The following is a 144,179-nucleotide window of genomic DNA, read 5'->3' on the forward strand; positions in this document are numbered from 1 at the left end:
TAAAGCTTTACATGGACTGGCACCTCAGTATATCTCGGACCTCATCCAAACTTACAATCCTGCACGCGCTCTGAGGTCCGAGAGCCAGCTCCAGCTCGTGGTGCCCAAGACCAGACTTAAAACCAGGGGAGACAGGGCCTTCTCTGTGGTCGGCCCTAAGCTCTGGAACATTCTGCCCCTCCATGTTCCAACTGCTCCCACAGTGGACTGTTTTAAGTCTCGTCTTAAGACCCACTTTTATTCTCTGGCTTTTAACACTACGTGAGTTGTGTGCTCCTCTGTTGTCCTCTGTTGATTTCTATTTACTGTTTTAATTGGTTTTACCCTTTGAAATTGTTTTTAATCATATTTATTTTATATTGTTTTTAATTGTGTTTAATATTGTTGTGCAGCACTTTGGAAACATTTTGTTGTTTAAATGTGCTATATAAATAAAGTGGATTGGATTGGATTGGATTGTACACCCAGTTACAGTTTCCTCCTACGCTCTAAGGTACAGTCCCACGTTCTCCTCTATTTATTTGGGAGGTCCCTGGTTAACATCACTGAGGCTGCAAGCAGCTCTAGTAGACACAATACATGATTATTCAGAATGGAAATGTGCTGACAATCGTGATCTCGCCCTGTCTCCGTCCCGTTCGCGTTGAGGCACTAGATGTCCGTCCTTGGCTGCCAGCAGGCAGGGTCTGGAACCAAACTGCTGACAAGAGAAAACTCACAAAGCAAGACCACAAGTTGTGTCTTTGCACAGATAAAAAAGTACAACTTCAGCACAATTGATAATAACTATAGCAACGGCCTTTAAGCATATGAGTTGTGTGATAACGTATACATAATTATTCTAACACTTCCGGTGGCTCCGTGTTAGTACTTGCGGTGCAAACCAGAAGGTCTTGGTTCGTGGTTGAAAATGTGGTATGTTTTTGAAATGGATGTTTTAATATGGTTTCATCTGCTAAACTTCAGGATATTGATAAAAAAAAAGTGTACACATTGGTGATCATCAATGATGTTAGATGAGTGATAGTTATAAGTATGTTAGATGAGTGATAGTTATAAGTATGTTAGATGAGTGATAGTTATAAGTATGTTAGATGAGTGATAGTTATAAGTATGTTAGATGAGTGATAGTTATAAGTATGTTAGATGAGTGATAGTTATAAGTATGTCAGATGAGTGGTAGTTATAAGTATGTTACATAAGTGATAGTTATAAGTATGTTACATAAGTGATAGTTATAAGTATGTTAGATGAGTGATAGTTATACGTATGTTAGATGTGTGGTAGTTATACGTATGTTAGATGAGTGATAGTTATAAGTATGTTAGATGAGTGATAGTTATAAGTATGTTAGATGAGTGGTAGTTATACGTATGTTAGATGAGTGATAGTTATAAGTATGTTAGATGAGTGATAGTTATACATATGTTAGATGAGTGATAGTTATAAGTATGTTAGATGAGTGATAGTTATAAGTATGTTAGATGAGTGATAGTTATAAGTATGTTAGATGAGTGATAGTTATAAGTATGTTAGATGAGTGATAGTTATAAGTATGTTAGATGAGTGATAGTTATAAGTATGTTAGATGAGTGATAGTTATAAGTATGTTAGATGAGTGGTAGTTATAAGTATGTTACATAAGTGATAGTTATAAGTATGTTACATAAGTGATAGTTATAAGTATGTTAGATGAGTGATAGTTATACATATGTTAGATGAGTGATAGTTATAAGTATGTTAGATGAGTGATAGTTATAAGTATGTTAGATGAGTGATAGTTATACGTATGTTAGATGAGTGATAGTTATAAGTATGTTAGATGAGTGATAGTTATACATATGTTAGATGAGTGATAGTTATAAGTATGTTAGATGAGTGATAGTTATAAGTATGTTAGATGAGTGATAGTTATAAGTATGTTAGATGAGTGATAGTTATAAGTATGTTAGATGAGTGATAGTTATAAGTATGTTAGATGAGTGGTAGTTATAAGTATGTTACATAAGTGATAGTTATAAGTATGTTACATAAGTGATAGTTATAAGTATGTTAGATGAGTGATAGTTATACGTATGTTAGATGAGTGATAGTTATACATATGTTAGATGAGTGATAGTTATAAGTATGTTAGATGAGTGATAGTTATAAGTATGTTAGATGAGTGATAGTTATAAGTATGTTAGATGAGTGATAGTTATAAGTATGTTACATAAGTGATAGTTATAAGTATGTTAGATGTGTGATAGTTATAAGTATGTTAAATGAGTGATAGTTATAAGTATGTTAGATGAGTGATAGTTATAAGTATGTTAGATGAGTGATAGTTATAAGTATGTTAGATAAGTCATAGTTATAAGTATGTTAGATGACTGATAGTTATACATATGTTAGATGAGTGTTAGTTATACATATGTTAGATGAGTGATAGTTATAAGTATGTTAGATGAGTGATAGTTATAAGTATGTTAGATGAGTGATAGTTATAAGTATGTTAGATGAGTGATAGTTATACATATGTTAGATGAGTGATAGTTATAAGTATGTTAGATGAGTGATAGTTATAAGTATGTTAGATGAGTGATAGTTATAAGTATGTTAGATAAGTGATAGTTATAAGTATGTTAGATGAGTGATAGTTATAAGTATGTTACATAAGTGATAGTTATAAGTATGTTAGATGAGTGATAGTTATACGTATGTTAGATGAGTGATAGTTATAAGTATGTTAGATGAGTGATAGTTATAAGTATGTTAGATGAGTGATAGTTATAAGTATGTTAGATGAGTAATAGTTATAAGTATGTTAGATGAGTGATAGTTATACGTATGTTAGATGAGTGATAGTTATAAGTATGTTAGATGAGTGATAGTTATAAGTATGTTAGATGAGTGATAGTTATAAGTATGTTAGATGAGTGATAGTTATAAGTATGTTATATGAGTGGTAGTTATAAGTATGTTACATAAGTGATAGTTATAAGTATGTTAGATGACTGATAGTTATAAGTATGTTAGATGAGTGGTAGTTATACGTATGTTAGATGAGTGATAGTTATAAGTATGTTAGATGAGTGATAGTTATACATATGTTAGATGAGTGATAGTAATAAGTATGTTAGATGAGTAATAGTTATAAGTATGTTAGATGAGTGATAGTTATAAGTATGTTAGATGAGTGATAGTTATAAGTATGTTAGATGAGTGATAGTTATAAGTATGTTAGATGAGTGATAGTAATAAGTATGTTAGATGAGTAATAGTTATAGGTATGTTAGATGAGTGATAGTTATAAGTATGTTAGATAAGTGATAGTTATAAGTATGTTAGATGAGTGATAGTTATAAGTATGTTAGATAAGTGATAGTTATAAGTATGTTAGATGAGTGATAGTTATAAGTATGTTAGATGAGTAATAGTTATAAGTATGTTAGATGAGTGATAGTTATACACATGTTAGATGAGTGATAGTTATAAGTATGTTACATAAGTGATAGTTATAAGTATGTTACATAAGTGATAGTTATAAGTATGTTAGATGAGTGATAGTTATAAGTATGTTAGATGAGTGGTAGTTATAAGTATGTTAGATGAGTGATAGTTATAAGTATGTCAGATGAGTGATAGTTATAAGTATGTCAGATGAGTGATAGTTATAAGTATGTTAGATGAGTGATAGTTATAAGTATGTTAGATGAGTGATAGTTATAAGTATGTTATATGAGTGATAGTTATAAGTACATCAATTCAAGCTGCAGTCATGTCATGTATGCGGTGCTGGTTTCAGTATGTCAGACTTCCTATTGGACAAGATATTTGTGAGCTGAGTATTAGTCAAATGCTTCATGCAAGCTGCTGAATACTTTCTTTGGCTGATTTGCATGAATGCTTTGGGATGTTGCCTTTTTATCATCTGCTTTCTGAAAGACGTAATTGAATGTTTGTGGCAAAAATGAGTTGTTTTTTTTTTTCAAATGGATGATAATTACAAAGTGAAAAACCCCCAAAAACGGGAGCCGTGCCCATCCCACCATCTGGTCTGGCTTCTTTCTCGGAGACAGATTTCCTCCAGGACGTCAGGAAGTAGAAATGCTCTCCAAGGCTTTAGAATTGAATCAAGGGTCTGAGACTGGGAAACAAATAATTGTGCATCCGTTGCCACCACTTTTAACTCCGTCAGCGTACAACAAGTCCATGTAAAAAAGGTCCTCATATGGAGTCAAGATCACGTGAACAGAAACTAAGCCAACACTATAGGCCGCATCTAGGAAAGGTACTAAAACACATCGAGCTCACTACTAAGATTTTCTTTGAAATGAGCAAAATAAAGCATGAAATCCATCACAACATACAACTGATTATTACAACGCCCACAAGACTGAGACGAGGAGATGCGCATTGAATCATTTGACACTCGCAATGTGATTCATCAAGACCGGGATTTGATAGCAGGTCTGGCGTGTCCATGCAAAATGTCACAGTTGTGCACAAAAGTCTGGGAGAAAAGAGGCGATTGACAGGCGATTGCGAGAGAGAGAATATTCCGCCTGTGTGTGTGTGTGTGTGTGTGTGTCAACATATAAACTTTCATAAATAAAATATATATTGTTTATTCAGCAACATGCTTTTATAGCTGCTGGGTGACTTAAAGGAGCCAAATGTAATCATTGCATATCAAGTCATCATTAAATGATATGTCAAAAGGCATTAATAAATGATGTTGTTTTCCAATAGCTCTAAAACTGATAACAGTAGTTCATATGCTCATTTCAAAAGGACATTTACAGCCCCGAAATGTTGCTATTGTTTTCATTTTGATGCCCCGCACTCCACCACAAAAGTCCGGCTGTGTGTCACATCCAGGTTGCCATCTTGGTCAGGTAACTGCCACTGGTAAAGTTGCTAAACATGTCAGACTTTGTCCATCCAATACAGTCTATGATCTTGTCTCACAAAGATAGTATGTTCCCGCAACCAATGTTAGCATGCTAGCCCGGTCAATGACACATGGACATACATGCTAACATATGCTAGTTAGCATGTATGTCCATGTGTCATCCAACTGACATGGCAACATATACAGGTAAAAGCCAGTAAATTAGAATATTTTGAAAAACTTGATTTATTTCAGTAATTGCATTCAAAAGGTGTAACTTGTACATTATATTTATTCATTGCACACAGACTGATGCATTCAAATGTTTATTTCATTTAATTTTGATGATTTGAAGTGGCAACAAATGAAAATCCAAAATTCCGTGTGTCACAAAATTAGAATATTACTTAAGGCTAATACAAAAAAGGGATTTTTAGAAATGTTGGCCAACTGAAAAGTATGAAAATGAAAAATATGAGCATGTACAATACTCAATACTTGGTTGGAGCTCCTTTTGCCTCAATTACTGCGTTAATGCGGCGTGGCATGGAGTCGATGAGTTTCTGGCACTGCTCAGGTGTTATGAGAGCCCAGGTTGCTCTGATAGTGGCCTTCAACTCTTCTGCGTTTTTGGGTCTGGCATTCTGCATCTTCCTTTTCACAATACCCCACAGATTTTCTATGGGGCTAAGGTCAGGGGAGTTGGCGGGCCAATTTAGAACAGAAATACCATGGTCCGTAAACCAGGCATGGGTAGATTTTGCGCTGTGTGCAGGCGCCAAGTCCTGTTGGAACTTGAAATCTCCATCTCCATAGAGCAGGTCAGCAGCAGGAAGCATGAAGTGCTCTAAAACTTGCTGGTAGACGGCTGCGTTGACCCTGGATCTCAGGAAACAGAGTGGACCGACACCAGCAGATGACATGGCACCCCAAACCATCACCCAACCATGCAAATTTTGCATTTCCTTTGGAAATCGAGGTCCCAGAGTCTGGAGGAAGACAGGAGAGGCACAGGATCCACGTTGCCTGAAGTCTAGTGTAAAGTTTCCACCATCAGTGATGGTTTGGGGTGCCATGTCATCTGCTGGTGTCGGTCCACTCTGTTTCCTGAGATCCAGGGTCAACGCAGCCGTCTACTAGCAAGTTTTAGAGCACTTCATGCTTCCTGCTGCTGACCTGCTCTATGGAGATGGAGATTTCAAGTTCCAACAGGATTTGGCGCCTGCACACAGCGCAAAATCTACCCGTGCCTGGTTTACAGCCAATGGTATTTCTGTTCTAAATTGGCCCGCCAACTCCCCTGACCTTAGCCCCATAGAAAATCTGTGGGGTATTGTGAAAAGGAAGATGCAGAATGCCAGACCCAAAAACGCAGAAGAGTTGAAGGCCACTATCAGAGCAACCTGGGCTCTCATAACACCTGAGCAGTGCCAGAAACTCATCGACTCCATGCCACGCCGCATTAACGCAGTAATTGAGGCAAAAGGAGCTCCAACCAAGTATTGAGTATTGTACATGCTCATATTTTTCATTTTCATACTTTTCAGTTGGCCAACATTTCTAAAAATCCCTTTTTTGTATTAGCCTTAAGTAATATTCTAATTTTGTGACACACGGAATTTTGGATTTTCATTTGTTGCCACTTCAAATCATCAAAATTAAATGAAATAAACATTTGAATGCATCAGTCTGTGTGCAATGAATAAATATAATGTACAAGTTACACCTTTTGAATGCAATTACTGAAATAAATCAAGTTTTTCAAAATATTCTAATTTACTGGCTTTTACCTGTATTTAGTACAAATAAAAGTAGATATGGGTAGTGTCAGTGCCTATTTCCTTCTCAATACGCTGAGGAAATGTTTCCAGCATTAGTCGTCATGGCAATGTGAAAAGTATGGAGACAAATCACATGATCAAATAATTCCTCATTGGTGTTTGCATATTGTGGACTACATGCACCAAGTTATATGGCAATGTGAAAGGTTTGAAACAGTAGCCTGTAGGCATACCTTGATCAAATGTCTCCTCTTTAGTTTTGGGCGTACATTAGTCTGCTCAGCATATTTTCACCAGTACAACCATTGCTAACGTTGGTTGTAGTCTTTGTGTTCTGATAGTACTGACAATAACCATATGATTGTTGTCATATTCTACTTATTTCTTCCTGAAAATAGACTCAGTACTGTGTCAAATGTGTTGGTTAGAGATTTGTTATTGACAAAAGGCTTGTCTATTCAGCTGTTATGGTCCCAGACCTCAACCCCTTAGTAAGAGGCAGTGGAAGTTTGAAGTTCCTTGGAGTAGCTCAGTCCATCCAGCTGGATCCGGCGGTGTATCTGGCAACCTCAGTCAGGGAAAAGGGGAGGCTGCATATCTGGCAACCTCAGTCAGGGAAAAGGGGAGGGCACTACAGAATGTTGACCGTGATTGCATTACCATTTCTGGCCACGTTATTACATATGGCTCCTTTAAAGAGCTGATAAAAACATTCAATTGATCAGTTGTGTTGTTGCCTAGTGTTTTTATTTTCATATTATTGTTGTAAAGAAATGGGGAGAAAAAAAACTCTTGTAACATGCATTTTCTTGCCTCAGGATCATGCCAAAAGTAGGTTATGTTGTGTAGATGGTGTTTCAATGTAGCTTAGAAAAGGTGGTGCATGTAATATTTGTGTCAACATGTTGAAGCCACATGTTGGACCATATGATGCCATACATGTGGAGTGTCGCCGTGGTAACACAATACAAGCAAACATTATTTTTGAAATAAAGCACCGCTCTCACACGTGCTAACAATCACAATTATGTTCCATGAGGCTTGATCTCAGAATACAGAGACGGCAGGCGACGTGCAGGTAAAAAGCATTTAGAATCAGGAAGTGCCTGTATAAAGCATCATGACTGGCAACCAGGACTCGATGTTTCCTGATTGCCAATCAGGGACAGGTGAGGAAGCCGACGCTCAGACTAGGGACAGGTGACAAAAGGAGACAAACAGGAAGTGGAACTGAAAAAAAAAGCACTGACAAGGAAACAATACAAAGCACACGTAGTAGATGACCTGCACCATGCCCACTGATAGCACCCGCAGTTTCATACACGCTATTTAGCACATGTTATTGGGATCTTAGTGAATAATTTAGCAGGTGTTATTTGGATCTTAGTGAATCATTTAGCACCTGTTATTTGGATCTTAGTGAATCATTTAGCACCTGTTATTTGGATCTTAGTGAGTCATTTAGCACGTATTATTTGGATCTTAGTGAACAATTTAGCACGTGTTATTTGGATCTTAGTGAATAATATAGCACATGATATTTGTATCTTTGTGAATCATTTAGCACGTGTTATTTGGATCTTAGTAAATCATTTAGCACGTGCTATTTGGATCTTAGTGAATCATTTAGCACGTGTTATTTGGATCTTAGTAAATCATTTAGCATGTGTTATTTGGATCTTAGTGAATCATTTAGCACCTGTTATTTGGATCTTAGTGAATCATTTAGCACCTGTTATTGGGATCTTAGTGAATCATTTAGCACGTGATATATGGATCTTAGTGAATCATTTAGCACCTGTTATTTGGATCTTAGTGAACCATTTAGCACGTGATATATGGATCTTAGTGAATCATTTAGCACGTGTTATTTGGATTTTAGTGAATCATTTGGCACCTGTTATTGGGATCTTAGTGAATCATTTTGCACGTGTTATTTGGATTTTAGTGAATCATTTAGCACATGTTTTTTGGATCTTAGTAAATCATTTAGCACGTGTTATTTAGATCTTAGTGAATCATTTAGCACGTGTTATTTGGATCTTAGTGAATCATTTAGCACCTGTTATTGGGATCTTAGTGAATCATTTAGCATGTGATATATGGATCTTAGTGAATCATTTAGCACCTGTTATTTGGATCTTAGTGAATTATTTAGCACCTGTTATTGGGATCTTAGTGAATCATTTAGCACCTGTTATTGGGATCTTAGTGAACCATTTAGCACGTGATATATGGATCTTAGTGAATCATTTAGCACCTGTTATTTGGATCTTAGTGAACCATTTAGCACGTGATATATGGATCTTAGTGAATCATTTAGCACCTGTTATTTGGATCTTAGTGAACAATTTAGCACGTGTTATTTGGATCTTAGTGAATCATTTAGCACGTGATATTTGGATCTTAGTGAATCATTTAGCACGTGTTATTTGGATTTTAGTGAATCATTTAGCACATGTTTTTTGGATCTTAGTGAATCATTTAGCACGTGTTATTTGGATCTTAGTGAATCATTTAGCACCTGTTATTGGGATCTTAGTGAATCATTTAGCACGTGATATATGGATCTTAGTGAATCATTTAGCACCTGTTATTTGGATCTTAGTGAACCATTTAGCACGTGATATATGGATCTTAATGAATCATTTAGCACGTGTTATTTGGATCTTAGTGAATCATTTAGCACGTGTTATTTGGATCTTAGTAAATCATTTAGCATGTGTTATTTGGATCTTAGTGAATCATTTAGCACCTGTTATTTGGATCTTAGTGAATCATTTAGCACCTGTTATTTGGATCTTAGTGAATCATTTAGCACGTGTTATTTGTATCTTAGTGAATAATATAGCACATGATATTTGTATCTTAGTGACTCATTTAGCACGTGTTATTTGGATCTTAGTAAATCATTTAGCATGTGTTATTTGGATCTTAGTGAATCATTTAGCACCTGTTATTTGGATCTTAGTGAATCATTTAGCACCTGTTATTTGGATCTTAGTGAATCATTTAGCACGTGATATATGGATCTTAGTGAATCATTAAGCACGTGTTATTTGGATCTTAGTGAATCATTTAGCACCTGTTATTTGGATCTTAGTGAACCATTTAGCACGTGATATATGGATCTTAGTGAATCATTTAGCACGTGTTATTTGGATCTTAGTGAATCATTTAGCACCTGTTATTTGGATCTTAGTGAATAATTTAGCACGTGATATTTGTATCTTAGTGAATCATTTAGCACGTGTTATTTGGATCTTAGTAAATCATTTAGCATGTGTTATTTGGATCTTAGTGAATCATTTAGCACCTGTTATTTGGATCTTAGTGAATCATTTAGCACCTGTTATTTGGATCTTAGTGAATCATTTAGCACGTGATATATGGATCTTAGTGAATCATTTAGCACGTGTTATTTGGATCTTAGTGAATCATTTAGCACCTGTTATTTGGATCTTAGTGAACCATTTAGCACGTGATATATGGATCTTAGTGAATCATTTAGCACGTGTTATTTGGATCTTAGTGAATCATTTAGCACCTGTTATTTGGATCTTAGTGAATAATTTAGCACGTGATATTTGTATCTTAGTGAATCATTTAGCACCTGTTATTTGGATCTTAGTGAATCATTTAGCACGTGTTATTTGGATCTTAGTGAACAATTTAGCACGTATTATTTGGATCTTAGTGAATCATTTAGCACGTGTTATTTGGATCTTAGTGGACAATTTAGCACGTGTTATTTGGATCTTAGTAAATTATTTAGCACGTGTTATTTGGATCTTAGTGAATCATTTAGCACGTGATATTTGTATCTTAATGAATCATTTAGCACCTGTTATTTGGATCTTAGTGAATCATTTAGCACGTATTATTTGGATCTTAGTGAACAATTTAGCACGTGTTATTTGGATCTTAGTGAATCATTTAGCACGTGATATTTGCATCTTAGTGAATCATTTAGCACGTGTTATTTGGATCTTAGTGAACAATTTAGCACGTGTTATTTGGATCTTAGTGAATCATTTAGCACCTGTTATTTGGATCTTAGTGAATCATTTAGCACGTATTATTTGGATCTTAGTGAACAATTTAGCACGTGTTATTTGGATCTTAGTGAATCATTTAGCACGTGATATTTGCATCTTAGTGAATCATTTAGCACGTGTTATTTGGATTTTAGTGAATCATTTAGCACATGTTTTTTGGATCTTAGTGAATCATTTAGCACGTGTTATTTGGATCTTAGTGAATCATTTAGCACCTGTTATTGGGATCTTAGTGAATCATTTAGCACGTGATATATGGATCTTAGTGAATCATTTAGCACGTGTTATTTGGATTTTAGTGAATCATTTAGCACATGTTTTTTGGATCTTAGTAAATCATTTAGCACGTGTTATTTAGATCTTAGTGAATCATTTAGCACGTGATATTTGTATCTTAGTGAATCATTTAGCACGTGTTATTTGGATCTTAGTGAATCATTTAGCACGTGTTATTTGGATCTTAGTGAATCATTTAGCACGTGTTATTTGGATCTTAGTAAATCATTTAGCATGTGTTATTTGGATCTTAGTGAATCATTTAGCACCTGTTATTTGGATCTTAGTGAATCATTTAGCACCTGTTATTTGGATCTTAGTGAATCATTTAGCACGTGATATATGGATCTTAGTGAATCATTTAGCACGTGTTTTTTGGATCTTAGTGAATCATATAGCACCTGTTATTTGGATCTTAGTGAACCATTTAGCACGTGATATATGGATCTTAGTGAATCATTTAGCACGTGTTATTTGGATCTTAGTGAATCATTTAGCACCTGTTATTTGGATCTTAGTGAATAATTTAGCACGTGATATTTGTATCTTAGTGAATCATTTAGCACCTGTTATTTGGATCTTAGTGAATCATTTAGCACGTGTTATTTGGATCTTAGTGAATCATTTAGCACCTGTTATTTGGATCTTAGTGAATCATTTAGCACCTGTTATTTGGATCTTAGTGAATCATTTAGCACGTGATATATGGATCTTAGTGAATCATTTAGCACGTGTTATTTGGATCTTAGTGAATCATTTAGCACCTGTTATTTGGATCTTAGTGAACCATTTAGCACGTGATATATGGATCTTAGTGAATCATTTAGCACGTGTTATTTGGAACTTAGTGAATCATTTAGCACCTGTTATTTGGATCTTAGTGAATAATTTAGCACGTGATATTTGTATCTTAGTGAATCATTTAGCACCTGTTATTTGGATCTTAGTGAATCATTTAGCACGTGTTATTTGGATCTTAGTGAACAATTTAGCACGTGTTATTTGGATCTTAGTGAATCATTTAGCACGTGTTATTTGGATCTTAGTGGACAATTTAGCACGTGTTATTTGGATCTTAGTAAATTATTTAGCACGTGTTATTTGGATCTTAGTGAATCATTTAGCACGTGATATTTGTATCTTAATGAATCATTTAGCACCTGTTATTTGGATCTTAGTGAATCATTAAGCGCGTGTTATTTGGATCTTAGTGAGTCATTTAGCACGTATTATTTGGATCTTAGTGAACAATTTAGCACGTGTTATTTGGATCTTAGTGAATCATTTAGCACGTGATATTTGCATCTTAGTGAATCATTTAGCACGTGTTATTTGGATTTTAGTGAATCATTTAGCACATGTTTTTTGGATCTTAGTAAATCATTTAGCACGTGTTATTTAGATCTTAGTGAATCATTTAGCACGTGTTATTTGGATCTTAGTGAATCATTTAGCACCTGTTATTGGGATCTTAGTGAATCATTTAGCACGTGATATATGGATCTTAGTGAATCATTTAGCACGTGTTATTTGGATTTTAGTGAATCATTTAGCACATGTTTTTTGGATCTTAGTAAATCATTTAGCACGTGTTATTTAGATCTTAGTGAATCATTTAGCACGTGATATTTGTATCTTAGTGAATCATTTAGCATGTGTTATTTGGATCTTAGTGAATCATTTAGCACGTGTTATTTGGATCTTAGTGAATCATTTAGCACCTGTTATTGGGATCTTAGTGAATCATTTAGCACGTGATATATGGATCTTAGTGAATCATTTAGCACGTGTTATTTGGATTTTAGTGAATCATTTAGCACGTTTTTTGGATCTTAGTAAATCATTTAGCACGTGTTATTTAGATCTTAGTGAATTATTTAGCACGTGATATTTGTATCTTAGTGAATCATTTAGCACGTGTTATTTGGATCTTAGTGAATCATTTAGCACGTTTTATTTGGATTTTAGTGAATCATTTAGCACATGTTTTTTGGATCTTAGTAAATCATTTAGCACGTGTTATTTGGATTTTAGTGAATCATTTAGCACATGTTTTTTGGATCTTAGTAAATCATTTAGCACGTGTTATTTAGATCTTAGTGAATCATTTAGCACGTGTTATTTGGATCTTAGTGAATCATTTAGCACGTGTTATTTGGATCTTAGTGAATAATTTAGCACGTGCTATTTGGATATTTGTGAACAATTTATCTCGTGTTATTTGGATCTTAGTGAATCATTCAGCACGTGATATTTGGATCTTAGTTGAGGCCCTAAGGCTTTGAGGGGTTGAAAGCAAACACCAAAACAATGAAAGGCAGACCATGACCGGACCAAGTAGTACCAAGTCACGGTCTTAAAATGAAGCGTTTGAGCACAAAGTGGTAAATAGGAGCCAAAGTGGACGCTGACAATGCTGATCACGTTGGAGGTAACTAAGTACTTTGTGGGTCAAACACCCATGTTGATCACCTTGGAGGTATTTAAGTACTTTGTGGGTCAAACACCCATGCTGATCACATTGGAGGTAACTAAGTACTTTGTGTTTATATCTTCTCTTCCATCCTTGCAAATACACACATCTCCTTTAAAAAAAAGTACCTGCCTGTAGAGGGAGTGACGAAGGAGGTGTGTGTGGTCGGCAGACGCGTCACGTCATGTTAACTTTCAGTTTCAGTTCCTGCAGAGGCGAGGGACCTAGATGGACAAAAGTATGTGAGACGGGCGACCAGCGCTGGTATTTTTTTTTTTAATTGTTTGTACTTATTTTTGTTTTTTCGAATAAATTGTTACACTTCAGTATTAGTCACCTCTCATCATTTAGAACAAAATCATCCTAATAGTTATTGATAATAACCAAATCGGAAGGTGGATCGTCCCAACAGCGATATTGCAAATAGCATGATTGTTGCCCCCAGGGTCGCCCACACAAGCATGACCCAGATCTACCACCAGGACCCGGTCCCCACAATCTTCGCCCACCAGAGAATGTGTTAAATACATTTGATGGTGTGGTGCGGTTGGCAGAGTGACCGTGCCAGCAACCTGAGGGTTCCTGGTTCGATCCCCAAATTCTACCAACTATTAGATTAGATTTATTGGTCCCCTTGGGGAAATTCATTGTCACTGTTGTACATTTAAACACTAGACATTACACATCACACAAAAAAAATAACAAAAAGACATCATACATGACTAACACACATTTACAGGCTTGTCAGACAGGTCGGCCGGGCCTGCTGTTAAGGGCGGCTATAGCTGCAGGGATCAGGCTTTTCCTCAGGCGGGCCCTCCGGAATTTGATTGTTCTGTACCTGCACCCTGATGGTAGTGGGATGATGTATTGGTGTAGTGGGTGAGTGATATCCTGGACTATTGTTTTTGCCAGTCGGGTGATGGACCTGTGGTTTATGTCTGAAATGTTGGGTGTGGGTAGGCCGATGATTTTAGCTGCTATGTTTGTAATGCGTGTGAGTTTGGTCCGGTTGGTTACAGAAAGCATGGTGAAAAAACATGTGGAACAGTACAGAAGGATGGGTTGAACAATGCTTTGGTAAAGTAATAACAGGAGATGAAGTGCAACGTATAGTCCTTTAAGTTTCCGGATGACTATGTCATTGTTGTGTCCTTGAGCAAGACATGTCACCCTGATGGGTGCTGGTTAGTGCCTTGCATGGCAGCTCCCACCATCAGTGTGTGAATGTGTGTGTGAATGTGTGTGTGAATGTGTGTGTGAATGTGTGTGTGAATGGGTGAATGTGGAAAGAGTGTCAAAGCGCTTTGAAGGTAGAAAAGCTCTATACAAGTATAACCCATTTACCATTTATATATTCTATGTGACAAACAGGATTTGTCTGTCTTACTGTGCTATTTTATGTTTTTGTGCAAAGTATAATCCTGGAAAATTGCTTTTCGTGTAGCATTTGAATTGCCTTCCCCAAATATGAGACACGCAACGTTCAGTGACCTAAATATGCGCAGTGGGGGTCGTTATCGTGGCCCCTCTGCTGGAAACCATTTGCAGGGATGAGGAGGAACTTTCCAAATTGGTGCCATGCAGGACTCTGCTTTGTGATCCAAAAGAAATCAGTGGATACTTGGATTCTCGTTAACAAACGCACCCAAGTTCCCCGGGTGTCTTTGCCACTACGCAAATTAAGGAGTCACGGGTGGGACCTGATATTCAGCTGGGAATGATTAATACATTAAATAAACACAAGACATGTACTGTATAACTATTAGCCACAACACAACCAGGCTTAAATTTAATATGCCACAAATTAATCCCGCATAACAAACACCTCCCCCCTCCCGTCCATATAACCCGCCAATACAAATCAAACACCCGCACAAAACACTCAATGCCACAGCCCAAAGTACCGTTCACCTTCCCAAAGTTAATAAAGCACATATATTTCCCCAAAGTCACCAAAGTTACGTACGTGACATGCACATAGCGGCACGCACGTACGGGCAAGCGATCAAATGTTTGGAAGCCGCAGCTGCATGCGTACTCACGGTACCGCGTCTGCGCATCAAACTCAAAGTCCTCCTGGAAAAAGTCTCTGTTGTCCCGGTTCTCCACAGGCCAATGGAAAGTCTACAAAAAAGGTAAAAAAATGAGGATCCTTCCATGAAGTGGCTCCGTAGCAAAAAAAACGCTGGGTCTGACAGGTGCTCCAGGTGGTTTGTGACGTCACTTTCCACTTCCGCCCGGTCTGATAGCACCGGATGCCTTTTATATCCCCACATATTATTAAGTTACATTTTTAATATTAGCATGATTTATAGAATACGCCTGTAACAGTTCATAATAAGTATATATATACTTCTTTTCCCAGCTGAGCACAAGTTAATTGTGACTGGCAATATTTATTATATATATACGCCTCGATGGACCCCAGGGCCGGCCCGTGGCATAGGCCGTATAGGCAAATGCTAAGGGCACCGTCCATCAGGGGGCGCCACGCCAGTGCCACAAATGTTGGAGAAAAAAAAAGTTGGTACTATTATTTCTAAATACAAAAAATAATCCCACGTTAATTAAAATGCAAAGTAAAGCCTATTTATTAGAAATATTATTTGTTACAACATTACGCCCCCCCCCCCTGCACGGTGCGCCCCCTCCCTTCCCGTATCATGACTCTTTTTGGACGTCACCACATCAAAAAATCAACACAAGATGCCAAAACGGCCAAAACTGTCAGGTGCCCAGGGAAGAAAAAAGAGAAAAGAAGAGGAGGAGAAACGAGAAAAGACAGAGGTAGCAGGTAGGTAACGTTAGCCTACATGAAATTATTTGTCTGTTACAGAATGTGATAGTAACCTGGCTTTTTAGCATTAAGCTAATGTTACATGATTCGGCAATTGCTAATCAATAAATAGCTAGTTCTGTTTTAACGTCGGGTTAATATTGTGGAGGGGGCTAAATTGTTATGGAAAATAATAATGTAACGTTAGGTAATTACAGTACTCCCACCTTACATTCCTCAGGGACATTTGTATTAGATCTTTTAAGCAGGTGTTTTTTGTTTACCGGTACATTGTTATTGCCTTCTGGTTAGCTAATGTTTGCCCTGCAGGTAATAGTCACTTTTCCACCCCTTTATATATTAGGTATAGTTGTAAGTAAAAAAAAAAAGGTCAAAGACAAAGCTATTCAGTTTCTTGTGAGTATATACACTTCACTGCCGATGTGGGGGGGCGCCACCTAAAATCTTGCCTAGGGCGCCAGATTGGTTAGGGCCGGGCCTGATGGACCCCTATGGGCATTTCATTCCCCCACCCCCAGCCAGCGGCTTATGGGGACCATAATAGGGTTTCATGTTTACCACATTAATAGTATCCAGCTTAGACTTATCAGTCAACCAACGAATACTGTAATTTACAGGACCTAACTTCTTCTCTACCCACACAAGCCCTAACCATCTGGGTGTAAGTTTGGCAGATAATTTAGTTGAAGCTTTGGAAAGTGGGTGCGCCCTAATCCAGACCAGATCCCCAACTACAAAGTGTACATCTTTGTGTCGTGCATTATAATATCTGGCTTGTCGAGCTTTGGACGCGCCTACATGTCTCTCCACTTCCTCCTTTAGGTGTGTGTGTGTAAGTATGGTGTTATATGCAGATGTGTGTGGTGTTGGAGCTTTGTGCACCAGTCGTTCCAGGGGTCCCATCAGATTCCGCCCGAGAGTCAACCTGGCAGGGGTTGAAACGGTCGTCTCATGGACAGCGGTGTTAAGGGCAAACCGGAATTCAGGCAGCCACTTATCCTAGTCCTGATGATGGTTCCCTACGAAGGTAGTAACCATGGTCTTGAGGGGGCGATTGACTCGTTCTGTCATGTTCGCTTGTGGGTGGTAAGCTGTGGTCAGTTTATGGGTTACCCCCCAGGATTCGCACAGACGGGACATCAGTTGGCTTGTGAACTGTGGCCCGCGGTCAGACACAAGATATGTGGGAACTCCCCAGCGAGTGAAAATGTCATCTTTGAGAATTTGGCAGACCTTGGGAGTTTTGGCGTCTTTCAGGGCAAACCGCTCCACCTACTTGGAGTAGTAGTCCACCACCACCATCAGCACAGAGTTCCGGGCTTTACTGAGGGGAAAAGGTCCCATGAAGTCCACTCCCAGCATTTCTCCTGGGGCGTTGACTGTAGAGGACTGGAGTTGCCCAGCTGGCTTGTCATTGGGGTTTTTGTATTGTTGACATGTCCTGCATGCTTGGACATGACTCCAGACATCTACCAGCTGATAATTGAAACCGCCATACTTAGATGGTACTCCCCAGTACCACACCCCTTGCTGAAGTTGATAGTGTATCCGGTCAGGCGTAGGTTGGTCAACAGAGGGTCCACATTCCAGACATGTTGAATCGTTTTTTTTGGGCCTCAGAAAGATCTTGCAGTGTGCTGGGGAGATCTTTCTGAGTAAATAAATGAACACTGAAATTCAAGTATTTATTTTATTTATACATACATATAATAATATATATATATATATATATAGCTAGAATTCACTGAATGTCAAGTATTTCTTATATATGTGTGTATATATATATATATATATATATATATATATATATATATATATATATATATTACTTGAGTTGGTGAATTCTAGCTGTAAATATACTCCTCCCCTCTTAACCACGCCCCCAGCCACGCCCCCGCCCCACCCCTGCCCCCACCCCCTCACCCCTCACCCCCCACCTCCCGAAATCGGAGGTCTCAAGGTTGGCAAGTATGATTGCCAGTCACAATTAACTTGTGCTCAGCTGGGAAAATAAATATATATATATATATACTTATTATGTCATCCATTTACTTATTATGAACTGTTACAGGCGTATTCTATAAATCATGCTAATATTAAAAATGTAACTTAATAATATGTGGGGATATCAAAGTATATATATATATATATATATATATATATATATATATATATATATATATATATATATATATATATATATTTATTTTCCCAGCTGAGCACAAGTTAATTGTGACTGGCAATATTTATTATATATATACGCCTCGATGGACCCCTATGGGCATTACATGTCAAATCATTATGAGGCACATTTACTGAGTAGATGTCCAGACTGAGTAGAAGGCCGGACTGAGTAGAAGTCCAGTCTGAGTACAAGTCCAGACTGAGTAGAAGTCCAGACTGAGTAGAAGGCCGGACTGAGTAGAAGTCCAGACTGAGTACAAGTCCAGACTGAGTAGAAGTCCAGACTGAGTAGAAGTCTAGACTGAGTAGAAGGCCAGACTGAGTAGAAGGCCAGACTGAATAGAAGGCCAGACTGAGTAGAAGTCTAGACTGAGTAGAAATCCAGACTGAGTAGAAGGCCAGACTGAGTAGAAGTCTAGACTGAGTAGAAGTCCAGACTGAGTAGAAGTCCAGACTGAATAGAAGTCTAGACTGAGTAGAAGTCCAGACTAAATAGAGGGCCAGACTGAGTAGAAGGCCAGACTGAGTAGAAGTCCAGACTGAGTAGAAGACCAGACTTAGTAGAAGGCCAGACTGAGTAGAAGGCCAGACTGAATAGAAGTCCAGACTGAGTAGAAGGCCAGACTGAGTAGAAGGCCAGACTGAATAGAAGGCCAGACTGAGTAGAAGGCCAGACTGAGTAGAAGGCCAGACTGAGTAGAAGGCCAGACTTAGTAGAAGGCCAGACTGAGTAGAAGGCCAGACTGAATAGAAGTCCAGACTGAGTAGAAGGCCAGACTGAGTAGAAGGCCAGACTGAATAGAAGGCCAGACTGAGTAGAAGTCCAGACTGAGTAGAAGGCCAGACTGAGTAGAAGGCCAGACTTAGTAGAAGGCCAGACTGAGTAGAAGGCCAGACTGAATAGAAGTCCAGACTGAGTAGAAGGCCAGACTGAGTAGAAGTCTAGACTGAGTAGAAGTCCAGACTGAGTAGAAGTCCAGACTGAATAGAAGTCTAGACTGAGTAGAAGTCCAGACTAAATAGAGGGCCAGACTGAGTAGAAGGCCAGACTGAGTAGAAGTCCAGACTGAGTAGAAGACCAGACTTAGTAGAAGGCCAGACTGAGTAGAAGGCCAGACTGAATAGAAGTCCAGACTGAGTAGAAGGCCAGACTGAGTAGAAGGCCAGACTGAATAGAAGGCCAGACTGAGTAGAAGGCCAGACTGAGTAGAAGGCCAGACTGAGTAGAAGGCCAGACTGAATAGAAGTCCAGACTGAGTAGAAGGCCAGACTGAGTAGAAGGCCAGACTGAATAGAAGGCCAGACTGAGTAGAAGTCCAGACTGAGTAGAAGGCCAGACTGAGTAGAAGGCCAGACTTAGTAGAAGGCCAGACTGAGTAGAAGGCCAAACTGAGTAGAAGTCCAGACTGAGTAGAAGACCAGACTTAGTAGAAGGCCAGACTGAGTAGAAGTCCAGTCTGAGTAGAAGACCAGACTGAATAGAAGTCCAGACTGAGTAGAAGGCCAGACTGAGTAGAAGGCCAGACTGAATAGAAGGCCAGACTGAGTAGAAGGCCAGACTGAGTAGAAGTCCAGACTGAGTAGAAGGCCAGACTGAGTAGAAGGCCAGACTGAATAGAAGGCCAGACTGAGTAGAAGTCCAGACTGAGTAGAAGGCCAGATTTAGTAGAAGGCCAGACTGAGTAGAAGGCCAGACTGAGTAGAAGGCCAGACTGAATAGAAGGCCAGACTGAGTAGAAGTCCAGACTGAGTAGAAGGCCAGATTTAGTAGAAGGCCAGACTGAGTAGAAGGCCAGACTGAGTAGAAGTCCAGACTGAGTAGAAGTCCAGACTGAGTAGAAGGCCAGACTGAATAAAAGTCCAGACTGAGTAGAAGGCCAGACTGAGTAGAAGGCCAGACTGAATAGAAGGCCAGACTGAGTAGAAGGCCAGACTGAGTAGAAGTCCAGACTGAGTAGAAGACCAGACTTAGTAGAAGGCCAGACTGAGTAGAAGGCCAGACTGAATAGAAGTCCAGACTGAGTAGAAGGCCAGACTGAGTAGAAGGCCAGACTGAATAGAAGGCCAGACTGAGTAGAAGGCCAGACTGAGTAGAAGGCCAGACTGAGTAGAAGTCCAGACTGAGTAGAAGGCCAGACTGAGTAGAAGGCCAGACTTAGTAGAAGGCCAGACTGAGTAGAAGGCCAGACTGAATAGAAGTCCAGACTGAGTAGAAGGCCAGACTGAGTAGAAGGCCAGACTGAGTAGAAGTCCAGACTGAGTAGAAGGCCAGACTGAGTAGAAGGCCAGACTGAGTAGAAGTCCAGACTGAATAGAAGTCCAGACTGAGTAGAAGTCCAGACTGAGTAGAAGTCCAGACTGAGTAGAAGTCCAGACTGAATCAAAATAAAATCAGTTTCATTAGAAAAGAGTTTGACATTTTGAGAGAGATATTTGATAAAGATTAGACTGCTTTGATAACAATAAACATGTTTTTGTTCAAATAAAAAAGGACATCATTTTCAAAGGAGCACATTTGTGGATTAAAGGCTTTTTAGTCCCTGGAGAGTTTTTACCGCTCATAAAAGATATTTTGTCTGTGGGATTTATGAATGGATATAAATGTGATGCTGTCTCATAAAACTGCAGCTGGCTTTTTATGTCCAGTTGACTTCCTGTGGCGGCCTCACAATGCGTGATTGAAGGACCAAGAAGCTGAACAAAAGTACTAAATATTTAAAGGTTCATTTTGAAACACAGCCATTAGTTTTTTTGATATACTTCCTGTTCTTCTGCTGACTTCCTGTCCGCTCATCACAGGACAAAACCCAAACAATTCACACTGGCATCCACACCCTAAATGTAGGGCTGATCTACTGAGATCCAAATAGCAAGTGCTAAATAGTGTGTGCAGAGTAAAGACATCTGAGTACCATCAACTCTGGACTATAAGACACAACTTTTTTCCTACGCTTTGACCCTGCAGCTTATAAAACAGTGCGGTTCATTTATGGATTGTTCTTCGCTGACGGCCATAATGCAAATAGTAAAAAACAAAACAAGCAAAGACACTGAAAATGTGTTTTATTGTTTGTGCTGTGGTTTATGCTGTCTGGTACTGTGGTTTATGCTGTCTGGTGCTGTGGTTTATGCTGTCTGGTGCTGTGGTTTATGTTGTCTGGTGCTGTGGTTTATGCTGTCTGGTGCTGTGGTTTATGTTGTCTGGTGCTGTGGTTTATGCTGTCTGGTGCTGTGGTTTATGCTGTCTGGTGCTGTGGTTTATGCTGTCTGGTGCTGTGGTTTATGCTGTCTGGTGCTTTGGTTTATGCTGTCTGGTGCTGTGGTTTATGTTGTCTGGTGCTGTGGTTTATGCTGTCTGGTGCTGTGGTTTATGCTGTCTGGTGCTGTGGTTTATGCTGTCTGGTACTGTGGTTTATGCTGTCTGGTGCTGTGGTTTATGTGGTCTGGTACTGTGGTTTATGCTGTCTGGTACTGTGGTTTATGCTGTCTGGTACTGTGGTTTATGCTGTCTGGTGCTGTGGTTTATGCTGTCTGGTGCTGTGGTTTATGCTGTCTGGTGCTTTGGTTTATGCTGTCTGGTGCTGTGGTTTATGTTGTCTGGTGCTGTGGTTTATGCTGTCTGGTACTGTGGTTTATGTTGTCTGGTGCTGTGGTTTATGCTGTCTGGTGCTGTGGTTTATGTTGTCTGGTGCTGTGGTTTATGCTGTCTGGTGCTGTGGTTTATGTTGTCTGGTGCTGTGGTTTATGCTGTCTGGTGCTGTGGTTTATGCTGTCTGGTGCTGTGGTTTATGCTGTCTGGTGCTGTGGTTTATGCTGTCTGGTGCTTTGGTTTATGCTGTCTGGTGCTGTGGTTTATGTTGTCTGGTGCTGTGGTTTATGCTGTCTGGTGCTGTGGTTTATGTTGTCTGGTGCTGTGGTTTATGCTGTCTGGTGCTTTGGTTTATGCTATCTGGTGCTGTGGTTTATGCTGTCTGGTGCTGTGGTTTATGCTGTCTGGTGCTGTGGTTTATGCTGTCTGGTGCTGTGGTTTATGCTGTCTGGTGCTGTGGTTTATGCTGTCTGGTGCTGTGGTTTATGCTATCTGGTGCTGTGGTTTATGCTGTCTGGTGCTGTGGTTTATGCTGTCTGGTGCTGTGGTTTATGCTGTCTGGTGCTGTGGTTTATGCTGTCTGGTGCTGTGGTTTATGTTGTCTGGTGCTGTGGTTTATGTTGTCTGGTACTGTGGTTTATGCTGTCTGGTGCTGTGGTTTATGCTGTCTGGTGCTGTGGTTTATGCTGTCTGGTGCTGTGGTTTATGCTGTCTGGTGCTGTGGTTTATGCTGTCTGGTGCTGTGGTTTATGCTGTCTGGTGCTGTGGTTTATGCTGTCTGGTGCTGTGGTTTATGCTGTCTGGTACTGTGGTTTATGCTGTCTGGTACTGTGGTTTATGCTGTCTGGTACTGTGGTTTATGCTGTCTGGTGCTGTGGTTTATGCTGTCTGGTGCTGTGGTTTATGCTGTCTGGTACTGTGGTTTATGCTGTCTGGTACTGTGGTTTATGCTGTCTGGTGCTGTGGTTTATGCTGTCTGGTGCTGTGGTTTATGCTATCTGGTACTGTGGTTTATGCTGTCTGGTGCTGTGGTTTATGCTGTCTGGTGCTGTGGTTTATGCTGTCTGGTGCTGTGGTTTATGCTGTCTGGTGCTGTGGTTTATGCTGTCTGGTGCTGTGGTTTATGCTGTCTGGTGCTGTGGTTTATGCTGTCTGGTGCTGTGGTTTATGCTGTCTGGTACTGTGGTTTATGCTGTCTGGTGCTGTGGTTTATGCTGTCTGGTGCTGTGGTTTATGCTGTCTGGTGCTGTGGTTTATGTTGTCTGGTGCTGTGGTTTATGTTGTCTGGTGCTGTGGTTTATGCTGTCTGGTGCTGTGGTTTATGCTGTCTGGTACTGTGGTTTATGCTGTCTGGTGCTGTGGTTTATGCTGTCTGGTGCTGTGGTTTATGCTGTCTGGTGCTGTGGTTTATGTTGTCTGGTGCTGTGGTTTATGCTATCTGGTACTGTGGTTTATGCTGTCTGGTGCTGTGGTTTATGCTGTCTGGTGCTGTGGTTTATGCTGTCTGGTGCTGTGGTTTATGCTGTCTGGTGCTTTGGTTTATGCTATCTGGTGCTGTGGTTTATGCTGTCTGGTGCTGTGGTTTATGCTGTCTGGTACTGTGGTTTATGCTGTCTGGTGCTATGGTTTATGCTGTCTGGTGCTTTGGTTTATGCTATCTGGTGCTGTGGTTTATGCTGTCTGGTGCTGTGGTTTATGCTGTCTGGTGCTTTGGTTTATGCTATCTGGTGCTGTGGTTTATGCTGTCTGGTGCTGTGGTTTATGCTGTCTGGTGCTGCAGTGCCCTTCTGTTTAGAGCTTTCAACTGGAAGTAGAAGTGTTGTTCCGTCTTCTAGTTGTCCATAGCGTTCTACTCGTATGAATTCTTCATTTGTAAGTTTTACAATATAACTAAAACTATTCTTACTTACTATACCGTCCCAGGTGTGATGTCTGTAGGAATGTTTTCATGCCTATTTGTACGTCCTAGCATAATCAAGCTAGCGTAAATAGCATGAACTAATATGCTAACAGTGTTCAGTGACATAAATCACATGTTTTGACTGCAGTGTTCCAGCCCCAGGTCTACTGTTCTGGTCTCCTGGATTTGCTTTACCAAGTTTGAATCTGAACTGGGGACCAGTAGGGCGGCTAGCATGGCTCTAGTTAGGTTAAGCTGGATCAATTTCCATTTGTTTACCGCTCTTATAGAAGCAAAGGACTTCCAAAAAGATCACATTCTGGACTTAGTAACCCTGCGCTTCAGAAAAAGAAGAAGGTTAAAAGTGTAAATGAAGACTTTATGTTTTAGACTGAACGCTGTACAGTACATGGTTAAGACTTGAGAGGAGACATAGCACATGTCATGCTAAATTATGTACGGGCTTCCAAGTGCAGCATGAAGTGTTGCACTTAAATAGCTCTGACATTTATTTTCATTGTATATAACCCAAATGATTTATTGCAGGAATCAGTTTGAATCAAGAACTGATTCTGAATCGAATTGTCACCCCAAGAATCCGAATCCAGTCGTGAGTTGTAAGATTCACAAAGTAATTTTGAAACATTTAAAATCTTAATTTGTATTAAAAATTATTACATTCTGTCAGGCTTGTCCCTGACAGTTTGACTATGTCTTAGTTTTTCCTCTGCGTTTGTCTTTGTTTCCTGTCAGCACTCTTATTTTGATTATTTCCTGATTGTCTCCCTGAGTGCTTATTCCCCTCAGCTGTGGCTGATTGGCACCGGGCCACACCTGCTGTCAATCAGCCAGCTACTATTTAAACCTGTTTTGTCCTCCACTCGGTGTTGGAGTATTGTCCTGTCGTGTCGTTGTTTGCTGTCGTTGCTAGCTGTGTGCGTTAAGCTATTCCCTGGATCCTGACTCCTGTTCCTGCTTCCTGGTTTCTGGTTCGTGTTTTCCTTTTCTTATTTTTCCATCCATCCATCCATCTTCTTCCGCTTATCCGAGGTCGGGTCGCGGGGGCAGCAGCCTAAGCAGGGAAGCCCAGACTTCCCTCTCCCCAGCCACTTCGTCCAGCTCTTCCTGTGGGACCCTGAGGCGTTCCCAGGCCAGCCGGGAGACATAGTCTTACCAACGTGTCCTGGGTCTTCCCCGCGGCCTCCTACCGGTCGGACGTGCCCTAAACACCTCCCTAGGGAGGCGTTCGGGTGGCATCCTGACCAGATGCCCGAACCACCTCATCTGGCTCCTCTCGATGTGGAGGAGCAGCGGCTTTACTTTGAGCTCCTCCCGGATGGCAGAGCTTCTCACCCTATCTCTAAGGGAGAGCCCCGCCACCCGGCGGAGGAAACTCATTTCAGCCGCTTGTACCCGTGATCTTGTCCTTTCGGTCATAACCCAAAGCTCATGACCATAGGTGAGGATGGGAACGTAGATCGACCGGTAAATTGAGAGCTTTGCCTTCCGGCTCAGCTCCTTCTTCACCACAACGGATCGATACAGCGTCCGCATTACTGAAGACCCCGCACCGATCCGCCTGTCGATCTCACGATCCACTCTTCCCTCACTCGTGAACAAGACTCCGAGGTACTTGAACTCCTCCACTTGGGGCAAGATCTCCTCCCCAACCCGGAGATGGCACTCCACCCTTTTCCGGGCGAGAACCATGGACTCGGACTTGGAGGTGCTGATTCTCATCCCAGTGAGAGCTGAAGATCCTGGCCAGATGAAGCCATCAGGACCACATCATCTGCAAAAAGCAGAGACCTAATCCTGCAGCCACCAAACCAGATCCCCTCAACGCCTTGACTGCGCCTAGAAATTCTGTCCATAAAAGTTATGAACAGAATCGGTGACAAAGGGCAGCCTTGGCGGAGTCCAACCCTCACTGGAAACGTGTCCGACTTACTACCGGCAATGCGGACCAAGCTCTGGCACTGATCATACAGGGAGCGGACTGCCACAATCAGACAGTCCGATACCCCGTACTCTCTGAGCACTCCCCACAAGACTTCCCGAGGGACACGGTCGAATGCCTTCTCCAAGTCCACAAAACACATGTAGACTGGTTGGGCAAACTCCCATGCACCCTCAAGGACCCTGCCGAGAGTATAGAGCTGGTCCACAGTTCCATGACCAGGACGAAAACCACACTGTTCCTCCTGAATCCGAGGTTCGACTATCCGGCGTAGCCTCCTCTCCAGTACACCTGAATAGACCTTACCGGGAAGGCTGAGGAGTGTGATCCCACGATAGTTAGAACACACCCTCCGGTTCCCCTTCTTAAAGACAGGAACCACCACCCCGGTCTGCCAATCCAGTGGTACCGCCCCCGATGTCCACGCGATGCTGCAGAGTCTTGTCAACCAAGACAGCCCCACAGTATCCAGAGCCTTAAGGAACTCCGAGCGGATCTCATCTACCCCCGGGGCCTTGCCACCGAGGAGCTTTTTAACTACCTCAGCAACCTCAGCCCCAGAAATAGGAGAGCCCACCACAGACTCCCCAGGCACTGCTTCCTCATAGGAAGACGTGTTGGTGGGATTGAGGAGGTCTTCGAAGTATTCCCTCCACCGATCCACAACATCTGCAGTCGAGGTCAGCAGAACACCATCCTCACCATACACGGTGTTGATAGTGCACTGCTTCCTCTTCCTGAGGCGGCGGATGGTGGTCCAGAATTGCTTCGAAGCCGTCCGGAAGTCGTTTTCCATGGCCTCACCGAACTCCTCCCATGTCCGAGTTTTTGCCTCTGCGACAGGGCCCCCCCCCCTCAAGGAACGCCTCCAGGCAATCCCCCAGGCTTTCCCGGGTGACTGCGGTGAAAGGCCAAGATGAGGGAAGGGTCCAGGATGAAGCTGCGCGGCACCCAGCAACGCCCCTCAGGTCCATACCCCTCCCAGTCCACCAGGTACTGCAGACCTCTACCCCGACGGCGCACATCCAGCAGCCGCCGGACTGTGTAGGCTGGGTGGTCATCGATGACACGGGGGGTTGGATTGATGATGAAATGATTTCATAAGGGCCAACAATGATTTCATAAGGGCCAACATACCGGGGTGCAAGTTTCTTTGAGTCCACCTTCAGGGGAAGGTCTCTAGAGGAAAGCCACACCTGTTGACCTGGCTGGTATACAGGTGCCGGACTTCAGTGTTGGTCAGCAAACCGATGATTTCGGTCCACAGAGCTGAGGAGGGCAGCACGAGCATCTTTTCACACCTTGCGGTAACGCCGCATCTGAGCCTGGATTGAAGGTACGGAGATGTCATCCTCCTCAGCAGGAAACAACGGAGGTAGGTACCCTAAGGATACCTCAAATGGTGACACCCCCGTGGCCGCACAGGGTAATGAGTTGTGGGCATACTCAACCCATACCAGGTGGGTGCTCCAGGAGGAGGGGTTCTTAGCAACGACACATCAGAGGGCCGCTTCTAGGTCTTGATGTGCCCGTTCCGTTTGCCCATTAGATTGAGGGTGATAACCCGAAGTCAGACTCACAGTGGCTCCAATGGCCCGAAGGAAAACCTTCCAAACCTCCGAAATAAACTAAGGCCCTCTATCCGAGACCACATCTGAAAGAATTCCATGAAGACGGAACACATGCTGGACCATGAGGTTGGCTGTTTCCAGGGACGTGGGGAGTTTGGGTATAGCCACGAAATGCACTGATTTGGAAAATCTGTCCACTATAGTGAGGATAACAGAATTTCCCTGAAAAGGCGGGAGGCCAGTGACAAAGTCCAGTGAAATATGAGTCCAGGGGCGGCTTGGGACTGGCAAGGAATGGAGTAGGCCAGCAGGTGGTCGATTGGAGGATTTTCCACGGTTACACACAGTACAGGCAGACACGAAGGCACGGGTATCAGCATCCATGGTAGGCCACCAAAAGTGTCGCTTGAGGAGAGTCATGGTGCGGCCAACTCCTGGGTGACAGGCAAACAGGGAAGTGTGTGCCCACAGAAGAACCTGTGAACGTACAGCGTCAGGCACAAAGAGGCGGTTATCAGGACCATTACCCGGGTCTGGTTGGTCTTGCTGAGCCCTTCGGACCACCGACTCAATCTCCCAAGTCACTGCGGTCACCACACAAGACGCCGGAAGGATAGGCTCAGGACTGGTGGGACCCTCCGAAGTGAACTGACGTGACAGGGCATCCGGCTTGACGTTGCAGGATCCTGGACGGTAGGTCAGTGTGAAGCGGAATCGACCAAAAAAACAAAGCCCACCGGGCCTGACGGGAATTGAGACGCTTGGCAGACTGAATGTAGGTCAGGTTTTTGTGGTCTGTCCAGATGATGAATGGATGTTCTGCTCCCTCAAGCCAGTGCCTCCATTCTTCCAGAGCGAGTTTGACAGCCAGCAGCTCCCTGTTACCTACATCATAATTGCGCTCAGCAGGTTTTAGCCGATATGAGAAGAACGCGCAAGGATGGAGCTTCTGGTCCTTGGCAGAACGCTGGGATAGTACAGCCCCCACTCCAGACTCTGAGGCATCAACTTCCAAGATGAACTGGCGTGAGGAGTCAGGATGAATCAGCACAGGGGCTGTGGTAAAACGTCTCTTAAGCTCCTTGAAAGCCGCGTCAGCCTCTGCTGTCCAAGTGAATGGGACAGACAGAGATGTGAGTCTTGTGAGGGGTGCAACCACTTGACTGTAGTTCCAGATGAACCAACGATAAAAGTTTGCAAAGTCAAGAAAGCCCTGGAGACGTTTAACTAAGGTTGGTTGAGGCCAGTCCACCACAGCTTGCACCTTTTCGGGGTCTGCCTTGACTTGACCACTCTCAACGATGAACCCGAGGAACCTTGTGGACTGAACATGGAACTCACATTTTTCTGCTTTAATGTAGAGCTTGTTCTCAAGAAGGCGCTGGAGCACTTGTCTGACATGAACCACATGTTCCTCCGAGTTGCGGGAGAAAATCAGGATATCATCCAGGTACACAAAGACGGAGCGATTAATCAGGCCTCGGAGGACATCGTTCACCAGAGCTTGAAAAACTGATGGGGCATTAGTCAAGCCAAAGGGCATAACCAAGTATTCGAAATGACCAAGGGGAGTCTTAAAGGCTGTTTTCCATTCAGCACCAGCTCGGATTCTAATCAAATGGTAGGCATGGCAAAGGTCTAACTTGGAAAACACAGTCGCTCCTTGGAGGGGTTCAAAGGCAGATGCCAGCAAAGGCAGTGGGTATTTGTTTTTAATGGTGATATTAGTCAACCCTCGAAAATCTACACAGGGACGTACAGTGCCATCTTTCTTTCCCACGAAGAAAAAACCTGCACCGAGTGGGGAAGATGAGGGTCGAATAATGCCTGCAGCCAATGAGTCATGAATGTACTTTTTCATCGCCTGTCTCTCAGGGCGGGACAGGTTGTATAACCGACTGGAAGGCAGGGGAGCTCCTGAAAGCAGGTCAATGGCACAGTCATAAGGGCGGTGCGGAGGGAGGGACAGTGTGTGTTGCTTGCTGAAGGCCTCTTCTAAGTCATGGTAGACAGAGGAAACCTTGGACAAATCTGGGGGCTCTGCGACAACTGGAGAGACTGTGTCCTCAGCAGGGGAGCGGGCAGACCGCAGGCAGGTGGAGAGACAGAAGGAGCTCCAGCTCACCACTTTGGCTGCAGCCCAGTCAATGTGAGGATTGTGAAGTCTTAACCAGAGCATGAGGAGAAGAGATTATGTGGAATTGGATTTGTTCAAGATGATTACCGGAGACAAGGAAGTGTACAGGTTAGGATCGGTGAGTGACACGGGCAAGGAGTCGACCAGTCAGGGAATTGGCTTGCAAGGGTGAGGGAAGTCGCTCGATGGTAATGCCCACTTGGGAAGCAACGTCCGCGTCCAAAAAGTTCTCATCCGCCTCCCAGTCCACCAGAGCAAGGAGAAACAAGGACTGGGATTGCCAACGGAGAGTAGCAGAAAACTGCATTCGGCATAGGGACTTAGGGGAGGAGACAGCTTGGCTCACCAGAACCCCCACTGTTACTGGTGAGCCTACTTTTTTGGGCCGCATAGAGCAGGTGGCAAAGAAATGGCCAGGTTGACCACAATAGAGACACACCCCTGCCCTCCTTCTGCGGAGGCACTCTTCAGGCATAAGGTGAGCCTGGCCCACCTGCATGGGCTCCTCAACAGGGGAACTGGAGGTTGAGGCTGTGCACATTGGCAAGTTGGGCTCGGCCGGCCTGGGTCTAAAGCTGGGGGGTTCCGATGACCTGCAAGGAACGGGGTCAGCTTGCCACTGGGCCATTTGGTCAGAGATGTTGATAGCTGCAGTAATAGCTTCGTCTAGGGACAGCTGCTCATTCCTCAAAGCAATCTCCCTTCCAATGACCCAACTAAGCCCATTCTGGAAAGCAGTGAGAAGGGCCTTGTTATTCCAGCCAGACTCCACAGCTAGGGACAGGAATTCACAGGCAAATTCTCTTACTCAGCTTTTCCCCTGAAGTCGCAACAACTGCTGACCTGCTTGCTGCCCTCGTATGGGGTGGTCGTAGACCCGCTTCAGTTCTGCAGATAGTGCAGCAAAGGACTGGACTGCAGGGGATCCTTGATCATGAAAGGCATTGAAATAACTCAAAGGGGGCCCCTGTAGCAGGTTGGCTACATAAGCGATTTTGGCTGCCTCACGGCCAAACCGAGAGGGCTGAGCATCAAAAGCAAGCTGGATCTGAGTTAAAAATTCAGGACAAGTGCTAGGATTGCCAGAGTACTTATCAGGCGGGGGGATGTGTGGCTCTGCAGCAGGGACAGCAGGTGGTGCAGGTGGTTCAGGTTGTGGTTGAGCTTGTTGATTGATGAGAGTGGTGAGCTGGGTGGAAACACGTGACATGTGGTCAATAAGTTTCTGTAGTAGTTGATCATGGTTTCCCAAACGATGTCCTTGATTGGCAAGGGCCTCTCTCACACGGTCAAAATCTGCTGGGTCCATTGAAAGTGCCAGATCGTTCTGTCACGGTTGGTAAAACTGGTGGACCCAAATGCAGAAAAGACAAGCAGGATTAAAGTTCAAGGGTTATTATTAATAAAACCAGAGGGAAAGGAGGGAGCTCGTAGTCCTTGGTTTGGCAGTCCAGGAGAGCACACTGAGGCTAGCAGGCTGTGGCGAGCAGGCTGAGGCTAGCAGGCTGAGCAGGCACACACGGCAGGTAGGGAACTGAAGGCAGAGGGAAAAAACAGGGTTAGAATGAGGAGCCAAAAAACACAAAAATGGCAGATTCGCAAGATTATCAAAAGTGCTAGAATTCAAGAACAAACGGGCGAGAAGCGTTACCACATGTTTATTGCATTTGAAAAGGCTATACATGCATTATTGTTAGGCATTATTAAATCAATGGTTAATTTGGTCTCAGTAATATTGGTCATCCGCAATGATTTGCAGGTCAAGCAAAAGGTGTTTAATGGTTTAATGTCTGCATTTTAAAAAATGTACTTTTTCAGTGTAATGACAGTAAATCCTATTCTATTCAAAAAGTATTCATGTTCTCTGTGTGCCATGTGCATACATTAGGTTCATGTTCAGGGTTTTTGTTTTTTAAGTAACAGAAACAAAATCACAATCTTATCATTCAGGAGAATATGAAGGATAGACTTCAACAAAAAGAAGATAATACTGTCATTGCATTATTAGCATCGCTTGAAATAGAGCCCGCAAGATGTTGAAATAGCATGCAAATTGGTGGCAGTCATTAAGTAAGTAAGTGCATTGTATTTACAAAGCACTTCTCACACATCAAATCACAAAACATAGGTGAATTAAAACAATTCAACTAAAACAACAACACCATAAAAAGAATAAAAAGTGGATTAAAAATGACAGTTGACTAAAAGCTTTACTCAAAGTTGTCAAATGTTTCTTCAAAGTGTCAACACAGTCAAGATCAGGGAGGGACACCATGGTGCAAGTTGTTCCAGAGTCTGGGAGTAGAGTCTGGAATGGCAGGTCTACACGGCTTTTATAATGACTTGTTGGGATCTTTAGAAGACCCAGGCCTGAAGACCGGAGGCTCGGGGCATAACAAGTCAGTGATGTACTGAGGGGCCCCACCATGCAACTGAAGAGTAAGGGCATAACAAGTCAGTGATGTACTGAGGGGCCCCACCATGCAACTGAAGAGTAAGGGCAGAACAAGTCAGTGATGTAGTGAGGGGCCCCACCATGCAACTGAAGAGTAGGGGCATAACAAGTCACTGATGTACTGAGAAACCCCACAATGCAACTGAAGAGTAGGGGCATAACAAGTCAGTGATGTACTGAGGGGCCCCACCATGCAACTGAAGAGTAGGGGCATAACAAGTCAGTGATGTACTGAGGGGCCCCACCATGCAACTGAAGAGTAAGGGCATAACAAGTCAGTGATGTAGTGAGGGGCCCCACCATGCAACTGAAGAGTAGGGGCATAACAAGTCAGTGATGTACTGAGAAACCCCACAATGCAACTGAAGAGTAGGGGCATAACAAGTCAGTGATGTACTGAGGGGCCCCACCATGCAACTGAAGAGTAGGGGCATAACAAGTCAGTGATGTACTGAGGGACCCCACCATGCAACTGAAGAGTAGGGGCATAACAAATCAGTGATGTACTGAGGGGCCCCACCATGGAACTGAAGAGTAGGGGAAGAACAAGTCAGTGATGTACTGAGGGGCCCCACCATGCAACTGAAGAGTAGGGGCATAACAAGTCAGTGATGTACTGAGGGGCCCCACCATGCAACTGAAGAGTAAGGGCATAACAAGTCAGTGATGTACTGAGGGGCCCCACAACGCAACTGAAGAGTAGGGGCAGAACAAGTCAGTGATGTACTGAGGGGCCCCACCATGCAACTGAAGAGTAGGGGCAGAACAAGTCAGTGATGTAGTGAGGGGCCCCACCATGCAACTGAAGAGTAGGGGCATAACAAATCAGTGATGTAGTGAGGGGCCCCACCATGCAACGCATGGAAAGTCAGGACAAACATTTTAAACTGAATGTGACTGGATCAATGAAGACTGGATCAATGAAGACTGGATCAATGAAGACTGGATCAATGAAGTCTGGATCAATGAAGTCTGGATCAATGAAGACTGGATCAAGTGGGGGTGGTGTGGACTGGTCTGGTCTGAAGTCTGGCAGCTGCATTTTGTAGCGTCTGAAGTCTTTAAAAAGTGTTGACTTGTTGAAAGAGTGAGAAGAGAATTGCAATAGTCATTATGACATGAAACAATAGTCATTATGACATGAAACAATAGTCATTATGACATGAAACAATAGTCATTATGACATGAAACAATAGTCATTATGACATGAAACAATAGTCATTATGACATGATACAATAGTCATTATGACATGAAACAATAGTCATTATGACATGATACAATAGTCATTATGACATGAAACAATAGTTATTATGACATGAAACAATAGTCATTATGACATGAAACAATAGTCATTATGACATGAAACAATAGTCATTATGACATGAAACAATAGTCATTATGACATGATACAATAGTCATTATGACATGAAACAATAGTTATTATGACATGATACAATAGTCATTATGACATGAAACAATAGTTATTATGACATGAAACAATAGTCATTATGACATGATACAATAGTCATTATGACATGAAACAATAGTCATTATGACATGATACAATAGTCATTATGACATGAAACAATAGTCATTATGACATGAAACAATAGTCATTATGACATGAAACAATAGTTATTATGACATGAAACAATAGTCATTATGACATGAAACAATAGTCATTATGACATGAAACAATAGTCATTATGACATGAAATGAACGTGTGAACAATCATTTTCGGATCCAATTTTGACAGCAAATTTCTCACTTTAGAAATATTTCTGAGGTGATGAAAACAGTTTTTGGTGAGTTGACCTCAGAGACATGAACTTAATGTTCCAAGTAAGTTAGGAATCAAAAGAACAAAAGCCAAGTTTGTGTAACCCTGACTGTTCCTATGGTGTATATTTAAAGTTCCTGTGGTGTGTATTCAAAGTTCCTGTGGTGTGTATTCAAAATTCCTGTGGTGTGTATTCAAAGTTCCTGTGGTGTGTATTTCAAGTCCCTATGGTGTGTATTTAAAGAGGACAACATGAATATGTATTTGGTATTGTCTGACAGACAAGTTGTGTTGTCAGAGAAGTCTTCAATAAACCGAGGTCATCCTCTCTCAGCCTCAATGTTCTCCTTTCTGGTATTATGTTGAAGATGTTTCCCTGAATAGTAGGGATGGGATAGAAGAACTAGATCATTGAGCAGGATCAGGGATGGGATAGAAGAACTAGATCCTTGAGCAGGCTAAGAATGCTTCACCCTAATGGCTCCACCATTATAACATTTGGAAGACATTCTGCTGCAGTGGAAGGCGTGTGTATGTGTGTGTATGTGTGTATGTGTGTGTGTGTGGGTGTGTGTGGGGGGGGGGTGGGGAGGTTCAAGGAAGATGCTGAGGGGGATGAAGAGCTTCCTTTCCATTAGCTGATTGAATTGGAATCCAGTCCTGCGGGCTGAGAAGTGTTTGTCTCCAATGGTCTGACACAAGTGAGACGTAAACACGTCCGTCAGTATCAGATGCTGACTTTGGCCACTGCAGGCGTGCCCTATAGTAGAACCATGCAGGCGGACCCTACAGTAAAACCATGCAGGCGGGCCCTATAGTAGAACCATGCAGGCGGACCCTACAGTAGAACCATGCAGGCAGGGAGGCGGACATGTTTCCTATGTTCTTGGTGAGCCGCGGTGAAGACTTAATGGAGCGTAGTGTGCTGAAGTAACCAACCAGCTGTCCAAGACGCAGCTCCATTGGGATCCAGCTTTCAAGACTAAATAATAAATATTCCCCTTCTGGCACACTCGCAGGCTGCAGTGTGAGAGGAGCAAAGGAGGTGGGGAAGTTTCTAGAACCACATCAAGTGTCACCTTTCTTCAGAACCCGGGTCAAAAGCCGGGGTGTTCCTCTGTGACGTGTGAGTAGTCGTAGTAGTAGTCGTAGTCCGTGACATGTGAGTAGTCGTAGTAGTAGTCGCAGTCTGTGACGTGTGAGTAGTCGTAGTAGTAGTCGTAGTCTGTGACGTGTGAGTAGTCGTAGTAGTAGTCGTAGTCTGTGACGTGTGAGTAGTCGTAGTAGTAGTCGTAGTCTGTGACGTGTGAGTAGTCGTAGTAGTAGTCGTAGTCTGTGACGTGTGAGTAGTCGTAGTAGTAGTCGTAGTCTGTGACGTGTGAGTAGTCGTAGTACTGGTCGCAGTCTGTGACATGTGAGTAGTCGTAGTAGTAGTTGTAGTCTGTGACGTGTGAGTAGTCGTAGTAGTAGTCGTAGTCTGTGACGTGTGAGTAGTCGTAGTACTGGTCGCAGTCTGTGACATGTGAGTAGTCGTAGTAGTAGTTGTAGTCTGTGATGTGTGAGTAGTCGTAGTCTGTGACGTGTGAGTAGTCATAGTAGTAGTCGTAGTAGTCGTAGTCTGTGACGTGTGAGTAGTCGTAGTAGTAGTCATAGTCTGTGATGTGTGAAAAGTCGTAGTCGTAGTCTGTGACGTGTGAGTAGTCGTAGCAGTAGTCCTAGTCTGTGACGTGTGAGTAGTCGTAGTAGTAGTCGTAGTCCGTGACGTGTGAGTAGTCGTAGTAGTAGTCGTAGTCTGTGACGTGTGAGTAGTCGTAGTAGTAGTCGTAGTCTGTGACGTGTGAGTAGTCGTAGTAGTAGTCGTAGTCTGTGACGTGTGAGTAGTCGTAGTAGTAGTCGTAGTCTGTGATGTGTGAGTAGTCGCAGTAGTAGTCGTCGTCTGTGACGTGTGAGTAGTCGCAGTAGTAGTCGTCGTCTGTGACGTGTGAGTAGTCGTAGCAGTAGTAGTCGTAGTCTGTGACGTGTGAGTAATCGTAGTAGTAGTCGTAGTCTGTGACGTGTGAGTAGTCGTAGTAGTAGTCGTAGTCTGTGACGTGTGAGTAGTCGTAGTAGTAGTAGTCGTAGTCTGTGACGTGTGAGTAGTCGTAGTAGTAGTCGTAGTCTGTGACGTGTGAGTAGTCGTAGTAGTAGTAGTCGTAGTCTGTGACGTGTGAGTAGTCGTAGTAGTAGTCGTAGTCTGTGACGTGTGAGTAGTCGTAGTAGTAGTAGTCGTAGTCTGTGACGTGTGAGTAGTCGTAGTAGTAGCCGCAGTCTGTGACGTGTGAGTAGTCGTAGTAGTAGTCGTAGTCTGTGACGTGTGAGTAGTCGTAGTAGTAGTAGTCGCATTCTGTGACGTGTGAGTAGTCGTAGTAGTAGTCGTAGTCTGTGACGTGTGAGTAGTCGTAGTAGTAGTCGTAGTCTGTGACGTGTGAGTAGTCGTAGTAGTAGTCGCAGTCTGTGACGTGTGAGTAGTCGTAGTAGTAGTCGTAGTCTGTGACGTGTGAGTAGTAGTAGTCGTAGTCTGTGACGTGTGAGTAGTCGTAGTAGTAGTCGTAGTCTGTGACGTGTGAGTAGTCGTAGTAGTAGTCGTAGTCTGTGACGTGTGAGTAGTCGTAGTAGTAGTCGCAGTCTGTGACGTGTGAGTAGTCGTAGTAGTAGTCGTAGTCTGTGACGTGTGAGTAGTCGTAGTAGTAGTCGCAGTCTGTGACGTGTGAGTAGTCGTAGTAGTAGTCGCAGTCTGTGACGTGTGAGTAGTCGTAGTAGTAGTCGTAGTCTGTGACGTGTGAGTAGTAGTAGTCGTAGTCTGTGACGTGTGAGTAGTCGTAGTAGTAGTCGTAGTCTGTGACGTGTGAGTAGTCGTAGTAGTAGTCGTAGTCTGTGACGTGTGAGTAGTCGTAGTAGTAGTCGCAGTCTGTGACGTGTGAGTAGTCGTAGTAGTAGTCGTAGTCTGTGACGTGTGAGTAGTAGTAGTCGTAGTCTGTGACGTGTGAGTAGTCGTAGTAGTAGTCGTAGTCTGTGATGTGTGAGTAGTCGTAGTCGTAGTCGTAGTCTGTGACGTGTGAGTAGTCATAGTAGTAGTCGTAGTCTGTGACGTGTGAGTAGTCGTAGTAGTAGTCGTAGTCTGTGATGTGTGAGTAGTCATAGTAGTAGTCGTAGTCTGTGATGTGTGAGTAGTCGTAGTCGTAGTCTGTGACGTGTGAGTAGTCATAGTAGTAGTCGTAGTAGTCGTAGTCTGTGACGTGTGAGTAGTCGTAGTAGTAGTCGTAGTCTGTGATGTGTGAGTAGTCGTAGTCGTAGTCTGTGACGTGTGAGTAGTCATAGTAGTAGTCGTAGTCTGTGACGTGTGAGTAGTCGTAGTAGTAGTCGTAGTCTGTGACGTGTGAGTAGTCATAGTAGTAGTCGTAGTAGTCGTAGTTTGTGACGTGTGAGTAGTCGTAGTAGTAGTCGTAGTCTGTGATGTGTGAGTAGTCGTAGTCGTAGTCTGTGACGTGTGAGTAGTCGTAGTAGTAGTCGTAGTCTGTGACGTGTGAGTAGTCGTAGTAGTAGTCGTAGTCTGTGACGTGTGAGTAGTCGTAGTAGTAGTCGTAGTCTGTGACGTGTGAGTAGTCGTAGTAGTAGTCGTAGTCTGTGACGTGTGAGTAGTCGTAGTAGTAGTCGTAGTCGTAGTCTGTGACGTGTGAGTAGTCGTAGTAGTAGTCGTAGTCTGTGACGTGTGAGTAGTCGTAGTAGTAGTCGTAGTCTGTGACGTGTGAGTAGTCGTAGTAGTAGTCGTAGTCTGTGACGTGTGAGTAGTCGTAGTAGTAGTCGTAGTCTGTGACGTGTGAGTAGTCGTAGTAGTAGTCGTAGTCTGTGACGTGTGAGTAGTCGTAGTAGTAGTCGTAGTCTGTGACGTGTGAGTAGTCGTAGTAGTAGTCGTAGTCGTAGTCTGTGACGTGTGAGTAGTCGTAGTAGTAGTCGTAGTCTGTGACGTGTGAGTAGTCGTAGTAGTAGTCGTAGTCTGTGACGTGTGAGTAGTCGTAGTAGTAGTCGTAGTCTGTGACGTGTGAGTAGTCGTAGTAGTAGTCGTAGTCTGTGACGTGTGAGTAGTCGTAGTAGTAGTCGTAGTCTGTGACGTGTGAGTAGTCGTAGTAGTAGTCGTAGTCGTAGTCTGTGACGTGTGAGTTGTCGTAGTAGTAGTCGTAGTCTGTGACGTGTGAGTAGTCGTAGTAGTAGTCGTAGTCTGTGACGTGTGAGTAGTCGTAGTAGTAGTCGTAGTCTGTGACGTGTGAGTAGTCGTAGTAGTAGTCGTAGTCTGTGACGTGTGAGTAGTCGTAGTAGTAGTCGTAGTCTGTGATGTGTGAGTAGTCGTAGTAGTAGTCGTAGTCTGTGACGTGTGAGTAGTCGTAGTAGTAGGCGCATCAAATATTACGTACAGATAATGTGTCATGAGACATGCAAATATAAAGTAAATACACAAAGGACTTAAGTAAAGGAAATTAAATGACAAATATTGCTACTAATGAGGCATGATGATGCAATAATTAGCCTCATCAGCATGTTAGCATCAATTAGCTTGTAGTCTTGCACTGACCAAATATGTCTGTTTAGCACTCCAACACAAGTCAATAACATTAGCAAAGCTCACCTTTGTGCATTCACGCACAGCATAAAAGGTTTGGTGGACAAAATGAGACATATAGCGGTATAGCTCGGTTGGTAGAGTGGCCGTGCCATCAACCTGAGGGTTGCAGGTTCGATCCCCGCTTCCGCCATCCTAGTCACTGCCGTTGTGTCCTAGAGCAAGACACTTTACCCACCTGCTCCCAGTGCCACCCACACTGGTTTAAATGTAACTTAGATATTGGGTTTTCACTATGTAAAGCGCTTTGAGTCACTAGAGAAAAGCGCTATATAAATATAATTCACTTCACTTCACTTCACAAAGAAAAAGTGTCATAAAACACGTCATTCTGTGGCAGCATCGGAGAAAGTTATACATGTAAACCAGGGGTCACCAACGCGGTGCCCGCGGGCACCAGGTCGCCCGTAAGGACCAGATGAGTCGCCCGCTGGCCTGTTCTAAAAATAGCTGAAAGAGCAGCACTTACCAGTGAGCTGCCTCTATTCTTTAAATGTTATTTATTTACTAGCAAGCTGGTCTCGCTTTGCTCCACATTTTTAATTCTAAGAGAGACAAAACTCAAATAGAAATTGAAAATCCAAGAAAATATTTTAAAGACTTGGTCTTCACTTGTTTGAATAAATGCATTTATTGTTTTTACTTTGCTTCTTATAACTTTCAGAAAGACAATTTTAGAGAAAAAATACAACCTTAAAAATGATTTTTAAACACATATACCTTTTTACCTTTTAAACATTATCAATAGTAGCCTCTCTTCTGGAATAGTTCCAGTAGAGTTTAAACATGCAGTGGTACGACCTCTACTTAAAAAACCCAGCCTCGACCCCTCTCTCCTCTCTAACCTCAGACCTATCTCTAATCTTCCATACATTTCCAAAATATTAGAGAAGGTTGTCTACAGTCAGTTGTTGCCCTTCTTAGAGGATAATGGTATCACTGAGCTGTTCCAGTCCGGTTTTAAAGCCCTCCACAGCACAGAGTCAGCGCTTCTAAAAGTTTTTAACGATATCCTCCTGTCCACTGATTCTGGTAAATATGTTGTCCTGGTGCTTTTAGATCTGTCCGCTGCGTTCCACACCGTCGACCACGCCACCTTAATCACTCGTCTTGAGAACTGTGTGGGCATTAAGGGCGCCGCCCTCAACTGGTTCCGGTCGTACCTAACCGACAGGAGTTTTTGTGTAAAAGTAGACAGTTTTATGTCGTCCACAGCTCCTTTACCACATGGGGTCCCCCAGGGCTCAATCCTTGCCCCAATTTTATTTGCGCTTCACCTTCTCCCCCTTGGTTCTATTTTTAGGAAGTACAGTATTGCATTTCATTTTTATGCCGATGATTGCCAGATTTATTTTCCCATGGCACAAAATAACACGGTTCAACATCTTATTGACTGCCTGCACGACATCAAAGTCTGGCTTTCAGCTAACTTCCTGAGCCTAAATGAAGACAAAACAGAAGTTATGTTGTTCGGTCCAAGTCGCTCTCCCTCCCCCAACGTTGACCTCGGCACTCTGACCCCGTATCTCAGCGACTCTGTCACAAACCTGGGGGTAAAGTTTGACTCAGATTTTAAATTCGAAAAACAAATCAGCAGCGTCGTTCAAAAAAGCTTTTATCAATTACGCCAAATAGCGAAAGTGAAACCGCTTCTATCAAGACATGATCTTGAGAAATTAATCCACGCTTTTATCTCGACTCGTCTTGATTATTGTAATGCCCTGTATGTTGGCATTAGCCAGGCCTCCCTCGCCCGCCTGCAGCTCGTGCAGAACTCTGCTGCTCGTCTGCTAACACAGACCCGCAGACGTGAGCACATCACCCCTATTTTAGCGTCCCTTCACTGGCTCCCTGTGCGTTACCGAATACATTTTAAACTCCTTTTATTTGTTTTTAAATGTCCAAACAACCTCGCGCCAACCTATCTCTCCGACCTCCTTCAGCCTTACTGCCCCACCCGATCCTTAAGATCAGCCGATCAGCTGCTGTTGACGGTCCCTGACACAAGGCTGAAGCTTAGAGGTGACAGAGCTTTCGCCGTTGCTGCTCCCAAGCTCTGGAACGACCTACCCCTGAGTGTTAGACAAGCCTCCTCTCTTCCTGTTTTTAAATCTCTCTTAAAAACATACTTTTATTCCATGGCTTTTAACACTGAGTGATATCCATCCTGCAATGGCGCCCCATAATACACCTGCTGTGATCCTGTTTTTATGTTTTTATTAATTCTATTTTAATTATTTATTTTTTATCGTGTTCTGTTTGTGTTGTGTTGTGTTTGCTCGGTACTCGTTTTATCTTTTAACCTGCTCATTGTACAGCACTTTGGCTACCCCTGTGGTAAATTTTAAATGTGCTTTATAAATAAAGTTGATTTGATTTGATTTGAAATTCCTTCCTATTCTTTCCTGACAATTTAAATTAATGTTCAAGTAAATTTATTTGTTTTATTGTAAAGAATAATAAATACGTTTTAATTTAATTCTTCATTTTAGCTTCTGTTTTTTCGACAAAGAATATTTGTGAAATATTTCTTCAAACGTATTATGATTAAAATTCAAAAAAAATTATTCTGGCAAATCTAGAAAATCTGTAGAATCTGAGGCTTTTGACAAAGTTGCAGAAAAGTACTCTCAGGTCATAAACAGAGTTGGGCAAGAGTTTGAGAACAGCTTTTGGGAGCTGGATCAGCTTGAGTCATGTGTGTCCTTCATTTCTGATCAGCTTGAGTCATGTGTGTCCTTCATTTCTAGTCCTTTCATGAACGTGGACATATCATGCATTGCTCAGCAGTTAAGTGCAACATTCAGCCTGGATGCTGAACAGGTGGAGATTGAAATTGTAACCCTGCAAAATGACCTCCACCTCAAAGCCCACCAGGCTGCACCAAACTTTTGGTGCCTTGTTGACACAGAAAAGTAGAGTGGTGTCTGTTTTGCTGCCTTGTTGACACAGAAAAGTAGAGTGGTGTCTGTTTTGGTGCCTTGTTGACACAGAAAAGTAGAGTGGTGTCTGTTTTGCTGCCTTGTTGACACAGAAAAGTAGAGTGGTGTCTGTTTTGGTGCCTGGTTGACACAGAAAAGTAGAGTGGTGTCTGTTTTGGTGCCTTGTTGACACAGAAAAGTAGAGTGGTGTCTGTTTTGGTGCCTTGTTGACACAGAAAAGTAGAGTGGTGTCTGTTTTGGTGCCTTGTTGACACAGAAAAGTAGAGTGGTGTCTGTTTTGGTGCCTTGTTGACACAGACAAGTAGAGTGGTGTCTGTTTTGGTGCCTTGTTGACACAGAAAAGTAGAGTGGTGTCTGTTTTGGTGCCTTGTTGACACAGAAAAGTAGAATGGTGTCTGTTTTGGTGCCTTGTTGACACAGAAAAGTAGAATGGTGTCTGTTTTGGTGCCTTGTTGACACAGAAAAGTAGAATGGTGTCTGCGCAGCAACTATGAAGGTTGCAAGCCTGTTTGCTTCACCTCATCTTTGTGAATCAGCCTTTTCTGACATCAACTTCATCAAGAACAAACACAGAACACGCCTCACTGATGCACGTCTGCAAGACTCACTCAGAGTTGCAGTGTCAAGTTACAGAGTACAACACATTAGTTAACAGCAAACACACTAGTTAACAGCAAACACACTAGTTAACAGCAAACACACTAGTTAACAGCAAACACACTAGTTAACAGCATGCAATGCCAGGCTTCCCACTAACTGACAAAGAAACAGATAACAGATTTGGTGTCCAGTTCAAAGTGTGACATGATTTATTTAAACATTTGAGGGTTGAATTTTGTATTTGACATGAGTTATTATTTGTACAAACATTGTTACGGCTCAGGCTCCTGCCAACGCCGCTCATCCGTCTGTGCGCACCTCGGGACACGCCCACGGGTGCGCACATCCAGGGATGCGCCGCGTGCGTCCCCGCCCTGCAGCAGCCACCAGCTGCAATCACTCGCTGGCAATCTTCACACCTGGAACTGATGAGGGTGAGCTGGTTAAAAGACCAGTGGACCCTAGGATCGGCGCGGGAACTTAGTTTTCTCATGGTGTACCGTAAGGCTTATGATCTCTCTCTCTCTCTGCGTGTTTTCCCTCGTGTCTGACATCCTTGTTTGTTCTCCCGTGTCCCCGCAGTACCTTCCGTCGCCTGGAAAGTGAGCTGTGCGTTTCACTTTTCCCTGGATCTCCCTCTGGACTCTTGACTACCTCCTTCGTTTCTCGACCTCTCGCTCGCCCCTGGATTCCGACGCCTCTCTCTCGCCCCGGATAACCTGCCTGCCCCATGGACTTCCTCGTATCTCGTTCAACACGTTGGTAACACTCACTTCAGTTAACTACACACATAGTCTTACACCACACACTCTTGTATTCTAGTTCACACTCCATTTCCTTAGTTTAGTAGTATTGTTTATTATTATTATATATATATATATATATATATGTTGACTATATATATATAATAAATAATTGTATATACTGCCCCCTGGTGTCTGTTTGCCGTCACCTCCCCTTTAGTCTAAACATAACAAACATGGTGCAAAGTCATTCATGATTTGTTAAAAAATGTTAGTGGCTAGCTAGTTAAAATGGGATATTGTGATTCCACAAGACTGTCTTAGAAGTCATCATTTGAAAATGTTCAATTTGAAAAATGTGCACTTAGAGAAAATATAAAAATAAAGTGTTGCATGTTGATATGTATCTGTTTCTATATATATTTATTGCCAGAAATCATTAAGATGATCAGTGTTTCCACAAAGATAAATATCATTATTAATAATAACAACATAGAGTTAAAGGTAAATTGAGCAAATTGGCTATTTCTGGCAATTTATTTAAGTGTGTATCAAACTGGTATCCCTTCGCATTAATCAGTACCCAAGAAGTAGCTCTTGCTTTCAAAAAGGTTGGTGACCTCTGATGTAAACAAACTACGGTGAGTTTAAGGACCGGTGAAATTAGCAGGACAAAACAGCGCTCACCAAATACAAATCAGTAAAGCATGTTGAATAAAAAGAGTGGGACTTCTAACAATTAGGGAGGTTTATGTCATGTTTGTCCTTTTACACAAACCAGAATACAACTAACTAATTAGGAAGGTTTATGTCATGTTTGTCCTTTTACACAAACCAGAATACAACTAACTAATTAGGAAGGTTTATGTCATGTTTGTCCTTTTACACAAACCAGAATACAACTAACTAATTAGGAAGGTTTATGTCATATTTGTCCTTTTACACAAACCAGAATACAACTAACTAATTAGGAAGGTTTATGTCATGTTTGTCCTTTTACACAAACCAGAATACAACTAACTAATTAGGAAGGTTTATGTCATGTTTGTCCTTTTACACAAACCAGAATACAACTAACTAATTAGGAAGGTTTATGTCATATTTGTCCTTTTACACAAACCAGAATACAACTAACTAATTAGGAAGGTTTATGTCATATTTGTCCTTTTACACAAACCAGAATACAACTAACTAATTAGGAAGGTTTATGTCATGTTTGTCCTTCTACACAAACCAGAATACAACTAACTAATTAGGGAGGTTTATGTCATGTTTGTCCTTTTACACAAACCAGAATACAACTAACTAATTAGGGAGGTTTATGTCATGTTTGTCCTTTTACACAAACCAGAATACAACTAACTAATTAGGGAGGTTTATGTCATGTTTGTCCTTTTACACAAACCAGAATACAACTAACTAATTAGGGAGGTTTATGTCATGTTTGTCCTTTTACACAAACCAGAATACAACTAACTAATTAGGGAGGTTTATGTCATGTTTGTCCTTTTACACAAACCAGAATACAACTAACTAATTAAGGTTTATGTCATGTTTGTCCTTCTACACAAACCAGAATACAACTAACTAATTAGGAAGGTTTATGTCATGTTTGTCCTTTTACACAAACCAGAATACAACTAACTAATTAGGGAGGTTTATGTCATGTTTGTCCTTCTACACAAACCAGAATACAACTAAAAAATGATATTATTTTCCCATCTTCTTCCATTTTCAAACTTTTTTGAAAAAGTTCCATGGTGCCACTTGGGTGGCGCTTAACAGCCACATGTGACGTCTATATGTCCAACTATCCATTTTCTACCGCTTGTCCCTTTCGGGGTCGCTGGAGCCTAACTCATCTGCATTCGGGCGGAAGGCGGGGTACACCCTGGACAAGTCACCCCTCATCACAGGACCAACACAGATGCAGGCAACGTTCACACACTAGGACCATTTAGATGATATTAAAAAATAGTATACTCAAAATAAAATACTATGATACTATATAATAACATACTTTATACTATAATAAAATACTATATAATACTAAACTGCATAATACAATACTGTATGATATAATACTGAATAATACTAAATACTAAAATATCAAATGAAATACTATACAATAAAATACTATACTTTGAAAAAATACTATATAATACTTTACTATATATAAATATACTATGCTATGATAACATGTGATATAAAAATACAATACTATACTATATAATACACACATATATATATATATATATATATATATATATATATAAATAAATACTAAATAATACTGTATGATAAAATACTATATAATACTATACAAAATTATACTATTTAAAAAATGCTATACTATATACAAAATATACTATAATAAAATATACTGTGTAAAAATACTACATAATCCTATATACAAAATATACTATATAAAAAACACTATAGAATAAAATACTGTATGAAAGTACTATATAATCCTATAATATATATATATATATATATATATATATATATATATATATATGTGTGTGTGTGTGTGTGTGTGTGTGTGTGGGAAAAAAATCACAAGACTACTTCATCTCTACAGGCCTGTTTCATGAGGGGTTCCCTCAATCATCAACATATATTGCGCTCTACCACGGTATCCAGCACTATTTTTTGGATAATCTAATTAAGACATCCATCCATCCATCCATTTTCTACCGCTTATTCCCTTTTGGGGTCGCGGGGGGCGCTGGAGCCTATCTCAGCTGCATTCGGGCGGAAGGCGGGGTACACCCTGGATAAGTCACCACCTCATCGCAGGGCCAACACAGATAGACGGACAACATTCACACTCACATTCACACACTAGGGCCAATTTAGTGTTGCCAATCAACCTATCCCCAGGTGCATGTCTTTGAAGGTGGGAGGAAGCCGGAGTACCCGGAGGGAACCCACGCAGTCACGGGGAGAACATGCAAACTGCACACAGAAAAATCCCGAGCCCGGGATTGAACCCAAGACTACTCAGGACCTTCGTATTGTGAGGCAGATGCACTAACCCCTCTACCACCGTGCTGCCTAATTAAGACATACATACATACATATATATATACACACACACACACACACACACACACACACACACACACACACACATATATATATATACACACACAGGTAAAAGCCAGTAAATTAGAATATTTTGAAAAACTTGATTTATTTCAGTAATTGCATTCAAAAGGTGTAACTTGTACATTATATTTATTCATTGCACACAGACTGATGCATTCAAATGTTTATTTCATTTAATTTTGATGATTTGAAGTGGCAACAAATGAAAATCCAAAATTCCGTGTGTCACAAAATAAGAATATTACTTAAGGCTAATACAAAAAAGGGATTTTTAGAAATGTTGGCCAACTGAAAAGTATGAAAATGAAAAATATGAGCATGTACAATACTCAATACTTGGTTGGAGCTCCTTTTGCCTCAATTACTGCGTGAATGCGGCGTGGCATGGAGTCGATGAGTTTCTGGCACTGCTCAGGTGTTATGAGAGCCCAGGTTGCTCTGATAGTGGCCTTCAACTCTTCTGCGTTTTTGGGTCTGGCATTCTGCATCTTCCTTTTCACAATACCCCACAGATTTTCTATGGGGCTAAGGTCAGGGGAGTTGGCGGGCCAATTTAGAACAGAAATACCATGGTCCGTAAACCAGGCACGGGTAGATTTTGCGCTGTGTGGACCCTAGATCTCAGGAAACAGAGTGGACCGACACCAGCAGATGACATGGCACCCCAAACCATCACTGATGGTGGAAACTTTACACTAGACTTCAGGCAACGTGGATCCTGTGCCTCTCCTGTCTTCCTCCAGACTCTGGGACTTCGATTTCCAAAGGAAATGCAAAATTTGCATGGTTGGGTGATGGTTTGGGGTGCCATGTCATCTGCTGGTGTCGGTCCTCTCTGTTTCCTGAGATCCAGGGTCAACGCAGCCGTCTACCAGCAAGTTTTAGAGCACTTCATGCTTCCTGCTGCTGACCTGCTCTATGGAGATGGAGATTTCAAGTTCCAACAGGACTTGGCGCCTGCACACAGCGCAAAATCTACCCGTGCCTGGTTTACGGACCATGGTATTTCTGTTCTAAATTGGCCCGCCAACTCCCCTGACCTTAGCCCCATAGAAAATCTGTGGGGTATTGTGAAAAGGAAGATGCAGAATGCCAGACCCAAAAACGCAGAAGAGTTGAAGGCCACTATCAGAGCAACCTGGGCTCTCATAACACCTGAGCAGTGCCAGAAACTCATCGACTCCATGCCACGCCGCATTAACGCAGTAATTGAGGCAAAAGGGGCTCCAACCAAGTATTGAGTATTGTACATGCTCATATTTTTCATTTTCATACTTTTCAGTTGGCCAACATTTCTAAAAATCCCTTTTTTGTATTAGCCTTAAGTAATATTCTAATTTTGTGACACACGGAATTTTGGATTTCATTTGTTGCCACTTCAAATCATCAAAATTAAATGAAATAAACATTTGAATGCATCAGTCTGTGTGCAATGAATAAATATAATGTACAAGTTACACCTTTTAAATGCAATTACTGAAATAAATCAAGTTTTTCAAAATATTCTAATTTACTGGCTTTTACCTGTATATATATATATGTATAAAGTACCAATGATTGTCACACACACACACACACACACTCAGAGTGGCGGAATTATTTTCTGCATTTGACCCATCACCCTTGATCACCCCCTGGGAGGTGAGGGGAGCAGTGAGCAGCAGCGGTGGCCGCGCTTGGGAATCATTTGTGGTGATTTAACCCCCAATTCCAACCCTTGATGCTGAGTGCCAAGCAGGGAGGTAATGGCTCCCATTTTTTTATAGTCTTTGGTATGACTTGGGTGGGGTTTGACATATATATATATTAGAGATGCGCGGTTTGCGGACACAACCGCGGAGTCCGCGGATTATCCGCGGATCGAGCGGATGAAATTTAAAAAAATAAGATTTTATCCGCTCGCGGGTCGGGTCGGGCGGATTAATTAGATTTGTTTTGTTTTTTTTTTTGTTTTTTTGTTTTTTTGCGGGTGGCAGTTAAACCAATTGGTAAATATATATACATAGTTAAATGTTGTTACCCACATACGAAAAACGAGCAGGCACCTGCAGCATATGCCACAACAGAAGAAAAAAAAAAAAAGAGATGGACACTTTTACGGAGCGGAGGGACGCCTCGCCGGGGTCCGGGACCGAGGCTCCTTCCCCCGAGAGGGCCCCACCGGGAGCCGTAGCTGAGGCGATCCGCGAGAAGGGCCCGACGCACGTCCAGGGTCACTACCGCGCCCACCGCACCGACACCCCGCCTCGTCCGCTTTCGCCGCGGCCGGCGTCACGCGCAGCAGGTAAGCAGCTTACCTGCCCGCCACCCCCGTGGCCGGGGGCTCGTAACATGGGTCACTCCGCGCGCTCCGCCCGCGCAGCTTACCTGCTTGCTCGCAAAATGATTATTAGCATTCAGACAGGTTAAAATGTTGCTAAAACCATCACTTTTCTATCAGTCACAGTGACTTTTCAAAACAAAAATATTACAGCAAAAATCATATGGGTTGATTGACATGTTTATTCTGTAAGCTAACTTCAATAGTTTGAAATTATTTTGACAGTTAATGCCAGTTATCCTGTCAACCTTTCACAAGACTTCAATTTGTTAATTGAAAGCATAAATAGTATAAACACTTTTAACAGTATGTCGTGCTGTGAAATACAGCCGACAGGATGGCGCACCAAACACGAAGCAAGGCCATGGTGCAGGAGAACAAAGGACTTCTTTCATTTAAGGTTTGTGATAAACCATCAAACTCATTCGTTAAAAGGACTCTATAGTAATATAAAGCGAATTTTTCTGGACATTATCATGCAAGAAAAGTTTATTTTTGGGATCGCGATCACCGCGTAATGATTTTTAAAGGTTGCATTACATTATTAACTGTCCCATGTGATCAGCCAGTGCGATTGGAAGTCCATGCTCAATTATTGCCTCCGTAAATAAAACTTCGGCATTTATCACATCCAAAGAATCTGTTTGGGCGACGAAAAACGTTGAAAGTTTTCCACTTGTATCGCTGGCAACGGCATTAGACTTGTGTTTTTTTGTCCCAACGTGGTCTTTTACATCGCTAATTCCTCCGTGTCCGATCGAAAAATCTTGTCTGCACAAGGTGCAATTCGCGTAGTTTTCACCCATTTTTTTTTTTTTTTATTAATATTAGATATATAACAACGGGCGGATGGCGGGCGGGTGCAGTTCTGATCAAACGTTACATCGGGTGGATGGCGGATGGTTGACGACTTTCTGCCGCGGTTGCGGATGAAATAAATTGCCTATCCGCGCATCTCTAATATATATATATATATATATATATATATATATATATATATATATATATATAGTATAAAAATGACATAAATAATATGGAATACTATAGTATAGAATACAATACTGTATACAAAATACTATAGTATAAAATACTATACTAATGTGCATACGTTCCTGCGAGGGCTGTGAGGTGATTTTAATGGTGTGTGAGTGACATGAGCAGCACAGGTCATGTGTGCCAGACGCACAACAACAAAACAGGTGCACAGATGAAAGATCCTCACGCACCTTTGACAGATGGAGCTCTAACCCAGTGAAGTCACCAGCTGCTCCAGCGTGATTAGTGACCGTGTGCCTTGGTCCACTTTAACCCTTGCATGACTACATGTGTGCGTGCGTGCGCGCGTGCGCGTGCAGGAGATGACGCAGCCGGGTGGAGGCACTTTCTCTCTCTCTCAGCAGCAGGCAGCTTCAGTCGCTGTCCAAGGTGCTGAAAGAGGAGCATCGTCTTTTGCAGCTTCGGTCGCTGTCCAAGGTGCTGAAGAGGGACATCGTCTTCCTCAGCTTCAGTCGTTGTCCAAGGTGCTGAAAGAGGAGCATCGTCGTTGCAGCTTCAGTCGCTGTCCAAGGTTCTGAAGAGGAGCAGCGTCCTCCTCAGCGTCAGTCGCTGTTCAAGGTGCTGAAGAGGAGCAGCGTCTTCCTCAGCTTCGGTCGCTGTCCATCGTGCTGATGAGGAGCAGCGTCTTCTGCAGCTTTAGTCGCTGTCCAAGGTGCTGAAGAGGAGCATCGTCTTCCTCCTCAGCTTCGGTCGCTGTCCAAGGTTCTGAAAGAGGAGCATCGTCTGATGAAAATGTAAGATAGGTTTAGCGCCCTTCCTTCCACGTGTGCATGCAGGGATTGTCGAGCCTCCAGCGGACGCAACAAGATAGATTTTTCCCTCCACAAAATCATGTTGTTGGACCTGCGCCTGCATGGCTGGGATTAAACCTTGAGGGACTCCAGTGAGCGATGTCATTTCTCAGAGGTGAGTCAGCTAAAGGGGGAATTTGACGCAGAGCATACTTCAACGTGGACGACATGTAAACACGGAGCAGCTGCAGCTTTGCTGCTGATTGTTCAATGTCACCAAATTTTAATCGCAGAGGATTGTAGTTTTTTTTTTTTTCTTCTTCTTTCTTGGAGGCTGAACAAGTTCTCCATAACACACATCGACCACTGCAGATTCCTAAAGAAACACAACGGTGAGTTTCTACTTTTTCATCTCTTGTAACAAATACATTCACTATAACAAATACATCTACTGTAACAATTACAATCATTATAACAAATAAATCTACAAACCCCGTTTCCATATGAGTTGGGAAATTGTGTTGGATGTAAATATAAACAGAATACAATGATTTGCGAATCATTTTCAAGCCATATTCAGTTGAATATGCTACAAAGACAACATATTTGATGTTCAAACTCATAAACGTTTTGTTTTTTTTGCAAATAATCATTAACTTTAGAATTTGATGGCAGCAACATGTGACAAAGAAGTTGGGAAAGGTGGCAATAAATACTGATAAAGTTGAGGAATGCTCATCAAACACTTATTTGGAACATCCCACAGGTGTGCAGGCTAATTGGGAACAGGTGGGTGCCATGATTGGGTATAAAAGTAGATTCCATGAAATGCTCAGTCATTCACAAACAAGGATGGGGCGAGGGTCACCACTTTGTCAACAGATGCGCGAGCAAATTGTTGAACAGTTTAAGAAAAACCTTTCTCAAGCAGCTATTGCAAGGAATTTAGGGATTTCACCATCTACGCTCCGTAATATCATCAAAGGGTTCAGAGAATCTGGAGAAATCACTGCACGTAAGCAGCTAAGCCCGTGACCTTCCATCCCTCAGGCTGTACTGCATCAACAAGCGACATCAGTGTGAAAAGGATATCACCACATGGGCTAAATAACACTTCAGAAAACCACTGTCAGTAACTACAGTTGGTCGCTACATCTGTAAGTGCAAGTTAAAACTCTCCTATGCAAGGCGGAAACCGTTTATCAACAACACCCAGAAACGCCGTCGACTTCGCTGGGTCTGAGCTCATCTAAGATGGACTGATACAAAGTGGAAAAGTGTTCTGTGGTCTGACGAGTCCACATTTCAAATTGTTTTTGGAAACTGTGGACGTCGTGTCCACCGGACCAAAGAGGAAAAGAACCATCCGGATTGTTCTAGGCGCAAAGTGTAAAAGGCAGCATGTGTGATGGTATGGGGGTGTATTAGTGACCAAGACATGGGTAACTTACACATCTGTGAAGGCACCATTAATGCTGAAAGGTACATACAGCTTTTGGAGCAACATATGTTGCCATCCAAGCAACGTTACCATGGACGCCCCTGCTTATTTCAGCAAGACAATGCCAAGCCACGTGTTACATCAACATGGCTTCATAGTAAAAGAGTGCGGGTACTAGACTGGCCTGCCTGTAGTCCAGACCTGTCTCCCATTGAAAATGTGAAGCCTAAAATAGCACAACGGAGACCCCCGGACTGTTGAACAACTTAAGCTGTACATCAAGCAAGAATGGGAAAGAATTCCACCTGAGAAGCTTCAAAAATGTGTCTCCTCAGTTCCCAAACCTCTACTGAGTGTTGTTAAAAGGAAAGGCCATGTAACACAGTGGTGAACATGCCCTTTCCCAACTACTTTGGCACGTGTTGCAGCCATGAAATTCTAAGTTAATTATTATTTGAAAAAAAATAAATAAAGTTTATGAGTTTGAACATCAAATATGTTGTCTTTGTAGCATATTCAACTGAATATGGCTTGAAAAGGATTTGCAAGTCATTGTATTCCGTTTATATTTACATCTAACACAATTTCCCAACTCATATGGAAACGGGGTTTGTACTATAACAGGAGTTCTTAACCTTTTGTATGTCAGGGGCCAACTTTTCCACTACAGAGAGGCCCAGGACCCACTCAAATACCAACGCTGAAATAATAATTGTACTCTTGATATGAATCATATTCAATTATATGCAACCTAGTTTGTCAAATCATATGAAATCAAAAATATGTATCATAAAACTTGGGCTACGTCAGGCTGATTACAACAATTAATATTAACCAGAGGCAGCACGGTGGAGGAGGGGTTAGTGCATCTGCCTCACAATACGAAGGTCCTGAGTAGTCTTGGGTTCAATCCCGGGCTCGGGATCTTTCTGTGTGGAGTTTGCATGTTCTCCCCGTGACTGCGTGGGTTCCCTCCGGGTACTCCGGCTTCCTCCCACCTCCAAAGACATGCACCTGGGGATAGGTTGATTGGCAACACTAAATGGTCCCTAGTGTGTGAATGTGAGTGTGAATGTTGTCTGTCTATCTGTGTTGGCCCTGCGATGAGGTGGCGACTTGTCCAGGGTGTACCCCGCCTTCCGCCCGATTGTAGCTGAGATAGGCTCCAGCGCCCCCCGCGACCCCAAAGGGAATAAGCGGTAGAAAATGGGATGGATATTAACCAGAAATGCTGCATAAGAAGGCACACAAAAAATGGACATACATACAACTATGTTGAGCTAAAATAAACTAAAATGTTTCTTGAATACAATTACAATAAAATTAAAGTGCTCATGAAAATACAACTTCACCACTTTAGTCATAGATTTTGCACTTAAGAAACTTCTCTATGACTTTAGCTGCAGACTTCTTCTGTTTGTTTGATGTTGTCATTACTGCCACAAGTGGTGTAAAAGTGAATTACACCTGAGTACTTGTGTGATGATGTCATTACTGCCACAAGTGGTGTAAAAGTGTATTACACCTGAGTACTTGTGTGATGTTGTCATTACTGCCACAAGTGGTGTAAAAGTGTACTACACCTGAGTACTTGTGTGATGTCATTACTGCCACAAGTGGTGTAAAAGTGTATTACACCTGAGTACTTGTGTGATGATGTCATTACTGCCACAAGTGGTGTAAAGGTGTATTACACCTGAGTACTTGTGTGATGTTGTCATTACTGCCACAAGTGGTGTAAAGGTGTATTACACCTGAGTACTTGTGTGATGATGTCATTACTGCCACAAGTGGTGTAAAAGTGTATTACACCTGAGTACTTGTGTGATGATGTCATTACTGCCACAAGTGGTGTAAAAGTGTATTACACCTGAGTACTTGTGTGATGATGTCATTACTGCCACAAGTGGTGTAAAAGTGTATTACACCCGAGTACTTGTGTGATGTTGTCATTACTGCCACAAGTGGTGTAAAAGTGTATTACACCCGAGTACTTGTGTGATGATGTCATTACTGCCACAAGTGGTGTAAAAGTGTATTACACCTGAGTACTTGTGTGATGTTGTCATTACTGCCACAAGTGGTGTAAAAGTGTATTACACCTGAGTACTTGTGTGATGATGTCATTACTGCCACAAGTGGTGTAAAAGTGTATTACACCTGAGTACTTGTGTGATGATGTCATTACTGCCACAAGTGGTGTAAAAGTGTATTACACCTGAGTACTTGTGTGATGATGTCATTACTGCCACAAGTGGTGTAAAAGTGTATTACACCTGAGTACTTGTGTGATGATGTCATTACTGCCACAAGTGGTGTAAAAGTGTATTACACCTGAGTACTTGTGTGATGATGTCATTACTGCCACAAGTGGTGTAAAAGTGTATTACACCTGAGTACTTGTGTGATGTTGTCATTACTGCCACAAGTGGTGTGAAAGTGTATTACACCTGAGTACTTGTGTGATGATGTCATTACTGCCACAAGTGGTGTAAAAGTGTATTACACCTGAGTACTTGTGTGATGATGTCATTACTGCCACAAGTGGTGTAAAAGTGTATTACACCTGAGTACTTGTGTGATGTTGTCATTACTGCCACAAGTGGTGTAAAAGTGTATTACACCTGAGTACTTGTGTGATGATGTCATTACTGCCACAAGTGGTGTAAAAGTGTATTACACCTGAGTACTTGTGTGATGATGTCATTACTGCCACAAGTGGTGTAAAAGTGTATTACACCTGAGTACTTGTGTGATGATGTCATTACTGCCACAAGTGGTGTAAAAGTGTATTACACCTGAGTACTTGTGTGATGATGTCATTACTGCCACAAGTGGTGTAAAAGTGTATTACACCTGAGTACTTGTGTGATGATGTCATTACTGCCACAAGTGGTGTAAAAGTGAATTACACCTGAGTACTTGTGTGATGATGTCATTACTGCCACAAGTGGTGTAAAAGTGTATTACACCTGAGTACTTGTGTGATGATGTCATTACTGCCACAAGTGGTGTAAAAGTGTATTACACCTGAGTTCTTGTGTGATGTTGTCATTACTGCCACAAGTGGTGTAAAAGTGTATTACACCTGAGTACACCACTTGTGGCAGTAATGACAACATCACACAAGTACTCAGGTGTAATACACTTTTACACCACTTGTGGCAGTAATGACAACATCACACAAGTACTCAGGTGTAATACACTTTTACACCACTTGTGGCAGTAATGACAACATCACACAAGTACTCAGGTGTAATACACTTTTACACCACTTGTGGCAGTAATGACAACATCACACAAGTACTCAGGTGTAATACACTTTTACACCACTTGTGGCAGTAATGACAACATCACACAAGTACTCAGGTGTAATACACTTTTACACCACTTGTGGCAGTAATGACATCATCACACAAGTACTCAAGTGTAATACACTTTTACACCACTTGTGGCAGTAATGACATCATCACACAAGTACTCAGGTGTAATACACTTTTACACCACTTGTGGCAGTAATGACATCATCACACAAGTACTCAGGTGTAATACACTTTTACACCACTTGTGGCAGTAATGACATCATCACACAAGTACTCAGGTGTAATACACTTTTACACCACTTGTGGCAGTAATGACATCATCACACAAGTACTCAGGTGTAATACACTTTTACACCACTTGTGGCAGTAATGACATCATCACACAGAAATCTGGAGCTGAAGTCAGTGAAATGTTTAAGGCGCAGAAATGATGACTACATTTTATTGACATTTTAGGAAAAAATAAAATATTTCTAATTAGCCTGACCTAAGTCTAAGGTTTATGTGTTAAATAAATAATATTGTTTGTGATTAACACATGTTTTCATATAAGTTATATGTAATTACTAAATATGATTAAAACCAAGATAAATATGACTAATTCAATGTTAATGTTTGAGTGGGTTCTGTAGTGGAAATGTTGGGCCCCCGGGTCAAAAGGGTTAAGAACTCCTGGATTCAAGCGTAACTACAAAGTGTAAGTGAAAGTGAAGATGTTGTACTCGGGTACCAATTTGAAGATTTCCTTTTGCCGTTTAAATATGCACATTTAAAAAAAGATGTCATAATTGAAGTGAATTATATTTTTATAGTGCTTTTCTCTAGTGACTCAAAGCGCTTTTACGTAGTAAAACACAATATCTAAGTTACATTTGATGCCTCAAATACTGAACAGATGTTTACCTTATCCCAATAAACATCTGTTCAGTATTTGAACATAAAAGTGTTTGATTGTGAGCCATTAAAAATTTAAAAAAAAGCAACTATCAAACCCACAAACGCTGGCTGAGTAACAACAATATGAACATTACACCAGTGTGAGTGGCACTGGGAGCAGGTGGGTAAAGTGTCTTGCCCAAGGACACAACAGCAGTGACTAGGATGGCGGAAGCAGGGATTGAACCTGGAACCCTCAAGTTGCTGGCACGGCCACTCTACCAACCGAGCTATACCGCCCTATAAACTTTAATACAGCCCAGAAAGTTGAATAATCAGCTTTTTCATATCAATAGCAATGTCTGAGAGCACCTGTAAGCCCTAAAACACATAGCAAGTTATTAGTCATCAACACACCTGTAAGCCCTAGAACACATAGCACGTTATTAGTCATCAACACACCTATAAGCCCTAGAACACATAGAGAGTTATTAGTCATCAACACACCTGTAAGCCCTAGAACACATAGCAAGTTATTAGTCATCAACACACCTGTAAGCCCTAAAATACATAGCAAGTTATTAGTCATCAACACACCTGTAAGCCCTAGAACACATAGCAAGTTATTAGTCATCAACACACCTGTAAGCCCTACAACACATAGCAAGTTATTAGTCATCAAAGCTGACCTTTCAGCATTTTGGAACCAGGACCAGGTGAAAAAATAAAAAGATTAAGTTTATGGCAAAGTCATTTACCATTGTACATAACTGTGGTGCGTTCAAAGACCCTTGATTCAAGTTAGAAATCAGGTGTTTAGTTTTGAAAGACAGGCAGAGATAACTTCCTATTGTGCATCCTACAGTCTACGTACTGTGTCTTTAAACAGTCTACGTACTGTGTCTTTAAACAGTCTACGTACTGTGTCTTTAAACCATGAAGTCAAGGTGAAACACAATGTTTAGATGAGTGGTGTGTTCCCAAGATGGAGGAGGCAACGTGCAGGACAAATTATTTCATGATGATCAGGACAAAGAAAGAAAGATGAGTGAAAAAAGCCAAGCAAAGGGGAGGCTGCATGTGCAGAAACCAAAGTGAAAGTGAAAGTGAAAGGTGAAAAAGAACAAAAGGGAAATGGTGGAATAAAACAAAACTCACAGCAGGAGGTAAGAGCGTCCGCATGAAGAACAAACAATTCAACTTAACAAGTCTTGATCACTAACAATATACAGCTGAGGGGGAAGGCATGTGTCAAGTAGGTGTGACAAACACCAACACAACAGGAAGTGCCACCAAAATAAGAGCGTAGGACAGGAACAAGCACTAAACACAGAAGAACACCAACATAACAGGAAGTGTCACCAAAATAAGAGCATAGGACAGAAACAAGCACTAAAAAAAGAATAACACCAACACAACAGGAAGTGCCACCAAAATAAGAGCACAGGACAGGAACAATCACTAAACAAAGAACAACACCAACATAACAGGAAGTGTCACCAAAATAAGAGCGCAGGACAGGAACAAGCACTAAACACAGAGAGAACACCAACACAACAGGAAGTGTCACCAAAATAAGAGCATAGGACAGGAACAAGCACTAAACACAGAGAGAACACCAACACAACAGGAAGTGCCACCAAAATAAGAGCGTAGGACAGGAACAAGCCCTAAGCACAGAGAGAACACCAACACAACAGGAAGTGCCACCAAAATAAGAGCGTAGGACAGGAACAAGGACTAAACACAGAAGAACACCAACACAACAGGAAGTGCCACCAAAATAAGAGCGTAGGACAGGAACAAGGACTAAACACAGAAGAACACCAACACAACAGGAAGTGCCACCAAAATAAGAGCGTAGGACAGGAACAAGCACTAAACAAAGAATAACACCAACATAACAGGAAGTGTCACCAAAATAAGAGCGTAGGACAGGAACAAGCACTAAACACAGAATAACACCAACATAACAGGAAGTGTCACCAAAATAAGAGCGTAGGACAGAAACACGCACTAAACACAGAAGAACACCAACACAACAAGAAGTGCCACCAAAATAAGAGCACAGGACAGGAACAATCACTAAACAAAGAAGAACACCAACATAACAGGAAGTACCACCAAAATAAGAGCGTAAGACAGGAACAAGCACTAAACACAGAGAGAACACCAACACAACAGGCGGTGCCACCCAAATAAGAGCGTAGGACAGGAACAAGCACTAAACACAGAAGAACACCAACATAACAGGAAGTGTCACCAAAATAAGAGCGTAGGACAGGAACAAGCACTATACAAAGAATAACACCAACATAACAGGAAGTGTCACCAAAATAAGAGCATAGGACAGGAACACGCACTAAACACAGAAGAACACCAACACAACAGGAAGTGCCACCAAAATAAGAGCACAGGACAGGAACAATCACTAAACAAAGAAGAACACCAACATAACAGGAAGTGTCACCAAAATAAGAGCGTAGAACAGGAACAAGCACTAAACACAGAGAGAACACCAACACAACTGGAAGTGCCACCAAAATAAGAGCGTAGGACAGGAACAAGCCCTAAGCACAGAGAGAACACCAACACAACAGGAAGTGCCACCAAAATAAGAGCGTAGGACAGGAACAAGGACTAAACACAGAAGAACACCAACACAACAGGAAGTGTCACCAAAATAAGAGCGTAGGACAGGAACAAGCACTAAACAAAGAATAACACCAACATAACAGGAAGTGTCACCAAAATAAGAGCGTAGGACAGGAACAAGCACTAAACACAGAATAACACCAACATAACAGGAAGTGTCACCAAAATAAGAGCGTAGGACAGAAACACGCACTAAACACAGAAGAACACCAACACAACAAGAAGTGCCACCAAAATAAGAGCACAGGACAGGAACAATCACTAAACAAAGAAGAACACCAACATAACAGGAAGTACCACCAAAATAAGAGCGTAAGACAGGAACAAGCACTAAACACAGAGAGAACACCAACACAACAGGCGGTGCCACCCAAATAAGAGCGTAGGACAGGAACAAGCACTAAACACAGAAGAACACCAACATAACAGGAAGTGTCACCAAAATAAGAGCGTAGGACAGGAACAAGCACTATACAAAGAATAACACCAACATAACAGGAAGTGTCACCAAAATAAGAGCATAGGACAGGAACACGCACTAAACACAGAAGAACACCAACACAACAGGAAGTGCCACCAAAATAAGAGCACAGGACAGGAACAATCACTAAACAAAGAAGAACACCAACATAACAGGAAGTGTCACCAAAATAAGAGCGTAGAACAGGAACAAGCACTAAACACAGAGAGAACACCAACACAACTGGAAGTGCCACCAAAATAAGAGCGTAGGACAGGAACAAGCACTAAGCACAGAGAGAACACCAACACAACAGGAAGTGCCACCAAAATAAGAGCGTAGGACAGGAACAAGCACTAAGCACAGAGAGAACACCAACACAACAGGAAGTGCCACCAAAATAAGAGCGTAGGACAGGAACAAGCACTAAGCACAGAGAGAACACCAACACAACAGGAAGTGCCACCAAAATAAGAGCGTAGGACAGGAACAAGGACTAAACAAAGAAGAACACCAACACAACAGGAAGTGTCACCAAAATAAGAGCGTAGGATAGGAACAAGCACTTAACACAAAAGAACACCAACACAACAGGAAGTGCCACCAAAATAATAGCGTAGAACAGGATCAAGCACTAAACACAGAAGAACACCAACACAACAGGAAGTACCACCAAAATAAGAGCGTAAGACAGGAACAAGCACTAAACACAGAGAGAACACCAACACAACAGGAAGTGCCACCCAAATAAGGCGTAGGACAGGGACAAGCACTAAACACAGAAGAACACCAACATAACAGGAAGTGTCACCAAAATAAGAGCGTAGGACAGGAACAAGCACTAAACAAAGAATAACACCAACATAACAGGGAGTGTCACCAAAATAAGAGCGTAGGACAGGAACACGCACTAGACACAGAAGAACACCAACACAACAGGAAGTGCCACCAAAATAAGAGCACAGGACAGGAACAATCACTAAACAAAGAACAACACCAACATAACAGGAAGTGTCACCAAAATAAGAGCATAGGACAGGAACAAGCACTAAACACAGAGAGAACACCAACACAACAGGAAGTGCCACCAAAATAAGAGCGTAGGACAGGAACAAGCACTAAACACAGAGAGAACACCAACACAACAGGAAGTGCCACCAAAATAAGAGCGTAGGACAGGAACAAGCACTTAACACAAAAGAACACCAACACAACAGGAAGTGCCACCAAAATAAGAGCACAGGACAGGAACAAGCACTAAACAAAGAACAACGCCAACATAACAGGAAGTGTCACCAAAATAAGAGCGTAGAACAGGATCAAGCACTAAACACAGAAGAACACCAACACAACAGGAAGTGCCACCAAAATAAATCACATGACCATATCACCCTGACATGTCCTTCCAGCTGCCAGTCACGTGACCACGGGGAGAATGGCGCCTGATTTAAGGTTTCCAGCGGCGGTGTAAGGATGACATTCCCCTAAAGTGGTTAAGGATGGGCCCCGCCCTCTCGGCCGCCCTGGTCTTCCTACTGGCCCTCGGCCCCGCCGCCCGGCTGGCGAGCCAGGAGGATTACGCGGGTGACGAGGCCGAGCGGACGGCGGGCGACAGCCTGGTGTTCGATGACTACCGGGGCAAAGGCTGCGTGGACGACAGCGGCTTCGTGTACAAGCTCGGGACACGCTTCTACCCGGGTCACTCCAGCTGCCCGTGTGAGTGCACGGAGGACGGGCCGGTGTGCGACCAGCCCGACTGCCCCAGACTCCACCCCAAGTGCACCAAGGTGGAGCACAATGGCTGCTGCCCCGAGTGCAAGGAGGTCAAGAACTTCTGCGAGTACCGAGGGAAAACCTACAAAATCCTGGAGGAGTTCAAGGTCAGTTGAAGTTCATCTTGCAACGCAATGCATTGTGGGTCTGCTCAAACTCCAGGCCCGGGGTCCAGATCTGGGCCGCCCCGTGAGAGCCTGGAGATAATATTTGTAAATGAAGTACTTGATCTTTTCTGACGAAATCTATTTCTTTTTCTATCATGACAGAAACAAATATACACGCACATTTTTCAAACTTTAATAATATATATAATATATAAGCCACGCCCACTACATGTTTAGAAGAAACATATTATTTTCCATATATTATCTGCAGCAAACTATAAGTCACAAATATATATTGTGAAATTAATTATTTACAAAAATATATTATATAATTGTGTTTGCATACCTTTGTCAGTAACAGGGCAGTAAAATGGCTGATCAAACAAAACAGAAGCCATGGTCATGGACCCACTAGCTGCGCAAGCTTGCTCTCCACTCAGCTAAACAGACTCAATAATAATTAAAGCTGCAAGCAGCGTTGTTCGGGCCCGCGTATTTGGCAGGTGCTAGTCCTAAGTGTCCCAATACTTTTGTCTACTTTTAGTCTGAAGTGTCCCAAGACTTTAGTCTAGTGTACCTACCTTGTCTGCATTGTGTGGGCACGTTGGTGCTTCCTGCTTTTGAGCAGCCATCTTAAAAAAACAGCACCGCAGGAGCATCAGTGCAGCGGGTCTTTGAAGGGTCATAAAATCAAAACCGGAGCAGGTATCACAACTCTTTCACCAACTTTTAATCAGAAGGGTTCAATCTCTCTCCTGTGTTAGTTTGAAGCCGAAACAACAAACGCGCTCAGAGGAGATAATGTTTGAAGAAAGGTGACAGGTTTTTTAAAAAATGTTGTGTTGAAGGGGGAATAGCAAACTTCCTGTTCATTTTTGCTGGGGGTAGTCAATTTATGAAATGTAGGTCTAAGTGAGACCTACGGAGAGGTTTTTGTTTCATGTCTCTCCGACCTTCCCAGTGGGAGTTACAGGCAGTTTTGTATTTTTCTTCTTCCGAGGAGCAGTTTTTTCTCTGTTTTATTCAAAAAATTAAGTAGAGCGCAATTTTTGAATTTGGGGTTAGGTTTTTTTATTAGATCACAGTTTTAGCCAGTCCTGATGTGTGCGTTCAGTTTGGTGAGTTTTGAAGCATGTTAAGGGGGTCAAATTACAGCTGAAATAGGCAAAAGTGACTGATTTTACTAAAATTTAGTGTTGAAGGGGGAATAGCAAACTTCCTGTAGATTTTTCCCCGAGAAAATAAATTAATAAAATTTAAGTCTAAGTGAGACCTACATAGAGGTTTTTGTTTCATGTCTCTACGACATTCGTACGGGGAGTTAGAACAAGTTTACTTGGTAGGGGGCGCTAGAGCGCAATTTTGAGTTTTGGGGTTTGGTATTTTTACCAAAGAGTTTTGTTCGAGTTTTTTTTATATGTGCGTCAACTTTGCTGAGTTTTGAAGCATGTTATGGGGGTGAAAGTAGTGCGCAAAGCTGCGGAACAATAAGAAAGAATAATAATAATAATAATTAAACCTTAGAAATTCAATAGGTCCTTATGTCCCATTGCATAAGGACTCCCTGTGGGAGTCCTTTTGCAATGGGCCATTGCGGGCCCTAATAATAATAAAACCTTAGAAATTCAATAGGTCCTTATGTCCCATTGCATAAGGACTCCCTGTGGGAGTCCTTTTGCAATGGGCCATGGCGGGCCCTAATAATAATAAAACCTTAGAAATTCAATAGGTCCTTATGTCCAATTGCATAAGGACTCCCTGTGGGAGTCCTTTTGCAATGGGCCATTGCGGGCCCTAATAATAATAAAACCTTAGAAATTCAATAGGTCCTTATGTCCCATTGCATAAGGACTCCCTGTGGGAGTCCTTTTGCAATGGGCCATTGCGGGCCCTAATAATAATAAAACCTTAGAAATTCAATAGGTCCTTATGTCCCATTGCATAAGGACTCCCTGTGGGAGTCCTTTTGCAATGGGCCATTGCGGGCCCTAATAATAAAACCTTAGAAATTCAATAGGTCCTTATGTCCCATTGCATAAGGACTCCCTGTGGGAGTCCTTTTGCAATGGGCCATTGCGGGCCCTAATAATTCACTGGTTTAAATGTAACTTAGATATTGGGCTTCACTATGTAAAGCGCTTTGAGTCACTAGAGAAAAGCGCTATATAAATATAATTCACCTCACCTCACCACCTCAATAACTTCACAATGACTGAATTTACTGAGGAATTAGTGAAAGTGAAACAATACAAAAAGAATGTAAGTTAATAATACAAACACATTACATTACGATAGCAGGTAGAAATATGCATGAAAACACTCCTACAGACATCACACATGGGACACTTTAGTAAGTAGGAATAGTTTTAGTTATATTGTAAAACTTACAAACGTTGCTTGGAGTGATGAATGAAGAATCCATAGGAGTAGAAACGCTATGGACAGCACTTCTACTTGCGGTTGAAAGCATTAAATTGAAAGCCACTGCAGATGCAAACTTGTCCAAAATATGGCGCCATTTTACAAACGATATCACAACTTTTTTTACTGTATTTGTTTGAACTCTTTGCATTATAGCCGTTAGCGAAGAAACATATCCATAAATGAACCTCACCGTTTTAAAAGCCACAGGGTTCAAAGTGGAGGAAAAAAGCAGCGTCTAACAGTCCAGAATGTATTGAAATAACATTATACATAATATTATAGAAACCCCAACAGCAGTGAAGTTGTCAGGTTGTGTAAATGGTAAATAAAAAGAGAATACAACAAATCCTTTTCAACTTATATTCAATTGAATAGACTGCAAAGACAAGATATTTCATGTTCACACTGACAAACTTTCTTATTTTTTGCAAATAATCATGAACTTAGAATTTAATGGCAGCAACACATTGCAAAAAAGCATGTTCACCACTGTGTTACATGGCCTTTCTTTTTAACAACACCCAGTAAAGGTTTGGGAACTGAGAAGACACATTTTTGAAGTGGAATTCTTTCCCATTCTTGCTTGATGTACAGCTTAAGTTGTTCCTTCTGCTATTTTAGCCTTCACACATTTTCAATGTCTGGACTACAGGCAGGCCAGTCTAGTACCCGCACTCTTTTACTAGGAAGCCACACTGTTGTAACACCTGGCTTGGCATTGTCTTGCTGAAATAAGCAGGGGCGTCCACGACAACATTGCTCCAAAAGCTGTATGTACCTTTCAGCATTAATGGTGCCTTCACAGATGTGTAAGTTACCCATGTCTTGGCCACTAATACACCCCCATACCATCACACATGCTGCCTTTTACACTTTGCGCCTAGAACAGTCCGGATGGTTCATTTTCTCCACAGTTTCCAAAAACAATTTGAAATGTGCACTCGTCAGACCACAGAACACTTTTCCACTTTGTATCAGTCCATCTTAGATGAGCTCAGGCCCAGCGAAGCCGACGGCGTTTCTGGGTGTTGTTGATAAACGGTTTTCGCCTTGCATAGGAGAGTTTTAACTTGCACTTACAGATGTAGCCACCAACTGTAGTTACTGACAGTGGGTTTCTGAAGTGTTCCTGAGCCCATGTGGTGATATCCTTTACACACTGATGTGGCTTGTTGATGCAGTACAGCCTGAGGGATCAAAGGTCACGGGCTTAGCTGCTTACGTGCAGTGATTTCTCCACATTCTCTGAACCCTTTGATGATATTACGGAGCGTAGATGGTGAAATCACTAAATTCCTTGCAATAGCTGCTTGAGAAAGGTTTTTCTTAAACTGTTCAACAATTTGCTCACGCATTTGTATGACAAAGTGGTGACCCTCGCCCCATCCTTGTTTGTGAATGACTGAGCATTTCATGGAATCTACTTTTATACCCAATCATGGCACCCACCTGTTCCCAATTAGCCTGCACACCTGTGGGATGTTCCAAATAAGTCTTTGATGAGCATTCCTCAACTTTATCAGTATTTATTGCCACCTTTCCCAACTTCTTTGTCACGTGTTGCTGCCATCAAATTCTAAAGTTAATGATTATTTGCAAAAAAAATAAAGTTTATGAGTTTGAACATCAAATATGTTGTCTTTGTAGCATATTCAATTGAATATGGCTTGAAAAGGATTTGCAAATCATTGTATTCCGTTTATATTTACATCTAACACAATTTCCCAACTCATATGGAAACGGGGTTTGTAGATGAGCTCGGGCCCAGCCAAGTGTTTCTGGGTGTTGTTGATAAATACCTTTGGCTTAAAATAATTCAAACCGCGATTCTTATTGATCTTATTCACAATTCAATTTTTTATTTGAATGAGAATCTTTTTTTTTTTTTTTTGTGGCAGGCAATCAAAGCGCACAGGAAATGGAAACTAAAAGTAAGAGTGCTGGAAAGGAAATAGGTATAATAAACCCTGTCATGGAGGGTCATGACAGAAATAAAGCAAGGACCATTAAGACTCTCGTTGGCCAAGACGGTGATGAGCAGAGAGACACAACACAATCACCAAGAGGGCAGTGGAGCTTCCATTTACAAACTTCACTGCTTTTTAAAGAGGGTTTGTAAATGGAAATGTTTGTATAGTGAAACAACGAGTGACTAACACACTACTGTGCCCTGCTTTTTGCCTGCAGGCGTGACACAAAATGAAGCAATGAAGCGCTCGTACACAGAGACTTACTGTAGTTGGCTCCATCTAAAAGTTCATAAAGTTAGCAAATAGAGAAGTTTGTAAATCAAACTTTTACTCTATGCAACAAAAAATCAGCAAAATCTTGTCTTTTTTTTGGGTTCAAAACAAAATGAAATGTTTTATTTGAGTCAGAGACACAATCAACTTACTTAATTAGACTGAAAAGTGAGCACAAGGTAGGTTGAGAATGTTGCTGCTTGCAGGTCAGGATTGTGAATATGACATCATATGACATCATCAGCATCATATGACATCATATGACATCATCAGCATTAATTAGATGATTATCTTGCACTATGAATGAACCTTCTCCTTCCAATTGATGACATTTCAATCTTACCTAACAATCAGAACAAAAGGAAAAAGATCTTTCCAAATGTTGAATATGTCCACACATTTATGCAGCCTTCACAATAAAACAACTCTCTAACAAACAAGTATGCATGTGCAGCCTTCACAATAAAACGACTCTCTAACTAACAAGTATGCATGTGCAGCCTTCACAATAAAACGACTCTCTAACTAACAAGTATGCATGTGCAGCCTTCACAATAAAACGACTCTCTAACTAACAAGTATGCATGTGCAGCCTTCAAAATAAAACAACTCTCTAATTAACAAGTATGCATGTGCAGCCTTCACAATAAAACAACTCTCTAACTAACGAGTATGCGTGTGCAGCCTTCACAATAAAACAACTCTCTAACTAACAAGTATGAGTGTGCAGCCTTCACAATAAAACAACTCTCTAACTAACAAGTATGCATGTGCAGCCTTCACAATAAAACGACTCTCTACCTAACAAGTATGCGTGTGCAGCCTTCACAATAAAACAACTCTCTAACTAACAAGTATGCGTGTGCAGCCTTCACAATAAAACAACTCTCTAACTAACAAGTATGCATGTGCAGCCTTCACAATAAAACAACTCTCTAACTAACAAGTATGCATGTGCAGCCTTCACAATAAAACAACTCTCTGACTAACAAGTATGCATGTGCAGCCTTCACAATAAAACAACTCTCTAACTAACAAGCATGCATGTGCAGCCTTCACAATAAAACGACTCTCTAACTAACAAGTATGCATGTGCAGCCTTCACAATAAAACAACTCTCTAACTAACAAGTATGCATGTGCAGCCTTCACAATAAAACAACTCTCTAACAAACAAGTATGCATGTGCAGCCTTCACAATAAAACAACTCTCTAACTAACAAGTATGCATGTGCAGCCTTCACAATAAAACGACTCTCTAACTAACAATTATGCATGTGCAGCCTTCACAATAAAACAACTCTCTAACTAACAAGTATGCATGTGCAGCCTTCACAATAAAAAAAACTCTCTAACAATTATGCATGTGCAGCCTTCACAATAAAACAACTCTCTAACTAACAAGTATGCATGTGCAGCCTTCACAATAAAACAACTCTCTAACTCACAAGTATGCGTGTGCAGCCTTCACAATAAAACAACTCTAACTAACAAGTATGCATGTGCAGCCTTCACAATAAAACGACTCTCTAACTAACAAGTATGCATGTGCAGCCTTCACAATAAAACAACTCTCTAACTAACAAGTATGCATGTGCAGCCTTCACAATAAAACAACTCTCTAACTAACAAGTATGCATGTGCAGCCTTCACAATAAAACGACTCTCTAACTAACAAGTATGCATGTGCAGCCTTCACAATAAAACGACTCTCTAACTAACAAGTATGCATGTGCAGCCTTCACAATAAAACAACTCTCTGACTAACAAGTATGCATGTGCAGCCTTCACAATAAAACAACTCTCTAACTAACGAGTATGCATGTGCAGCCTTCACAATAAAACAACTCTCTAACAAGTATGCATGTGCAGCCTTCACAATAAAACAACTCTCTAACTAACAAGTATGCATGTGCAGCCTTCACAATAAAACGACTCTCTAACTAACAAGTATGCATTTGCAGCCTTCACATTAAAACGACTCTCTAACTAACAAGTATGCATGTGCAGCCTTCACAATAAAACGACTCTCTAACTAACAAGTATGCATGTGCAGCCTTCACAATAAAACAACTCTCTAACTAACAAGTATGCATGTGCAGCCTTCACAATAAAACAACTCTCTAACAAACAAGTATGCATGTGCAGCCTTCACAATAAAACAACTCTCTAATTAACAAGTATGCATGTGCAGCCTTCACAATAGAAAAACTCTCTAACTCACAAGTATGCATGTGCAGCCTTCACAATAAAACAACTCTCTAACTAACAAGTATGCATGTGCAGCCTTCACAATAAAACAACTCTCTAACTCACAAGTATGCATTTGCAGCCTTCACAATAAAACGACTCTCTAACTAACAAGTATGCATGTGCAGCCTTCACAATAAAACAACTCTCTAACTCACAAGTATGCATTTGCAGCCTTCACAATAAAACGACTCTCTAACTAACAAGTATGCGTGTGCAGCCTTCACAATAAAACAACTCTCTAACTAACAAGTATGCGTGTGCAGCCTTCACAATAAAACAACTCTCTGACTAACAAGTATGCATGTGCAGCCTTCACAATAAAACGACTCTCTAACTAACAAGTATGCATGTGCAGCCTTCACAATAAAACGACTCTCTAACTAACAAGTATGCGTGTGCAGCCTTCACAATAAAACAACTCTCTGACTAACAAGTATGCATGTGCAGCCTTCACAATAAAACAACTCTCTAACTAAAAAGTATGCATGTGCAGCCTTCACAATAAAACAACTCTCTAACTAACAAGTATGCATGTGCAGCCTTCACAATAAAACAACTCTCTAACTAACAAGTATGCATGTGCAGCCTTCACAATAAAACGACTCTCTAACTAACAAGTATGCAAGTGCAGCCTTCACAATAAAACAACTCTCTGACTAACAAGTATGCAAGTGCAGCCTTCACAATAAAACGACTCTCTAACTAACAAGTATGCATGTGCGGCCTTCACAATAAAACAACTCTCTGACTAACAAGTATGCAAGTGCAGCCTTCACAATAAAACGACTCTCTAACTAACAAGTATGCATGTGCGGCCTTCACAATAAAACAACTCTCTGACTAACAAGTATGCATGTGCAGCTTTCACAATAAAATAACTCTCTAACTAACAAGTATGCATGTGCAGCCTTCACAATAAAACAACTCTCTAACTAACAATTATGCATTTGCAGCCTTCACAATAAAACGACTCTCTAACTAACAAGTATGCATGTGCAGCCTTCACAATAAAACAACTCTCTAACTAACAAGTATGCATGTGCAGCCTTCACAATAAAACGACTCTCTAACTAACAAGCATGCATGTGCAACCTTCACAATAAAACAACTCTCTAACTAACAAGTATGCATGTGCAGCCTTCACAATAAAACAACTCTCTAACTAACAAGTATGCATGTGCAGCCTTCACAATAAAACAACTCTCTAACTAACAAGTATGCATGTGCAGCCTTCACAATAAAACGACTCTCTAACTAACAAGTATGCATGTGCAGCCTTCACAATAAAACGACTCTCTAACTAACAAGTATGCATGTGCAGCCTTCACAATAAAACGACTCTCTAACTAACAAGTATGCATGTGCAGTCTCCACAATAAAACAACTCTCTAACTAACAAGTATGCATGTGCAGCCTTCACAATAAAACAACTCTCTAACTAACAAGTATGCATGTGCAGCCTTCACAATAAAACGACTCTCTAACTAACAAGTATGCATGTGCAGCCTTCACAATAAAGCAACTCTCTAACAAACAAGTATGCATGTGCAGCCTTCACAATAAAGCAACTCTCTAACAAACAAGTATGCATGTGCAGCCTTCACAATAAAACAACTCTCTAACAAACAAGTATGCATGTGCAGCCTTCACAATAAAACAACTCTCTAACTAACAAGTATGCATGTGCAGCCTTCACAATAAAACGACTCTCTAACTAACAAGTATGCATGTGCAGCCTTCACAATAAAACGACTCTCTAACTAACAAGTATGCATGTGCAGCCTTCACAATAAAACAACTCTCTAACTCACAAGTATGCATGTGCAGCCTTCACAATAAAACAACTCTCTAACTAACAAGTATGCATGTGCAGCCTTCACAATAAAACAACTCTCTAACTAACGAGTATGCATGTGCAGCCTTCACAATAAAACAACTCTCTAACAAACGAGTATGCATGTGCAGCCTTCACAATAAAACAACTCTCTAACTAACAAGTATGCATGTGCAGCCTTCACAATAAAGCAACTCTCTAACTAACAAGTATGCATGTGCAGCCTTCACAATAAAGCAACTCTCTAACAAACAAGTATGCATGTGCAGCCTTCACAATAAAACGACTCTCTAACTAACAAGTATGCATGTGCAGCCTTCACAATAAAACAACTCTCTAACTAACAAGTATGCATGTGCAGCCTTCACAATAAAGCAACTCTCTAACAAACAAGTATGCATGTGCAGCCTTCACAATAAAACGACTCTCTAACTAACAAGTATGCATGTGCAGCCTTCACAATAAAACAACTCTCTAACTAACAAGTATGCATGTGCAGCCTTCACAATATAACAACTCTCTAACTAACAAGAATGCATGTGCAGCCTTCACAATAAAACGACTCTCTAACTAACAAGTATGCATGTGCAGCCTTCACAATAAAACAACTCTCTAACTAACAAGTATGCATGTGCAGCCTTCACAATAAAACGACTCTCTAACTAACAAGTATGCATGTGCAGCCTTCACAATAAAACAACTCTCTAACTAACAAGTATGCATGTGCAGCCTTCACAATAAAACAACTCTCTGACTAACAAGTATGCAAGTGCAGCCTTCACAATAAAACGACTCTCTAACTAACAAGTATGCATGTGCGGCCTTCACAATAAAACAACTCTCTAACTAACAAGTATGCATGTGCAGCCTTCACAATAAAACGACTCTCTAACTAACAAGTATGCATGTGCAGCCTTCACAATAAAACGACTCTCTAACTAACAAGTATGCATGTGCAGCCTTCACAATAAAGCAACTCTCTAACTAACAAGTATGCAAGTGCAGCCTTCACAATAAAACAACTCTCTAACTAACAAGTATGCATGTGCAGCCTTCACAATAAAACAACTCTCTAACTAACAAGTATGCATGTGCAGCCTTCACAATAAAACGACTCTCTAACTAACAAGTATGCATGTGCAGCCTTCACAATAAAACAACTCTCTAACTAACAAGTATGCATGTGCAGCCTTCACAATAAAACAACTCTCTAACTAACAAGTATGCATGTGCAGCCTTCACAATAAAACGACTCTCTAACTAACAAGTATGCATGTGCAGCCTTCACAATAAAACAACTCTGTAACTCACAAGTATGCATGTGCAGCCTCCACAATAAAACAACTCTCTAACTAACAAGTATGCATGTGCAGCCTTCACAATAAAAAAACTCTCTAACTCACAAGTATGCATGTGCAGCCTTCACAATAAAACAACTCTCTAACTAACAAGTATGCATGTGCAGCCTTCACAATAAAACAACTCTCTAACTAACAAGTATGCATGTGCAGCCTTCACAATAAAACAACTCTCTAACTAACAAGTATGCATGTGCAGCCTTCACAATAAAACAACTCTCTAATTAACAAGTATGCATGTGCAGCCTTCACAATAAAACAACTCTCTAACTAACAAGTATGTGTGTGCAGCCTTCACAATAAAACAACTCTCTAACTAACAAGTATGCGTGTGCAGCCTTCACAATAAAACAACTCTCTTACTAACAAGTATGCATGTGCAGCCTTCACAATAAAACAACTCTTTTACTAACAAGTATGCATGTGCAGCCTTCACAATAAAGCAACTCTCTAACAAACAAGTATGCATGTGCAGCCTTCACAATAAAACAACTCTCTAACTAACAAGTATGCATGTGCAGCCTTCACAATAAAACAACTCTCTAACTAACAAGTATGCATGTGCAGCCTTCACATTAAAACAACTCTCTAACTAACAAGTATGCATGTGCAGCCTTCACAATAAAACGACTCTCTAACTAACAAGTATGCATGTGCAGCCTTCACAATAAAACAACTCTCTAACAACTATGCATGTGCAGCCTTCACAATAAAACAACTCTCTAACTAACAAGTATGCATGTGCAGCCTTCACAATAAAACGACTCTCTAACTAACAAGCATGCATGTGCAGCCTTCACAATAAAACAACTCTCTAACTAACAAGTATGCATTTGCAGCCTTCACAATAAAACAACTCTCTAACTAACAAGTATGCATGTGCAGCCTTCACAATAAAACAACTCTCTAACTAACAAGTATGCATGTGCAGCCTTCACAATAAAACAACTCTCTAACTAACAAGTATGCATGTGCAGCCTTCACAATAAAACAACTCTCTAACAATTATCCATGTGCAGCCTTCACAATAAAACAACTCTCTAACTAACAAGTATGCATGTACAGCCTTCACAATAAAAAACTCTCTAAAAATTATGCATGTGCAGCCTTCACAATAAAACAACTCTCTAACTAACAAGTATGCATGTGCAGCCTTCACAATAAAACGACTCTCTAACTAACAAGTGTGCATGTGCAGCCTTCACAATAAAACAACTCTCTAACTAACGAGTATGCATGTGCAGCCTTCACAATAAAACAACTCTCTAACTAACGAGTATGCATGTGCAGCGTTCACAATAAAATGACTCTCTAACTAACGAGTATGCATGTGCAGCCTTCACAATAAAACGACTCTCTAACTAACAAGTATGCATGTGCAGCCTTCACAATAAAACAACTCTCTAACTAAAAAGTATGCATGTGCAGCCTTCACAATAAAACAACTCTCTAACTAACAAGTATGCATGTGCAAAAAAGGACATATTTGCCTTTCAAGGACATTTGTGGTGATTTGGCTAAACATGCTAACGCAGGACAGTTCAAGCACATAGTGAAGAGGGCCACAGTTCCAGGGGCCCAAAGGTTTAGGGGCCCAAGGGCCGGGCATCAAGGTGGGGATGTTGTCAGAAAGCGTGTCTGCAGGTTATATTCCTTTGAAACTGTGTGTACTTCATTGCAAAGTCAACACATGGGCTTTTACGCGCCACTGTCAATAAGTTGATCATTCTGCGTGTGCAGATAGTTAACAGTTTGAAGAAACAGATGTTTTGTTGAGGATTGATGTTCCTTCTTTGGAATTATTTGTCTTTATTTCTTATTTCTTTACACTTCTTCCTTCATTTAGGTTTGTAAGATAAAAAATATAACTAAAATAAACAAAACAAAAGTAGACAAAAAAATAACACAATTACAAAAGACATCACAAAGTCAACAATTTCAATACAACACAAAGTAAATATATTTATGCACAATATCTACTTCCAAATAGTTTGACCAAGTTAAGTGAGGAAGATCACACTCGGGGATTTGTACCGTTGTTGTTTGTCTGGATCAATGTGTCCGTCACCTAAAAGGTCCCACAGGAAACAATGACTTGAGCATTTGTTTGGAGTAGAACATTTATACTTTCTTGTCCAGTTGTTGTTATAAGTCCGATTTTTGCAATTTACTTTGACTTTGGGTTGAGTCTCAACTGTTGTTTCATTGTGACACATTCCTGGCTGTGGCCCCCTGTGGGCTGACGGGAGTACTGCACACATGATCCCCCCTGCTTGGGATGCTTGCATCAAGACTATTGGGGTGATGTTCCAAGTGAGAAGCTTTGGCAAGCCTGATGTGGCCCACGGGCCGCCAGTTTTATAGGTCCGTCCTATAAGTAGAGTGGGTTTTCAGTGCATTGAGCTGTGCGAGAAATTTCAAGTCAAATCCGATTTATGGGTTTGATAACAGCGTCATTATGTGGTGAATTTGTCATAAAAAATAAACAAAGCATGTTTTGCTAGCGCTGTCAAATGATTCGTATTCTTAAACAGATTAATCACATTTTGAATGTGGATTAATCAGAGAACATTTCCCATCCTAGCAATGATAGTAGTCCACAGGTGCGTGTTTTGCCCATAAGCCTGGAAGTCGCTCCACTCGGCATCACGGAACAGGGTCAACATCCCAGGTGTCTTTGACGAAAGAATTTCAAGCCTTTCGCTGTGATGGTCTCACTGGGGTGTGATTAAGGGCTCTAGAAATAAACTTTGATTGATTGATTGATTGATCCCGCCAAAGCCATCGCAGAGGGAGGGATAAGGATTGCTTTTGCCGGGTCAGACAAGTGACTGGCGGCGACAACATGTTAATAATCACTTGTGGACAGTCAGAGTCTAGTCTAGTCTAGTCTAGAGAGAGCGGAGACAACATGTTAATAATCACTTGTGGACAGTCAGAGTCTAGTCTAGTCTAGTCTAGTCTAGTCTAGTCTAGAGAGAGCGGAGACAACATGTTAATAATCACTTGTGGACAGTCAGAGTCTAGTCTAGTCTAGTCTAGTCTAGTCTAGTCTAGAGAGAGCGGAGACAACATGTTAATAATCACTTGTGGACAGTCAGAGTCTAGTCTAGTCTAGTCTAGTCTAGTCTAGTCTAGAGAGAGCGGAGACAACATGTTAATAATCACTTGTGGACAGTCAGAGTCTAGTCTAGTCTAGTCTAGTCTAGTCTAGAGAGAGCGGAGACAACATGTTAATAACCACTTGAGGACAGTCAGAGTCTAGTCTAGTCTAGTCTAGTCTAGAGTGAGCAGAGACAACATGTTAATAATCACTTGAGGACAGTCAGAGTCTAGTCTAGTCTAGTCTAGTCTAGAGAGAGCGGAGACAACATGTTAATAATCACTTGTGGACAGTCAGAGTCTAGTCTAGTCTAGTCTAGTCTAGTCTAGTCTAGAGAGAGCAGAGACAACATGTTAATAACCACTTGAGGACAGTCAGAGTCTAGTCTAGTCTAGTCTAGTCTAGAGAGAGCGGAGACAACATGTTAATAATCACTTGTGGACAGTCAGAGTCTAGTCTAGTCTAGTCTAGTCTAGTCTAGTCTAGTCTAGTCTAGAGAGAGCGGAGACAACATGTTAATAACCACTTGAGGACAGTCAGAGTCTAGTCTAGTCTAGTCTAGTCTAGTCTAGTCTAGAGAGAGCGGAGACAACATGTTAATAATCACTTGTGGACAGTCAGAGTCTAGTCTAGTCTCGTCTAGTCTAGTCTAGAGAGAGCGGAGACAACATGTTAATAACCACTTGAGGACAGTCAGAGTCTAGTCTAGTCTAGTCTAGTCTAGTCTAGAGAGAGCGGAGACAACATGTTAATAACCACTTGAGGACAGTCAGAGTCTAGTCTAGTCTAGTCTAGTCTAGAGTGAGCAGAGACAACATGTTAATAATCACTTGAGGACAGTCAGAGTCTAGTCTAGTCTAGTCTAGTCTAGTCTAGAGAGAGCGGAGACAACATGTTAATAACCACTTGAGGACAGTCAGAGTCTAGTCTAGTCTAGTCTAGTCTAGTCTAGTCTAGTCTAGTCTAGAGAGAGCGGAGACAACATGTTAATAACCACTTGAGGACAGTCAGAGTCTAGTCTAGTCTAGTCTAGTCTAGTCTAGAGAGAGCAGAGACAACATGTTAATAATCACTTGAGGACAGTCAGAGTCTAGTCTAGTCTAGTCTAGTCTAGTCTAGAGAGAGCGGAGACAACATGTTAATAACCACTTGAGGACAGTCAGAGTCTAGTCTAGTCTAGTCTAGTCTAGTCTAGAGAGAGCGGAGACAACATGTTAATAATCACTTGTGGACAGTCAGAGTCTAGTCTAGTCTAGTCTAGTCTAGAGTGAGCAGAGACAACATGTTAATAATCACTTGAGGACAGTCAGAGTCTAGTCTAGTCTAGTCTAGTCTAGAGAGAGCGGAGACAACATGTTAATAATCACTTGTGGACAGTCAGAGTCTAGTCTAGTCTAGTCTAGTCTAGTCTAGTCTAGAGAGAGCAGAGACAACATGTTAATAACCACTTGAGGACAGTCAGAGTCTAGTCTAGTCTAGTCTAGTCTAGAGAGAGCGGAGACAACATGTTAATAATCACTTGTGGACAGTCAGAGTCTAGTCTAGTCTAGTCTAGTCTAGTCTAGAGAGAGCGGAGACAACATGTTAATAATCACTTGTGGACAGTCAGAGTCTAGTCTAGTCTAGTCTAGTCTAGTCTAGTCTAGTCTAGAGAGAGCGGAGACAACATGTTAATAACCACTTGAGGACAGTCAGAGTCTAGTCTAGTCTAGTCTAGTCTAGTCTAGAGAGAGCGGAGACAACATGTTAATAACCACTTGAGGACAGTCAGAGTCTAGTCTAGTCTAGTCTAGTCTAGTCTAGAGAGAGCGGAGACAACATGTTAATAACCACTTGAGGACAGTCAGAGTCTAGTCTAGTCTAGTCTAGTCTAGTCTAGAGAGAGCGGAGACAACATGTTAATAACCACTTGAGGACAGTCAGAGTCTAGTCTAGTCTAGTCTAGTCTAGAGTGAGCAGAGACAACATGTTAATAATCACTTGAGGACAGTCAGAGTCTAGTCTAGTCTAGTCTAGTCTAGTCTAGTCTAGAGAGAGCGGAGACAACATGTTAATAACCACTTGAGGACAGTCAGAGTCTAGTCTAGTCTAGTCTAGTCTAGTCTAGAGAGAGCGGAGACAACATGTTAATAACCACTTGAGGACAGTCAGAGTCTAGTCTAGTCTAGTCTAGTCTAGTCTAGAGAGAGCAGAGACAACATGTTAATAATCACTTGAGGACAGTCAGAGTCTAGTCTAGTCTAGTCTAGTCTAGTCTAGAGAGAGCGGAGACAACATGTTAATAACCACTTGAGGACAGTCAGAGTCTAGTCTAGTCTAGTCTAGTCTAGTCTAGAGAGAGCGGAGACAACATGTTAATAACCACTTGAGGACAGTCAGAGTCTAGTCTAGTCTAGTCTAGTCTAGTCTAGTCTAGAGAGAGCAGAGACAACATGTTAATAATCACTTGTGGACAGTCAGAGTCTAGTCCAGTCTAGTCTAGTCTAGTCTAGAGAGAGCAGAGACAACATGTTAATAATCACTTGTGGACAGTCAGAGTCTAGTCTAGTCTAGTCTAGTCTAGTCTAGAGAGAGCGGAGACAACATGTTAATAATCACTTGAGGACAGTCAGAGTCTAGTCTAGTCTAGTCTAGTCTAGAGAGAGCAGAGACAACATGTTAATAATCACTTGAGGACAGTCAGAGTCTAGTCTAGTCTAGTCTAGTCTAGAGAGGGCGGAGACAACATGTTAATAATCACTTGTGGACAGTCAGAGTCTAGTCTAGTCTAGTCTAGTCTAGAGAGGGCGGAGACAACATGTTAATAATCACTTGTGGACAGTCAGAGTCTAGTCTAGTCTAGTCTAGTCTAGAGAGAGCGGAGACAACATGTTAATAATCACTTGTGGACAGTCAGAGTCTAGTCCAGTCTTGTCTAGTCTAGTCTAGTCTAGTCTAGTCTAGTCTAGTCCAGAGAGAGCGGAGACAACATGTAAATAATCACTTGTGGACAGTCAGAGTCTAGTCTAGTGAGTCATTGAAATGAAGGTGATGCACAAGAAAATTCAAAAAGTAAGCGATGAGATAAAAACAAATCATCTTCTGATGAAAGTATGAATAATTTGAGCTCAAAGAACTTGAAGCAAAGTCAAGTTGATTCACTTCATTTGTAACATTTCCAGGTGTGCTCCTCAGTCTGTGTGAAGAACTGCAAGTTGGCTTGGACATTTTTAGAAATCTAACAGAAATATTGAAAATGTTTCCAACTGTCAGTTTTATCAGCGTATTCTTTTTCAAAAGTGTAGTTTTCTTTCTTGACTCCAACATGCAACCACTGAAGATGAACATGAAGATGAAGATGAAGATGCAAGGGACTTACTTTATCAGCAGAAAACAAACACTAGTGCAGCTAGAGAGTGCACACAAAACAGACAACAGTGCAGGTAGGGAGTGCACACAAAACAGAAACTAGTGCAGCTCTGGAGTGCACACAAAACAAAAACTTGTTCAATTCGGGAGTGCACACAAAACAAAAAATAGTGCAGCTCCGGAGTGCACACAAAACAGAAACTAGTGCAGCTAGGGAGTGCACAGAAAAGAGAAAATAGTGCAGCTACGGAGTGGACACAAAATAAAAACTGGTGCAGCATGGGAGCGCACACAAAACAAACGCAAACGCAGCTAAAGAGTGCACACAAAACATAAACTACTGCAGCTAGAGAGTGCACACAAAACAGAAAACAGTGCAGGTAGGGAGTGGACACAAAACAAAAACTGGTGCAGCTAGGGAGTGCACACATAACAGACACTAGTGCAGCTAGAGAGTGCACACAAAACAGGAACTAGTGCAGTTAGGGACTGCACACAAAGCAGAAACTAGTGCAATTAGGGAGAGCACACAAAACCGAAACTAGTGCAGTTAGAGAGTGCACACAAAACAGACTCTAGTGCAGCTAGAAATGGCACACAAAACAGAAAATAGTGCAGGTAGGGAGTGGACACAAAACAAAATCTGGTGCAACTAGGGAGTGCACACAAAACAGAAACTAGTGCATCTAGGGAGTACACACAAAACAAATGCTAGTGCAGCTAAAGAGTGCACACAAGCAGAAACTAGTGCAGCTAGGGAGTGCACACAAAACAGACTCTAGTACAGCTAGAAAGGGCACACAAAACAGAAAATAGTGCAGGTAGGGAGTGGACACAAAACAAAATCTGGTGCAACTAGGGAGTGCACACAAAACAGAAACTAGTGCAGTTAGAGAGTGCACACAAAACAGACTCTAGTACAGCTAGAAAGGGCACACAAAACAGAAAATAGTGCAGGTAGGGAGTGGACACAAAACAAAATCTGGTGCAACTAGGGAGTGCACACAAAACAGAAACTAGTGCATCTAGGGAGTACACACAAAACAAATGCTAGTGCAGCTAAAGAGTGCACACAAGCAGAAACTAGTGCAGCTAGGGAGTGCACACAAAACAGGAACTAGTGCAGTTAGGGAGTGCACACAACAACAAATGCTAGTGCAGCTAGGGAGTGCACACAAACAGAAAGTAGTGCATCCAGGGAGTGCACAGAACGCTAACTTAAAGCAAAGATCATTATCCAGGATAGCTAATTAATTGTGTTCATGAGTTGACTTATGAAATATGTCCCAGGTGTACTGACTTAGACATTAGTTGGGTGTTGGAGTGAAGATGTAGTTTGTGTGATCAGATGCTGCTGGCCTGACACTAAATAGATGAGTTGAAATGTGCTAAACACCTTCTAGTAATAAATGGACCAGCGACATCATACCAATGTTTTGCTAGCGGTCCCAGAATGTGTTTGTATACATTATTGAAGAAGAACTCTTACGATACATGAAACATTTATTTATTATTGCAATCAGAGAAGAATGTTGTCATTAAATGTTGAACATTATCGTTAGTTTTAGAGCCAAAATACGTCCATTCTCTCTTCTGTCTTCTGCTTGGAGGCGCTCCGTGTGTGTGTGTGTTGACTCTCATTTTACCATCAAGTTCAATCAATCAATCAATCAATCTTTATTTATATAGCCCTAAATCACAAGTGTCTCAAAGGGCTGCACAAGCCACAACGACATCCTCGGTACAAAGCCCACATACGGGCAAGGAAAAACTCACCCCATTGGGACGTCGATGTGAATGACTATGAGAAACCTTGGAGAGGACCGCATATGATCAAACTTTCTTGTTCTTGTCAAAAGTCTAGCAGCCGCATTTTGTACCAATTGTAATCTTTTAATGCTAGACATAGGGAGACCCGAAAATAATACGTTACAGTAGTCGAGACGAGACGTAACGAACGCATGAATAATGATCTCAGCGTCGCTAGTGGATAAAATAGAACGAATTTTAGCGATATTACGGAGATGAAAGAAGGCCGTTTTAGTAACACTCTTAATGTGTGACTCAAAGGAGAGAGTTGGGTGGAAGATAATACCCAGATTCTTTACTGATTCGCCTTGTGTAATTGTTTGGTTGTCAAATGTTAAGGTGGTATTATTAAATAAATGTCGGTGTTTAGCAGGACCGATAATCAGCATTTCCGTTTTCTTGGCGTTGAGTTGCAAGAAGTTAGCGGACATCCATTGTTTAATTTCATTAAGACACGCCTCCAGCTGACTACAATCCGGCGTGTTGGTCAGCTTTAGGGGCATGTAGAGTTGGCTGTCATCAGCATAACAATGAAAGCTAACACCGTATTTGCGTATGATGTCGCCTAGCGGCAGCATGTAAATACTAAAGAGTGCAGGGCCAAGAACCGAACCCTGAGGAACTCCACACGTTACCTTAACATAGTCCGAGGTCACATTATTATGGGAGACGCATTGCATCCTGTCAGTAAGATAAGAGTTAAACCACGACAAAGCTAAGTCTGACATACCAATACGTGTTTTGATCCGCTCTAATAAAATATTATGATCGACGGTATCGAAAGCAGCGCTAAGATCAAGAAGCAGCAACATAGATGACATCCATGGTTAGCAGTAGATCATTAGTCATTTTTGCGAGGGCTGTCTCCGTAGAGTGATTTGTCCTGAAACCGGATTGAAAAGGTTCACAGAGATTGTTAGACACTAAGTGTTCATTTAGCTGCTGTGCGACAATTTTTTTCGAGGATTTTCGAAATAAAGGGAAGGTGGGACACCGGTCGGTAGTTTACCATGAGGTCAGGATCAAGGTTAGGTCTTTTGAGCAGAGGATGAATAACCGCTTTCTTGAATGCTAGGGGAACAGTGCCAGAGGAAAGTGATAAGTTTATAATATTTAGCACTGATGGACCTAATAATACAAAAAGCTCCTTGATAAGTTTCCCAGGAAGTGGGTCAAGTAAACATGTTGTTTGTTTTATCCCACTTACACGCTGTAATAGTTCCTCTAATGTTATTTCATCAAAAAGAGAGAGACTATTTTGTATTGCAGTATCCGTCGTAGATACAGTTGTATCTGTGTTAATAGAACCCAGTTGTAGCTGGGATGCGTTGTCTTTAATCTCCTTTCTAATGAGTTCAATTTTCTTATTAAAGAAATTCATAAAGTCATCTGCCAAGTGGGTGGAGCTATTGGGAGGAGTCCCTTGTTGGGTTAGCGATGCTACTGTACTAAACAAAAATTTAGGGTCGTTTTTGTTGAGGCGGATGAGATTTGAGTAATATTTAGCTTTAGCTAAGGTAAGCATGCGTTTATACGATATTAAACTATCACTCCATGCTTGATGGAAAACCTCAAGCTTGGTCGCGCGCCATTCGCCAAGTTCACCTCTCCCATGTACACCAAAAAAACAAAAAGTACCTTTATTCTTTTTCTTTAAGTAATTGTACAGCCCAAGAAGGACAAATCCTGAAATGTGCAGTTTAATTTTTAATGCTTGAACTTGATTGCTTCTCAGGAATGTTCTGTAGGCAAGTCACACTCTCTCACTTTACTTTTCATACACTCAATTGATTCTAATGTTTGGCCTCAAGCTTCCATAGTGAATGATTTCAACCTTGAAGGCTCATTACTGTGGAGGATTTATTTTGAAGGCAACCTCATTTCATGAAAAACTATTGCTTTTTTTTACTGAACTCCTACTTCCAATTACAAAGCAAACCTTTTTTTTTTTTTAAGCTGCTTGTCTTATAACTTGTAATTTCACTTTTGATAGCAAACCCTGCTTCTCTAATAGGAATGCACACACACACACACACTCACACACTCACACACTCACACACACTCACACTGTCATGTCTGTGTGATCATGTTTTGTTTTAGTCATGTTCGGTTTTGTTTTTGGACTTTTTGTGCACTTTTGTTTGTTTTGTCACCATAGCAAACCATTAGTTTTCACCTGTCACGCCACGCACCTGTTTCACGTTTTGAGTCGCGCACCTGTTTTCACTAATCATGTCTGTAGTATTTAAGTTCATTGTTTTCAGTTTGTCTTTCTGGCGACATCTGCATTTTATGCTCCACACACTCTTCATCCTCTTAGATCCTGCTTCATGTCCCATGCCAAAGTAAGTTTTTGTTCCATGTTTATAATCTTTTTGGTTTCATAGTTTGTTCTTCGCCATTGTGCGCGCCTTTTGTTTACTTCTTTTTGTTTTAGTAATTATAAAATAAAATATGTACTCACATTCCCGTCTCGCCCGAGCCAACTTTCCGTTGCCTTCCGGAAAAGCAAATACCAAGGACCAAGTCCTGACACACACACACACACATACACACACTGGCAAAGAGACACCATCAGTAATTAGTGAGTCAGTTTGTCAGCACTGACATATACGAGATCATGATAGCGATAAAAATTATTGCTGCCATTGATTTTACTCTCCAATTTAGTGGCGTCAACAAGGGATCTAATCAGGGGGTTTTTATTTACCAAGTGAAAGCAATTACAATTACAATCATTTTTACACCTGCTTGATAATGACTTGCACCTTTGACACGCATCAGGACACTTTCTTCTACTGTCATCAATACTGCATGAAACCCATATTTATATATATATATATATATATATATATATATATATATATATATATATATATATATATATATATATATATATATATATATATATATATATATATGTCTTAATAAGGTTATCCAAAAAATAGTGCTCGATACCGTAGTAGAGCGCAATATATGTATGTGTGGGGAAAAAAATCACAAGACTATTTCATCTCTACAGGCCTGTTTCATGAGGGGTTCCCTCAATCATCAGGAGATTTTAATGGGAGCATTCGCATACCATGGTTTATATAGGGCACAGAGTGGGTGGGTACAGGCTGGCCTAGGGGCGTGGTGATTGGCTCATGTGTTACCTAGGAGGTGTTTCCGTCTATGGCGGCATGCTGTTACAATTTCGCTGCGCTTGTTGAGGGATGACAGGTCTGGACGGTAAATAATAAACAGTTTCTCTTTCAAGCATAGGTTGCATCTTTTATTACCACTATTGTAAGGTGTGCTGGATGCAAGAATTTGCCTTGTTATTGAATATTCAACATTATTGTCTTTGAGGTCCCAAATGTGTTTGCTGAGTTCTGTGGTATTTCGCAGGTTTCTGTTCTTGAAAGAAGCCTTGTGATTGTTCCATCTGGTTTTGAATTCTCCCTCGGTTAATCCTACATATGTGTCGGATGTGTTAATGTCCTTGCGTGTTACCTTAGATTGGTAGACAACTGATGTTTGTAAGCACCCCCCGTTGAGAGGGCAATCAGGTTTCTTTCGACAGTTACAGCCTTTGTTGGTTTTGGAGTCGCTACTAATAAAGTACTAACTATATGTGGGTCAACAGTATACATACAGCAATGTTAATATTTGCTTACATGTCCCTTGGCAAGTTGACCTGCAATAAGGCGCTTTTGGTAGCCATCCACAAGCTTCTGCTTGACCACTTGACCACTAAATTGCTGCACTTCAGCTAAATGTGTTGACATGGACTTGTTTCTTCAGCATTGTCCACACCTTTAAGTCAGGACTTTGGGAAGGCCATTCTAAAACCTTCATTCTAGCCTGATTTAGCCATTCCTTTACCACTTTTGAGGTGTGTTTGGGGTCATTGTCCTGTTGGAACACCCAACTGCGCCCAAGACCCAACCTCCGGGCTGATGATTTTAGCTTGTCCTGAACAATTTGGAGCTAATCCTCCTTTACACAAAAGGGTTGTTTCTTTCTGTTTTTAATATTCTGGTTCCTACATTATATATCAATATATATCAATACAGTCTGCAAGGGATACAGTCCCCCCCCACCCCCCCCCCCGGTCTGTGGGACAAATTTTCAAGCGTTGACCGGTCCGCAGCTACAAAAAGGTTGTGGACCACCGATTTAAATGATATATGACCAAGTCACAATTATTGACATTTAATGATGTTCCTTCAGAAGAAACCAAACAAAGATTTGATTTGAGTTGTGACATCAAGAAGCTATTTGGGAGTCAAACGTGAGTTAAAAAAGGCAAATGATTGACCTGCAATCCCAAACTTGTCACGACGAGGCTTCCGCAGCTTACTGCAGGGTCCTTCTCCCACATACTTGCCAACCTTGAGACCTCCGATTTCGGGAGGTGGGGGTGGAGGGGGGGGTGGTCGGGGGGGGCGTGTTTGGGGGCGTGGTTAAGAGGGGAGGAGTGTATTTACAGCTAGAATTCACCAAGTCAAGTATTTCATATATATATATATATATATAATATATATACAGTGGGGCAAAAAAGTATTTAGTCAGCCACCGATTGTGCAAGTTCTCCCACTTAAAATGATGACAGAGGTCTGTAATTTTCATCATAGGTACACTTCAACTGTGAGAGACAGAATGTGAAAAAAAAATCCAGGAATTCACATTGTAGGATTTTTAAAGAATTTATTTGTAAATGATGGTGGAAAATAAGTATTAGGTCAAGAACAAAAATTCAACTCAATAATTTGTAATATAACCTTTGTTGGCAATAACAGAGGTCAAGCGATTACTATAGGTCTTTACCAGGTTTGCACACACAGTAGCTGGTATTTTGGCCCATTCCTCCATGTAGATCTTCTCGAGAGCAGTGATGTTTTGTATTTAGTCAGCCACCGATTGTGCAAGTTCTCCCACTTAAAATGATGACAGAGGTCTGTAATTTTCATCATAGGTACACTTCAACTGTGAGAGACAGAATGTGAAAAAAAATCCAGGAATTCACATTGTAGGAATTTTAAAGAATTTATTTGTAAATTATGGTGTAAAATAAGTATTTGGTCGCTTCAAACAAGGAAGATCTCTGGCTCTCACAGACCTGTAACTTCTTCTTTAAGAAGCTCGTCTGTCCTCCACTCGTTACCTGTATTAATTAATGTCACCTGTTTGAACTTGTTATCTGTATAAAAGACACCTGTCCACAGCCTCAAACAGTCAGACTCCAAACTCCACTATGGCCAAGACCAAAGAGCTGTCGAAGGACACCAGGAAAATAATTGTAGACCTGCACCAGACTGTGAAGAGTGAATCTACAATAGGCAAGCAGCTTGGTGTGAAAAAATCAACTGTGGGAGCAATTATCAGAAAATGGAAGACATACAAGACCACTGATAATCTCCCTCGATCTGGGGCTCCACGCAAGATCTCATCCCGTGGGGTCAAAATGATCATGAGAACGGTGAGCAAAAATCCCAGAACCACACGGGGGGACCTGGTGAATGACCTGCAGAGAGCTGGGACCAAAGTAACAAAGGTTACCATCAGTAACACACTACGCCGACAGGGAATCAAATCCTGCAGGGCCAGACGTGTCCCCCTGCTTAAGCCAGTGCATGTCCAGGCCCGTCTGAAGTTTGCCAGAGAGCCCATGGATGATACAGCAGAGGATTGGGAGAATGTCATGTGGTCAGATGAAACCAAAATATAACTTTTTGGTATAAACTCAACTCGTTGTGTTTGGAGGAAGAAGAATACTGAGTTGCATCCCAAGAACACCATACCTACTGTGAAGTATGGAGGTGGAAACATCATGCTTTGGGGCTGTTTTTCTGTTAAGGGGACAGGCCAACTGATCAGTGTTAAGGAAAGGATGAATGGGGCCATGGATCGTGAGATTTTGAGCCAAAACCTCCTTCCATCAGTGAGAGCTTTGAAGATGAAACGTGGCTGGGTCTTCCAGCATGACAATGATCCCAAACACACCGCCCGGGCAACGAAGGAGTGGCTCCGTAAGAAGCATTTGAAAGTCCTGGAGTGGCCTAGCCAGTCTCCAGACCTCAACCCCATAGAAAATCTGTGGAGGGAGTTGAAAGTCCGTGTTGCTCGGCGACAGCCCCAAAACATCACTGCTCTCGAGAAGATCTACATGGAGGAATGGGCCAAAATACCAGCTACTGTGTGTGCAAACCTGGTAAAGACCTATTGTAATCGCTTGACCTCTGTTATTGCCAACAAAGGTTATATTACAAATTATTGAGTTGAATTTTTGTTCTTGACCTAATACTTATTTTCCACCATCATTTACAAATAAATTCTTTAAAAATCCTACAATGTGAATTCCTGGATTTTTTTTCTCACATTTTGTCTCCCACAGTTGAAGTGTACCTATGATGAAAATTACAGACCTCTGTCATCATTTTAAGTGGGAGAACTTGCACAATTGGTGGCTGACTAAATACTTTTTTTCCCCACTGTATATATATATAAATAAATAAGAGAAATACTTGAATTTCAGTGTTCATTTATTTACACATATACACACACATAACTCTCATCTACTCATTGTTGAGTTAAGGGTTGAATTGTCCATCCTTGTTCTATTCTCTGTCACTATTTTTCTAACCATGCTGAACACCCTCTCTGATGATGCATTCTGCTTCGTCTCTTTGTTGTGTGCGCAGTTGTGCACAGCACTCTCTAAAAGCCCTAGATGTTATTGTCACATATGCATGTACAGCAGATGGCAGTATTGTCCTGTTTAAGAGTGTCACAACATTGCTGTTTACGGCAGACAAACTGCTTTACGGCAGACGAAAAACGTGACTGCTGTTGTTGTGTGTTGTTGCCGCGCTGGGAGGACGTTAATGAAACTGCCTAACAATAAACCCACATAAGAAACCAAGAACTCGCCCTCCATCAAAGGATTATAAAAAACAGAAAAGGAGCCGACAGAACAACGTGCCTGATTGCACTCCAAGCTAAAGCAAATACTGAACATAGACTATGGACAAGGAAAAATTACTAACTGTGGCATGAACAAACAAAACTCAGGTGACAGACGCATCTAGCAAACACTTAGCATAAATTCCAAACAAGACATGAACCTACACAACTGTAGCATGAAGCAAACAAGACATGAACCTACACAACTGTAGCATGAAGCAAACAAGACATGAACCTACACAACTGTAGCATGAAGCAAACAAGGAAGACAGACGAGAAAGGTGAATAAATAGCTCAGTGATTAGTGGTTGACAGCAGGTGAGCGTGGGACCACTAACCACAGGCAGGTGGACCCAATTAATCCCCATGGTGACCAAAATAAACCCAGGAGTGCACAAACAGGAACTCAGGGAGTCCAAAACTAACAGAAAATAACAAAACATGATCCGAGCCACGGACCATGACAAAACCTTGAAGACGATATTGAAAGATGGCCCAGTAGATTTCACCAGCACAATTAAAAGTGCTCAAATGAACATATTAGTAAGGGTTAGGGTTAGGGTTAGGTTTGGGGTTAGGGTTATGGATAGGGGGTTAGGGTTAGAGGGTTAGGGTTACGATTAGGGTTAGGGTTATGGTTAGAGGGTTAGGGTTAGTGTTAGTGTTAGAGGGCTAGGGTTAGAGGGTTAGGGTTACAATTAGGGTTAGGGTTATGGTTAGAGGGTTAGGGTTAGTGTTAGTGTTAGAGGGTTAGGGTTAGGGTTAGGGTTAGGGTTAGGGTTATGGTTAGAGGGCTAGGGTTAGGGTTAGAGGGTTAGGGTTAGAGGGTTAGGTTTGGGGCTAGGGTTAGTGTTAGGGTTAGAGGGTTAGGGTTAGGGTTAGGGTTAGAGGGCTAGGGTTAGGGTTAGGGTTAGAGGGTTAGGTTTGGGGCTAGGGTTAGTGTTAGGGTTAGGGTTAGGGGGCTAGGGTTAGAGGGTTAGGGTTACAATTAGGGTTAGGGTTATGGTTAGAGGGTTAGGGTTAGTGTTAGTGTTAGAGGGTTAGGGTTAGGGTTAGGGTTAGGGTTAGGGTTATGGTTAGAGGGCTAGGGTTAGGGTTAGGGTTAGAGGGTTAGGGTTAGAGGGTTAGGTTTGGGGCTAGGGTTAGTGTTAGGGTTAGAGGGTTAGGGTTAGGGTTAGGGTTAGAGGGCTAGGGTTAGGGTTAGGGTTAGAGGGTTAGGGTTAGTGTTAGGGTTAGGGTTAGGGTTAGAGTTGGGGTTGGGGTTGGGGTTAGGGCTAGGGTTAGGGTTAGAGGGTTAGGGTTAGAGGGTTAGGTTTGGGGCTAGGGTTAGTGTTAGGGTTAGAGGGTTAGGGTTAGTGTTAGAGGGCTAGGGTTAGGGTTAGGGTTAGAGGGTTAGGGTTAGAGGGTTAGGTTTGGGGCTAGGGTTAGTGTTAGGGTTAGAGGGTTAGGGTTAGGGTTAGGGTTAGAGGGCTAGGGTTAGGGTTAGGGTTAGAGGGTTAGGGTTAGAGGGTTAGGTTTGGGGCTAGGGTTAGTGTTAGGGTTAGGGTTAGGGTTAGAGTTAGAGTTGGGGTTGGGGTTAGGGTTAGGGTTAGGGTTAGAGGGTTAGGGTTAGAGGGTTAGGTTTGGGGCTAGGGTTAGTGTTAGGGTTAGAGGGTTAGGGTTAGGGTTAGAGGGCTAGGGTTAGGGTTAGGGTTAGAGGGTTAGGGTTAGAGGGTTAGGGTTAGGGTTAGGGTTAGGGTTAGAGGGTTAGGTTTGGGGCTAGGGTTAGTGTTAGGGTTAGAGGGTTAGGGTTAGGGTTAGAGGGCTAGGGTTAGGGTTAGGGTTAGAGGGTTAGGGTTAGAGGGTTAGGTTTGGGGCTAGGGTTAGTGTTAGGGTTAGGGTTAGGGTTAGGGTTAGAGTTAGAGTTGGGGTTGGGGTTAGGGTTAGGGTTAGGGTTAGAGGGTTAGGGTTAGAGGGTTAGGTTTGGGGCTAGGGTTAGTGTTAGGGTTAAAGGGTTAGGGTTAGGGTTAGGGTTAGGGTTAGAGGGCTAGGGTTAGGGTTAGGGTTAGAGGGTTAGGGTTAGAGGGTTAGGTTTGGGGCTAGGGTTAGTGTTAGGGTTAGGGTTAGGGTTAGAGTTAGAGTTGGGGTTGGGGTTAGGGTTAGGGTTAGGGTTAGGGTTAGGGTTAGAGGGTTAGGTTTGGGGCTAGGGTTAGTGTTAGGGTTAGAGTTAGGGTTAGAGTTAGAGTTGGGGTTGGGGTTAGGGTTAGGGTTAGGGTTAGAGTCCATAGGCAGCCTGGTTGCAGGTGTGTCATCCACACACAGGTGTACTAACTCTCTTGAAGAAAAGATGGTTGAAGTGGATCATTTTTTTAGAAAACATTCATGATACTTTTGAGACGATAACTCAACTTTTGGAGAAATATTTATGTTCCCCAAAACTTGTTTTGATATGTTTAGTCATGATTATTTCTATACATTATTTTGTATTGTCTACATCTTCATATATCAGCAGGAAGTCGTTTCTCCACTTTTATTTCTTTTTTTAGTTTGTTTTGTTATGTTTCATTATTGATTTTATTTTATTTTATTTTATTTATTTTTAATATATATTTATTAATTTAATTATTTATCTATTAATTGTTTATTTATTTATATCAGCAGGGAGTCGGGTTTTTAATAGTCTAAATGGTCTAGTTCTTTGTCATGACACTTTAGTACATCAGGCCCCTGGTCTAGTTCTTTGTCATGACACTTTAGTACATCAGGCCCCTGGTCTAGTTCTTTGTCATGACACTTTAGTACATCAGGCCCCTGGTCTAGTTCTTTGTCATGACACTTTAGTACATCAGGCCCCTGGTCTAGTTCTTTGTCATGACACTTTAGTACATCAGGCCCCTGGTCTAGTTCTTTGTCATGACACTTTGGTACATCAGGCCCCTGGTCTAGTTCTTTGTCATGACACTTTAGTACATCAGGCCCCTGGTCTAGTTCTTTGTCATGACACTTTAATACATCAGGCCCCTGGTCTAGTTCTTTGTCATGACACTTTAGTACATCAGGCCCCTGGTCTAGTTCTTTGTCATGACACTTTAGTACATCAGGCCCCTGGTCTAGTTCTTTGTCATGACACTTTAGTACATCAGGCCCCTGGTCTAGTTCTTTGTCATGACACTTTAGTACATCAGGCCCCTGGTCTAGTTCTTTGTCATGACACTTTAGTACATCAGGCCCCTGGTCTAGTTCTTTGTCATGACACTTTAGTACATCAGGCCCCTGGTCTAGTTCTTTGTCATGACACTTTAGTACATCAGGCCCCTGGTCTAGTTCTTTGTCATGACACTTTAGTACATCAGGCCCCTGGTCTAGTTCTTTGTCATGACACTTTAGTACATCAGGCCCCTGGTCTAGTTCTTTGTCATGACACTTTAGTACATCAGGCCCCTGGTCTAGTTCTTTGTCATGACACTTTAGTACATCAGGCCCCTGGTCTGGTTCTTTGTCATGACACTTTAGTACATCAGGCCCCTGGTCTGGTTCTTTGTCATGACACTTTTAAAAGTCAAAGATGGAGCATTTCCATATCTCTGTTCCCGGAGCGTTCCTCAGCCAAGGACTCACTCTGACCTCTCTTGGTCTGCTTAATCCTTTTAATTGTCAGTCCTGCAGTCCAGTCTGCTCTTCCTTGTCGTATAAAACATGTTTTTTATGTCCTCTCTTAATCGTCCATTCCAGACGCCCTGGAGCCTCGTGATATGCACATCTGCTTCTGTTCTTGCCACAGTACCAGCACAAACTAGAAGTCCAGTTTGGCCTGGACTAAACCATGAAGTCCTCTCACATACGTGACAACCATGTTCTACCACAGTTTGTACAAACCCCGTTTCCATATGAGTTGGGAAATGGTGTTAGATGTAAATATAAACGGAATACAATGATTTGCAAATCCTTTTCAAGCCATATTCAGTTGAATATGCTACAAAGACAACATATTTGATGTTCAAACTCATAAACTTTACTTTTTTTTTTGCAAATAATCATTAACTTTAGAATTTGATGGCAGCAACACGTGACAAAGAAGTTGGGAAAGGTGGCAATAAATACTGATAAAGTTGAGGAATGCTCATCAAACACTTATTTGGAACATCCCACAGGTGAACAGGCAAATTGGGAACAGGTGGGTGCCATGATTGGGTATAAAAGTAGATTCCATGAAATGCTCAGTCATTCACAAACAAGGATGGGGCGAGGGTCACCACTTTGTCAACAAATGCGCGAGCAAATTGTTGAACAGTTTAAGAAAAACCTTTCTCAAGCAGCTATTGCAAGGAATTTAGGGATTTCACCATCTACGCTCCGTAATATCATCAAAGGGTTCAGAGAATGTGGAGAAATCACTGCACGTAAGCAGCTAAGCCCGTGACCTTCCATCCCTCAGGCTGTACTGCATCAACAAGCGACATCAGTGTGTAAAGGATATCACCACATGGGCTCAGGAACACTTCAGAAACCCACTGTCAGTAACTACAGTTGGTGGCTACATCTGTAAGTGCAAGTTAAAACTCTCCTATGCAAGGCGAAAACCGTTTATCAACAACACCCAGAAACGCCATCAGCTTGGCTGGGCCTGAGTTCATCTAAGATGGACTGATACAAAGTGGAAAAGTGTTCTGTGGTCTGACGAGTCCACATTTCAAATTGTTTTTGGAAACTGTGGACGTCGTGTCCTCCGGACCAAAGAGGAAAAGAACCATCTGGATAGTTCTAGGAGCAAAGTGTAAAAGGCAGCATGTGTGATGGTATGGGGGTGTATTAGTGCCCAAGACATGGGTAACTTACACATCTGTGAAGGTGCCATTAATGCTGAAAGGTACATACAGGTTTCGGAGCAACATATGTTGCCATCCAAGCAACGTTACCATGGACGCCCCTGCTTATTTCAGCAAGACAATGCCAAGCCACGTGTTACATCAACGTGGCTTCATAGTAAAAGAGTGCGGGTACTAGACTGGCCTGCCTGTAGTCCAGACATTGAAAATGTGTGGCGCATTATGAAGCCTAAAATAGCAGAAGGGAGACCCCTGGACTGTTGAACAACTTAAGCTGTACATCAAGCAAGAATGGGAAAGAATTCCACCTGAGAAGCTTCAAAAATGTGTCTCCTCAGTTCCCAAACCTTTACTGAGTGTTGTTAAAAGGAAAGGCCATGTAACACAGTGGTGAACATGCCCTTTCCCAACTTCTTTGTCACATGTTGCAGCCATGAAATTCTAAGTTAATTATTATTTGCAAAAAAAAAAATGTTTATGAGTTTGAACATCAAATATGTTGTCTTTGTAGCATATTCAACTGAATATGGCTTGAAAAGGATTTGCAAATCATTGTATTCCATTTATATTTACATCTAACACAATTTCCCAACTCATATGGAAACGGGGTTTGTACAAGAGTGCCGGACTAAACCATGAAGTCCTCAAATGTTTGCATATGTGGATGTCAAAGTTGACCAACTTGTCAGATTATGTCCACAACCTTCTACTATCCAGGTGAGTGACATGATTTATCATCTAGAATTAACTTTCACCAACTCAGAGGCCATGCAGCTGCTCAATATGTCAATATAGCAGCATAAGCTAGTTAGCTCTCTGTGATCACGACTTTACTAAAAACAGTTTGTCTGTGTTAGCACTTATAATAACAATATAGTTCATATTCAGGTCACAACATGCATTGCTGGTGTTTTCAGAGAGTTTTCTGTGTACTGCATTGTTAGCCACCTCATACCTGCCATATTTTACCACTTAGAATGCATAAAAAGTCAAACATAGGTGTTGTTGTCTTACATAAGGATTGTGAATGATTCCAAAAACAAAAAACTGACGTGCACTTGAATGTTGACGACTTCCAACAGTTGTTGCTTTCCTCCAATGGGCCCCACAATAAATGTGAAATGATCAATCATACTAATTATAAATAAGTTATCACACAACTCTTATGCTTAAAGGCTGTTGCTCTAGTTATGATCTATTCTGTACTTTTTCTGCTTCGTGCAAGGGCACACAACTTGTTATCTTCCATGGCATGTGAGGAGTGGCCTCGCCGCGGATGTTTTCTGTCTTTCAGCCTTGCTAACAGCCAAGGATGAACCAACACCTCAACGAAGATAAATCATAACAACAGCAGACAGACAAAGCAGAGACAGGGCACAATCACAAGGACCCCAGCAAATTCTGTCACGTATTGTGCGTACTGAGCTGCTTGCATAATGTGTGACCCCTCCCTTTAGAAGCAGCCTCAGCATGTAACTAGGGAACTCCCAAACTAAATAAATAGGGGAGCGCGTGGACTGTTCCTCAGAGCGTGGGGGGGGACTTCAATGAGTGTGCAGCTCCATGCATTCTCCTCATGAGCTAAATTGAACTCTGTCTCTGCCTGATTCCTTGCTTCTTGTTCTGTCTAATAAGTGCTTAAACCTGACACATACAACAAGATATCATCTAGCAAACATAAGTGGAGAGACACCATCAACTAGGTTTATTTCAAGAAAGTGCAATTCAAGGAGCAGTAAGTAAAGTATGAGGCAGCAGTTAGCAGAGGTGTGGACTCGAGTCACATGACTTGGACTCGAGTCAGACTTGAGTCATGAATTTGATGACTTTAGACTCGACTTGACAAAATGTAAAAAGACTTGCAACTCGACTTAGACTTTAACATCAATGACTTGTGACTTCACTTGGACTTGAGCCTTTTGAATTGACATGACTTGACATGACTTGCTACTTTCCCCAAAACCCAAAGATGAAAAAGTTATTCGGGAGCGCTCCGTATTTTTCATTGTGTACTTGTCCATCAGCGTTGCGTGTGTCAGCTGGTGTGCTCTCAGTACAACAGCCAATCAAATTACATCTACTTTGTTTTCATCACACAGCATTCATCCAATCAAATTGCAGGACAACCAACGAAGAAGACATGTCCAAACCACACGCCAGTGAACACAAAATGATACCTAAAATCATTTTGTTTGTGTATAAAAATTACGAGGTGGTCAACACAAAACGGTTTGCAGTATGCAACACATGCGGTTCGAAAATGACTGATGGAGAGGCAACAACTTCCAACTTCGTCCGGCATTTGAAGTTGCACAAAGAACGGTAAGTTTTGAATGTAAGATAACGTTTAAGTAACGTGACTTTTATTTGCTGTGTAGTTAAATCAGTGAGGCTGTAAACTCACTGCTAACGTTATAACGTTATTGCAAACACGGGAATCTGTTGCAGTTCACTACCTTATTCATACTTTTTGTTCAGTGATTTTTTTCAAGCAGGGTTACGTTAGTCAATATATCACACGTAACGTTAGACGGCGGTCAGCAGCACCGCGTATTTTAGCCACCTAAAAAAAGACAAAAATAGTCAAATAAAGGTCAGTTAAAATGTATACTATATTATGAATATGTGTACAGTTTTAGCTAGCTTTCTGACATACTGTTGGTTGTTTACCTCAGTGGTCCCCAACCACCGGGCCGCGGCCCGGTACTGGTCCGTGGATCGATTGGTATCGGGCCGCACAAGAAATATATATATTTTTTTTTCTTTTTTTAATTAAATCAACATAAAAAACACAAGATACACTTACAAGTAGTGCACCAACCCAAAACAACTCTCTCCCCCCTTTTGTTCTGGGCATTGAACATGAAGACTCTTCCTTCACTGTTCCGAGTGGCCATGAGAGTCTTGGCAGTGCCTGCCTCCAGTGCTCCAGTGGAGCGAGTTTTCAGCCATGGTGGCATCATACTACGCCCCCATCGTGCACAAATGACTGACAGACTCTTGGCTAATTTGGTCTTTTGCAGATGCAATGCAGCATAGGGCCCTGACATATAAAAAGTACAACTTTTTTGTTATGTTCACGTATATGTCATGTTTTTTCAATGTTAACACTTTTGTACATTTGCACTTTATTTTTCAATGTGTTTGTTCTGTAAAGGAATGAGTTAATGTTTAAAATGACTGGTTAATAGTTATATTATAAAGTGCAATGTCAGCACAATTTTCTTTCCTGCAATTTAAAATGCACTTGTTTTAATAAATAAATACAGCGTTTGAAAAGCATACACAATCTGTGTTAATATATTAGTCTGTGGTTAAAAGGACTTGAAAGGACTCGAAACTCAAAATGCAGGACTTAGGACTTGACTTGAGACTTTCCAGTCTTGACTTTGGACTTGACTCGGGGCTTGCCTGTCTTGACTCGGGACTTGACTCGGACTTGAGGGCAAAGACTTGAGACTTACTTGTGACTTGCAAAACAATGACTTGGTCCCACCTCTGGCAGTTAGATGAGGGCTACAATTCCATATTGAGGGGCTTCCTTCAATCATATTGTGATATGAACTTTGTATTCTTTGTCTGCTAAAAAGTGAGTAGTTGAGTGTGAAGTCACATCTCTCCCTCCTCTGCCCACAGCCGTCGCCGTGTGAATGGTGCCGCTGCGAGCCCAACAACGAGGTGCACTGTGTGGTGTCCGACTGCGCCGTCCCGGAGTGCGTCAACCCCGTCTACGAGCCGGAGCAATGCTGCCCCATCTGTAAAAATGGTAAAGAATGATCATACTTTGATGTGCCTGGACATAGACTGACCATACCCAGGGCCAGTGGGGGATGTCAAGTACCATATTTCCTGGACTATAGACTGCACCAGTATATAAGTCACACCCACTACATTTTAGAAGAAAAACAATCTATATATTGGCCGCATCGGACTACAAGTCGCAGATATATACAGTGGTGGTGCAAAGTCTACACACACTTGTTAAGAACATCATGTCATGGCTGTCAATCATTTCTACAACTCTTATTTGTTTGTGATGTAGTGATTGGAGCACATACTTGTTGCTCACAAAAAACATTCATGAAGTTTGCTTCTTTTATGAATTTATTATGGCTCTACTGAAAATGTGAGGGTCAAAAGTATACATACGGCAATGTTAATATTTGCTTACATGTCCCTTGGCAAGTTGACCTGCAATAAGGCGCTTTTGGTAGCCATCCACAAGCTTCTGCTTGACCACTTGACCACTAAATTGCTGCACTTCAGCTAAATGTGTTGACATGGACTTATTTCTTCAGCATTGTCCACACCTTTAAGTCAGGACTAAAACCTTCATTCTAGCCTGATTTAGCCATTCCTTTACCACTTTTGAGGTGTGTTTGGGGTCATTGTCCTGTTGGAACACCCAACTGCGCCCAAGACCCAACCTCCGGGCTGATGATTTTAGCTTGTTCCTGGGATTAAAGGCCTCACCTTTTCTCCTCCAAACATATTGCTGGGTATTGTGGCCAAACAGATCCATTTTTGTTTCATCTGACATCACATGGACAAAGATAAGACCTTCTGGAGGAAAGTTCTGTGGTCAGACCAACACAATAAGGATGTCCTTTTACCAAGACTTGTGTTGGTTTCTAGAGCCAACACAAGTCTTGGTAAAAGGACATCCTTGGTGTGTTGGTTCCTAGAGCCAACACAAGTCTTGGTGGGACGGCGTGGCGAAGTTGGTAGAGTGGCCGTGCCAGCAATCGGAGTGTTGCTGGTTACTGGGGTTCAATCCCCACCTTCTACCATCCTAGTCACGTCCGTTGTGTCCTTGGGCAAGACACTTCACCCCTTGCTCCTGATGGCTGCTGGTTAGCGCCTTGCATGGCAGCTCCCGCCATCAGTGTGTGAATGTGTGTGTGAATGGGTGAATGTGGAAATACTGTCAAAGCGCTTTGAGTACCTTGAAGGTAGAAAAGCGCTATACAAGTATAACCCATTTATCATTTATTTATCATAAAAGGACATCCTTGGCGTGTTGGTTTCTAGAGCCAACACAAGTCTTGGTAAAAGGACATCCTTGGTGTGTTGGTTCCTAGAGCCAACACAAGTCTTGGTAAAAGGACATCCTTGGTGTGTTGGTTCCTAGAGCCAACACAAGTCTTGGTAAAAGGACATCCTTGGTGTGTTGGTTCCTAGAGCCAACACAAGTCTTGGTAAAAGGACATCCTTGGTGTTTTGGTTCCTAGAGCCAACACAAGTCTTGGTAAAAGGACATCCTTGGTGTGTTGGTTCCTAGAGCCAACACAAGTCTTGGTAAAAGGACATCCTTGGTGTTTTGGTTCCTAGAGCCAACACAAGTCTTGGTAAAAGGACATCCTTGGTGTGTTGGTTCCTAGAGCCAACACAAGTCTTGGTAAAAGGACATCCTTGGTGTGTTGGTTCCTGGAGCCAACAAGTCTTGGTAAAAGGACACCCTTGGTGTTTTGGTTCCTAGAGCCAACACAAGTCTTGGTAAAAGGACATCCTTGGTGTGTTGGTTCCTAGAGCCAACACAAGTCTTGGTAAAAGGACATCCTTGGTGTGTTGGTTCCTGGAGCCAACAAGTCTTGGTAAAAGGACATCCTTGGTGTTTTGGTTCCTAGAGCCAACACAAGTCTTGGTAAAAGGACATCCTTGGTGTGTTGGTTCCTAGAGCCAACACAAGTCTTGGTAAAAGGACATCCTTGGTGTGTTGGTTCCTAGAGCCAACACAAGTCTTGGTGGGACGGCGTGGCAAAGTTGGTAGAGTGGCCGTGCCAGCAATCGGAGGGTTGCTGGTTACTGGGGTTCAATCCCCACCTTCTACCATCCTAGTCACGTCCGTTGTGTCCTTGGGCAAGACACTTCACCCCTTGCTCCTGATGGCTGCTGGTTAGCGCCTTGCATGGCAGCTCCCGCCATCAGTGTGTGAATGTGTGTGTGAATGGGTGAATGTGGAAATACTGTCAAAGCGCTTTGAGTACCTTGAAGGTAGAAAAGCGCTATACAAGTATAACCCATTTATCATTTATTTATCATAAAAGGACATCCTTGGCGTGTTGGTTTCTAGAGCCAACACAAGTCTTGGTAAAAGGACATCCTTGGTGTGTTGGTTCCTAGAGCCAACACAAGTCTTGGTAAAAGGACATCCTTGGTGTTTTGGTTCCTAGAGCCAACACAAGTCTTGGTAAAAGAACATCCTTGGTGTGTTGGTTCCTAGAGCCAACACAAGTCTTGGTAAAAGGACATCCTTGGTGTTTTGGTTTCTAGAGCCAACACAAGTCTTGGTAAAAGGACATCCTTGGTGTTTTGGTTTCTAGAGCCAACACAAGTCTTGGTAAAAGGACATCCTTGGTGTTTTGGTTTCTAGAGCCAACACAAGTCTTGGTAAAAGGACATCCTTGGTGTTTTGGTTCCTAGAGCCAGTCTTGGTAAAAAATAAAATAAAATAAAAAGCCTTCAAATCTGCTGCTCCATGGTCATGGAATGAATTCCAGAAGGCGACCTGAACTCATCAGTTTGGGGGAATGGCAGGCCATTTGAAAAGATCAAGAATTTATTTTTATTGTAAATGTTTTTATTGAATCATTTAATTTGTTTACCTATTATGTGTTTTTATTTCCATCTTGTAAATAGTTTGTGCTTTTAACTCTAGTGTGTGACTGTTGTAGTTCTATGTGTTGATGAAACCTCTTTTTTGTTGCCCTCTTGGCCAGCTCACTCTTTAAAAGAGATTTTAATCTCAATAAGTTTTTTTACCTGGTTAAATCAAATGAAATGAAAAATTCATGAATTTACAATTTAATGAATTTGACGTAGTAGTCAGCAGTGATAGGTATTCTGTAGCAGATCATTTCAGTCTCAATGATTGCTGATGTGGCTCCTCAAGCCCAGGTCCCAGCAATGGACTTATTACAGGGAAGTGTGGGTGGAGAAGGCGTTATTTGCATTGTAGTCTCCTGGCTTCTGCCACGTTCATTTTCCATAGGGTCTGTTCCTTGAAAGGATAGTGTGCCTCCACTCAGGGCGGTCTTCGGCAAGGGTCTCCTAGGTGGCACGGTCAATGGTGCAGCGGAGTAGAGTGGCCTTCAGTTGGTCACGGAGTGGTCGTTTGGGATAAAAGTTGTGAGACCAGGATCTGACGAGGGAGTTGGGTTGTGGGCAGTCTTCTTTTCTCGGGGTCCATTCAAAGTGGGCTGCGGTACTCTTAGATAGGTCAGCTTGGTCGCGGCCGTAGCTGCCAAACTGCCACAACTTTGTGGATAGAACGACCTTCACCAAAGCACCGCCCATGTGTGGTTCCAGACTGGGGACTTAAAACTGACCAAGTTTGTCCCCGGCACCATTGGGAGGATGGATCTGGGTAGGGTGCTGCCGGATGACTCAATTGCAGTCGAGGTCTGTCTTAAAATATGCCAGTAGATGACTGGCAGGTTCCAAAAACCCTAGTAACCCAAGGGCCCGCTTTGTTTTTTGGCTACAATTGCACTCGCCAGTCATGGAGTGGGTGGTAATGGTCACCTGTGCACTTTTTGTAGGTATCAGGTTGGAGTTTCCCTTATCCCACACTTGACCTTCCCACTCCAGTTTAGTGTCTTACCCAGGACAGCTTTTCACTAACTAGCACGGACTGTTGAGTGGTCGTTGTTGTCATTCTAAATGACACACTAGTGGAGTACACGCTAGCTCATTGATGAAATCATGGTGGGAGGGCGTGAAAAAATTTGGAGTGACAAGCAACCCAGCCATTAGTTGGCCAAGAAAATGCCACAGAGAACCTTGTAAGATCTGCCCAAAATGTCTGGTCTCACACGGTAGCTTTAGCTTATAGCTGGAGATAGACTTTGTTTTCCAAATTAAAATAGAATAAAATTAAAATACATATTTTTTAGTGCAACCGTCCAAGAGCAGACATACAATCTACATTTCAGAGGACGACTGGTGGATCGCCACAAGGGCGGCGCCCCGTAAAAAAAAGGTAGGAAAGGTAAAAATATGGGATCTGGAGAGAAAAAAAGCAGCTCCCAAACTAAACTCTTAAGGGGGGCTCAGTGTGAGACCAGTCAAAAAAACCTCGAGCAACTATGAGCATAACATAAGAACACGTTACAGCACACAAAAACTCAACAGGAGGAAAGGGGAGCATCTGGTCCATAGGGCAATGCTCCTTAAGCCACGATAGTGTGAGGGCTTGAAGGCGTGGGTTGAGTGGGGGTATGTGTGCGTAGGGGTATAGTAGTCCATGACTGTATGTCGCTCCATTAATCATCACTGAACAGAGTCAACATCCCCGGTGTCTTTGAATAAAAGTGTGTATTTCACTGCGATGACCTCACTGGAGCGTTTACAGCATGACTTTGCCAAGAGGGTGCCAAATTGTAGATAAGGATTGCTCTCGAAATTGATCATATTTTCGCCTTGCAGAGCGGAAAGCTTCCCCGAGATGTTATCCAATTTGCGATTCAATTCAGACATGACATCAACTGTTGAGAATAAAAGCATTCTGGATTGAGGCTGAGGCGTCATATATGCGTGATGTTTTGAGGTGGGCGTGACCCTTCAGACTCTTAAGTTGTGTTGGTTTGTGTCCTACGTGTCACAAAAGTTGTTCCTTTTTATCTAATAAGTCGTGTCACAGCATCAAAATATGCTTCTCTGACCCTCTCTTGATGACTTCGGTGTTATATGCTGATAGCCAATAGCTGACAGCCAATAGCTGGTAGCCAATAGCTGACAGCCAATAGCTGATAGCCAATAGCTGACAGCCAATAGCTGATAGCCAATAGCTGACAGCCAATAGCTGACAGCCAATAGCTGATAGCCAATAGTTGACAGCCAATAGCTGATAGCCAATAGCTGATAGCCAATAGCTGACAGCCAATAGCTGATAGCCAATAGCTGATAGCCAATAGCTGACAGCCAATAGCTTATAGCCAATAGCTGATAGCCAATAGCTGACAGCCAATAGCTGATAGCCAATAGCTGATAGCCAATAGCTGACAGCCAATAGCTGACAGCCGATAGCTGATAGCCAATAGCTGATAGCCAATAGCTGATAGCCAATAGTTGACAGCCAATAGCTGATGGCCAATAGCTGATAGCCAATAGCTGACAGCCACACTACTTGACTTGTTTTATTGGTCTTTAAAGCCCGGTCTCTGTAGAATGATTGACAGCGGAGATCATGACACCGTGGTTGTATTTTGACCAATCAACAGTCCAAGCCCGATGGTTCTCCTCTGCCCTGGAGGTCCTTACAATGTCACTCCTTAAAATTCCCCGCACTCCTCTTCTTTGTGCAACTGTAGCACTTATCTGCATGTGTCTCCCTCTCCTACACATACTGGAACCAGCTAATTAGCTAATGATTGATTACTAGACGCTCTGTTCTCTGGCAATTATTCAGTCCTTGATTCTAAACCATCAGGTTTGTTGCTCAACTTATGGATAGATGTGTGTGGTAATTGTTTTTTCCAAATGAAAAGGTGCCAGGAGCATTTATTGACTTAAATACTGATTACTTTTATAACGGGTGGTGTCTATTTAGTGAAAGCCATTTGCTAAAACTGTGAGGAACTCGCATGGCTGCAGTTTTTGAGACCCCAAGATGCAGGAACCAGCTGACGATGACAAGGTAAGATGATTTTTATTATCATCATCACTGAGGAGTGCTCGAGACAAAGCATAAATAGGATACATGTTGATTGCCCGCAGGTGTGCACCAGCGACCAATCAACAGCAGCTGATACTATGATCATCATGGCGCCGATCACGGCTGCCTTAGTGCTCTCGTGCGCTCAGTTTTGTTTATTTTTGTGCGTAAATTGTGTGTCCGTGTGCTCTTACACCTGTGAAGAGCTACTGAACATCAGATCCATCATCCCTATGGACGTGTTACCGGTCATTTTGGCGTCAGCTGCGGATTTAGTACATTTTTTGATCAAAAGAGGGAAACCGCATCGAAGCGGAAAGAGAGCGGGAGCCCTCGTCCGTCTCCGCAGACGAGGATTACGCACACCCTTACCAGGCATCTTTCTCTCCAACGTCCGCTCACTTGCCAACAAGATGGACGAGCTAGCGTTGCTGATGAGAAGGAACAAGGACTTTTCCTCTTGTTGTGTTTTGTGCTTCACGGAGACGTAGCTGAACGCGAGTGTCCCTGACAGCGCGGTTCAACTGGAGGGCTTTCATCTTCTCCGCGCGGACCGAGACGCGGTGCTCTCTGGCAAAACAAGAGGCGGCGGAGTCTGCTTCTTTATCAACAACAACTGGTGTACAGACGTGACGATGATATCCAAACACTGCTCTCCTGCTCTGGAATATATTTTCATTCACTGTAAACCCTTTTACTCACCGCGTGAGATCATTTCATTCATACCTGCCTACATACCCCCCAGCGCGGACGTGCGTGATGCTCAGCGCACGCTTGCAGACCAGATCTTACATGTGCAACGGTCTTTTCTGGACTCTCTTGTTATCGTGCTTGGTGACTTTAATAAGGGAAATTTGAGCCAGGAATTACCCAAGTATAGGCAGTTTATTAAATGCCCGACCAGAGAGGAGAACACTTTGGATCACTGTTACACTACAATAAGCAAGGCATACCATGCAGTCCCGCGCGCTGCTCTCGGACTCTCAGATCACGTGATGGTGCACTTAATCCCTTCATACAGACAGAGACTGAAATTGACTAAACCTGTTATGAGGACCATTAAGTGTTTCACCGCAGAGACCACGGAAGAGCTGCGCGCATGTTTGGAGACGACAGACTGGGAGGCAATTGGAGCGGCCACGGACAATCTGGACGAGTATACGGACACTGTGACCTCATACATTCAGTTCAATGAGGCGCGCATCATTCCAACGTGCACCAGGGATTGTTATAACAACGACAAGCCCTGGTTTACACCCAAGCTCCGACAGCTGCGCAAAAAGAAGGAGACTGCGTGGAGGAGCGGGGACCTACAGAGAAGCGAAGTACCACTTCAACAGGGAAGTGGAGAAAGCTAAATCTGTGTACTCTAACCGTCTACAGGAACAGTTCAGCTACAATGACTCTGCAGCCGTGTGGAGAGGACTAAGGGCCCTTATGAACTATAAGCCAAAAGCACACCAGGCCCTGAATGACCGGACTCTTGCTCACACATTACTGTCGTCAGGAATGGCCTTCACCCCCCCCCACCAACTCCAGCACTTCATTAAAAGACTCAAAGGACTTAAATGACATCAAAGGACTCCAAGAACATCACAGGACTTCATCAAAGGCCCTCTCCATCCGAGAGGAGGATGTACGCCAGCAGCTCTTGAAGCTGAACACGCGGAAGGCCCCCGGGCCGGATGGTTTCTCCCCCTCCACCTTGAGACACTGTGCGGATCAGCTGGCTCCTGTCTTCACTGACATTTTTAACACCTCTCTGGAGCTATGCCGCGTGCCATCCTGTTTAAAGACCTCCACTATCGTCCCTGTCCCCAAAAAAGCACGGATCACAGGACTTAATGAATAAAGGCCGGTGGCACTGACGTCTGTGGTCATGAAGTCCTTTGAGCGCTTGGTCCTGCCCCACCTCAAGGACATCACTGCCCCCCTCCTGGACCCACTGCAGTTCGCCTACAGAGCCAACAGGTCTGTGGATGATGCAGTGAACCTGGCCCTCCACTTCATCCTGGAGCATCTGGACTCCCCAGGAACCTACGCCAGGATCCTATTTGTGGACTTCAGTTCTGCCTTCAACACCATCCTCCCTGGACTGCTACAAGACAAGCTCTACCATCTCAGCGTGCCCGACTCCCTCTGCAGTTGGATCAATGACTTCCTGACAGACCGAAGACAGCACGTGCGGCTGGGGAAGATTGTCTCGGACAGCCGAACCACGAACACTGGTACTCCTCAGGGCTGTGTACTTTCCCCCTGGCTCTTCTCCCTGTATACAAACTGCTGCACCTCCAGTCACCAGTCAGTAAAACTGCTCAAGTTTGCAGACGACACTACCCTCATCGGGGTCATCTCGGATGGCGATGAGTCCGCCTACAGGAGAGAGGTGGACCGGCTGGCGTCCTGGTGCAGCCTCAACAACCTGGAGCTGAACGCCCAGAAAACAGTGGAGATGATCATGGACTTCAGGAAAGTCAAAGCTCCACCAAATCCCCCTCACCCTCATTGACTCTGCCACCCCCGTCTCCATCGTGGACTTTATCCGTTTCTTGGCCACCACCATCACCCAGGACCTCAAGTGGGAGCCGACCATCAGCTCCCTCATCAAGAAGGCCCAGCAGAGGATGTACTTCCTGCGGCAGCTGAGGAAACTTAAGGTGCCGACCGAGATGCTGGTGCAGTTCTACTCAGCCATCATCGAGTCCATCCTCACCTCCTCCATCACCGTGTGGTTCCCCGGCGCCACGGTCCAGGATAAGCATGGATTGCAGCGCATGGTACGGGCTGCTGAGAAGGTGATTGGCTGCAAGCTCCCATCCCTCCAGGACTTGTTCTCCTCCAGGACCAGGAGGCGTGTGGGTCGGATCACAGCTGACTCTTCTCACAAACTATTCTATTGAGTAACACAAAGGACAAAAGTAGAAGTGTCCCGAGTAATACACGTCGCCAAACCGAATAGTTTGCAAAAAGAGGGATTTGTGAATTGATGTTCCACAGTATCTATTAGCTGAGGTCATTACTGTTGGGGAAAGAAGGCATTATTGAGGGATGGCTATTTGAAAAGAATATAAGTCCTTTGTCCTGCTTCTAGTGCTGCCAGACATGACAGAATATCCATCGCAGGCAGAAGATAAATGGCCTTATCAACGACTACTCACATCTCCCATCTGATATTTTCTTCTTCAAGTCGCAGCGCTTCCTCTCTTTTGTCACCACGGCGACTACACTCTGGGACTTAATAACAGGCTTCTTGGCCCAGATAATCCATCCTGAAAGGACATCGTGACAACCCTTGGCATTTAAGGGCAGGCCTGTCATCCCCGGGGGGGCCGAGGGGGCCGGGTCCAGCAGCCAAATACATCTCAATGAGGGTGGCCGGCTGGTGTGTGTGTGTGTGCGTTTGTGTGTGTGTGTGTGTGTGTGGAGGGGAGAGGAGAGCGTAATGAGGGCCGTACTGCTCAAACCAAAAGAACACGAAGAAGACGTCCAAAACAAATGTGTTTTACAGAAGATAGCTTACAAATGTGGCGAGGAGACATTTCAAACAGTTCTTGTTGTCTTTTATGTTGTCTGGAAAACTGAGCCAAGTCAAAGTGAAACACAACCAATCACATTTAACACCAACGCAGACACAAAGTCAGCAGGCAGTGGAAGAATGTGGTGCTGAGCTAAAGAGTGGAAGAAGAGAAATAAAGAGGAGAAGAATAGAAATAAAAAGTAGAAGAATAGAAATAAAGACTAGAAGAATATAAATAAAGAGTAGAAGAATATACATATTTAGTAGAAGAAAATAAATATTTAGTAGAAGATCAGAAATAAAGAGTAGAATTGAAATAAAAAGTAAAAGAATAGAAATAAAGAGTAGAAGAGTAGAAATAACAAGTAGAATAGAAGTAAAGAGTAGAAGAATAGAAATAAAGAGTAGAAGAGTAAAAATAAAGAGTAGAAGCATAGAAATAAAGAGTAGAAGAAGAGAAATAAAGAGTAGAAGAAGAGAAATAAAGAGTAGAAGAATATAAATAAAGAGTGGAAGAATAGAAATAAAGAGTAGAAAAAGAGAAATAAAGAGTAGAAGAATAGAAATATGCTGAGCAATATCAGAGAAATGACCATGGAATAATAGCGCCATCAAACATTATGTAGAGCGCATGGTATTGCATGTGAACAAGTCAATTATTGCACTATGCATATTTTTACATAGGGCTCATACCCATAATTATTGATATTTGTAATGACCTATGGACAATATGGACCAGGATGTTACGATCCGCTGCCCGGATCATAGTTTGTTTATGTTTGAGTCACATGTGTTTTCAGCACCTTGAGTTTCGTTTGTTTCTGTTGCCATGACGGCAGATTGTATACACCTGCCTCTGGTTAGTGTCCGGGACGCGCACCTGTTGCCCGGGCGCTAATCAGAGGGCTATTTAGTCTTTGCCCTGGCCTCACTCGGGCTGGCTTCCTAGTTTGTTCCCATACAACTGATGACGACGTTTATTTCATGTTCCTTAGCTGCTAGTTTTCACGCTAGGCTAGTTTGGTTTACTAGCTCCCACGCTAGCCCTTTTGTTTTGCCTTTTGTGCTACGTGTATGTCTTTTGTTTATTCATCGTATGATTTATATGTTAAATAAATCATATTCCTACCTGCAAGCTGTGTCCGAAGCCGTCTGCATCCCTGGGAGAACACACCCGCATCACGATGCGACCAGGTCGTTACAGTAGGAAGCCAGCAAATAACAATTCTCCCGCGGCGGCCATCGAGGAGTTCGACGAAGGTACGTGGGAGGTGTTGCGAGCGATGGAGGCGGAAACTCTTCGCTATTCCCCCTCGGAGCGCCAGGACCTGATATGGGGTCCTAGCGGAAAGCTGGTCCCAATCCACTCCGTTTGGCCCGAGGACATCGCCACACCCCCGCAGTACCGTGCGCGCCGGCAAAGACGGAAGCCGGCCAGAAGGTCTTCCCCTCGCCGTCAAGACGCGCCGCTCCTGCAAACTCCTCCCCTGGACCGAAGCAAGCTACATTCAGCCCAAACTTCCCCTCCTCAGATGTATGGCAACCCAATCGACCACTTTGCCAAACATTTCTCCGATTGGGCTGTCAGTCACATGGACAGCTGCGACAATGACGTCATTTCATGGGCGCCCCCGAAGAGGTAACTCCGCCCACTTCCGATGACGTCATTGAGCAAGAATTTTTTTTCCCATCTTCTAATTCTTTCTGTCAGCCAATTCCTAATGACTTTTATTCTAAGATAAAACATTATCAGGACATTTTTGTTAAGTTCAAGTCTAGTCAGTCACATTCTGATTTTCAAGCTCCGCCCCCAATTACTTTGGCCCCACCCCCTATAGCTCAAGCTCCTCCCACTCCTCTGTTTTCTCCCTCCTGGTCGTCCCTACAGTCCCATGATATTGGGAAGACTAACAGACAATTTGGACAATTTAAAGAGGAGGAGTATACCCCCCTCCTAACCTCCCCCCACCCACCCTTGAAGACGGTTCCAAACCACATGGAGCGCGTCTGGTATCCGCGTCTTGAGGGGGGGGCTAGTGCTGGGAGCTGTGCTAGTGGGGTGGCACCACTGCGCTCAGCTAAACCGCAACCTCCTGCACGGCCACCGCCACCAGTCTTTCAGCGTGATAAGCCGCAACCTCCTGCACGGCCACCGCCACCAGTCTTTCGGCGTGCTAAGCCGCAACCTCCTGCACGGCCACCGCCACCAGTCCTTCGGCCTGCTAAGCCACAACCGCCAGCTAGGCCACCTCCAGCTGCATCTCGGCTAGCATCTGCACCTGTTCCTGCACCTCGGCTGACACGCCAAGCTTCGTCTCCTGTACCTCCACCACGCCAAGCTCCACCACGTCAAGCTCCACCATGCCAAGTTCCTCGGCTGGTTCCCACACCAGCGCTGGCTCCAAGGCTGGTTCCCACACCAGCGCCGGCTCCAAGGCTGGTTCCCACACCAGCATCGGCTCCAAGGCTGGTTCCCACACCAGCGTCGGCTCCAAGGCTGGTTCCCACACCAGCGCCGGCTCCAAGGCTGGTTCCCACACCAGCATCGGCTCCAAGGCTGGTTCCCACACCAGCGTCGGCTCCAAGGCTGGTTCCCACACCAGCGTCGGCTCCAAGGCTGGTTCCCACACCAGCGCCGGCTCCAAGGCTGGTTCCCACACCAGCGCCGGCTCCAAGGCTGGTTCCCACACCAGCGCCGGCTCCAAGGCTGGTTCCCACACCAGCGCCGGCTCCAAGGCTGGTTCCCACACCAGCGCCGGCTCCAAGGCTGGTTCCCACACCAGCGCCGGCTCCTCGGCTGGCTCCCACACCAGCGCCGGTTCCTCGGCTGGTTCCCACACCAGCGCCGGCTCCAAGACCAACCCCTGTCCCTGCTCCGAGGCTAGCACGAGTCGCGGCTCCAAGACTTGCACCAGAACCTGCACCAGCTGCCGCGATGACGTCGTCTCCTCCTGCCTCCACGGCGACGTCGTCTCCTCCTGCCTCCACGGCGACGACGTCTCCTCCTGCCTCCACGGCGACGACGTCTCCTCCTGCCTCCACGGCGACGACGTCTCCTCCTGCCTCCACGCCGACGTCGACTCCTCCTGCCTCCACGGCGACGTCGACTCCTCCTGCCTCCACGGCGACGTCGACTCCTCCTGCTTCCACGGCGACGTCGACTCCTCCTGCTTCCACGGCGACGTCTCAGCGACCTCGAGTGGTCTGGCTGCGCAAGCGGCGCAAACAGCAGCGACACCCGAGACGTAGACTTAGAACGCTCCGGCTGCTGAACTTCTGGCGCCACTCACGCCCACCTTCTCGGCAGCCACGAATGTGGCCTTTCCGTGGTCGCCCGCCTCGCCTGTGGCAGCGGCGTTCCACTCGCCGCCGCCACCTGACTCTTCTCCGGTGGATTCGGGGACACGTGGCCTGGCGACCCACCACCAAATCCTCCCTCCGCCCTCCCTTGACTCTCGAACTATTTCTTGTTTTTTGGGTTCCAGTTTTATTTTGTGTCAAGGGACATCTGGAATCTGTCCTTAAAGGGGGGGGGGGGGGGGGGGGGGGTACTGTTACGATCCGCTGCCCGGATCATAGTTTGTTTATGTTTGAGTCACATGTGTTTTCAGCACCTTGAGTTTCGTTTGTTTCTGTTGCCATGACGGCAGATTGTATACACCTGCCTCTGGTTAGTGTCCGGGACGCGCACCTGTTCCCCGGGCGCTAATCAGAGGGCTATTTAGTCTTTGCCCTGGCCTCACTCGGGCTGGCTTCCTAGTTTGTTCCCATACAACTGATGACGTTTATTTCATGTTCCTTAGCTGCTAGTTTTCACGCTAGGCTATTTTGGTTTACTAGCTCCCACGCTAGCCCTTTTGTTTTGCCTTTTGTGCTACGTGTATGTCTTTTGTTTATTCATCGTATGATTTATATGTTAAATAAATCATATTCCTACCTGCAAGCTGTGTCCGAAGCCGTCTGCATCCCTGGGAGAACACACCCGCATCACGATGCGACCAGGTCGTTACACAGGAGACCAACATAATCAATATGTCCATGTGAAATGTAACTTCCTCGGAGTATAATGCCATCATCTATCCAGGCATCAGTCAATGTAAACACAATGTCAAATCCCAATAAACACTTCACAATAACAACACAAATATGTAATAAAGTGTAAGAAACTAGTGCAAAGTGTGAAAATGCAAACAGAGAAATACTGCCAGGAAGTTACGTTTCATTTGGTTTGATATTTTTAAGTTTGGAAAAACATTGTTGCCTTGCAGTAATTAATATTTAATTATTATTGGACCAAATTGTTATTTTAAAGTAGCACATTTGTTGTATTGTGTCATACAGTCCTGCACTTTAGTTCCTACAGTCTTGCACTTTAGTTCCTACAGTCATGCACTTTAGTTCCTACAGTCCTGCACTTTAGTTCCTACAGTCATGCACTTTAGTTCCTACAGTCATGCACTTTAGTTCCTACAGTCATGCACTTTAGTTCCTACAGTCCTGCACTTTAGTTCCTACAGTCACGCACTTTAGTTCCTACAGTCCTGCACTTTAGTTCCTACAGTCATGCACTTTAGTTCCTACAGTCCTGCACTTTAGTTCCTACAGTCCTGCACTTTAGTTCCTACAGTCATGCACTTTAGTTCCTACAGTCATGCACTTTAGTTCCTACAGTCCTGCACTTTAGTTCCTACCTGTTGTTTCCGTACATCCGAAAAGGGAACGGACGTGTGTTGGTAAGAAAAGAAGGACGACTGACAAACTGCGGCGTGACTTTTCCTCTTTTATCCACTAGTTTTATTTGCACTCTCTACAGAGAATCAACAGCGAGACAATGAGATAGTTGATACTGTTACACGATTGGCTGTTTAGCTTGGCCCGCCCATTTCACGGCCACTTCCTGTTTGGCTAGCTTAGCAGAGCGCGAGTGCCTTTGTTCCTGCAACCAAGCAAGCTTTAATCTTTCCGTTTTTTCACACCAAAAAAAAAACCTTTTATTGAAGGCATTTTAAATTGACATTGATGACATTACATTTAAATGTACTGATATCTATTTTTACACGTACTTTTTGAGCCAAGTGGAGTTGTGTCACTAACAACAAACACCTGCTGTGAGAATGTTTATTAGGGTTGCCAGATGTTTATTAGGGTTGCCAGATCCCTGACAAATAAAGAAGGAACCCTCTTCACCTTCCAGTGTGGGGATCTTACTTGTATTGTTGTAGTGCATGCATGTTTGGAAGTTGTTGCGTCTGACCAGCTTTTCCTCCCAGGGAATTAAAGTCACTGGTCAATCCCAAATTCTTTCGATGACATATATGCTGAGTAAGAAGGACCATCAAGACAGAATAGGAATATTATCAAGTTTTATTGAAGTTTCAGTAGACCAGACCAGAACAATACATTCATACCGGCTTCTCAAATTGGTCTACTCTTCAAACGGAAAAAAACTACTTCTTGAGAAGGAAGACAGTCACCCCCCCCCCCAAAAAGGAATGCTGCCTCTCCCTTCCCCAACACTGATAAGGCAAGGAGGGGGATGTATCCTTTTCACATTCCAAAGTCTAAAACACTAAACAGACCTCTGCAGACAAAGAGAAACTGGTATACAGAGTATACAATGGAAAAGTACTAGATGCAACAAACATGACTATGAATAAAGACAGAACTCTTAAACATATATGCATTCTCCACAAAGTCTTGCATGAAGGTTGGGAGAAGTGGCGACTCATGTGCAGAGGTGGGTAGAGTAGCCAGAAATTGTACTCAAGTAAGAGTACTGTTACTTTAGAGATTTATTACTCAAGTAAAAGTAAGGAGTAGTCACCCAAATATTTACTTGAGTAAAAGTAAAAAGTATGTTGTGAAAAAACTACTCAAGTACTGAGTAACTGATGAGTAACATACACACTCATATATATCTATATACATACATACATACACATACATTGATATATACAGTATATCATTTATATGTATTTATTTAGCTGTTTTTGTTTACATGTTAAAGGGGTTTTAATGAATATACATGCATGTTTAACACATATAGATTCCTTTCTTTCATGAAGACAAGAATATAAGTTGGTGTATTACCTGATTCTGATGACTTGCATTGATTGTAATCAGACAGCTGTGATGATAACGTCCACGTTTTCAAATGGAGGAGAAGAAAAGTTCCTCCTTTCTGTCTAACACCACATGAAAGTGGTGGGTTTTTGGCATCTTATTTGTCCAGCTTCCATATTCGTTTTTATACACTTTACAAGAAATATATTGGCGTCAAACTCCGTAGCTTGCTAGCTTGTTTGCGCTGGCTTTCGGAGACTCTTGTTTTGAAAGCGCAGGCGCGATGGAGCGGCACTTTTATTGTGAAGACAGGAACGTCCTCATGTGCCGTCAGTCTTTAGGCTTTTGACGGGATGTACGGTTAAAATAAAAAAGTATCTTTTTTCCTTCACACTTTTGATTGATTGATTGGAACTTTTATCATTAGATTGCACAGTACAGTACACATTCCGTACAATTGACCACTAAATGGTAACACCCCAATAAGTTTTTCAACTTGTTTAAGTCAGGTCATGTGACCACCTGGCTCTGTTTGATTGGTCCAACGTCACCAGTGACTGCATCTGATTGGTGGAACGGAGTGAACGTCACCAGTGACTGTATTTGTTGAAACGCAGGCACTTTGAAGGTCTGTCTGACAGACCAAAACAAACAAAGCGTGCATTAACAGATCGATAAAAATTAGTAGCGAGTAGCGAGCTGAATGTAGATAAAAGTAGCGGAGTAAAAGTAGCGTTCCTTCTCTATAAATATACTTAAGTAAAAGTATGTTACATTAAAACTACTCTTAGAAGTACAATTTATCCCAAAAGTTACTCAAGTAGATGTAACGGAGTAAATGTAGCGCGTTACTACCCACCTCTGGTCATGTGCCTCCGGTTCTTTGAAGATGTGTGTCTGCTTGGACCTGTGAGGACGGCTCATTGAGTGTTGCTCGGGTCTAGCCACACATTCGGAAGACGATGGCAGCTGTTCAAGGAGCCCAAAGACTTGGCTTGGTCGGGCAGAGCTGTGAACGCTCAGACTTTTGACGATTTCGGAATTGGAGAAGTTTTCACTCTGCAAGACGAAATGCTGACCAATTTGACAACGAGAGCAGACTGGAGTGTGTTTGCTCGCCCTGACCAAACAAATCTTTATCGACCACTCAGCTCCTTCAGCCCTGGTAAACACCAACATCCCTTGTTGCAGGTTGTGTGCCATACCATGTGCTCATAGTGCTATTGTTGCTGCAGGTTTGGCTTCATCTGGCCAGGATCTTCAGCTCTCACTGGATCGGTTCGCAGCTGAGTGTGAAGCGACTGGGATGAGAATCAGCACCTCCAAGTCCGAGTCCATGGTTCTCGCCCGGAAAAGGGTGGAGTGCCATCTCCGGGTTGGGGAGGAGATCTTGCCCCAAGTGGAGGAGTTCAAGTACCTCGGAGTCTTGTTCACGAGTGAGGGAAGAGTGGATCGTGAGATCGACAGGCGGATCGGTGCGGCGTCTTCAGTAATGCGGACGCTGTATCGATCCGTTGTGGTGAAGAAGGAGCTGAGCCGGAAGGCAAAGCTCTCAATTTACCGGTCGATCTACGTTCCCATCCTCACCTATGGTCATGAGCTTTGGGTTATGACCGAAAGGACAAGATCACGGGTACAAGCGGCCGAAATGAGTTTCCTCCGCCGAGTGGCGGGGTTCTCCCTTAGAGATAGGGTGAGAAGCTCTGTCATCCGGGGGGAGCTCAAAGTAAAGCCGCTGCTCCTCCGCATCGAGAGGAGCCAGATGAGGTGGTTCGGGCATCTGGTCAGGATGCCACCCGAGCGCCTCCCTAAGGAGGTGTTTAGGGCATGTCCGACCGGTAGGAGGCCACGAGGAAGACCCAGGACACGTTGGGAAGACTATGTCTCCCGGCTGGCCTGGGAACGCCTCGGGATCCCCCGGGAGGAGCTGGACGAAGTGGCTGGGGAGAGGGAAGTCTGGGCTTCCCTGCTTAGGCTGCTGCCCCCGCGACCCGACCTCGGATAAGCGGAAGAAGATGGATGGATGGATGGACTTTGTCCTTTCTCCATGTTGACATCTGTCCAACCTTTGCTTCCCTTCAGTCTTCCTGTTCTGTCTGCACTGTACACTGTTTGTCCGTTCTTGGACGGGTGTGTCCTGAAAATCTCATTTGCAGTACTTTTTCAAGTGCAATGACGATAATGTTCCTTTCCTTTCTATGAGAAAGAAGTGGTCCAGTATTTGTGTGCGTGCAAAAAAACAGAAATAAGTAAATTAGGACATGTTTGTGGTAGGTTTGCGGCTTGGCGTGATCCCAGGGTGCAGAGACAGCGGGTTGCTTAAACAAAACATCAGAGAGCACAAAACAATCACTTAGATGTTCTACCGACGACTTAAGAGGTTTCTTCATTGTTGAAGTTGATTGTACAATTTCAAATAAAGCGCCCTGTCAGCATTACCACCAATTCTGAACCATAAACCTCTACTCTTTTTCCTACGCTTTGAACCCTGCAGCTTATGAAACGGTGCGGCTAATTTATGTATTTTTCTTGGCCGACGACCATAACACAGTTTTCATGAAACACATGCAAATACACTAAATAGGTGAGTGATTGTTTGCGCTATGGCGCCGTCTTTTGGATGAGTTCGCTCGCTGCGGGTGCTGTTAGGTGAATGCCTACATGTTTCCTGCTGTTTAAAGCTTTGAACCAGAAGTAGAAGTGTCATTTTGTCTTCTAGCTGTCCATAGTGTTTCTACTTGTATGCATCCGTCATTCATCACTCAAAGCGACGTTTAATAATAACTGGGATTTATATAGCGCTTTTCTAAGTACCCAAAGTCGCTTTACATGTAGAACCCATCATTCGTTCACACCTGGTGGTGGTAAGCTACTTTCATAGCCACAGCTGCCCTGGGGTAGACTGACGGAAGCGTGGCTGCAATTTGCGCCAACGGCCCCTCCGACCACCACCTGTCATTCATCATTCCATTCACCGGTGTGAGTGGCACCGGGGGCAAAGGGTGAAGTGTCCCGCCCAAGGACACAACGGCAGCGATTTTTGGATGGTAAGAGGCGGGGAGCGAACCTGCAACCCTCAGGTTTCTGGCACGGTTGCTCTACCCACTACGCCATGCCGCCCAAACGTTTGTAAGTTTTACAATATAACTAAAACACTTATTTCTTTTTAAAGCGTCTTATGTGTGATGTCTGGAGGAGTGTTTTCATGTATATTTGTACGTGCTATCGTAATGTAATGATGCTAGCAATGTTAGCATTAGCTAATATGCTAACGCATTTACGAGGGTCTGTGTTACTATTATTAACTTACACTAACATTCTTTTTGTATTGTTTCACTTTCACAAATCCCTCAGTTACCCACATATGCGGTCCTCTCCAAGGTTTCTCATAGTCATTCACATCGACGTCCCACTGGGGTGAGTTTTTCCTTGCCCTTATGTGGGCTCTGTACTGAGGATGTCGTTGTGGCTTGTGCAGCCCTTTGAGACACTTGTGATTTAGGGCTATATAAATAAACATTGATTGATTGATTGAGTAAATTCAGCAAAACGTCAATTATTGAGTCTGTTTAGCTGATTGTAGAGGTAGCTTGCGCAGCTAGTGGATCCATGACCATGACTTCTGTTTTGTTTGATCAGCCGTTTCACTGCCGTGTTAGACATTGATTGGAAACAATTAAGGTATGTAAATAAACATTTACAGAATATTTCTGTGTAAATAAGTCATTTCACAACTTATATATCTGCGGCTTATAGTCTAGTGTTGCTCATATATGTTTGTTTTTTTGTGTTTTTTTTCTCAAATGTAGTCGGTGCGGCTTATACACCGGCAGGCTCTATAGTCTGGAAAATATGCTAATTCTTCTGTCAGTTGACAAACTCATTTAGATTGTCAGTTTTAAGGCTCAACACATGGAAGCATCCATCAACATTAGCAATGAAGGCTAATCTGTGAAAAATGTCTTTTCTGAACATCCTGCATCCTCCATTTTGACTCTTCCCTGAGCTGATGGAGACTCTGCTGGGGAGTCTGGCAGCACATTAGGATCAGAGTGTTCATGTCCAGGGAGGAGGAGGTCTAACAAAAGAGATTAAGCCTTGCAAAAACAAGCCCGCTCGTGCATATGTCCGCCAAAGGATCCGCACACGTGACTCTCCACTGCACATCCCTCCGCCAACCTCTAAACACCAGCAGCGCTCAGGTCTCAGGAGAACTCAGGTCTTAGGAGAACTCAGGTCTTAGGAGAACTCAGGTCTTAGGAGAACTCAGGTCTTAGGAAAACTCAAGTCTTAGGAGAACTCAGGTCTTAGGAGAACTCAGGTCTTAGGAGAACTCAGGTCTTAGGAAAACTCAAGTCTTAGGAGAACTCAGGTCTCAGGAGAACTCAGGTCTTAGGAAAACTCAGGTCTTAGGAAAACTCAGGTCTTAGGAAAACTCAGGTCTTAGGAGAACTCAGGTCTTAGGAGAACCATCTTGGCTGCTTGTCGCTTTAATTCAGGGGTGTCCAAACTTTTTGACTTGGGGGCCGCATTGCGCTGAAAACATTTGGTTGAGGGCCGAAAATGTGTATATATATATATATATATATATATATATATGTATATATATATATATATATATATATATATATATATATATATATTTATATACATATATATACATCCATCCATCAGGCCTTCGTCAGTCGAAACAACTATGGAAACTGACAAATTTAAACTCAGCGACAACGCCTGCTGTGGCTGATGAGTCCGATGCGGGAGAGGCAAACACGGCCGCATTGACTGCAGATGTAGCTGGAAGGCACAACTGCAGGACTGCTTGTCTTCTGCTTGTTTTTTTTTTCATTGGCTGTGGCATGGATCTTTTCCTCGCCAGTCTTCAGCTGTTTGTGAAGGACACTGCGGCGTTTGCTGCGGTCAGCCGCCGCATCTTCCCAGTTTTCAGTGTTTATGTCCAGGGCTTTCATGTCCCGCTTGCAGACATCTTTGAAGCGCAGTTTTGGCCGGCCAACAGATCTCTTGCCAGAGGCAAGTTGGCCATACAGGATGTCCTTTGGGATACGTTCATCCTCCATATGGCACACGTGGCCGAGCCAACGCAGCTTGCGTTGTCTGAGTAGCGTGAACATGGTAGGAAGACCAGCGCGTTCAAGGACCTGGGCATTCGTCACCTTGTCACTCCAACGGATGCCGAGGATGCGGCGAAGAAGGTGTTCAGTTTGCGCTCCTGTTTGGAGTATGTTGTCCATGTTTCGCTGCCGTAGAGAAGAGTGCTGACAATGCAGGCGTTGTACACTGCCATTTTGGTAGGAGTTGTCAGCATCCGGTTACCCCAGACATGGGTCGTAAGGCGTCCTAGGGTTGTGGCAGCTTTGCCGATAAGTTTTATGATCTCACCATCGAGGGACAGATTGTCACTGATGCTGGATCCCAGGTTTGTGAATTGGTGTACGACTTCGAGTTGGTACTCATCGATTGTGATGGCTGGTGGAGTGTCCACTTCCTGACTCAGCACATTGGTCTTTTTTAGGCTGATGGTAAGCCTGAAGTCTTTGCAGGCCTGGGAGAATATGTCCATAAGGCACTGGAGTTCTTGTTCAGTGTGCGAAAGGACGGTGGCATCATCAGCAAAGAGCATGTCCCGGATTATTGTCTCACAGACTTTGGTCCTTGCTTTAAGACGGGCTAGGTTGAAAAGTCGGCCTTCAGATCCGGGACGTAGATATACCCCTTCTGTTGCAGTCCCAAAAGCATGTTTGATGAGCAGGGCAAAGAAGATGCCGAAAAGGGTAGGAGCAAGGACGCAACCTTGCTTGACTCCGCTCTTACTGTCAAATGGGTTGGACATGCTACCCTCATGCTGGATGGTTGCCTTCATGTCGTCATGAAAAGACTTAATGAGACTATGGAGCTTTGGAGGGCATCCAATCTTGGGTAGGATGCTGAAGAGCCCTTCTCAGCTAACCATGTCGAAAGCCTTGGTCAGATCAATGAAGGATATGTACAGGGGCTTCTGTTGTTCCCTGCATTTCTCCTGAGGTTGGCATAGGGAGAATATCATGTCCACTGTAGAGCGCTTGGCGCGAAAGCCGCTTTGAGATTCCGGGTAAACGCGCTCAGCAAGTTTCTGAAGGCGCACAAGCACGACACGGGCATAGAGTTTCCCTACGATATTTAGGAAGGAGATGCCCCTGTAATTGTTACAGTCGCCCCTGTCGCCCTTATTTTTGTAAAGGGTGACAATCTTGGCATCTCTCATGTCTTGCGGCACGGCACCCTCTTTCCAGCAACTTCCCCACTGGTGGTCTTTAGGGGGGCTGTTTTGCACTGTGTTGGGCCTAGCGCAGTCTTGATGCCCTCGTACATCCCTCTGATGTTATCATTGTCAATGACAGCCGTTTTTCTAGCATCACTGATGTCTTGGAGATCGTTTGAGTGTCCGGGTGTCATAGTTCGGACATTCCATCTTCCCAGTTTTAGGACTGGGCGTATGTTTTTCATACTTTGTTTCTTGCCTGGTGCAGGTCTTGCAGTCTGCTTGTCGTTTTTTTTCCTAATCCCCATGCACCCGATGAGGAAGGCAGACTGTGGCGGGACAGCACCTAATTGGCTGGGGGCTGCCCAGCTTAGGGCTGGCGGTAGCTGTCCAATGAAATTCAAGTATCTATCCCACCGTCGGAAGCAACCCCTGTCTAGCATTCACAAGTTAGCATTCACAAGCCTGATGGCCTGTGGGTAGAAACTGTTTGTCAGTCTCGTAGTCCTGGATTTCAGGCTCCTGTATCGTTTGCCTGATGGTAGGAGGCTGAAGAGACTGTGTACTGTCCCTTTATGATGTTGTGTGCTCTCCTGGTAGAGTACATGTCCTGTAGTGAGGGGAAGGCTGCTCCTGATATGTACTGAGCAGTTTTAATCACTCACCTTCCTGTCCTTAGCAGTGCAGTTTCCATACCAGACCGTGATTGAGCTGGTAAGGACACTCTCAACCGTACTTCTACAGAAGTTGCTGAGAATTTTGGGTGGCATGCCAAATTTTCTCAGCCTTCTTAGGAAGTAGTCGATGGATCCAAAGGAGCACCAACAGTGTCACAGGAGTTGCTAGTGCACCGCTGTAGCCAGCAGTGGACCACCTTAGGGACACCGTCTCTGGATTTTTTTCCTCAGGGTTTGCTTCCGAAGTCTTCCCCTAGAGAGGTATGCCACAAGGCAGGGGCGGTTTTGGATCGGAGTTTGCCGTCTCCTAGATGGGTAGCCTTACTGGGCTGACGGGTCCGATCTACCCATGCGGCAGGTTGTACTGGGTAGTACCAGTAGCAGGGATAAGACCTGACCTGAACTGACCACATATACATATATATATATATATATATATATATATATATATATATATATATATATATATATATATATATAGGGTTAGAAAATGGATGGATGGGGGATGGATTAAGAGTATGTGAGAGTTTGACTTTGACCTTGTTTACTTCCTCTTTAAAGTTTGTAATCAATCAGAAATATCAAGCAGCTAAAATGCACCAAACATGACTAAGTGTGAAGAGTATTTTGCATTTTCCCATCATGTACTGTAATGGAATTGTTGCCCACTAGATGGCAGCAACACATTTGTCAGACTACTTGAAATGAATGCAGTCTTCCTGTGGCTAAAATTCTTGATCAAACTCATAACGTCTAGCGGGCCAAAATGATTGATCCCTGCTTTAATTCCTCTCTTTTCTGTGCCTGGCAGGTCCAAATTGCTTCGCCGGATCGACAATCATCCCAGCCGGGATTGAGGTAAAGGTGGACGACTGCACCATCTGTCGCTGCCATAACGGCGACTGGTGGAAACCAGCTCAGTGCTTGCGGCGCGAGTGCCTCAATGGCCAGTCGTCATAGAGAGAGACTCAGGCAAGACCCTGACCATGGACACCCTTTGTCATAGAGAGAGACTCAGGCAAGACCCTGACCATGGACACCCCTTGTCATAGAGAGAGACTCAGGCAAGACTCTGACCAAGGACACCCTTTGTCATAGAGAGAGACTCAAGCAAGACCCTGACCATGGACACCCTTTGTCATAGAGAGAGACTCAGGCAAGACCCTGACCATGGACACCCTTTGTCATAGAGAGATACTCGGGCAATACCCTGACCATGGACACCCTTTGTCATAGAGAGAGACTCAGGCAAGACCCTGACCATGGACACCCTTTGTCATAGAGAGAGACTCAGGCAAGACCCTGACCCTGGACACCCCTTTGTCATAGAGAAAGACTCAGGCAATACCCTGACCATGGACACCCTTTGTCATAGAGAGAGACTCAGGCAAGACCCTGACCATGGACACCCCTTGTTATAGAGAGAGACTAAGGCAAGACCCTAACCCTGGACACCCTTTTGTCATAGAGAAAGACTCAGGCAAGACCCTGACCATGGACACCCCTTGTCATAGAAAGAGACTCAGGCAAGACCCTGACCATGGACACCCTTTGTCATAGAGAGAGACTCAGGCAAGACTCTGACCATGGACACCCTTTGTCATAGAGAGAGACTCAAGCAAGACCCTGACCATGGACACCCTTTGTCATAGAGAGAGACTCAGGCAAGACCCTGACCATGGACACCCTTTGTCATAGAGAGATACTCGGGCAATACCCTGACCATGGACACCCTTTGTCATAGAGAGAGACTCAGGCAAGACCCTGACCATGGACACCCTTTGTCATAGAGAGAGACTAAGGCAAGACCCTGACCCTGGACACCCCCTTGTCATAGAGAAAGACTCAGGCAATACCCTGACCATGGACACCCCTTGTCATAGAGAGAGACTCAGGCAAGACCCTGACCATGGACACCCTTTGTCATAGAGAGAGACTCAGGCAAGACCCTGACCATGGACACCCTTTGTCATAGAGAGAGACTCAGGCAAGACCCTGACCCTGGACACACCTTGTCATAGAGAGAGACTCAGGCAAGACCCTGACCATGGACACCCTTTGTCATAGAGAGATACTCAGGCAAGACCCTGACCATGGGCACCCCTTGTCATAGAGAGACTCAGGCAAGACCCTGACCCTGGACACCCCTTGTCATAGAGAGAGACTCAGGCAAGACCCTGACCATGGACACCCCTTGTCATAGAGAGAGACTCAGGCAAGACCCTGACCATGGACACCCTTTGTCATAGAGAGAGACTCAGGCAAGACCCTGACCATGGGCACCCCTTGTCATAGAGAGAGACTCAGGCAAGACCCTGACCATGGACACCCTTTGTCATAGAGAGAGACTCAGGCAAGACCCTGACCATGGACACCCTTTGTCATAGAGAGAGACTCAGGCAAGACCCTGACCCTGGACACACCTTGTCATAGAGAGAGACTCAGGCAAGACCCTGACCATGGACACCCCTTGTCATAGAGAGAGACTCAGGTAAGACCCTGACCATGGACACCCTTTGTCATAGAGAGAGACTCAGGCAAGACCCTGACCATGGACACCCTTTGTCATAGAGAGAGACTCAGGCAAGACCCTGACCATGGACACCCCTTGTCATAGGGAGAGACTCAGGCAAGACCCTGACCCTGGACACCCCTTGTCATAGAGAGAGACTCAGGCCGACCCTGACCATGGACACCCTGTCATAGAGAGAGACTCAGGCAAGACCCTGACCCTGGACACCCCTTGTCATAGAGAGAGACTCAGGCAAGACCCTGAACATGGACACCCTTTGTCATAGAGAGAGACTCAGGCAAGACCCTGACCATGGACACCCCTTGTCATAGAGAGAGACTCAGGCAAGACCCTGACCCTGGACACCCCTTGTCATAGAGAGAGACTCAGGCAAGACCCTGACCATGGACACCCTTTTGTCATAGAGAGAGACTCAGGCAAGACCCTGACCATGGGCACCCTTTGTCATAGAGAGAGACTCAGGCAAGACCCTGACCATGGACACCCTTTGTCATAGAGAGAGACTCAGGCAAGACCCTGACCATGGACACCCCTTGTCATAGAGAGAGACTCAGGCAAGACCCTGACCATGGACACCCTTTGTCATAGAGAGAGACTCAGGCAAGACCCTGACCATGGGCACCCTTTTGTCATAGAGAGAGACTCAGGCAAGACCCTGACCATGGACACCCTTTTGTCATAGAGAGAGACTCAGGCAAGACCCTGACCATGGACACCCTTTGTCATAGAGAGAGACTCAGGTAAGACCCTGACCAGGGACACCCTTTGTCATAGAGAGAGACTCAGGCAAGACCCTGACCATGGACACCCCTTGTCATAGAGAGAGACTCAGGCAAGACCCTGACCCTGGACACCCCTTGTCATAGAGAGAGACTCAGGCAAGACCCTGACCATGGACACCCCTTGTCATAGAGAGAGACTCAGGCAAGACCCTGACCCTGGACACCCTGTGGTATAGAAAGAGACTCAGGCAAGACCCTGACCCTGGACACCCCTTTGTCATAGAGAGATACTCAGGCAAGACCCTGACCCTGGACACCCCCTTGTCATAGAGAGAGACTCAGGCAAGACCCTGACCATGGGCACCCCTTGTCATAGAGAGACTCAGGCAAGACCCTGACCATGGACACCCCTTGTCATAGAGAGAGACTCAGGCAAGACCCTGACCCTGGACACCCCTTGTCATAGAGAGAGACTCAGGCAAGACCCTGACCCTGGACACACCTTGTCATAGAGAGAGACTCAGGCAAGACCCTGACCATGGACACCCTTTGTCATAGAGAGAGACTCAGGTAAGACCCTGACCATGGACACCCTTTGTCATAGAGAGAGACTCAGGCAAGACCCTGACCATGGACACCCTTTGTCATAGAGAGAGACTCAGGCAAGACCCTGACCATGGACACCCTTTGTCATAGAGAGAGACTCAGGCAAGACCCTGACCCTGGACACACCTTGTCATAGAGAGAGACTCAGGCAAGACCCTGACCCTGGACACCCTGTGGTATAGAAAGAGACTCAGGCAAGACCCTGACCCTGGACACCCCTTTGTCATAGAGAGATACTCAGGCAAGACCCTGACCCTGGACACCCCCTTGTCATAGAGAGAGACTCAGGCAAGACCCTGACCATGGGCACCCCTTGTCATAGAGAGACTCAGGCAAGACCCTGACCATGGACACCCCTTGTCATAGAGAGAGACTCAGGCAAGACCCTGACCATGGACACCCTTTGTCATAGAGAGAGACTCAGGTAAGACCCTGACCATGGACACCCTTTGTCATAGAGAGAGACTCAGGCAAGACCCTGACCATGGACACCCTTTTGTCATAGAGAGAGACTCAGGCAAGACCCTGACCATGGACACCCTTTGTCATAGAGAGAGACTCAGGCAAGACCCTGACCATGGACACCCTTTTGTCATAGAGAGAGACTCAGGCAAGACCCTGACCATGGACACCCTTTGTCATAGAGAGAGACTCAGGCAAGACTCTGACCATGGACACCCTTTGTCATAGAGAGAGACTCAAGCAAGACCCTGACCATGGACACCCTTTGTCATAGAGAGAGACTCAGGCAAGACCCTGACCATGGGCACCCCCTTGTCATAGAGAGAGACTCAGGCAAGACCCTGACCATGGACACCCTTTGTCATAGAGAGAGACTCAGGCAAGACCCTGACCATGGACACCGTTTGTCATAGAGAGAGACTCAGGCAAGACCCTGACCATGGACACCCTTTGTCATAGAGAGAGACTCAGGCAAGACCCTGACCATGGACACCCTTTGTCATAGAGAGAGACTCAGGCAAGACCCTGACCATGGGCACCCCCTTGTCATAGAGAGAGACTCAGGCAAGACCCTGGCCCTGGACACCCCTTGTCATAGAGAGAGACTCAGGTAAGACCCTGACCATGGACACCCTTTGTCATAGAGAGAGACTCAGGCAAGACCCTGACCATGGACACACCTTGTCATAGAGAGAGACTCAGGCAAGACCCTGACCATGGACACCCCTTGTCATAGAGAGAGACTCAGGCAAGACCCTGACCATGGGCACCCTTTTGTCATAGAGAGAGACTCAGGCAAGACCCTGACCATGGACACCCTTTGTCATAGAGAGAGACTCAGGCAAGACCCTGACCATGGACACCCTTTGTCATAGAGAGAGACTCAGGCAAGACCCTGACCATGGACACCCTTTGTCATAGAGAGAGACTCAGGCAAGACCCTGACCATGGACACCCTTTGTCATAGAGAGAGACTCAGGCAAGACCCTGACCATGGACACCCTTTGTCATAGAGAGAGACTCAGGCAAGACCCTGACCATGGACACCCTTTGTCATAGAGAGAGACTCAGGCAAGACCCTGACCATGGACACCCCTTGTCATAGAGAGAGACTCAGGCAAGACCCTGAGCATGGACACCCCTTGTCATAGAGAGAGACTCAGGCAAGACCCTGACCATGGACACCCTTTGTCATAGAGAGATACTCAGGCAATACCCTGACCATGGACACCCTTTGTCATAGAGAGATACTCGGGCAATACCCTGACCATGGACACCCTTTGTCATAGAGAGAGACTCAGGCAAGACTCTGACCATGGACACCCTTTGTCATAGAAAGAGACTCAGGCAAGACCCTGACCATGGACACCCTTTGTCATAGAGAGAGACTCAGGCAAGACCCTGACCATGGACACCCTTTGTCATAGAGAGAGACTCAGGCAAGACCCTGACCATGGGCACCCCCTTGTCATAGAGAGAGACTCAGGCAAGACCCTGACCATGGACACCCTTTGTCATAGAGAGAGACTCAGGCAAGACCCTGACCATGGGCACCCCCTTGTCATAGAGAGAGACTCAGGCAAGACCCTGACCATGGACACCCTTTGTCATGGAGAGATACTCAGGCAATACCCTGACCATGGACACCCTTTGTCATAGAGAGATACTCGGGCAATACCCTGACCATGGACACCCCTTGTCATAGAGAGAGACTCAGGCAAGACCCTGACCATGGACACCCTTTGTCATAGAGAGAGACTCAGGCAAGACTCTGACCATGGACACCCCTTGTCATAGAGAGAGACTCAGGCAAGACCCTGACCATGGACACCCTTTGTCATAGAGAGAGACTCAGGCAAGACCCTGACCATGGACACCCTTTGTCATAGAGAGAGACTCAGGCAAGACCCTGACCATGGACACCCTTTGTCATAGAGAGAGACTCAGGCAAGACCCTGACCATGGACACCCTTTGTCATAGAGAGAGACTCAGGCAAGACCCTGACCATGGACACCCTTTGTCATAGAGAGAGACTCAGGCAAGACCCTGACCATGGACACCCTTTGTCATAGAGAGAGACTCAGGCAAGACCCTGACCATGGACACCCTTTGTCATAGAGAGAGACTCAGGCAAGACCCTGACCATGGACACCCTTTGTCATAGAGAGAGACTCAGGCAAGACCCTGACCATGGACACCGTTTGTCATAGAGAGAGACTCAGGCAAGACCCTGACCATGGACACCCTTTGTCATAGAGAGAGACTCAGGCAAGACCCTGACCATGGACACCCTTTGTCATAGAGAGAGACTCAGGCAAGACCCTGACCATGGGCACCCCCTTGTCATAGAGAGAGACTCAGGCAAGACCCTGGCCCTGGACACCCCTTGTCATAGAGAGAGACTCAGGTAAGACCCTGACCATGGACACCCTTTGTCATAGAGAGAGACTCAGGCAAGACCCTGACCATGGACACACCTTGTCATAGAGAGAGACTCAGGCAAGACCCTGACCATGGACACCCCTTGTCATAGAGAGAGACTCAGGCAAGACCCTGACCATGGGCACCCTTTTGTCATAGAGAGAGACTCAGGCAAGACCCTGACCATGGACACCCTTTGTCATAGAGAGAGACTCAGGCAAGACCCTGACCATGGACACCCTTTGTCATAGAGAGAGACTCAGGCAAGACCCTGACCATGGACACCCTTTGTCATAGAGAGAGACTCAGGCAAGACCCTGACCATGGACACCCTTTGTCATAGAGAGAGACTCAGGCAAGACCCTGACCATGGACACCCTTTGTCATAGAGAGAGACTCAGGCAAGACCCTGACCATGGACACCCTTTGTCATAGAGAGAGACTCAGGCAAGACCCTGACCATGGACACCCCTTGTCATAGAGAGAGACTCAGGCAAGACCCTGACCATGGACACCCCTTGTCATAGAGAGAGACTCAGGCAAGACCCTGACCATGGACACCCTTTGTCATAGAGAGATACTCAGGCAATACCCTGACCATGGACACCCTTTGTCATAGAGAGATACTCGGGCAATACCCTGACCATGGACACCCTTTGTCATAGAGAGAGACTCAGGCAAGACTCTGACCATGGACACCCTTTGTCATAGAAAGAGACTCAGGCAAGACCCTGACCATGGACACCCTTTGTCATAGAGAGAGACTCAGGCAAGACCCTGACCATGGACACCCTTTGTCATAGAGAGAGACTCAGGCAAGACCCTGACCATGGGCACCCCCTTGTCATAGAGAGAGACTCAGGCAAGACCCTGACCATGGACACCCTTTGTCATAGAGAGAGACTCAGGCAAGACCCTGACCATGGGCACCCCCTTGTCATAGAGAGAGACTCAGGCAAGACCCTGACCATGGACACCCTTTGTCATAGAGAGATACTCAGGCAATACCCTGACCATGGACACCCTTTGTCATAGAGAGATACTCGGGCAATACCCTGACCATGGACACCCCTTGTCATAGAGAGAGACTCAGGCAAGACCCTGACCATGGACACCCTTTGTCATAGAGAGAGACTCAGGCAAGACTCTGACCATGGACACCCCTTGTCATAGAGAGAGACTCAGGCAAGACCCTGACCATGGACACCCTTTGTCATAGAGAGAGACTCAGGCAAGACCCTGACCATGGACACCCTTTGTCATAGAGAGAGACTCAGGCAAGACCCTGACCATGGACACCCTTTGTCATAGAGAGAGACTCAGGCAAGACCCTGACCATGGACACCCTTTGTCATAGAGAGAGACTCAGGCAAGACCCTGACCATGGACACCCTTTGTCATAGAGAGAGACTCAGGCAAGACCCTGACCATGGACACCCTTTGTCATAGAGAGAGACTCAGGCAAGACCCTGACCATGGACACCGTTTGTCATAGAGAGAGACTCAGGCAAGACCCTGACCATGGACACCCTTTGTCATAGAGAGAGACTCAGGCAAGACCCTGACCATGGACACCCTTTGTCATAGAGAGAGACTCAGGCAAGACCCTGACCATGGGCACCCCCTTGTCATAGAGAGAGACTCAGGCAAGACCCTGGCCCTGGACACCCCTTGTCATAGAGAGAGACTCAGGTAAGACCCTGACCATGGACACCCTTTGTCATAGAGAGAGACTCAGGCAAGACCCTGACCATGGACACACCTTGTCATAGAGAGAGACTCAGGCAAGACCCTGACCATGGACACCCCTTGTCATAGAGAGAGACTCAGGCAAGACCCTGACCATGGGCACCCTTTTGTCATAGAGAGAGACTCAGGCAAGACCCTGACCATGGACACCCTTTGTCATAGAGAGAGACTCAGGCAAGACCCTGACCATGGACACCCTTTGTCATAGAGAGAGACTCAGGCAAGACCCTGACCATGGACACCCTTTGTCATAGAGAGAGACTCAGGCAAGACCCTGACCATGGACACCCTTTGTCATAGAGAGAGACTCAGGCAAGACCCTGACCATGGACACCCTTTGTCATAGAGAGAGACTCAGGCAAGACCCTGACCATGGACACCCTTTGTCATAGAGAGAGACTCAGGCAAGACCCTGACCATGGACACCCCTTGTCATAGAGAGAGACTCAGGCAAGACCCTGACCATGGACACCCCTTGTCATAGAGAGAGACTCAGGCAAGACCCTGACCATGGACACCCTTTGTCATAGAGAGATACTCAGGCAATACCCTGACCATGGACACCCTTTGTCATAGAGAGATACTCGGGCAATACCCTGACCATGGACACCCTTTGTCATAGAGAGAGACTCAGGCAAGACTCTGACCATGGACACCCTTTGTCATAGAAAGAGACTCAGGCAAGACCCTGACCATGGACACCCTTTGTCATAGAGAGAGACTCAGGCAAGACCCTGACCATGGACACCCTTTGTCATAGAGAGAGACTCAGGCAAGACCCTGACCATGGGCACCCCCTTGTCATAGAGAGAGACTCAGGCAAGACCCTGACCATGGACACCCTTTGTCATAGAGAGAGACTCAGGCAAGACCCTGACCATGGGCACCCCCTTGTCATAGAGAGAGACTCAGGCAAGACCCTGACCATGGACACCCTTTGTCATAGAGAGATACTCAGGCAATACCCTGACCATGGACACCCTTTGTCATAGAGAGATACTCGGGCAATACCCTGACCATGGACACCCCTTGTCATAGAGAGAGACTCAGGCAAGACCCTGACCATGGACACCCTTTGTCATAGAGAGAGACTCAGGCAAGACTCTGACCATGGACACCCCTTGTCATAGAGAGAGACTCAGGCAAGACCCTGACCATGGACACCCTTTGTCATAGAGAGAGACTCAGGCAAGACCCTGACCATGGACACCCTTTGTCATAGAGAGAGACTCAGGCAAGACCCTGACCATGGACACCCTTTGTCATAGAGAGAGACTCAGGCAAGACCCTGACCATGGACACCCTTTGTCATAGAGAGAGACTCAGGCAAGACCCTGACCATGGACACCCTTTGTCATAGAGAGAGACTCAGGCAAGACCCTGACCATGGACACCCTTTGTCATAGAGAGAGACTCAGGCAAGACCCTGACCATGGACACCCTTTGTCATAGAGAGAGACTCAGGCAAGACCCTGACCATGGACACCCTTTGTCATAGAGAGAGACTCAGGCAAGACCCTGACCATGGACACCCTTTGTCATAGAGAGAGACTCAGGCAAGACCCTGACCATGGACACCCTTTGTCATAGAGAGAGACTCAGGCAAGACCCTGACCATGGACACCCCTTGTCATAGAGAGAGACTCAGGCAAGACCCTGACCATGGACACCCCTTGTCATAGAGAGAGACTCAGGCAAGACCCTGACCATGGACACCCTTTGTCATAGAGAGATACTCAGGCAATACCCTGACCATGGACACCCTTTGTCATAGAGAGATACTCGGGCAATACCCTGACCATGGACACCCTTTGTCATAGAGAGAGACTCAGGCAAGACTCTGACCATGGACACCCTTTGTCATAGAAAGAGACTCAGGCAAGACCCTGACCATGGACACCCTTTGTCATAGAGAGAGACTCAGGCAAGACCCTGACCATGGACACCCTTTGTCATAGAGAGAGACTCAGGCAAGACCCTGACCATGGGCACCCCCTTGTCATAGAGAGAGACTCAGGCAAGACCCTGACCATGGACACCCTTTGTCATAGAGAGAGACTCAGGCAAGACCCTGACCATGGGCACCCCCTTGTCATAGAGAGAGACTCAGGCAAGACCCTGACCATGGACACCCTTTGTCATAGAGAGATACTCAGGCAATACCCTGACCATGGACACCCTTTGTCATAGAGAGATACTCGGGCAATACCCTGACCATGGACACCCCTTGTCATAGAGAGAGACTCAGGCAAGACCCTGACCATGGACACCCTTTGTCATAGAGAGAGACTCAGGCAAGACTCTGACCATGGACACCCCTTGTCATAGAGAGAGACTCAGGCAAGACCCTGACCATGGACACCCTTTGTCATAGAGAGAGACTCAGGCAAGACCCTGACCATGGACACCCTTTGTCATAGAGAGAGACTCAGGCAAGACCCTGACCATGGACACCCTTTGTCATAGAGAGAGACTCAGGCAAGACCCTGACCATGGACACCCTTTGTCATAGAGAGAGACTCAGGCAAGACCCTGACCATGGACACCCCTCTGTGCAGGGCAGGAGCACAACTCACAAAGAGAGGGGAGACTTTGCTATTCTGATGGCTGGGAAAATACAAACTTGGATGTGCTGAGGGGTCACATGACATGTGCTGAGGGGTCACATGACATGTGCTGAGGGGTCACATGACATGTGCTGAGGGGTCACATGACATGTGCTGAGGGGTCACATGACATGTGCTGAGGGGTCACATGACATGTGCTGAGGGGTCACATGACATGTGCTGAGGGGTCACATGACACCAGTGGAAGTGTTCTCTCTAAAGGCTTCTTTGCAAGATCACGGCTTTTCTTTTGGATGTCTGCAGCTTTTTCACCAACGTTCTTGTTCACTAACATTAAATGGACTTTCTCAATATGCCATCAGTCTTTGAAATGTTCCTTGCAACACAACAAATACTGTGTTGATGTTTTTTGACACAACACAACAAGCACTGTGTTGATGTTGTACAGCACAAGACAACAACTGTGTTGATGTTGATGATTTACCATAAATGATTTAACGTGGACCCCGACTTAAACAAGTTGAACAACTTATTGGGGTGTTACCATTTAGTGGTCAATTGTACGGAATATGTACTGTACTGTGCAATCTACTAATAAAAGTTTCAATCAATCAATCAATGTTGTATAGCACAACACAACAAGTACTGTGTTGATGTTTTATGGCACAACACAACATGTAGTTTGTTGATGTTGTATAGTACAACACAACAAGCACTGTTTTGATGTTGTATAGTACAACACAACAAGCACTGTTTTGATGTTGTATGGCACAACACAACAAGTAGTGTGTTGATGTTTTATGGCACAACACAACAAGTACTGTGTTGATGTTGTATGGCACAACACAATAAGTACTGTGTTGACGCTGTATGGCACAACACAACAAGTAGTGTGTTGATGTTGTATGGCACAACACAACAAGTACTGTGTTGATGTTGTATAGCACAACAAAACAAGCACTGTGTTGATGTTGTATGGCACAACAAGTAGTGTGTTGATGTTGTATGGCACAACACAACAAGTAGTGTGTTGATGTTGTGTAGCACAACACAAGTACTGTGTTGATGTTGTATAGCACAACACAACAAGTAGTGTGTTGATGTTGTATGGCACAACACAACAAGTAGTGTGTTGATGTTGTATGGCACAACACCACAAGTACTGTGTTGATGTTGTATGTCACAACACAACAAGTACTGTGTTGATGTTGTATGGCACAACACAACAAGTAGTGTGTTGATGTTGTATAGCACAACACAACAAGTAGTGTGTTGATGTTGTATGGCACAACACAAGTAGTGTGTTGATGTTGTATGGCACAACACAACAAGTAGTGTGTTGATGTTGTATGGCACAACACAAGTAGTGTTGATGTTGTATGGCACAACACAACAAGTAGTGTGTTGATGTTGTATGGCACAACACAACAAGTACTGTGTTGATGTTGTATAGCACAACACAACAAGTACTTTGTTGATGTTGTATGGCACAACACAACAAGTACTGTTTTGATGTTGTATGGCACAACACAACAAGTACTGTGTTGATGTTGTATGGCACAACACAATAAGTACTGTGTTGATGCTGTATGGCACAACACAACAAGTAGTGTGTTGATGTTGTGTAGTACAACACAACAAGTAGTGTGTTGATGTTGTATGACACAACACAACAAGTAGTGTGTTGATGTTGTATGGCACAACACAACAAGTACTGTGTTGATGTTGTATGGCACAACACAACAAGTACTGTGTTGATGTTGTACGGCACAACACAACAAGTAGTGTGTTGATGTTGTATGGCACAACACCACAAGTACTGTGTTGATGTTGTATGGCACAACACCACAAGTACTGTGTTGATGTTGTATAGCACAACACAACATGTAGTGTGCTGATGTTGTATAGTACAACACAACAAGAACTGTGTTGATGTTGTATGGTACAACACAACAAGTACTGTGTTGATGCTTCATGGCACAACACAACAAGTAGTGTGTTGATGTTGTATAGCACAACACAACAAGTAGTGTGTTATTGTATAGCACAACACAAGTACTGTGTTGATGTTGTATAACACAACACAACAAGTACTGTGTTGATGTTTCATGGCACAACACAACAAGTAGTGTGTTGATGTTGTATAGCACAACACAAGTACTGTGTTGATGTTTTACGGCACAACACAACAAGTACTGTGTTGATGTTGTATGGCACAACACCACAAGTACTGTGTTGATGTTGTATGGCACAACACAACAAGTACTGTGTTGATGTTTCATGGCACAACACAACAAGTAGTGTGTTGATGTTGTATAGCACAACACAACAAGTAGTGTGTTACTGTATAGCACAACACAAGTACTGCGTTGATGTTGTATAACACAACACAACAAGTACTGTGTTGATGTTTCATGGCACAACACAACAAGTAGTGTGTTGATGTTGTATAGCACAACACAAGTACTGTGTTGATGTTGTATAGCACCACACAACAAGTACTGTGTTGATGTTGTATAGCACCACACAACAAGTACTGTGTTGATGTTGTATAGCACCACACAACAAGCAGTGTGTTGATGTTGTACAGCACAACACAACAAGTAGTGTGTTGATGTTGTGTAGTACAACACAAGAAGTAGTGTGTTGATGTTGTATGGCACAACACAACAAGTAGTGTGTTGATGTTGTATGGCACAACACAACAAGTAGTGTGTTGATGTTGTATGGCACAACACAACAAGTAGTGTGTTGATGTTGTATGGCACAACACAACAAGTACTGTGTTGATGTTGTCTGGCACAACACAACAAGTAGTGTGTTGATGTTGTATGGCACAACACAACAAGTACTGTGTTGATGTTGTATGGCACAACACAACAAGTAGTGTGTTGATGCTTCATGGCACAACACAACAAGTAGTGTGTTGATGTTGTATAGCACAACACAACAAGAACTGTGTTGATGTTGTATAGTACAACACAACAAGAACTGTGTTGATGTTGTATGGTACAACACAACAAGTACTGTGTTGATGCTTCATGGCACAACACAACAAGTAGTGTGTTGATGTTGTATAGCACAACACAACAAGCAGTGTGTTATTGTATAGCACAACACAAGTACTGTGTTGATGTTGTATAACACAACACAACAAGCACTGTGTTGATGTTTCATGGCACAACACAACAAGTAGTGTGCTGATGTTGTATAGTACAACACAACAAGAACTGTGTTGATGTTGTATGGCACAACACAACAAGTACTGTGTTGATGCTTCATGGCACAACACAACAAGTAGTGTGTTGATGTTGTATAACACAACACAACAAGTAGTGTGTTATTGTATAGCACAACACAAGTACTGTGTTGATGTTGTATAACACAACACAACAAGTACTGTGTTGATGTTTCATGGCACAACACAACAAGTAGTGTGTTGATGTTGTATAGCACAACACAAGTACTGTGTTGATGTTGTATAGCACCACACAACAAGTACTGTGTTGATGTTGTATAGCACCACACAACAAGTAGTGTGTTGATGTTGTATAGCACCACACAACAAGCAGTGTGTTGATGTGTATGGCACAACACAACAAGATGTGTACATTAGATGTCAGTAGAAGCACACTCTCACAGTCAAATGACTCTCCTGTTTTAATTGATTCCAACTAATGAATCTTTGGGCAGCGAACAATTCGATTCTATTCCAATTTGATTCAGAATGGATTCTGGATTCAACATGATTCTCTTTTCAAAGTGATTGTGGCAGTGTAGTATTTGCTATCCTGTAATAATCATCCAGTCAAATGAAAGAAGTTACAGGTACAAATGTATTCTGCTTGCATGGAGATGGCATAAAAATGTATTTAAAAAGAATTTATTCTTCTAAAAAAAAAAAATACACAAAATGATTTAAATCGATTTACAATCAGAATGAATAAGAATGGAGATTTGAATGTGAATTGATTTGTTTATGTCTGTTTTAAACGTTGATTTTAATTGAAAATATTTCTTCTTTCAAAGGCGGTAGAAATGGATTCTTTGATTTAGAATTCGGATGAATAAGAAATTGTGATTAGGATGCGAATACATTTTTTATGCAGTCTGTTTTACGAATGTAATCTTATAATTAAAAACATCTACAGGACTGTCTCAGAAAATTAGAATATTGTGATAAAGTTCTTTATTTTCTGTAATGCAATTAAAAAAACCATAATGTGATACATTCTGGATTCATTACACATCAACTGAAATATTGCAATCCTTTTATTATTTGAATGTTGCTGATTATGGCATACAGCTTAAGAAAACTCAAAAATCCTATCTCAAAAAATGATCATATTTCCTCAGACCAAGTAAAAAATAAAGATTTATCACAGCAAAACAAAATCAAACATTTGAAAATGTCAATGAATGCACTCAGTACTTGGTTGGGAATCCTTTTGCACGGATGAGTGCATCAATGCGGCGTGGCATGGAGCCAATCAGCCTGTGGCATTGCTGAGCTGTTATGGATGCCCAGGATGCTTCAATAGCGGCCTTTAGCTCATTTGTATTATCGGGTCTGGTGTCTTTCAGCTTCTTCTTCACAATACCCCACACATTCTCTATGGGGTTCAGGTCAGGGGAGTTGGCAGGCCAATGGAGGACAGTAATGCCACCCGGAGGAGGAAACTCACTTGGGCCGCTTGTACCCGTGATCTTGTCCTTTCGGTCATAACCCAAAGCTCATGACCATAGGTGAGGATGGGAACGTAGATCGACCGGTAAATTGAGAGCTTTGCCTTCCGGCTCAGCTCCTTCTTCACCACAACGGATCGATACAGCGTCCGCATTACCGAAGACGCCACACCGATCCGCCTGTCGATCTCACAATTCACTTTTCCCTCACTCGTGAACAAGACTCCCAGGTACTTGAACTCCTCCACTTGGGGCAGGGTCTCCTCCCCAACACGGAGATGGCATTCCACCCTGTTCCGGGCGAGAACCATGGACTCGTACTTGGAGATGCTGATTCTCATCCCAGTCGCTTCACACTCGGCTGCGAACCGATCCAGTGAGAGCTGAAGATCCTGGCCAGATGAAGCCATCAGGACCCCATCATCTGCAAAAAGCAGAGACCTAATCCTGCAGCCATCAAACCGGATCCCCTCAACACCTTGACTGCGCCTAGAAACTATGTCCATAAAAGTTATGAACAGAATGGGTGACAAAGGGCAGCCTTGGCGGAGTCCAACCCTCACTGGAAACGTGTCCGACTTACTGCCGGCAATGCGGACCAAGCTCTGACACTGATCATACAGGGAGCAGACCGACACAATCAGACAGTCCGATACCCCATACTCTGAGCACTCTCCACAGGACTTCCCGAGGGACACGTTCGAATGCTTTCTCTCCAAGTCCACAAAGCACATGTAGACTGGTTGGGCAAACTCCCATGCACCCTCAAGGACCCTGTCGAGAGTATAGAGCTGGTCCACAGTTCCACGACCAGGACGAAAACCACACTGTTCCTCCTGAATCCGAGGTTTGACTATCTGGCGTAGCCTCCTCTCCAGTACACCTGAATAGACCTTACCGGGAAGGCTGAGTGTGATCCCATGATAGTTGGAACACACCCTCCGGTTTCCCTTCTTAAAGAGAGGAACCAACACCCCGGTCTGCCAATCCAGAGGTACCGCCCCCGATGTACACGCAATGCTGCAGAGTCTTGTCAACCAAGACAGCCCCACAGCATCCAGAGCCTTAAGGAACTCTGGGCGGATCTTGCCACCGAGGAGCTTCTTAACTACCTCGGCAACCTCAGTCCCAGAAATAGGAGAGCCCACCACAGATTATTGAGGAGGTCTTCGAAGTATTCCCTCCACCGATCCACAACATCCGCAGTCGAGGTCAGCAGAACACCATCTTCACCATACACGGTGTTGACACTGCACTGCTTCCCCTTCCTGAGGCGGCGGATGGTGGTCCAGAATCACTTCGAAGCTGTCTGGAAGTCATTTTCCATGGCTTCCCCGAACACCTCCCATGTCCGAGCTTTTGCCTCCACGACCGTTGAAGCCGCACACCACTTGGCCTGTCGGTACCTGTCCGCTGCCTCCGGAGTCCTATGAGCCAAAAGAACCTGATAGGACTCTTTCTTCAGCGGGTTCTTGGATTACCGCCAAAACAGGCACCAACCACCATGCGGCCACAGCTCCAATCATTCGCCTCGACAATAGAGGTATGGAACATGGTCCACTCGGACTCAATGTCCAGCACCTCCCTCGTGACATGTTCAAAGTTCTTCCGGAGGTGGGAATTGAAACTCTCTCTGACAGGAGACTTTGTTAGACATTCCCAGCAAACCCTCACAATGCGTTTGGGCCCGCCAGGTCTGTCCGGCATCCTCCCCCATCAACGCAGCCAACTCACCACCAGGTGGTGATCGGTAGAAAGCTCCGCACCTCTCTTCACCTGAGTGTCCAAAACATGAGGCCGCAAATCCGATGACACAACTATAAAGTCGATCGTGGAACTGCGGCCTAGGGTGTCCTGGTGCCAAGTGCACATATGGACACCGTTATGTTTGAACATGGTGTTTTGTGCTGGTCATCTGTGACCAGCACAAAAGTCCAATAACAAAACACCACTCGGGTTCAGATTCGGGCGGCCATTCTTCCCAATCACGCCTCTCCAGGTTTCACTGTGGTTGCCAACATGAGTGTTAAAGTCTCCCAGTAGGACAAGGGAATCACCCGAGGGAGAACTTTCCAGTACTCCCTCCAGTGAATCCAAAAAGGGTGGGTACTCTGAACTGCTGTTTGGTGCGTAAGCACAAACAATAGTCAGGACCCGTCCACCCACCCGAAGGTGGAGGGAAGCTACCCTCTCGTCCACTGGGTTGAACTCCAGCTTTGAGCCGGGGGGCAACAAGAATTGCTACCCCAGCTTGAGAGGGTCTGGACTCTCCTCCACACTGGTGTTGCACGCAGTGAGAGGCGACCGGCTGGGGTAGCAATTCTTGTAAAAAAAAAAGTGCAGTTTCCCTTTAAATGAATCACATTTTGACAGAAAATTTGAACATTTCCAAAAGAAGTGCAGTGATTGCTGAGAAGGTAAAACTGCAAGGACTATAAAGGTTCTACAATGATAAATACTCACCATTAGTCCAGCAGGCTTGTGTCATTTATCACACCTTTTTTTTTCCTGGTCCTGTTTCCTTTTAACCTTTTCACGCCGGTTCTTGCTGGCTGATGGATGGTCTGACCACAAGCAGCATCTGGCACCCCTGCAATGAGACTAGATCCAGTCACAGGACTTAGTTCCTGCAATGAGACTAGATCCAGTCACATGACGTAGTTCCTGCAATGAGACTAGATCCAGTCACATGACTTAGTTCCTGCAATGAGACTAGATCCAGTCACGTGACTTAGTTCCTGCAATGAGACTAGATCCAGTCACATGACTTAGTTCCTGCAATGAGACTAGATCCAGTCACATGACGTAGTTCCTGCAATGAGACTAGATCCAGTCACATGACGTAGTTCCTGCAATGAGACTAGATCCAGTCACATGACTTAGTTCCTGCAATGAGACTAGATCCAGTCACATGACTTAGTTCCTGCAATGAGACTAGATCCAGTCACATGTCTTAGTTCCTGCAATGAGACTAGATCCAGTCACATGACGTAGTTCCTGCAATGAGACTAGATCCAGTCACAGGACTTAGTTCCTGCAATGAGACTAGATCCAGTCACAGGACTTAGTTCCTGCAATGAGACTAGATCCAGTCACATGACGTAGTTCCTGCAATGAGACTAGATCCAGTCACATGACGTAGTTCCTGCAATGAGACTAGATCCAGTCACAGGACTTAGTTCCTGCAATGAGACTAGATCCAGTCACAGGACTTAGTTCCTGCAATGAGACTAGATCCAGTCACATGACTTAGTTCCTGCAATGAGACTAGATCCAGTCACATGACATAGTTCCTGCAATGAGACTAGATCCAGTCACAGGACTTAGTTCCTGCAATGAGACTAGATCCAGTCACATGACGTAGTTCCTGCAATGAGACTAGATCCAGTCACATGACTTAGTTCCTGCAATGAGACTAGATCCAGTCACATGACTTAGTTCCTGCAATGAGACTAGATCCAGTCACATGACTTAGTTCCTGCAATGAGACTAGATCCAGTCACATGACGTAGTTCCTGCAATGAGACTAGATCCAGTCACATGACTTAGTTCCTGCAATGAGACTAGATCCAGTCACATGACTTAGTTCCTGCAATGAGACTAGATCCAGTCACATGACTTAGTTCCTGCAATGAGACTAGATCCAGTCACATGACTTAGTTCCTGCAATGAGACTAGATCCAGTCACATGACTTAGTTCCTGCAATGAGACTAGATCCAGTCACAGGACTTAGTTCCTGCAATGAGACTAGATCCAGTCACATGACTTAGTTCCTGCAATGAGACTAGATCCAGTCACAGGACTTAGTTCCTGCAATGAGACTAGATCCAGTCACATGACTTAGTTCCTGCAATGAGACTAGATCCAGTCACATGACTTAGTTCCTGCAATGAGACTAGATCCAGTCACATGACTTAGTTCCTGCAATGAGACTAGATCCAGTCACATGACTTAGTTCCTGCAATGAGACTAGATCCAGTCACATGACTTAGTTCCTGCAATGAGACTAGATCCAGTCACATGACTTAGTTCCTGCAATGAGACTAGATCCAGTCACATGACTTAGTTCCTGCAATGAGACTAGATCCAGTCACATGACTTAGTTCCTGCAATGAGACTAGATCCAGTCACAGGACTTAGTTCCTGCAATGAGACTAGATCCAGTCACAGGACTTAGTTCCTGCAATGAGACTAGATCCAGTCACATGTCTTAGTTCCTGCAATGAGACTAGATCCAGTCACATGACTTAGTTCCTGCAATGAGACTAGATCCAGTCACATGACTTAGTTCCTGCAATGAGACTAGATCCAGTCACATGACTTAGTTCCTGCAATGAGACTAGATCCAGTCACATGACTTAGTTCCTGCAATGAGACTAGATCCAGTCACATGACTTAGTTCCTGCAATGAGACTAGATCCAGTCACAGGACTTAGTTCCTGCAATGAGACTAGATCCAGTCACATGACTTAGTTCCTGCAATGAGACTAGATCCAGTCACATGACTTAGTTCCTGCAATGAGACTAGATCCAGTCACATGACTTAGTTCCTGCAATGAGACTAGATCCAGTCACATGACTTAGTTCCTGCAATGAGACTAGATCCAGTCACATGACTTAGTTCCTGCAATGAGACTAGATCCAGTCACATGACTTAGTTCCTGCAATGAGACTAGATCCAGTCACATGACTTAGTTCCTGCAATGAGACTAGATCCAGTCACATGACTTAGTTCCTGCAATGAGACTAGATCCAGTCACATGACTTAGTTCCTGCAATGAGACTAGATCCAGTCACATGACTTAGTTCCTGCAATGAGACTAGATCCAGTCACATGACTTAGTTCCTGCAATGAGACTAGATCCAGTCACATGACTTAGTTCCTGCAATGAGACTAGATCCAGTCACAGGACTTAGTTCCTGCAATGAGACTAGATCCAGTCACATGACTTAGTTCCTGCAATGAGACTAGATCCAGTCACATGACTTAGTTCCTGCAATGAGACTAGATCCAGTCACATGACTTAGTTCCTGCAATGAGACTAGATCCAGTCACATGACTTAGTTCCTGCAATGAGACTAGATCCAGTCACATGACTTAGTTCCTGCAATGAGACTAGATCCAGTCACATGACTTAGTTCCTGCAATGAGACTAGATCCTGTCACGTGACTTAGTTCCTGCAATGAGACTAGATCCAGTCACATGACTTAGTTCCTGCAATGAGACTAGATCCAGTCACATGACTTAGTTCCTGCAATGAGACTAGATCCAGTCACATGACGTAGTTCCTGCAATGAGACTAGATCCAGTCACATGACTTAGTTCCTGCAATGAGACTAGATCCAGTCACATGACTTAGTTCCTGCAATGAGACTAGATCCAGTCACATGACTTAGTTCCTGCAATGAGACTAGATCCAGTCACATGACTTAGTTCCTGCAATGAGACTAGATCCAGTCACATGACTTAGTTCCTGCAATGAGACTAGATCCAGTCACATGACTTAGTTCCTGCAATGAGACTAGATCCAGTCACATGACTTAGTTCCTGCAATGAGACTAGATCCAGTCACATGACTTAGTTCCTGCAATGAGACTAGATCCAGTCACATGACTTAGTTCCTGCAATGAGACTAGATCCAGTCACATGACTTAGTTCCTGCAATGAGACTAGATCCAGTCACATGACTTAGTTCCTGCAATGAGACTAGATCCAGTCACATGACTTAGTTCCTGCAATGAGACTAGATCCAGTCACATGACTTAGTTCCTGCAATGAGACTAGATCCAGTCACATGACTTAGTTCCTGCAATGAGACTAGATCCAGTCACAGGACTTAGTTCCTGCAATGAGACTAGATCCAGTCACATGACTTAGTTCCTGCAATGAGACTAGATCCAGTCACATGACGTAGTTCCTGCAATGAGACTAGATCCAGTCACATGACTTAGTTCCTGCAATGAGACTAGATCCAGTCACATGACGTAGTTCCTGCAATGAGACTAGATCCAGTCACATGACGTAGTTCCTGCAATGAGACTAGATCCAGTCACATGACTTAGTTCCTGCAATGAGACTAGATCCAGTCACATGACTTAGTTCCTGCAATGAGACTAGATCCAGTCACATGACTAAGTTCCTGCAATGAGACTAGATCCAGTCACAGGACTTAGTTCCTGCAATGAGACTAGATCCAGTCACATGACTTAGTTCCTGCAATGAGACTAGATCCAGTCACATGACGTAGTTCCTGCAATGAGACTAGATCCAGTCACATGACTTAGTTCCTGCAATGAGACTAGATCCAGTCACATGACTTAGTTCCTGCAATGAGACTAGATCCAGTCACATGACGTAGTTCCTGCAATGAGACTAGATCCAGTCACATGACTTAGTTCCTGCAATGAGACTAGATCCAGTCACAGGACTTAGTTCCTGCAATGAGACTAGATCCAGTCACATGACTTAGTTCCTGCAATGAGACTAGATCCAGTCACATGACGTAGTTCCTGCAATGAGACTAGATCCAGTCACATGACTTAGTTCCTGCAATGAGACTAGATCCAGTCACATGACTTAGTTCCTGCAATGAGACTAGATCCAGTCACATGACTTAGTTCCTGCAATGAGACTAGATCCAGTCACATGACTTAGTTCCTGCAATGAGACTAGATCCAGTCACATGACTTAGTTCCTGCAATGAGACTAGATCCAGTCACATGACTTAGTTCCTGCAATGAGACTAGATCCAGTCACATGACTTAGTTCCTGCAATGAGACTAGATCCAGTCACATGACTTAGTTCTCTCAGTCTTCTGCAGCAGAAAAATGTTGGAGTTGAAGAAGCGGTCAAAGAGCGGCCTATCCATCGAACACCTTTGCTTTATCAGTCCCAAGCAGACATTTGAGCAGCAATGATTGGCACAACTAAAACAAGTAAAACAACTAAAACTTGTATCAAAAGGTCTGGACTGGGAGTGCTGGAAGAAAAGAATCAGGACCCCACCTTTTAGGAGGGGACAGTCCACTCACATCTTTTAGTTCTACAGCTGACTAGAAGTGAACATTTGAAATTAATTCTGCGATAAAGACAAACAATAATAATATTAGCAACCCATCTGGAGGTCGGTTGCCCGTCTCTCATGCTTTTGTCCACTTAAGTTGCTTCCTTGATGGGTATCAAAACTAAAAGTTAACGTGACACGTTCTCTTACACTCTCCCTCCAGGCTGGGACTGGATGACACCTTCAACTCCAGAAAATCATACGTGTGTGTGTGTGTGTGTGTGTGTGTGTGTGTGTGTGTGTGTGTGTGTGTGTGTGTGTGTGTGTGTGTGTGTGTGTGTGTGTGTGTATGTGTGTGCGAGAATGTGTGTGTGCATGCGTGTGTGTGTGTGTGTGTGTGTGTGTGTGTGTGTGTGTGTGTGCATAGATAAGGACACAGGGTGAGCTCATCATCTCTTCCAGCAGAACAAAGGCCAATTCTAGGTCGTTCTATTCTGCAGAAAAGTGGAAAATATTCCTCCAATATGAGTACATTTATGAACATAGAGCCCAGACCTCAACCCCATGACCAAATACACACAACACATTCCCAGATGGCGCTCATTGGAAGACTGAGCACCGTTCAAATATGTCAATTCCTACATTGTGCACACCAGGGCCCACAACTATTTCATACCTCCACAAGTACATCGCGTACCTCCACAAGTACATCACGTACCTCCACAAGTACATCATGTACCTCCGCAACTACATCAAGTACCTCCGCAAGTACATCACAAACCTCCACAAGTACATCACGTACCTCCACAAGTACATCACGTACCTCCACAAGTACATCACGTACCTCCACAAGTACATCACATACCTCCACAAGTACATCACATACCTCCACAAGTACATCACATACCTCCACAAGTACATCACGTACCTCCACAAGTACATCACGTACCTCCACAAGTACATCACGTACCTCCACAAGTATATCACATACCTCCACAAGTACTTCACATACCTCCACAAGTACATCACATACCTCCACAAGTATATCACATACCTCCACAAGTACTTCACATACCTCCACAAGTACTTCACATACCTCCACAAGTACATCACATACCTCCACAAGTACATCACATACCTCCACAAGTATATCACATACCTCCACAAGTACATCACGTACCTCCACAAGTACATCACATACCTCCACAAGTACATCACATACCTACACAAGTACATCACATACCTCCACAAGTATATCACATACCTCCACAAGTACATCACGTACCTCCACAAGTACATCACGTACCTCCACAAGTATATCACATACCTCCACAAGTACATCACATACCTCCACAAGTACATCACATACCTCCACAAGTACATCACATACCTCCACAAGTACATCACATACCTCCACAAGTACATCACATACCTCCACAAGTATATCACATACCTCCACAAGTACTTCACATACCTCCACAAGTACATCACATACCTCCACAAGTACATCACATACCTCCACAAGTACATCACATACCTCCACAAGTATATCACATACCTCCACAAGTACTTCACATACCTCCACAAGTACATCACATACCTCCACAAGTACTTCACATACCTCCACAAGTACATCACATACCTCCACAAGTACATCACATACCTCCACAAGTACATCACGTACCTCCACAAGACAACACATGATGTAAGTGTCTATATTAGCCTACTATCAAAATGTTATAAGTGTATATATAAGTGTTATAATGAACACATTACATGATGTAAGTCATGTAGGGTAGATCTTCTCTAGGTGTCAGTCATGTAGGGTAGATCTCCTCTAGGTGTAAGTCATGTAGGGTAGATCTCCTCTAGGTGTAAGTCATGTAGGGTAGATCACCTCTAGGTGTAAGTCATGTAGGGTAGATCTTCTCAAGGTGTAAGTCATGTAGGGTAGATCACCTCTAGGTGTAAGTCAAGTAGGGTAGATCTTCTCTAGGTGTCAGTCATGTAGGGTAGATCACCTCTAGGTGTAAGTCATGTAGGGTAGATCACCTCTAGGTGTAAGTCATGTAGGGTAGATCACCTCTAGGTGTAGGTCATGTAGGGTAGATCACCTCTAGGTGTAAGTCAAGTAGGGTAGATCTTCTCTAGGTGTCAGTCATGTAGGGTAGATCACCTCTAGGTGTAAGTCATGTAGGGTAGATCACCTCTAGGTGTAAGTCATGTAGGGTAGATCACCTCTAGGTGTAGGTCATGTAGGGTAGATCACCTCTAGGTGTAAGTCAAGTAGGGTAGATCTTCTCTAGGTGTCAGTCATGTAGGGTAGATCACCTCTAGGTGTAAGTCATGTAGGGTAGATCACCTCTAGGTGTAAGTCAAGTAGGGTAGATCTTCTCTAGGTGTCAGTCATGTAGGGTAGATCACCTCTAGATGTAAGTCATGTAGGGTAGATCACCTCTAGGTGTAAGTCATGTAGGGTAGATCACCTCTAGGTGTAAGTCATGTAGGGTAGATCACCTCTAGGTGTCAGTCATGTAGGGTAGATCTCCTCTAGGTGTAAGTCATGTAGGGTAGATCTCCTCTAGGTATAAGTCATGTAGGGTAGATCTCCTCTAGGTGTCAGTCATGTAGGGTAGATCACCTCTCGGTTTAAGTCATGTAGGGTAGATCACCTCTAGGTGTAAGTCATGTAGGGTAGATCTCCTCTACGTGTAAGTCATGTAGGGTAGATCTTCTGTAAGTGTAAGTCATGTAGGGTAGATCTCCTCTAGGTGTCAGTCATGTAGGGTAGATCTTCTCTAGGTGTCAGTCATGTAGGGTAGATCACCTTTAGGTGTAAGTCATGTAGAGTAGATCTCCTGTAGGTGCAAGTCATGTAGGGTAGATCTCCTCTAGGTGTCAGTCATGTAGGGTAGATCACCTTTAGGTGTAAGTCATGTAGAGTAGATCTCCTGTAGGTGCAAGTCATGTAGGGTAGATCACCTCTAGGTGTAAGTCATGTAGGGTAGATCACCTCTAGGTGTCAGTCATGTAGGGTAGATCTCCTCTAGGTGTAAGTCATGTAGGGTAGATCTCCTCTAGGTATAAGTCATGTAGGGTAGATCTCCTCTAGGTGTCAGTCATGTAGGGTAGATCACCTCTCGGTTTAAGTCATGTAGGGTAGATCACCTCTAGGTGTAAGTCATGTAGGGTAGATCTCCTCTACGTGTAAGTCATGTAGGGTAGATCTTCTGTAAGTGTAAGTCATGTAGGGTAGATCTCCTCTAGGTGTCAGTCATGTAGGGTAGATCTTCTCTAGGTGTCAGTCATGTAGGGTAGATCACCTTTAGGTGTAAGTCATGTAGAGTAGATCTCCTGTAGGTGCAAGTCATGTAGGGTAGATCTCCTCTAGGTGTCAGTCATGTAGGGTAGATCACCTTTAGGTGTAAGTCATGTAGAGTAGATCTCCTGTAGGTGCAAGTCATGTAGGGTAGATCACCTCTAGGTGTAAGTCATGTAGGGTAGATCACCTCTAGGTGTCAGTCATGTAGGGTAGATCTCCTCTAGGTGTAAGTCATGTAGGGTAGATCTCCTCTAGGTATAAGTCATGTAGGGTAGATCTCCTCTAGGTGTCAGTCATGTAGGGTAGATCACCTCTCGGTTTAAGTCATGTAGGGTAGATCACCTCTAGGTGTAAGTCATGTAGGGTAGATCTCCTCTACGTGTAAGTCATGTAGGGTAGATCTTCTGTAAGTGTAAGTCATGTAGGGTAGATCTCCTCTAGGTGTCAGTCATCTAGGGTAGATCTTCTCTAGGTGTCAGTCATGTAGGGTAGATCACCTTTAGGTGTAAGTCATGTAGAGTAGATCTCCTGTAGGTGCAAGTCATGTAGGGTAGATCTCCTCTAGGTGTCAGTCATGTAGGGTAGATCTCCTGTAGGTGTAAGTCATGTAGGGTAGATCTCCTCTAGGTGTCAGTCATGTAGGGTAGATCTCCTCTAGGTGTAAGTCATGTAGGGTAGATCTCCTCTAGGTGTATGTCATGTAGGGTAGATCTCCTCTAGGTGTAAGTCATGTAGGGTAGATCTTCTCTAGGTGTATGTCATGTAGGGTAGATCACCTCTAGGTGTATGTCATGTAGGGTAGATCTCCTCTAGGTGTAAGTCATGTAGGGTAGATCTTCTCTAGGTGTAAGTCATGTAGGGTAGATCACCTCTAGGTGTAAGTCAAGTAGGGTAGATCTTCTCTAGGTGTCAGTCATGTAGGGTAGATCACCTCTAGGTGTAAGTCATGTAGGGTAGATCACCTCTAGGTGTAAGTCATGTAGGGTAGATCACCTCTAGGTGTAGGTCATGTAGGGTAGATCACCTCTAGGTGTAAGTCAAGTAGGGTAGATCTTCTCTAGGTGTCAGTCATGTAGGGTAGATCACCTCTAGGTGTAAGTCATGTAGGGTAGATCACCTCTAGGTGTAAGTCAAGTAGGGTAGATCTTCTCTAGGTGTCAGTCATGTAGGGTAG

General features: G+C 43.6%; 1 protein-coding gene and 1 long non-coding RNA gene across 3 annotated transcripts; both read left to right on the top strand.

The window, feature by feature from the left end:
* Positions 1-33,836: 33,836 nt before the first annotated feature.
* On the top strand, positions 33,837-42,883 carry LOC140679340 (uncharacterized). The gene is made up of 3 exons (XR_012050795.1): positions 33,837-33,904; positions 42,322-42,539; positions 42,621-42,883. It is a non-coding gene; the product is annotated as an uncharacterized lncRNA (long non-coding RNA).
* Positions 42,884-49,963: 7,080 nt separating this feature from the next.
* On the top strand, positions 49,964-118,350 carry vwc2l (von Willebrand factor C domain containing 2 like). Of its 2 annotated transcripts, XM_061971829.2 has the most exons (5): positions 49,964-50,177; positions 50,336-50,394; positions 60,167-60,637; positions 94,398-94,527; positions 117,741-118,350. In XM_061971829.2, the coding sequence occupies exons 3-5, from the start codon at positions 60,257-60,259 to the stop codon at positions 117,887-117,889; spliced, it is 660 nt and encodes a 219-aa protein (XP_061827813.1). In that variant the 5' UTR covers positions 49,964-50,177; positions 50,336-50,394; positions 60,167-60,256; the 3' UTR covers positions 117,890-118,350. The 2 variants fall into 2 exon arrangements, with proteins under 2 accessions (XP_061827813.1, XP_061827812.1); XM_061971828.2 differs by having other exon boundaries at positions 49,964-50,394.
* The last annotated feature ends 25,829 nt before the right edge of the window (positions 118,351-144,179 follow it).

This window comes from Nerophis lumbriciformis, linkage group LG13 (assembly GCF_033978685.3).
Source record: "Nerophis lumbriciformis linkage group LG13, RoL_Nlum_v2.1, whole genome shotgun sequence".
In the NCBI taxonomy this organism is placed as follows: domain Eukaryota; kingdom Metazoa; phylum Chordata; class Actinopteri; order Syngnathiformes; family Syngnathidae; genus Nerophis; species Nerophis lumbriciformis.

Bases quoted from the DNA above. Each gene is read 5' to 3' on its own strand.
- vwc2l (XM_061971828.2), top strand. From the start codon at position 60,257: ATGGGCCCCGCCCTCTCGGCCGCCCTGGTCTTCCTACTGGCCCTCGGC. The intron at 60,638-94,397 runs GTCAGTTGAAGT...CTCTGCCCACAG, and splicing joins AAATCCTGGAGGAGTTCAAG to CCGTCGCCGTGTGAATGGTG. The intron at 94,528-117,740 runs GTAAAGAATGAT...TGTGCCTGGCAG, and splicing joins CTGCCCCATCTGTAAAAATG to GTCCAAATTGCTTCGCCGGA.